Source organism: Adiantum capillus-veneris, chromosome 13, assembly GCF_014529385.1.
Source record: "Adiantum capillus-veneris isolate H3 chromosome 13, ASM1452938v2, whole genome shotgun sequence".
In the NCBI taxonomy this organism is placed as follows: Eukaryota; Viridiplantae; Streptophyta; class Polypodiopsida; order Polypodiales; family Pteridaceae; genus Adiantum; species Adiantum capillus-veneris.
Genome location: NC_140943.1, coordinates 84011289 through 84155467, shown reverse-complemented (window position 1 = coordinate 84155467; position 144179 = coordinate 84011289). Strand labels below are relative to the sequence as shown.

Genomic DNA, 144179 nt, shown 5'->3' with positions numbered 1-144179 from the left:
GGACAAGTGGTACCGGTGAATGATAGTTTTCTTTGTGCTATCAATGACTCAAAGGAGAAGGTAATGGGATTTTTGCACGAAAATTTATGCATCAATGTCCAGTTTCAGAGTAATCAGCAAGCAAGCAGTTTCTTCCGAAAGCCCGACATTGATAAGAAAGCAGAGCTTTCAAGCTGTGCTAAACCAGCATCATTAGGTTTTGCAAGGGTAGGAGGTGATATAAAAGCAATAGTTCCTTCAGTCACTAATACAGAAAGTTCGGCAAGCCTTAGTCAAAGTGGTACAACGGCATCAGAGCACGAGGAGACTAGTTCTACCAGTACAGCAGGGCTGTTTAAGATGCCAATGCCAACTATTGAAAGACTACGAACCACATTTTCGAATGTTTCTCTGGCGGAAATTATTGAGTTTGTGCCACAGTTGGGGAAGACGTCTCAAGACTTTCCTGACAAGAAAAAGCTATTCTCTGTCCAGGATTTTTTTCGTTACACAGAAGCAGAAGGTGATCCCTGCTGCAGTCAGACTTTTTAACTGAATATTGGATACATTTCAGTAGCACAAGAACAGTAACCATTTGAGAGTGCTTCACACTTATTTCATTGAAATTATTTTAGTTTGTTGCTTTTTAATGTTGTATATCTTTATTAAAAAATTTGGAAATATGTTTTTTTTTTTCTTTGCCTGGCTATTGCAAGGTAGCTTGACAGCAATTTTATTGGACTAATCCATAGGCTCATAGTAGCAGTTATCAACAGATTTGTTGTATGTTAAACTGGCAAATTAATGTGTTCTGTAATTCAGGGGTCTATGGTATATATTGTATGCTGTTAATTCGATCATTCAGTGAAGGTTGTCCAAGGGACTGTGAAACTATGATCAGGTGCCTGTTGGCAAGAGGAGCTTATTTACTACCATCATCTTAAATGTTAATTTAGCAAACATCATCTGAGGGTCTGTGGAACCATGATTAGGGGCCGGTTTGCAGGAGGGGCACTTGTTATTTTTGACATGTTCGATCATAAGCAGCTTAAAAACTTGAGTAGCTTTTCAACTCATGCATTTATCCACACCCGTTTTCCAGGTAGGCGATTCTTTGAGGAGCTTGATAGAGACAATGATGGACAGGTAACTCTAGAAGACTTGGAAGCTGCCATGCGCAAACGAAGACTTCCTCAGCAATATGCTCGTGAATTCCTGCGCAGGACAAGGAAGAATTGGTTTGCCAAGTCGTTTGGATGGAATGAGTTTCTTTCTTTGATGGAACAAAAAGAGCCCATGATGCTTCGCGCGTACAATTCACTAAGCCTCAGCAAGTCTGGTACTTTACAGAAAAGCCAAGTATTAACGTCTCTTCGAAGTGCAGGGCTTCCTGCAACAGAGGAAAATGTAGCAGCTATGCTACGCTGCCTTGATCCCGACACCAAAGGTTCTGTTGCTTATGGCCAGTTTCGAAACTTTATGCTGCTGCTACCACCTGAAAGACTTGGTGACGACCCAAGGTGATTTTCATTTCCGCTTCCAGTTTTGTGCAGATCTGAACTTTTTTCCAACATACCTTTTTCCAGCCTGTTTTAAGTTTCCTTCAAACAACAATCCAGGCATTGAAGTTAGCTCAGTATGCTGAACTTTGTGTTGATGTATGCGTTTGTGTATGTGCGTTGTCAAAGCTGACGATGCGAGAGAGAGAGAGAGAGAGATGAAATATTATATTAACGTCGTCAAGAGGCCAAAGTGACCTATGAGACCAAAAAGTTACAATTGGTGAATCTGAAACAATGTCTGAGTACAGAAAGTACAAAGAACTGAAAAAACTGAAGCTGAAACGAAATAGGTGGGGAGGGGTGATGGGCTGAGGGCTAATATAATGGGTTAGTCGATACAAAGCTGATACGAAGATGGATACAGATCACTAGTGATACAAATGAGATACAAAGATCGGGGAACAGGAACTAGAACGGGGAACGGGAGGGTGCGGAACGGGACGGGAACGGGAGGGAGGAGGGGGGCCGGAACGGTAGAAACTATATTTATTATATGTATTTTAGGCTCATATGTTAGTGAAAAACTATAAGCTAAGCTTTTGAATTCGACCATCCTAATTAGAGCCATATTTAGACATGTTTTATGATGACGGAGCTTGAGACAAGGATGGAGTTTGACCAGAGAGAGAGAGAGAGAGAGAGAGAGAGAGAGAGAGAGAGAGAGAGAGAGAGAGAGAGAGAGAGAGAGAGAGAGAGAGAGAGATATTAACGTCCTGTCGAGGCCAAAGCTGACCTATAGGACAAATCAGAATACATCCTTGGTTACAGTGTCTTCCATCATAGCAAAATGAAAATAAAATAAAACTACCTCAGTAGCTCAGAGCTCCATGGTCATGAGCTTACCATTACAACATGTATTACCCATGCTTTCTACATATAAAGAAAAGAAAGATGTGCAATTAGGTTTCTTTAGTTTCTTGTGCTTGATGTGATTTGTTGACAAAGTCTCTAATGATGGCTTTTCCTCCTCTATAGACTGCCCACTTCCCCTTTTTCCTTGCTTCTCTTACTTTTTCTAGTTCTGCTGATCTGTTCTTTAATTGGGCAGGTGTCAGCTCATCTGATATCCAAACGGATGTACCTTTTAATGACCTTGTCTGCTTCAAGACTGCTATCTTTTCTTTCATATCATAGTAGAAAACTTTTGCTTGTTTCCCTTTGACTTCCACATGCATTGGCTCTCCCAAATCGATGAAGGGGACCACTCGAGACAATCGTTTAGTCAGTGTATCTGTCTCTATAGTGTATTCAGATTCCTCTTGGAGAGAGAGGTAGAAGCTACATTTGTTCTTTGAGGGTGTTGTGCTTTCCGCCAAAAAGGAATAGGTAGAAGCCAAAGCTCCATGTCCAAGCATAAAGCTTTAGCAAGGAGAGTAGCTCAGTAGAGATGTTGAGAGCTTGAGAAGGAGGTGAGACGAGCCTCCAAACATCCCCAAATCGGCCCTCTAAATAGCCCCCAAACAACACCAAATCAGCCCTCCAAATAGCCCCAAACCTGACCCCAAATAGCCCCCAAACAACCCCAAATATACCCCCAAATGGCTAGTGAAAAAAAGTTGACTTTTTGGTTTGACCGTTCCGGATTCCCGTTCCGCCGTTTCGGGTGCCGTTCCACCCCGTTTTGGATCGCCATTCCGGTTACACCCCGTTCCAGAACGGTGTTCCGTTCACGACTCCGTTTTGGGAGCCGGACCCATACGAAACACCGTTTGGAACATTTAGGGTCCGTTCCGCCCGTTCCCTGTTACTATGGATACAAACCATCAGAGGTAGGTGGGTCAAGCTCAAATGAGATCCCTCATCGGTCGTTGCCGAATCTCATCAATATCCTCCATGGTCAATACTTTGACTGGTCGTCTCGCATGTCGAGCTAGGATGATCTGGATCCTCTGTTGCCACCTCCGTTGATGATGTGAGGCGTTCCGTGGTCATGGGCGCTTGGATCTGCCTAGGTCAATGGCTTGACCAATCAGCGTACCTCTGGTGTGGGTGGGAGATGAGATCTGCTGTGATGACTGCTCCGGTGGTTGTCTCGTGGTTGGTGTAAAGAAGTGTGTGATCTATCTCTAAGATTGGCTCTCGCGTGATGTCCTTAGCTCTAGTAGAAACAATCCAAGACATCTTTGATCCTCGTATCTCATGACTCTAGAAAATGGCTCTGAACAGATAGTGGAAGCAGCCTCGTACACCGGGAAGTGACATGTGTAGTGTAGCTTTATCTCTGGCTCTAGGTGACATAAATGACACCTTTCAAACTTGTTGCACACAAAACGGAGAGTGTCACAATTTCAGAGTCAATTGAAATAAATCTCACTAAAGCAGGAGATAGACAGAACCGACATCAGACTACACTAGGGACTAGAAGATGAATTGGTCATTTCCTTGAGAGTATCTTTATTGATGTGGAAAAGAATAGTACAAGCACTTCTCTTGGTTGTCTCAAGCACCTTGCCGTTAAGATTTGTTGAGTACTTGGGTATCTTGTCTTGGGTTCCATATTTCCTTGCTCATCTTGCCCTTTGTGTTTTTGCAGGTCCTCTCTTTCTATGCCTTCTCCAACCCTAGGCGACTCTCCCACCATCAAAGACGAGAAGTGGTGCACCTGCCGCCGCTGTTTTCAGGCATATCTCTCCATCTTCCGCTGCCACTTCCCACATGGTATGTAGTTGGCTGGGGCTACTGCCAGGCGGTGGGGGATAGCAGACATGTAATTTTTAGCACAATACAGAGAAAGCTAATGTATTCAATTCACACATGAATGTAAGAGACAAATAGCTCACAACTAATAGAATTACTTGAGGAAGAGAGAATTCGGGCTTCAGCTCATAGACATTGTAGAGGATGTCACAAATTGCTGACGTGTCAAGCCATTGAAGAGCGGAGCCAACTTGCAGATCACGGCCGAAGGGCCTAAACCCTAAGAGGAAGCAGTAGAAGAAGCAGAAGCAGTTTTACCAACTTACAAAGTCTTGCCGAGTGGCCTATCTTTAAAGAAGAAGTCCTACCAACTTATGGGACCCCGTTCGATGGGGCCCAGGGGACCTAAAGATTAAAGTGGGACCAACACACACACACACACACACACACACACACACACACACACACACACACACACACACACACACACAAAGCGTAACCGGTTGATGATGTGGCCGAGCAGCACGGATTTCCGCAATTTGCATTGACTTGTTGACGTGGCAGATTTTCGCGATTTGTGTTGACAGCTGCCATGTAAGGTGCAACGGAAGTGAGTGTTGACTTTGCTCAAGATGAGTGCTCTGAACTGTGCTCAAGGGTTCCTTTACTTACGGCAGGGAGAGCCTTCCGTTCCTTTAGCGAGAGAGTGTAATGATCACAAACAAAGTGAATGCTACTGTGAATGAAGGTGTCGAGACAGAGAGAGAGAGAAAAGAATACGACACCAGATGGTTCTCAAACCCTCCTCCAAGGGCCCCCCTCTCTATGGCGAGAGGTCTATGCTATTGATTTCACAAATATGGTACAATGGTCTAGATGCAATGGACTTGGTGACGATGTCGACGACAATGATGACGACGAGGACGGCGGGCTGAAATCTGAAAATGCTAGGGGTTGAAATCTGAAATCTGCAAAACGCTGACTTTCTGCTGATCTCTGACATTGTGTGGGTGAGGACGGCGATGGCGACGACGATGCGCTGAAAACGCATATGCTGAAATTTGCGGACAATGGGCTGAAACTGAAAATGCTGGCTGATCTGACGGTATGGCGAGGATCTGCTGCGGGTAGGTGAGATTTGCGAGGCTAAGGGCTGGATCTGCTGTAGCCTATGTCTAAGGCTGAAAACTGAAAACTGAAAACGCTGATGTGCTTGGGCCGATCTGACGCCCGAATCTGCAAATGCTAGGCTGAATGCTTCAAACTGAAAACGCCAGATGGTCTGTAGCAAAAACGCCAAGGCTGAGCGCAACCTGAAAACGCTATGTTGAATCTGTTGGCTGGAAACGCTAGGGCTCCTGCCGGTCTTGCTGAGAAGGTGCACTGCAAGTTGCTGGAACATCTGCGGGCTCTTCTGCCACAAAGTGCTAGCGCTAGGTTTCTATATATAGTGACTTAGCAAATTTGCCCTACCCTGTGTTCCAACAAAAGTCACTTATAAGTGAGCTGTGCAGTGTGTGCGACCAGAGGATATGCAATGTCACGTGACACATCCCAACCCTATGTGTCCGTGGACAAGCTACACCATAGCAGGGTTCAGTCAGTTCAGTCAAGTCTAGATTAGCAGTGATCTGGCACTTTTGTGAGTCTATTCGTAGACCGTGCATACCCAGTCACTTAGCATAGATGCATATCCTCCGGTTGCACACAGCATGATCATCGGAATTCCCATCAGAATCCATTAGCATCAGTTAGGGGAATTTTCCAGTGCATTTAGCCTATTTTCCTATTTTTGGTATTTTCACTTATTATTTTAAGTGACTTTCCAACAAAAGTAGGTAGGGCAATTGTTAATATATAAGCAAACCCAAGTTAGCACTTTCTGGTAGAAGAGGCAGGAGGAGCTTCCCGCTCAACAGGCAACTTCTCAGCAGTACCCCCCGTCAGCATCAGATCCATCGCCATCACCACCCCTCCCTTGGCGTTTTTCTCCCCATAGCCAGCCATCGCCATAAGCCTCCAGTTCTCGGCGCTTTTCCCGCGACAGGCTCAGCCCAGCCATTAGCGTTTTCACTAACGCTAGGCAGCCAGCATTGATCAGCGTTTGTAGCATATTATCCTCCCATGCATCAGACAGTTCAGCGTTTTTGCTTGCAACACCATATCAGTAGTAGCGTTTTTGCTATGCATCAGATACATCAGCGTTTCTGATTGCAGATGCAGATTCAGCCAGCGTTTTGACTTTCAGCCCCTAACCGCCACAGGAACACGCAGTTTTCAGCCTAGACACAGAAGCAGATCAGCCCCCAAGTTGGTTGCAGATGCTCCCCCATTTTCAGCCATCAAAACGCAGCCAAAACAGTCATTTTCAGCCACCGAAACAGTCCCGAAAAACAGCAGATAGAAGACTACAGATTTCAGCCATCGAGTCGTCGTCGTCGTCATCGGCATAGTCCAAGTTGCATCTGTCCATTGCATACGCATTGTACACCTTTGTGCAATCAAAGAATAGACCACTCTCGCTGACGAGAGTGGGGTCAGCGAGAGTGGGGCCTTCGGAGGAGGGTTTTACAACCTCTCGGTGTCGTATCTCTTCTCTCTCCTTCTCTCAATCTCATTCACTTGCACGCACAATATCCACTCACTTTGTTCGTGACCACAACACTCTACAAGACGGAATGCTCTCTCTTTCCCTAAAGAACTAAAAGGAACCTTGAGCAATAAGGATCACTAATCTTGAGAAAATACAACATTCATTCCGCTGCACACTACATGCAACTACTAGTGCTTGGACATGCACGGCCTGCGCAAAGGCCCACAAAGGTGCCAGAACACTTCCTAAGCTGACCTGAACCCTAGACCTGTAGTAGCTTGTCCACATGCACATAGGGCTAGATGTGCACGTGACATCCCCTCCTTTTCAAAGTGAGGTACTAGTACCGAGCTGTATGGCATCGAGGGAGTGCGCCAACAGCTTTTGGAATCCTGCGAAGAACGCTTCGCCGGCCCACTTGATGAGTGGGTCGTGCGATACTTGAACTTCTTAAAGGTCTGCAATGCTTGCTTCTTTGGGCCACGTTGAAAGTGACACAAAGTGATCTGTGGTGGCTTCAATGCTCCAATTGCGTCTATGGACGTGGATCTATCTTCTTCAAGAATCTCCGAGGAGGAAAATTCCTGAAACCACTTCCAACACAAAATCATGAACATACCCATTCCATGTAGAGTGACTGGAAAAAAATTATTCGTTGAAAAGACTGCGCATGCAATGTAGATGAATAAAGTGACGGAGTGCCAAGCCGTTCACCAAACACACGCAAAAAGTGAGATCAAGGAACTCTGGCAAATCACAACGGAAATGCCGATGCTTGATGGACAATGTTGCCCGTGTTGTTTTTGAGATTGTGTCATGCCAAGAAAGAGACATGTAAAAGCGATTGACAATCGGGAAACAATATGAATTCCTTGAATGCAAACTTTGTTTCTTTTCGAGAGCGACCTACATACATCCGTGCTCATCCATGAGGGAATCATGTGCATCGTACAATATGGCATGCCTATGAAAAGAGAACACTTAAAGACGGTGATAAAAATACAAGAAACCGTCACGAATGAAACACTCAAACAATGCGTGCTGACTAATCATGTTAACACATAATACTTCCTCAGTGGGTTCTTTGGACCTCGACTCGAGAGCCAAGATCGGTTCTTTGTGATTGAGCGTATTTGCAATGAGGTTAGCTTCACTAGAAAAATCATCATCTAAACCATCATCCTTGTGAACAATCACATCTCTATCATGCAAAAAATGCGTGTCGTGCTTTGGAAAAGGAACGACTGAGAGTCTCTTTTTCGTGTTCCATTTCATGTGTCTTTTCTTGTTCTTTGTCATGCAACAAGTCATGCCTCTCTAGAATTAGACTACGTCTTTTATCCTCGTCCAAAACATGAGAGAGAGAGATTAGTGACATAGATGGAATCTTAGTGTCACATTGAAGAACCACGGGAGGTGATCCTTCAATTGCGAGACTGAGAGTGTTTTCTTTCCAACAAACTTGTGGATTATGACCTTTAAACCACTTAATGCCAAAAATCAAATCATATCATGAGAGAGGAGAAATCACAAACTTTCGACGAAAACGGACATTTTGAATAGACACGGTCACATCAGGACATTCATGCGTAAACGAAGAGTGCATGCTAGGAGCAAATCCAGAGGCCGTAATGAGATCAATGGGTCGAGCTTCTAGACGTGCTTCACGAGAGAGTCGCTAATCACATCATGCATACTACCAAAATCAAAGAAGACCACAATGCGTTGACCATTCACATAATCATAACAATGCATGAGAGATGCATCGGCATGATCGTGAGAAACTTGGGACACATTAGTGTGCTCTCTGATTGCATTAATAGAAGATGTGAATTCTGTGGGTTCTTTAGGTGCGTTCTTAAGACAATCTCGTCTTATGTGAGCCTTAGTGTGACATTGATAACATCGACCTTAGTGTGACATTGATAACATCGACCTTCCTTAGAATAAATGACTTGTTCTTCTGACGTGGGTATCCTCCTAAAATTCCTTGTGCAACTTTGTCATCTAGGGTGAGCTTAGGTTTAGCAGGTGAGTTAGCTTTACCCTTAGATTCATTTTGAGAGTGCTTTTCCGAAGGATTAGAGGAAGATTGGCTAGAAGAGTTACCGTTCTTACCGTTTTGTGGGTTCTGAGGAGTCTGAGAGGTACTGTGAGAAGACTTGTTCTCCTTAGGCTTTCCTTTGTTGTGCTTCATCTCCTGTGCGAGAGCAATCGCTACCGCCTTGTTGAGATCTATGGGTACTAGTCTAACCCGAAAAGGAATGCCTCTTTGCGCTCATAATCCGATTTGCGTAGTTGGGTGCCGAGCTGCAAAACACGATTAGAGAAAGACATAACTGGCATACCATTTTGCTTGAGACTGCGCCAATCGTCTTTCAACCGTGCTGGGTACTGGGTTGCATAAACCGCGCCTTGAGCTTGTCTTGGAAGTCTGCCCAATTGAAAGAAAGCGACACGTCTTCTTCGGCTTCCTCTAGGTGCGCGGCCAACTGTGCCTCTTGCCACACTTGATACCAATTAATGGCATCACCGGCAAGATACATGGCCGCCGTCAAAACTTTGCTATTTCTTGTCTTCTTAGTTGTCGCAAAATAAGCATTAAATTGATGCAATCAAGAATGAATAACATTAGCATCCATCTTACTATCATACTTACTGAAAGTCAACTTCTCAGCGACGGGGTTGTTGGAATCCGCTTCTCGACTTGTGCTACTTGATGATTCACCCACGTCCTTGAGTGGCTCGGACTTCGAGGTGAGTACCTGTAGGACCAACTCTTGCATGCGTTGATCTCTTTGCGTCTCACGTTCTAATTCCAAGGCCGCTCGTCTTTCTTCGTCCGCGACACGCTCACGCTCACGCTCACGCTCACGCTCACGCTCACGCTCACGCTCACGCTCACGCTCACGCTCACGCTCACGCTCACGCTCACGCTCACGCTCACGCTCACGCTCCAAGGCTACCCTTCTTTTGTCGGCCGCCAAGCACGCTTGCTCACTCTCACGCTCCAAGGCTAACCGTCTTTCTTCGCGCTCGCGATCCAATGTGGCGCAACGTTGTAGCATCATGTCCATCATCGACTTGACCAAAGCCTCCATAGGATTTGGTACAACCCGTGGCGTAGATGGGGAAGGGGGAGGGTCGGGAAATCCTCCTGGTGGGGAAAATTCTTCTTCACCACCTCCATGCTCATCACCTTCACGCAAAGTATCTATTCCGCTTGGGGTGATGACCATACATTGAGATCTTGGGTACTGAAGTTCATGAGGAACTTGGGTTCTTGAGGTTCTTGAGTTCTTGAGTTCTTGAGGTTGCAATCGGTGTTTGAGAAGCCTTTTCTCTTACCCGAGCTAGGCGGGCACACCCCTTGGCGGCCTTGCGCTCACACCAAAGTTGCTTTTTCCCACCTTACGTCGATCGGTCAATGAGTGAAAAGAGGAACAAGGGGAGGCCGGACAAGCCCTTGTTGGGTTACGTGTCACTCTTCAAAAACACGATTAGGAATCGACATGCCCAAGTGGACTTGGGTTACATGTGACTGCAACAAGCAAAAAATTTCTTGTGGTTCTTTCCTTGAGTGATATAGAACACTGTCAAAGCTTTGATACCAATGTAAGGTGCAACGGAAGTGAGTGTTGACTTTGCTCAAGATGAGTGCTCCGAATTGTGCTCAAGGGTTCCTTTTACTTATGGAAGGGAGAGCCTTCCGTTCCTTTAGTGAGAGAGTGCAATGATCACAAACAAAGTGAATGCTACTGTGAATGAAGGTGCTGAGATTGAGAGAGAGAGAGAGAGAAGAATACGACACCAGACGGTTCTCAAACCCTCCTGCAAGGGCCCCCCTCTCTACGGTGAGAGAGGTCTATGCTATTGATTGCACAAATCTGGTACAATAGTCTAGATGCAATGGACTTGCTGACAATGTCGACGACAATGATGACGACGACGAGGACGGGCTGAAATCTGAAAACGCTAGGGGTTGAAATCTGGAATTTGCAAAACGCTAACTTTTTGCTAATCTTTGACATTGTCGGCGAGAACGGTGACAGCGACGACGCGACGACGATGCGCTGAAAACACAGATGCTGAAATCTGCGGACAGCGGGCTGAAACTGAAAATGCTGGCTGATCTGACGGTACGGCGAGGATCTGTTGCGGGTAGGTGAGATCTGCGAGGTAGGGACTGGATCTGCTAGGCTGAAAACTGAAAACGCTGATGTGCTTGGGCTGATCTGACGCCGGAATCTGCAAACGCTAGGTTGAATGCTGCAAACTGAAAATGCCAGATGGTCTGTAGCAAAAATGCCAAGGCTGAGCTGCAACTTGAAAACGCTATGTTGAATCTGTTGGCTGGAAACACTAGGGCTCCTGCCGGTCTTGGTGAGAAGGTGCACTGCAAGTTGCTGGAACTTTTGCTGCCTCTTCTGCCAAAAAGTGCTAGCGCTAGGTTTCTTATACAGTGACCTAGCAAATTTGCCCTACCCAGTTTTCCAACAAAAGTCACTTATTAAATAATAAGTGAAAAATGGATAAATAGGGAAAATGGATTCTGTGCACTATAAAATGCTCATGATGGGTACTGACTCTCATGCTGATGATCATGTTGTGTGCAACCAGAGGTTATGCAACTACTCTTAAGTGCGTGGACATGCACGGCCTGCGCACAGGCTCACAAAGGTGCTAGAACACTTCCTAAGTTGACCTGAACCCTGGACCTGTAGGGGAGATGAAGTATACGAGGTAGAATGAGAGAGAGAGAATGGAGAGACAGAGAGGCAGAGTTCCGCTCCTACACAGAAGTGGCCCCTGAATAGACACCCCTAATAGTATTTATTTATTATGTTAAAACTCAGCATTAATACGTAGAATTCTCAAACAGAGATGGCACCAAGAAAGTGATAAACAAGACCCCCACAACTAGCTTCTTCAGCCCTTTAAATAGATGTGTACCAAACTGAGTATTTGTGCCACTCATCAGCACTTTCCATCAGTGTTACCCGGGAACGCCCCTTTGTGGCCTGGGAACAACATTCCAGGCATTGCCTATTGCATGGAACGTCTCAGAACAGACAGACATTCCGGACAGTCAGGGTAAATCGGAACAGCCAGAACGGCATGAACGTTTGGAACAGGTAGGGAACGGTCGGACTGGGGGGCAACTGACCAAACGACTGAAACGACTATAATTCAGGCTTCAATAAAAAAAAGGCAGATTTTTTAGACCAAGTTATTGTTTTTAGTAAGCCTCCCCATTATAAAATGACCCCCTCTTCCCCCCCCCCCCCCCCAAAAAAAAAAAAAAAAAAAAAAAAACCATAGCCCCAAGCTCTTGGCTATAAAGCTCCACTCTCTCAAGGCTCAAGCTCTAGCTTTGTCAAGCTCTCGAGTCTCAGGTCTACAAGGCTGGAAGCTTTGAAGCTCTCCCTCTCAAGCTCTCAAGTCTATAGTGCAATCGAGTCATAGTAAGGTTGAATGGTCTTCAAATTGAATTTTTTGTGAGTATTAGAGTTAAAGGACTCTTATACTGGCTAAAATTGCATTGTTTGGGTGTTTTTTTAATTTTATGTCTCCTATTCTGTGCTGTTCCTCTCCCAGGCCCCTCGGCCGTTTCCCCGTTTAACATTCCCGTTCCCATTCCCGATCCCTCGCCGTTCCCGTTCCACAGTTGTTCTTTCCATGCAAAGACTGCACGTGTGAGGGTCCCCTGGTATCTGCCATTCTTGGAGTATGTGTGTGTCCACTTGCCATGCATGTGCTGTCAGAGTGTCCACTTTCCATGTATGCACTACCTGTGTGGTCTCTTTCCATGCATGCATTGCATGTGTGTCCATTTTGCATGCGCGCGCTTGCTACTATTTTTCAATTGCCACTTCAACCACCTTCTATTATTGGATCATCTACATCATACTATTGCCCTTTAAAGGAAAAGGGCAGTTTTTTGCTTACATAGTCTGGGATGGGATGGATTTTGTAATGCCAGGGCATACCCAAGATGACATCACATGCTTGTATAGGGGCAATTAGGAAAGACTCTCGATTGGAGTACTTTCTGATCTTCAGATTCAACTATCCTTTGATAGGAGTGTAATTTGTAGTCAGGCCTTTAAAGGCTGATCTTGAACTGATTGGAGTTCCCAATCTCTCAGGAATGAGACCAAGAATTCTAAGGTATCCAATGAGATGAAGTTGTTGGTGGAGCTTGCATCAAACAGGATCAATACTCTTTGCCCATTCAAGCTGCCCCATCCTTTGAGTAGCTGCCTTTTTCCTTTCTCCTTCCTGGTGCTGGCTTGTACGTCAAATACTGAGTTTGATGCAAGAGGAGGAGAATCTTGTTAGAGTTCATCTTCCTGTCTGGTGGTAGCTCTGGTATCTCCTAGGAGTAGATTAGGGAGTGGGCTGTTTTGTGGCTGTGCCCGGCCGTACTAGAGGTAGACATACTTATTCTCGGCGATGCACATCATGGTATTGCTCACCCAATAGGCTGGCATGAGGCAGGACCCCTGTTCCTAGGGTTTCCTGGGGTCAGAGTCTCGAGTCATGTGCACTTAGGCTATTAAATATGTGTTCCAAGTCACTTTCAGCGAGTTTACATATTTATTAGCCAATTTTAGCCAATTTCCAGAATCGTGGGGTTTTCAAGCTGAGTAGGGCAAACTGGAGTTTGTTTTTTATAAGCAAACAGCCCCCCCCCCCCCCCCCCCCCCCCCCCCCCCCCCCCCCCCCCCCCCCTCCCCCTCCCCCTCGTACTTTTGGCAAGTTGTTGAATGTAGATTACCAGCGTTTGGGCTCTCTCTGCTAGCGTTTCTCTCTCTAGCGTTTTCACTTTGTGGCGAGCACTCTCTCTCTAGCGTTTTCTGCAAGAGGCGACATCAGCCATCGATCTCTCTCTCTCTCTCTCTCTCTCTCTCTCTCTCTCTCTCTCTAGCCCTAGCGCTTTCCTTTCTGGCCTGTTATCATCGCTCAGTAGCGGTTGTGCATCCTTGGCAAGATCCAGTGCCCGTTCGGTGGGCGGTACGCGCTTGTGCCTACATGGCGAGGAGATCCATCGCGATCGATTTGAGATCTATTGGTTGCCAGTCACAGAGAGGTGTCTTGATCGCAGTTGCAGACAGTTCCTCATCCGATTTGTAACAACTTGTTGACGTGTCAAAGCCTTGAAGAATGGAGTCAACTTGCAGATGTTGGCCGAGGGGCCTAAACCTTAAGAGAACAAGTAACAGAAGAAGGATTTAAATAAAGTTGGACTCTCAAGACTTGCGCAAACTGATGACGTGGCAGATTTTCGAAAATTGCGCTGACATGATGACGTGGTAAGCTGTATTGAATTCCGCGTTTTGCGCTGGTTGATGACGTGGCAGCTGTACGGATTTCCGTAAATTACGCTGGCAGCTTTTTGGGCATTGCTTTTGGACCAGATGCTTTTGAGTTCGAAGGCTTTTCACTGTAAACTGCTTTTGGGGCCTAGGGCCTTTAAATATGAGGTTAGGGCTCATTCTCTGGCATGCTTCCCAGAGAAGGTGCAGAGTCTGGAGTACCGGCTTGTACTGTGTTGATGCAATATAAAGAAATACCGAAAGGGGCGCCAAGGGTTGGGGCCAATAGTCTGTGGGGTGGAATTCCGCCACTCTGTGTCACGTGTCGTCTCTCTCTTTCAGTTCGGTTGTTATTGAAGTGCTAAAAGTCTGTTCAGTCTGTTCTTTTCTATTGGCACGTGGTGCCCGTCTTGTGACACAATTCACCTTCTTTCTGGTGCACCTTTGACATGGTATCAGAGCCACGGGTGCACTTGAATCGGATCAGTGATTTGTGGGAGATTGAGTTGCTGTTTTTTGCGACAAAAAGAGGCGGTTTGCTGTTTTTTCTGCGTTTTTCACTCTTTTGGGGCTGATTTCAGCTGTAGTGGACAGATTTGTAGATTTCCTATCTTCCACTTGATCCCAACTGCTTCACATGTCCAAATTCTCCAACACCATGGGTAAGAGTGATGATTCTGACACATTTTCAACCCATTTTCAATCCAGGGCTTATCCTGGATTCATCTAGGTATATTTTTTAGTCGTATAGCGGACATGCAGACTTCACATTGTGAAGTTTTCGTCCGAGTTACGACCAGTTGATATTGTGCTAATTCTTTCTATCTTTTGTGGTGCGTATGCCCTATCAACTACCTCATTTTTGTGCTAATTTTTCCGATTTAATGCTTCTTTTAGTGCTAGGCTTCATTATGGCTGAGTATGCCCTTGATCTCCGGAGTCATGACAGAAACTCAGTACGTTGAACTTTGTGTTGATGTATGCTCATGTGTGTGTGCGTGTGGTGTGTGTTGTGTTGGGGAGCATATGTTACTACCTAGTTCTACACCCACTATTGGGCACTGACGACGTTAGTGGGGATGTCGTGGTATTTAGTCAATACTATGCATGATGGAGCTGATGGTTATATTGTCTTGTGGGTGACTACCATGGGTCTATACCTTGCACTTTCCTTCAAGGGTGAATCTGGGCTTATCCTGGATTCATCTAGGTACATTTTCAACCCATGGTGATGACAGACACCAAGAGGATGGGATCGGCGGCGGTGACCACACCGTCAATGACGAATGGGGAGATTGGTCCTAGTCCTATTCCGGGGTAGGTGATCAACCAATCAAGATACCTACACTTCCTACCTTTCCATCGGATCGGCGATTGAGTGGAGACAATTATTCCATTTGAAAAGCAACTATGATGGCGGTCTTTGACTCTCATGAGCTTGGAGGATTTGTCTCAAGCAACTTTCAAAAGCCAAAGGACTCTAAGGGAGCGAAGTTATGGGAACGAGTAACTCGGATCCGGTCTTTTATTATCCTCAATAGTTTACCCGCAGTGATTGGCCACGTTAGGCTAAGGCAAGGTGCGAAGTTGATGTGGGATCCGCTTTCTTCTCTATATATGATCGAGTCTCTCCAATGAAGCGGAGAGCCCTTGAGGTGCAGCTGAGAACCTTGGATGCGAAGAATACTTCCATGCAAGATCATATCAACAAGATGCAAGAGCTTCACGAGGAGATACTTCATATGGGAAAGCTTATCAGTTTGGAGGACATGGCCATTCAGCTCTTGGCTCAATTGCCTCTCCGGTACACCAACTTCTACTCTTCCTTAATTACCAGTGGACGAGTGAATACTATCACATGGGAGGAGCTAGTTCCAATGGTTTGACCAAGTAGGTTGCTTAAGGCTCTCTATGGCCTCAAGCAATCGCCTAGAGCGTGGTACCAGGAGATTGATTCCTTTTTCCTACGACACTCCTTCCAGTGATTTTCTGTTGATCCAGATTTGTACATTTTCCGTGAGGGAGGGTTAGTGACACTTGTTATCCTCTACGTCGATGATCTTGTGATTACAGGTAGCCATGTTGAGCACATCCGCAGTATTATGGCGACCTTGTCAGAGGAGTTTGAGATGACAGATCTTGGCTTGCTTCATCATTTTCTTGGATTAGAAGTTAGACAGACAGAGGGGGCATCTTCCTCTCTCTGGAGCGGTATATCCAGGAATTGTTGGAAGCATTTGGTATGACCGAGTGCAAATTCATCTCTACTCCAATGGATCCCAATCAAAAGTTGTCACAGTTTGATCTTCCTCTTCTGGCAGATGCAACAGAGTATCGGAAACTGGTTGGTTCTCTCATTCGGGTCCTCAACACTCTATTTGATGTCAGCTTCCCGGTGTGTCTACTCAGTTCTTTTATGCAGAAACCCGCTAACAGCAAGCCATCAGGGTCTTGCGGTATTTGAAGGCGACCCAATCATTTAGCATTCACTATGCAACTGGAGGTTCGGATCCCAGGTCATTCTACGAGGATGGAGTGATTCAGATTGGGGAGGTGATCCAGATGGACGACGATCGACCACAAGTTTTACTTTTTCTTTTGGCTCAGGAGCAGTTTCATGGAGCAGCAAGAAACAACCAACAGTTGCTTTGTCTTCCACAGAGGCAGAGTACCGTGCTGTTTGTAGTGCTACATGTGAGTCAGTTTGGATTAGGAGGCTACTTTTGAAGATAGGCTTTTCGCAACAGACGACCATTATGTACTTCCAGAGTTGTATTGCCATTGCGAGGAATCCGGTGTTTCACGCCCGGACCAAGCATATAGAGATTCAGTACCATTTTGTTCGTGAGAAGCCACAAGATGGCTCTATCCGACTAGAGTACATCCTGACTTCGGATAACCCTGTTGACATCTTCACCAAACCTCTTCCACAGGCTACACTATCCTCTCATGCCAGCTCCCTTGGACTCCTTCCACGTCCAGGAGCTGAGAGGGGGTGTTACAGAGTTCATCTTCCTATCCGATGGTAGCTCTGGTATCTCCCAGGAGCAAATTAGGAAGTGGGGACTGTTTTGTGGCTGTGCCCGGCTGCACTAGAGGTAGACGTACCTATTCTCGGCGATGCACATCATGGTATTGCTCACCCGATAGGCTGGCATGAGGCAAGACCCCTGTTCCTAGGGTTTCCCAGGGTCAGAGCCTCGAGTCATCTGCACTTAGGCCATTAAATATGTGTTCCAGGTCACTTTCAGTGAGTTTACATATTTATTAGCCATTTTAGCCAATTTCCAAAATTGTGGGGTTTTCAAGCTGAGTCGGGCAAACTCGAGTTTGTCCTATATAAGCAACCCCCCTTCCCCTTGTACTTTTGGCAAGTTGTTTAATGCAGATTACCAACGTTTGGGCTCTCTCTTTGCTAGCGTTTTCTCTCTCTAGCATTTTCACTTTGTGGCGAGCACTCTCTCTCTAGCGTTTTGTGCACACTCTAGGGTTTTTTGCAGGAGGCGACATCAGCCATTGATCTCTCTCTCTCTAGCTCTAGCGCTTCCCTTTCTGGCCTGTTACCATCGCTCAGTAGCGGTTGTGCATCCGTGACAAGATCCAGTGCCCGTTCGATGGGCGGTACGCGCTTGTGCCTACATAGCGAGGAGATCCATCGTGATAGATTCGAGATCTATTGGCTGCCCGTCCACAAAGAGGTGTCTCGATCGCAGTTGCAGACAATTCCTCATTTGATTCACCTTCTTTCCATTGCACCTTTGACAAATCTTTCTTAAGCTGTGGGCAATGTGGTTTCCTGTGGCCTTTCTCGCCACAATAGAAACATTTGCCCTCTTCCATGTACGCCTTGAACTGAGAGGGGGTTGAGGAAATTATTTTTCTTTGCTCCCTGTGGCTTCTTTTCTGGCCCTTTGGGCTGATTTGAAGCCCGTTTTGAGTGGCGGTTTCTGCCACAGTAGTGAGAGCCTTCTGCTTTGCATGAAAGGTACTAAACTCTTGCTTACGAGGAGTTTCTTTTGAATGCAAGTTACTAGCTATTAGGGCGGACCGCATTATAATTTGAAGTGTGTTTCGGGGGTAGAGTTTCATATTTTTCTGAAGTCTTGGCTGGAGTCATGCTTCAAACTTGCGCATCTTCTCTACATCAGAAATTTTCATAAAGGGAGTGCCTTTCGCATATTTTGTGGCCCTTTTAGCATGGCTTTCTTGAGTCCGTGTTTGTGAGACTTGCAGTGCTTGCTTTTCTAACCCTATAGTCATCAGTTCTGGCTTCTAATGGACATTTTCTTTGAACTATATGTATAGGATGGTGTGGTTTGAAGCTGCAACAGTCGTTCCAATGGCCCCTCCAGTAACAGTACCTGCAGAAAGTGTGTTGAAGTCAGCCTTGGCAGGGGGGTTGGCTTGTGCTCTTTCGACTTGCTTGATGCATCCACTCGATACAATAAAGGTGTGGCACTCTTTTATCTTTTAACGATGTGTGAGACTGCTATTTGGTACAAGTTTCAACTTGCTCTGCACAGCCCCTTTTTTTAGGCTTCAGTACGTTATCAATTCAGGATTCAGGTAGGATTTTTAAGATCAGAACCCTGTGGTAAGAGAGATTGGAGCGTAGTTTGAAATAATTTAGTATGTCACATCCCCACATGAAATATTGAACGTGGAAATTACTTTGGGTAATGGAGATAACTGAAGTGCATATACGGGGGGCACTGTATGGGATTCAAGCTACATGGTTCAGCACACTATTGGACAATAAGGATAACTCATGGCTACTAGGGTAATCGAATTCATAATACTCAAGCTAGACCTTTAACAAACTTTTGTGTATTGGCTTGGGTTGGCCACCTCCAAGGTACACAAGAATACAGTAGGGGAAAGTTTGATGAATGGCACTTTCAATTATCTTTTTGTTTTCAAATTTCTTGCGGCCTTAATTATGTGACATATCATGGCTTGGCTGCCAGGAGGCTTAGTTTAGTTGTAACAGGTGACTAATGTTTGCAATGATACCTGTTTGTTAAATTTCTTTGCGGCGTATAGAAGCATTAACTGCATCTTCCCAATTTTGAAGAGTCCCATATGCTCTTTCCTTAATAGACCAGATTTAATCCCTGCAGACAAGAGTACAAGCGTCATCAACGTTGTCATTTCCTCAACTTATATCAAGGCTTCCAGAAATCGGTGTGACAGGGCTATACAGAGGATCTATTCCTGCTATCTTAGGCCAATTTTCAAGGTCTGTATGATGCACATTTTCCTTTGAAGATAAGGACAATGTATCATGGGCATTCTGCTAGTTGAAGTATATTTTGATCTTTGGCCAGTGTAATGTTTGCTGCAGTCATGGTCTACGAACAGGTATCTTTGAAGCCAGCAAATTACTGCTAACGAGTTTGGCTCCCGGACTTCCTGAGCTTCAGGTATAATATATCACAATAGTCGGACATGCTCTCAATGTATGAAGAATTTCTATAATGGGCTTTTCATTGGCCAGGTGCAATCGTTGGCATCTTTCTGCAGCACTTTTCTTGGTACTGCAGTGCGCATCCCTTGTGAAGTCTTAAAGCAAAGATTGCAGGCTAACATTTTTAACAATGTCGGAGAGGCTATTGTTGGCACATGGCGGCAAGATGGACCAAGAGGCTTCTTTAGAGGAACTGGGGCCACTCTTTGCCGTGAAGTGCCATTCTATGTCGCAGGAATGGGCATATATGCAGAAGCAAAGAAGGTGTTTATTATCTCTCCTTATGCATTGGAAAAGAGGCGCTTGTCTTTGTCCATTGTGGTGTACTGGATTGTTGGAAAGCTTGTGGTGTAATCTGCCTATGTAATGCTTCTTTTAGTGCTAGGCTTCATTATTGGAGAGCCTGCCCTGCATCTTTAGAGTTATGACAGAAACTCAGTACGCAGATCTTTGTATCCATGTATGCTTGTGTGTGTGTGTGTGTGTGTGCATGTGTATGTGGTGTGTGTGGGGCATATATTGGTACCTAGTTCTACACCCACTATTGAGCACTAACGACATTAGTGGGCATGTTATAGTGTTTAGTCAATCTAGGCATGATGGAGCTGAAGAATATATTGTCTGGATTCATCTAGGCACATTTATATCTTGTCATGTTTGGTTGTTTTTACACAAATCGTGAAGCTTTTGCATATGACTGTGTTGTGTCTCTTTGTCTGCTTATGCACTTCACGCTGTGAAACTTAATTCCTGTCTAGAATGCTTGCAACAATTAATGAAGCTATCATTTGCTGTGCTTATTGGGGCCCTGTACGTATAGGTGATGCGGCGAGTACTGAATCGCGAACTTGAACCTTGGGAGACCATTTTTGTTGGTGCTATTTCAGGGGGATTAGCAGCAGTTTGCACTACCCCTTTTGATGTGATGAAAACAAGAACAATGACAGCTGCTCCAGGCTTGTCAACTAAAATGAGTACTATTGCTTTCACGATTGTGCGGGAGGAGGGCCTGTTGGGTTTGTTCAAAGGAGCTGTTCCTAGGTTCTTTTGGATTGCACCTCTTGGAGCCATGAATTTTGCTGGGTATGAACTAGCAAAGAGAGCCATGGAGAAGAAAGAAGAGGATTGATATCGGCTGTTTAAGTGGAGGTACTGTGTATGATATGAGAAGGGGGGAACCCCCAATCGTCAACTTCCAACATTGCCATGATACCACCAATGCAATGTTGCAAAGTTGAGTCAGTGAGCAATGCAGAGTCATTCAAGTTATGCTTCAGCAAGCACACAATCACATTGAAGAAGGTGGAGCTTCAGTTGTACAGAGGCTGTAATTCAACCTAGGCTATTGGCCCACGTCCAGCCGATTTTTTTTTGGCTTGGGGCACCTGTTCAAGGTTGGAGGAAAGAGATGATACTCCCATTTATGTGCTCATTTGTATGTAGTCCACGTCTCTTTATTGCAAAAAGAAAGCATATCTAATTGCTATACAATTTCAGAATTATATCCCTGTTACCGACTCTGGGTCTCATAAAGCATCACAGATCATGAAGTTGTATCCAGAAGTACTAGGTTTTGTTGCTATGAGTAGCATGCTGGTTTTTTTCAGATGGGAAAGATCTCGTTTATTAAATTTTCGTAGCGATTTTTTGCACCGCCTTTGTCTAGTCAGTGTTAGTATGTGCAAATAAATCTTAATTTGCTATCCATATGCTTGTATCTAAGGTGGAAATTGATGTGATTGCAAACTTGACATGTTTAAAGAAAGGAGAGCAGATTTCAAAGAGGTCGTTTGGAGTGTCATACTTGGCGTTTTGATTAGGAAACGAATTTGTGCTTTGGTGCCATGTTCTTTGGTGTAGATTCACAGTATCTACACATAGCAGAAGATAATCTTCAACAATGTCTAGCTTTGCTTCACAAGCAACAACTGCAACTTAGATGCAAATCAACTAGGGTGGGCACATGGTGGGTAGGTTCTATATATATATACCCCCCCCCCAAACCCCCATCCCCTTGGTATTAATGTATACATGCAAGTCCGGTGCTTGCGCCCTTGAGATCAATGATTCATTAATTTTCGCAACAAATGCCTTAAAATGTCAGCTCAATTGGTGAAAAGTTGTCTCAAAGGTAGATATCTCTCTATTGTAAATAAGAAAAAAAAAATCTACTAAGACCTTCCTAAAGGCTACCCAAAATGTGTATGCTTTATTTTCATTTTTGGGCTAGACTTGGCAAGCTGACAAGGGGAAAAGAGCTTCCAACCATATGCCATACCTACACAGGCATTAGTCACGGATAATTGTGGTCTCGATTTTGGATAAGGTAGGCTCGACCTCTAGAGAAATGGGAGCTGGCTTTTGGAGTTATTTAATTATGTTTTAACAAGCCTTTCACAGGGTGATTTTGTAAACCCACCAACATTTTCATATCACATTCTCACATAGCCTATAGCAATGAGAGAAAAAAAAAGTTGAGTTGGTATTAGGAGACTATGGAAAGGCCTAAAATTTTCCAAACTATGCAAACTTTTGCTAATTTGCAAAAGTTTGTGAAAATCATGCTTTCCTCTATTATTTTCTCATGCATACTTTACTTGGAAAGTGTAGGTTTTGAAACCTAATGTGTGGAGATGCTCGAAACCCTGCCACTTTCAAGATACACATGTAGGCATGATGGTTGGTCCGTCACGGGCTTGATATTTGGGTGGGGGTCAGATCGGGTTAATGGGGAGGTGATGGTTACAAGTCTTGCAAGCCCTCAATTTTCCCTCCCCGTGGGAAACGTATGGCCGCGAATCATTGCTAATCTCATGCCGTTGATCCCTCTTGGAATGGGTGTGTCATTTAGTGATGAGGTATGGCTCTAAAGTTTCTTTTGCTACAACTTAACCCGTGACTAGGCCATTAAGGTTGGCACGTTCCACCTCAAGGGATCTAATATTTAACCACTACCTGATGCTTTCTTGCCCACAACCCTGAATTTTTTAAAGAAAAGTGCCAATATTCCCCTGAAATTTTGTGGAAATTCCCAAGACATACCTCCAGTTTTTAAAAAATAACAAAATACCCCTCATATTGAGCAAATTTTGGGAGAAAATGCCCTTAAATTCTACCAAGATTGGTTCTCCCTCAATTGACAAGGATAGAACTAGGATTTTGGATAGCATTATGGGCTCACCGGGATGAAACACTTCATTATATGTAGATACAAATGCCACTATTTGTGAGGTCATTGGTGAAGGTTTATGCATAAGATAATTCAAGATACATCCCTATAATGAATAAGTGATGAAATCACAAGGCCTGTCACTTTGTAGATGGTAGTGCTAGACTGTATTGACGTAGTGGATAAACTTTGTACGTGTGTGTGTGTGTGTGTGTGAGAGAGAGAGAGAGAGAGAGAGAGAGAGAGAGAGAGAGAGAGAGAGAGAGAGAGATCATTATATATATGAGTCCCACTCCCTTGCATTGTGGTGCTACCTATGGCACAAAAGATAGAGTTATACAAAATATGGAAACAAATAAAAAGGCAAATGGGGTCGGGTTCAACAAAGACTTTAACACAAAGAGTAAAATTCTTTTTCAATGCCTTCACATTGACATAAGATGTTGGCCAGAGCTAAGAGGGATAGTTTTGAAGATAACGAGTACTGTGGATGTGGCACAAAGTGACCAAACACTAACATGCACAAGGGTTCAATTCGAGTAGCATTGGCATGGAGCTCAAACCAGGTGCATCCACAAATAACACACACAACAAAGTTAGCTATCACCTCCAATTACACACACACACACACACACACACACACACACACACACACACACACAGAGAGAGAGAGAGAGAGAGAGAGAGAGAGAGAGAGAGAGAGAGAGAGAGAGAGAGAGAGAGAGAGAGAGAGAGAGAGAGAGGAAAGCCTTCAATCTTTTCATAGAACAATTCCAATCAAAATTGGATAAAAAGGATAGATTGGCTGTAGATTTGGTAGCAACAATTTAAAAAAAGTCTGTCTCACCATTGTCTTAGTGTTTAAAGCTATTATGTCTTCTACAACTTTGAATCTTGTGATCAATTGCAAACCGATCTCAAGGTGCAATTCTAAGCAACGCATGATAATGTGTCACTCAATTAGCAAGCAAGAAGACATATTACATGAGTGATGGCGAAAAGCCCATTGTTGGATCTTTTGAAATTGCAAAGGAGGATTTGCTATCAACATTTTGCAAGTTTCCAGAGAACTTATTGCCACAACTAGACAATAGGGATGGGGAAAATAAAAACCGATATTCATTCGCTTATTTGTCATGGCTTTTTGCAAGGTGGTTTTCAAAACCATCTAGCTAGGACTTTTAATGGTTGGACATACACATGAGGACGTAGATGCTACGTTAGCAGGTTTTGAGAGAATTTGAGAGTTACACAAACCTATACTTTGCCACATCTGATGGATACATTAAGAACCAACTCATCTTCGACTCCAACTCCATTCTTGCTCACAAAGGTCCCTGATTTCAAGAAACGTTGTGATGATACTAGGAGAATCACCTAGATTTTTAGAGCTCAGACAAACATTGGCGTGACACTGGACTTGCCTTCATTAAAGTAGCCCTAAAAATTTGAATAAATACTTCCAAACCATTCACGTTGATGAATGGTTTTAATGGATCTCTTGAGGTCGTAGAGCTAGAGAAAGAAAGTTTGCCAGCAAGTATTTCCTTGAATACATGTATGGCATGCTAAGAGCACAAGAGAAACCTATCAGTGCATAGAATCATGCAAAGCCATATGCTAGTTACATGCATAGACGTGTTACCTTTGTAGAAGATGATTTTGTATTCTAGAAGTGGGATGATGAAGTGTGATAAACATTGTAAGATTGTAAGAAAATTAGGGATGCACATTGCAACTTTAAGCTGCCAATGGGACTTCCCCTTTCCCTTACGTTGGGGCTTAGTGTATTTCGTGTATTTTTTCTTAATTTAAATTCTACTATTCTTTAAAAAAACCTTAAGTTGCCAAGGAGCTCTCAAGTGTATCTAGTTTTTCATGCTAGCAAGTGGAACAAATCAACTCATCACAAAGAAAACATAGAGTTCCTAAAGGTTCTAGTAGAGCTTGTTGAGATGAATCCACTTCTTGTTGAGCTTGTTGAGACTAATGGAATTGCAGAGAGATGAATCCACTTCTTGCAAGGATCAAGTTTTTTTGTGATCTTTCATCTTCTTCTTTTTCTTGGACATGTCTTGTGACCAACTGCTTTCAAATGACCATCAATTTTGACTTTGAGCAACCTCACAGCCTTTGCGGATGGATGTGGCTATGTTGGATGTACAAGAAGATGAGGTAACTAATCTCTGTAATGATCACAACTAACTAATTTGACTAACTGATTTGGTCAACAATTTCATGTTTCAATTAGGTACTAAACACGATGAAGCTTCCATTCACTAATGGTAAAGTACGAGAAGGGGTTTGTCCATCATTCAAGCCTCCCCTTGTTCATTTTTTTTCAATGATTGATACTTAAAAGACAATGGTGGGTGAAGTTCTTAAGCCATCAATACTCAAAAGACTAGTATTGGTGGAAGGTCATAAGTCATTGGATTACAGAGGAGAAGATCAAGAACAAAATAACGATGTTGTCAATACTTTTCTTGTTAAGTGGACAAATGTACACCATCTTCAAGCTACACCAGATGCTTTTCAGCCTATAGAGATTAGTCTAGCATTGGAAGGCAAGGTGTTGAAGTGGTGGATGTCTCTGCCATTAACATAGGAAGCCAAGAATTGGACACAATTTAAGATTGTGTTCAAAAAGATTTTTTAATCCCATTTTTGTGACAAAGACAAATTATAAGGCCGAGACAAATTGCTGAATGCAAGATTCTTCTCTAACTAGTTTTATCTCCAAGTATATGGACATTATCGTTAAAGTGCGATAAATTAGATGAGTTACACAAGGTTCGAGGTTTTTTTCATGGGCTGCATCTTGACATCAAGGCAACAAATACTCATTTTCATTCAAAGACACTGAAAGATGCAATTTCACAAAAGTTTTGGTCTATGATGATGATGATAAAGATTTGCATCCGGACTTTCTTCATCATCAACAAACACTTTTGCTCTTAGATACATACTCTGCTAAGGACCATGGGCTCTAGGAATTGTTTATCTGCTATCGATTTTGACCAAACAAAGCGGGAAAATTTGTGCTCCGCTATTTATTGGATTCACGTGCAAAGAGAGATTTTCCTTTGCTCAGGGGAACATAGTAGGACCAACACATGATCACATTTCATTAACCATAGTCTCCATAGTTATATGATTTATTCCATGGTTCATACAAATTTATACTCATTCATCCTAGTTGTTACCAATCACAAATCAAATAGATGTTCTTTTGTGAGGAAAGAAGGCAATTGGCATGCTCATCTCCTCCCAAACATACACTTATATAGCCTTCTATATATGGACCTTTGAACTACAGACATGTGGTAGGGCCTTTCCTTCGGGTTCCTACCCATGCGGCCACTCATTTCTTGCTTGTAACTAGTCCCCCTAGTCTTTTCATAGAGGGACCCTTGTCCTACATTATTACCCCCTTAAAGGAGAATTTCTATCCTTGAAAACATTGAAAACTCTTCCTAAGAACACCAATTTTATTTCTAATTAAAACTTATGTCAAGGACATTCTAAAATTGGATGATTGCAATTTGAATAACCTCTAAAGAGACTATCCCTTTGGCCAAAAGAGATCTATGCTTGGTTCCCATACTAATAGAAGAGATGTCGTATAGCTGAGCAAAACTTATTGCTCCTACTCTTGAACCAATTCCTTCCAAAAACTAGTATGCTTACACACTTACGCATCTAAATCAACGGATTCTTTAGCATTTCAACTTGTGACACATAAATTTTTTTTCCGCCTTGTGTTTAAGTCCACAAGTACATTTACTCTCCATATGCAGAGTAAACCCCAAAGCTTGTGGTGCTCTCATGAAAAGAAGGAGAGCTTGGTGTGGAGTGTCTCTATTGAATTGAACGGGATCCCTAAAACTTCTTAACTCTACAAGCTAATGGATGCTATGGTGTGCCATGGATACACAATACTTGAACCTACATCCATGTGCTTAAAAATATGTGCTCTTATGACTGCACAATCCTTCTAAGTTGTGCAGCCAAAGGTGACTCTAGCTGTGATGAAGGCTAACTTCAAATTCCACACTCATAGTATTCTGAAATAGAAATGCTGATGAGAAAAAATTAAACTTAGTAGCACACCTTGTACTTTCTCATAGTCGTATATATGTCGTAGTGTTCTAAGTAAAAATATTGATGTGTAAAACTAAAACTAGAAACATATCTATAGTGCACTCATAATGATCGTAGATTGTTTCAAAAAGATACCGCTTGTAAACAATTATTTGATCACACTCGACAAATACATAACATCTATCTCATTTTTGGTTAATAGCAACTAAGACATAATATATCTAAACATGAGGTATCTCATGACTGTGGAGATTCTGGTTGATGAATTGAGCTTAGATTCTGATCTTGCTTTGTTGCTTGAAGAAAAGGGAAATATTTTTTGGTATGTGAATCCGAGAAGCAACAAAAACACAAATTTTCTCTCTAAGCTTGTGAAAAATCAGTAGCAAATATAGAAACTCTAGAGCCTGTGGCCCATCTAACAAGTTTTACATCAAAACCAAGTGTGTTTGGTGCAACTTGTTCTCATTTGGATTGTAGATTAAAGCTTCTACAATTGTGTCTTCTAGGGTCTTTGGATGAAAATGAGCCACAAAGAAAACCTTGAACCTTGTGGAACCCATCTAGCTCATCTTCAACTTCATGGTAATCTCTTTGTACTTGAAGATATAATTGGTGAGGGAAGAATTGTGTTATGTAGAAATTGTCCATGCATTCCAAATCTTCTCTGCTTCGTTAATGGATAAAAATTCTTTCTGGAATTTATGCTTAAACTACATCCACATCTTGGTTTTTTTTTGTAGGTGGAATAGCCATCTACCACTTTTAGGCGTTGTCTTGCGAAGCTAGATCAAGTTTTGTAGGACATGCAGCATTTGGTGTCACATGGAGATGGTAAATGTTTGTCTACTTACATAGAAATGCATTAACTGCATCTTTATTCCATTCTTGGTCTTCACCTCTGTAGACCAGTGGCTTCAAATCCTTCATCCATGATGAATCTTTTTGACTACCACTACCTACCATATCCCCATGTGCCCTTGGTTGGCGGTGGATGGAAGCTTTGGCCATCAATGGAAACTTGCAGCATAAGATTAATAACCTACTCTATGTGTGCAACTAAATTTGTACTAATTGATGCCAAATAATTTCAATTTGCTCAATTCATCAAAAAAGTGCATTGAAATATTGTATGTCAACAAAATCATGATTGTTTTGTAATATTTCATTCTTGTTTGCTTGCACATCCCAACATAGCCAAATCCGGCCATGGAGGTGAACGGTTTTCAAAATTGAAGTGATGAACATCTGGTAGATTTTATTTCAATGTCATGATTGAACTTGCTTGCAATTGATCGCTTAGATATGGTAGCAATCCTGATTGTATGGCTATTTGGGATCCTAATTATCAAATCCAACTACACTTTCTGAAGCATAATAATAAAGAAATATTGTGAAGGGTGCCAGTCTTTATGGCCAATGCATCTAGGCACATAACTCCACCATTCTCTCTCTCTCTCTCTCTCTCTCTCTCTCTCTCTCTATATATATATATATATATATATATATATATATATATATTCTCAATTATGTTCAATTGTTTTCAGTGTCTCTCACGTGTTTCTTTAGATCTTTACTTCAAAGCTTGGACAAACCATGCTTGCTAAACAAGAAGTAGGTGATAATTTGTCGTAGCAAAAGCAGAGAGTGTTGGAAAGAGAGGAGAAATATCCAATGGGTTTTTCTTTTGATCGAAAAGCAGAAACTTGTGGCCTTTTGCAAAAAGGACACACCTTTGGTTTAGAACTCTAGAACTGATGCTCCTTGAGCAAATTTTTGTCGGAAATCAATGCCTTCTTGCCTTGCTATCTACTTCTCGATCACCTTGCCAAGTTTGTCAAGTCCACATCTTATGTGGGAACTTCCCTTGTCAAGGGTCTTGACCAAAAACCTATAAGAATTTCAATGAACTAACAAACTCAAGAAAAATCATAGTAAAATTAAATAAATATACCACCATGCCAAAAGTGCATAGGAATGCTCTATAGTGGACTAAATGGCTTGTTTTACAAGGTTCTTGAGCCTACATGTATGCCCCTTTTGTGGGACCCTTGGCTTCAAATAATGTCCAAGCCCCTAAAGTTAGGGTGTCCAAGGTTTGAAACTAAGAGTATGGCTATGGCATTACCAAAATTTCCTTGTGCCGATGATAAATTGAGAGTTGTAGGGAACATTGTGTCAAATCCATGCAAGGGGGCTTCATGTCTCAACTTTTTTTTCTAAAAAGGCATCGGTGCTATTTTTAGCCGTTCCCATGCCTAAGATCGAACATGAGCTCTACTACCAATGTAGTGAAAGAAGGGTACTGGCATGGTCATCTCCTCCCAACCATACCCATATATAGCCTTCTATATAGGAAACTTTGAACTGCATGCCGACAGACATGTGGTAGGGCCTTACCCTTCAATTCCTACCCATGTGTCAACTCATCAGGGCATTGCCTATCTCTAGTCCTCCAAGTCTCGTTATAACAAGACCCTTGTCCTAAAAAAAATAGTTTTACATTGGAAGTGTATATTTTGGGTTAGCTTGATTATACAAAGAGACAGTTTGCTTTCTCAAATACAAAAAATTGTACATAAATATGTGCATTGATTGTTTAAGAGTGAAGATTTTGGTCTAAAACCTAGCTTGGGCCTGTTGCTAACCAGCTTCAGCCGCTCCTCACCAGGTTGGGGTCCCTTTAGGAGGGTCATCTGAAGTCTTGGCATCAAGTTTGTGCTTAGAGCACATTGTGCTGCTGGATCTACTTTCTTCATCAAGGGTGTTGCCCATGGCTAGAGGGACAGGGGCTTCTTCAATAGGGGGCACCTTACTAACCTAGCCTCTCCAACGGCGTGTGGTGGTGTGATTCTAAACACATTTTTTCCCTATGGGGTTTGCGGTCAGCTTCCTTTAAAAGCCTAACTCTCGCTTGATAGGTTTTGATGCGTTGGCAACATGTGGTATGTGTGGTTCTCCCGCATGCATGGTGAGTCATGGCAAGATCAACATTGCATGGTGGCACCGGAGGCTTACTTTTGATGGGTGAGCTTTCCTCCAAGCTTGCTTTGATGATGATGGCACTTTTCTGGTGGCAATGGGTAATGTTGAGGGTGCATGGATCTCCATTGAAAGTAGGTGGCTCCTTCCTCCAATTGGAGGCTGTGTATAAAGGAGTCCCTTTGCGAGATGATGGAGCTCAAAGGCTCCCCCGTTATACAACTTTAGTATGATATACAATGGATTCTCTTTGCAGTCTTGCTCCCTAATCAAATAGTATTCCTGTTATATATTTGGGTATTTTTATGTCTTAATTATGATGAGATGCATTGGGTGGTTGTGCTCGGGTGGCTCCCTGGTAGCCAAAGGAATTGCATAAAATTATTTTTAGACACCTTTGGTCTCCATGGCTCATCATGAGCATGGAGTTTTTGTAAGTCTAGATGTTGTTTACATAATTTAATTTCACTCTTTCTATTGGAGAGAGTATTGCAAGAAAAAAAAGAGAGTAAGGATGTCATTCCATTAGATTATAGAGTTATAATTTTTCTGGGATCCCATGTGATAGAGGAACTCCATACCAAGTTGTTCTTCTTTACAGGAGAACAACACCACCTTGAGATTTTATCTATAGACGAAGATTAAATGTACCCGTGAAACACAGGGCACCAAACGTTTCATGTGAAACAAGCAAGTCCAATTGTTGATCATTCGCTTAAATGATTTGCACTAGTAAGTAAGAATTCCATGTTTTTTATGGAATTGCTTTAGTAGTAAGCGCATCAAATTTATTATCTCAGTTAGGTATCTTAGTTACAACACCTTGATTGCGATAGGCTCTTCTATAAGTTGAGGTCTCTTTTGGAAAAAGGGATAGCCTCTTTAGAGCTTGTAGTTTGGCAGTACGATCGCAATCAACACTTTTACACATGTTCAGATAGTTAGACTAAACATTGTAATGTTAAGAAGACATTGGTGCCCTTAGGGCTGATGTTTTCGAGGACAAAAACTCTTCTTCGAGGGGGGAGAAATGTCAGGCCAATAGTAGTCATGTGAGACATGGTCCCTAGGCTAAGATAACACCTAAAGGGGGTCTCATAAGAGGAGACAATTGAGTAGAGACCCAACATGTTGATGTAGGACACAAATTTAGAGCGATCACATATTAAAAGCTTTTGGAGAAATTATTCCTGATGCTCAGAACAATAAAGCTCAATTGTATGCCAATTTATGACGAAGAGAATGCAAAATAGCAAAGAATTGTGGTTTGTAAAAATTTTCAAATGTGTGTGTGTGTGTGTGTGTGTGTGTGAGAGAGAGAGAGAGAGAGAGAGAGAGAGAGAGAGAGAGAGAGAGAGAGAGAAACTTTTATTAGAGCCTTGAGCAATGCTTTACATGAGGCAATTAATTTTTCACAAATTTGTGGGACCCTTTGGTGGGCTAAAGTTGATCTTTTCAAGATTGATCTTTGAAAGATCACTTAATCCAGCAAGGTTAAAGTAAAGGAAGGGGATCGACTATGGTTGCAGGGCACCCTCTACATTTGTCTAGAAAATGTCCTTGAGGATTGGCCGCGAGATGTGGAAGATCATCTTTTTAATTGATATGATTTTGGGAGGGCGAAATTATCATAACGAGGCCATTTTTCTATGGGCCCAATTCACCAGATTTTTTTACCTTAGTTGAAATCCAAAAACCTTCGGGGTTTTGAGGCAAAACTAGTGGTAGCTGAGTTTGATAATATAGTGCATCTCAGCACCAAGCTCATCCATGCTGTAGGAGCTAAAAGAGGAGCAAATGGTAGAGACAAAGAATGGCATCAGGTACTGAGTTTGATAATATAGTGCATCTTAGCACCAAGCTCATCCATGTTGTAGGAGCTAAAAGAGGAGCAAATGGTAGAGACAAAGAATGGCATCAGGTACTAAGCGGTCTAGGTTTATCCTAGCATGTTTTGGTTTTAGCTGGGATAGGGCTCATAACCTATGGAATGGTTGACATCTCAAAGCACATGTTGTGCTTGATGATTGTATTGTATTCATGCTAATATAATCTCTCTCCACTCACAATTGTGAGTATGGAAAAAAAAAAAAAAGTAAAGGAAGGGAATAACAAAAGAAAACCCTTCAAGGAGGCTCTAACACCGATGTAGATGATTGCCATAAGTCTTCAACACTTTGATTAAAGCCACTTGAGGGTCATAACACTAGCCATTGCACGACCTTTGAGGGTTCATCAGTAAGACGTGTTTTAGCAATCCAAAAAGAAACTTTTTGGCTTCACTACAACTCTAAAATTTCAATCCTATGCCGTATAATTTTTCTATTGGTACTGAAATTCTAAAGGTTTTTTTTTTTTGGAAGAACAAGTGAATTAAATTAGAAGAAAGAAAAAATAAAGTACCCCTAAGGTACCATAAGGGCTATCTTGGTCAAGAGGAGAATGGCCAAGGGGGGCATCATAGAGGATTACAAAGAGAAAGATAATTGACAATGGCAGAAAGTCTCAAAGGATCATAGAATGATAAGATGATAGACCTCTGTCAAGGTCCAGGGTCGCGGGGCAAGGGATCTCGGCCACTCATCTAGTGTCCATTACTTACAATAATTTCAGCATGGGCCGTCAGATGTGAGACAAATTAGCACGCGTAATCACTCATGGCAATGATTGGCAATCATTTTATGACACCTCAGCATGCGAAAAAATGGCTGCCTGTACTTGCGCTGCAAGACTGCACATGCTCGTCGTCAGAGTCCAGTGCTTGGCCCCCCTCCCCTAGACCTTGACGGTCGGGAAAGGTCTTTTACTGACCTTTCCCTCGTAAAAATTGCTCCCGCCATGGCTCCCGGCTCCCCGCCGGTCGCCATGGGGTCGCACTTTTTACGGGGAAAGGTCAGTAAAAGACCTTTCCCAGTGACCTTTCCCTACCCCATCTTCGCCATCTCAAACAATTTTGCATGAACTTCACTTCAACCTAAGCAACTTTGATAACGTGACTAAACATTTTTGTTATAACAACCTTGAAGTTGATAACAAGGGGACAGATAGACGGAGAAAAGGGGAAATAAAAAATAGCTTTATTCCTTTCTATCCAAATCTACCCATTTGCAAAGACTTTTAGGGTCTTCTCAAAGCATCCAATTTCCCTAAGGTTTGACCATTGGACAGTGTGGAAGTCTTAATGGGCTGAACCTTAGGGTCTTTGAAGCCCATTGTTTGCGCATTGCTCTTTTGCAGATGGCCTCCCCTTTTGATCCCTATTTTCCCTCCTTTGGATCCCTACTGTGGCCGGTCTGCCAGCTTAACCAATATTCTAGCGTTTTCTCCCGTGGCACTTTCCAACTTGAGAAAATCATTTAGGAGAATTAGATATTAGTTATTATGACAAAGAGACATAGACATAGACATAGAGAGAGAGAGAGAGAGAGAGAGAGAGAGAGAGGGAGAGAGAGAGATCATCCAGTAAATGGAGACACACGAGATCACCACTCTTTGTGTATACACTGGTCTGCGAGCATTCTCTCTCGTTGGCGCTATGTAGGGATAGAAGGGGAAGGGTACAAGTGGACACAAGAATACTTTAGGAGACTCTTAATATCAATAAAGAATTTATAGAATATTCTAACATCATAGAAAGAATCCCAAATTATTTCGAAGATTTGAAGCATCTGATAAAGTTGAAATGATACAGAGAAGACACACATAAGTTGAGATCTCTCTCTCTCTCTCTCTCTCTCTCTCACACACACACACACACACACACACACACACACACACACACACACACACACACACACACACACACACACACACACACACACACGTGCATGCGTGCGCATGTTGAGTGTGCGCTTGAGTTCAAGACTCTATGGATAGATATTTGAGAGTAGTTAACGTTGTTCGTATGATGTAAAACTCTCTCTCTATGTGTGTGTGTGTGTGTGTGTGTGTGTGTGTGTGTGTGTGTGTGTGTGTGAGAGAGAGAGAGAGAGAGAGAGAGAGAGAGAGAGAGAGAGAGAGAGAGAGAGATAATTAGATAGATTTTATTATCATTCTCGGAGGTCAAATATGACCTATGGGACCAAATTTACATGTGATGTAGTATGTGTGTGGCTGATGAGTGACTCTTGATGCTCCAAAATTGTGGTGATGAGAGTCGCAATGGAGAGCCCACACTATCGCTAGGAGATGAAAGGGTGTAGGTCTAAGTCATGGCTAAAAATGTGAGAGAAGCAAGTTCGGATGTGACCAAAAGTTGAGTACTCCAGTAGCGGTCTCGAACTTGCAGTGAGCATAATGTGCACAATCAATTTGACTCTTCTCCATTTCCCCAACTCCCTGTCTTTCATCAAAGGGAATGGGAGCTATGATAGTGCGTATCGCCGACAAGGGGATAGGCTCAAGCATGTAAGTGTGAGTACGGTTTCCTCTTTCAGCGAAGAACATGGTTTTGTAGTTGGGGGCATATGGCTGGTGTAATGTATGAAGAGTGACCCACTGGATTTCTCCCAAGACGCAATACATTGGCGTTGTAGAAAAGCTTCATTCACTTGGGAGTCAATTGAAGCAACATGTAGCAAGTGTAATGCATCCCATCTCCCAAACCACTTCTTGATGTCTTGCATCCATCCAGTGCTCAAGATCTTGCTTTTATGCGTTTTTTGAACTTTTTAGCTTGCTTCGCATGCAATTGTAGGAGGTTGATGTGAGGGGTTTTTATGCATCTTTATCATGTACTCCACAACCCTTTCCATGCCCATAACCTCAATTAGAAGAGATCCCCACTCAAGAAGTAGGAGCATATATGGTGTTTGTGTCTTAACTTTGAGAAACTTTGTAAAAAAATGCTTTTGGACATTCTCAAACTCTTTCCAAGTAGACTTTGAGATGCTTCCGTCCCACACTTCAACTCCTTAAAGAAGAACCGGTGTCACCAGTGCATCAAAAAGATACTTCTTGAGAACCCAACACTTGATGTTTCCCGCATTACACATGTTCTCAAATGCATAATATGCTCTCTTTCCCGCTTCCAAACGATGCATAGCACATTCATGCCACTTGTGATTGGAAAGAACCTCAAGGCCAAGGTACTTAAAGCTCTTAACAACTTGAAGTGTCTCATTGTTGTACACAATGCATGGATTCTCCTTATGGTTGATTTTCACAAGGATAACCTTTGTTTTGGATTCATTCACAATCAACCTACTATGCAAGCAAAAGTTTTCAAGGACAACCATAAGCTTTTGTGCATCTTCTAAAGTGTGTGCTAGAAGCACTACATCATCCACATACAACAAAAGCATGATTATCACATTGAAAATAGTGACCTCTTCAATGCTTGTTTCTTGCATAAAGTCAAGTACCATTTGTTCCAATTGATCAATGCATAGACCAAAGAGAGTTGGTGACAACAGACATCCTTGTTTAACCCCAATAGTGCTTACAAAATTTTCTAAAATTCCTCTTCCCATGCACAATTGATGTTAAGTATGGAGCATGATTTACCACTTGTAATTTTGTGCATTAAAAATGCACACTTGTAAGGCTCCCATTATGAGGAGAAGCCATTGTGCGTGAAGAAAAATCACTCGTCGAAAACCAAAATTGTCACGGCTAGTCTCGAGAAAAGCTTGAGACTAGCTTCGCTAGAATATTCTTTTTTGCCAAAATATTATGACCGAACGGTGGCCGAAAAGTGGTCGAAAAACGGCCGGTTGTTTGGCCGATAGTTAGTGGCCGGTGAACGGTGGTTGGAAGTCAATGGCCAATTTCAAAGGCGGACTTGTCTTCTCAAGGGAGGCCACACATGGGCGGATTAGAGAGTCCATTTGGACTTGTCTACACAAGGGTGGCTACACACAGCTGCTTCTCATGAGAGAGGACAACCCTTTTGGCCTATAAAAGGAAACCATTTCTACACACATTTTGGTGTGTGAAGTTGATGCAACAAGGTGGGTGTGAGGTGGTGAGAGTGAAGCAAGGCAGGAGCTCTATTAAGGGTATAATCCCTTTGTAACTTACTTTTTGTTTGAAGTACTAAAGCCATTGAGTGGCTGCTTTTTCGTGGATGTAGCCCACATTGGGTGAACCACGTATATTGTCTCTCTCTCTCTCTCTCTCTCTCTCTCTCTCGACTCTATAATCTCTCATGTGTGATAATTTGTCTCTCTCCATTGAGTCAACTACTCATTCATCTACTTAGCTACGTCCTATTTCCTAACAATTGACACATCACCTTCTCATAGATTCGAGAACCGCAAACATAAACTCACTTGGCATTTGGATTTCTTCCATCATTATCCACAAATTGTTACGTGGAATCATATCAAATGCTTTCTTAAAGTCCACAAAACAACACTACAATCACTTGCCTCTCAACCAAATTTCCTCCGTGAGAACACAAAGAGTGATAAGTTAATCAATTGTTCTATAGCATCAACAAAAACCCGCTTTTCCTTTTGCAGGCTTGTTATTCTCTTCAGTTCAATGAATCAATTTCATTTCCATTATGCACCCAAAGAACTTTTCCATAAGAGATCCAATCATTATAGTCCGGTAGTTGTTTACGTTTTTCACATCCCCTCCTTTATGGAAACGCTTGACCCAATTAGTACTCCGATCATAAGGCCTACCATGTTGAAGTGCAAGGTTGGACATATCACACATCCATTCAGGGTAAAATCTCCCATCCATTTGATTATCTCCGGTTTGATACCTTGAAGATCTCCCGCTTTGCAAGTGACCAACTTTTCAAGCCCACGCATACATCCTCAATAGTTAAAAAAGAGAGCATGCATGGGAGTGAACCATAAAATGGCATTTTTTTCAGCATTTGATTGCTCATATAATTGCCTACAATGTTTGTACATATCCACAAGACTCAAGTTACCAAAATTCTCAACCCACTTGCCTCTCAAGTTTCTCCAATATCGTCCACATGCATGTGCCTTTTCTTGGACTTGAAAAAGTGGTTGCTTTACTTCCTATCTTCTTCTCTTCTTTTGAATCAATGTGTTGTATGTATGAAAATGACTTTGATAGTTTTCTTTGTCCATAGTTGAATCAAGATTTTTCAAGGCCTTTTGAGCATCTTAACATTCTTTATCAAACCACCTTTTGCGGTCACATCGTCTCTAGTGTCGGTATTCACCCCGACCCCAAGAAGATAGAGACCATCCAAAATTGGCCAATCCCCAAGGCCATCCACGATGTTCGATTGTTTCTAGGTCTCTCTGGCTTTTATCGTAAATTTATAAAGAATTACATTCACATTGCACTCCCTCTTACCTTTCTCACACGTAATCTTACCCATTTTTGCTGGGGCAAAATTCAACAGAACGCATTCAACACACTCAAGTATTTTCTCACACATGCACCTATTTTTCAATTGCTTGATTTCACACAACCTTTCTGTGTTGTAATCACTGATGCTAGTGGCTCTAGAATAGGTGATTTGTTAATGCAAAATGACCACCCCATTGCATATGAAAGTAGGAAGCTTAAGCCTAGTGAAGCCAACTACATTGTATATGATAAGGAATTGCTCGTAGTAGTTCATGCATTAGATATCTGGAAACATTATCTTATGGGCTTCGAAATTCTTATTAAAACTGACCAACAGGCTATCAAGCACCTCCTCTCTCAATCTACTATCTCTGATAGACACATTAAATGGGCCGGTTTTATTCAAAACTTTCACCCAATGATACGGTACCAACTTGGCAAATCCAATGTTGTAGATGACGCACTTAATCATAGGCCAGTAGATGATGCACCACCCTCTCACCTTCACTCTTACATGTTTGCTCACATTCAAGCGGTGTATCTTAATCATCTTTATGTTGCTGAAATTCAATCGTTTGATGCTATGATTGCTGAAATTCAATCGTTTGATGCTATGATTGCTGCTTATGAAACAGATATGGAATTTTCACATGTTTGGTCTGATTTAGTTGCCAATAATTATTTGCTTGTCGATGACTATTCTTTTGCAAATGGTTTTGTATTTTATCGTCAAAAGCTTTGTGTCACTGCACACTTTTGAGGGCTTGCTATTCACAAAATGCATGCACCAAAGTATATGAGTCACGGTGGTATTTAAAACACTTTGTATGCTTGCATTGACTATTTTTTTTGGCCTGACATGAAGCACGATGTTGCACAATTTCTCACACTGCATTGTTTGTCAATGTGTCAAGAGATACCATTGTAAAACTCATGGACTTCTTATTCCCTTGCCCATTCCAAAGGGCCCTTGGGAAAAGATTTCCATGGATTTTATCACAGGTTTTCCACCCATCTCTTCACATAATGATATAATATGGATTGTCGTAGATAGGTTTAGCAAGCAAGCATATTTTATTCGTAAAAAGACTCTAACTGCACCTCAAGCTGCAAAAATGTTTTTAAATCTCATTTTTACTCACCCCATGATTTTCCTAAAGTATTAATTTTTCATTGTGATGGAGGATTTTGCAATCATTTTTTGTCTGAATTGTGTACTAATCTAGGCTCCAAAATGGACTTCACATCTACTTTCCACCCTGAAAGTAATGGGCAGACTGAAGCTACCAATATTACTATCCTACACAATAGACAATGCAGCAAATTGAGACCAACATCTTCCTCTCCTCTAATTTTCTTACAACAACACTCCCCACTCTGCCACTAACAAAGCTCCCTTTGAGATTGTCTATGGTAAAAAGTTTCATGTCCCTATGACCACCATCACTAGTAATGTTGGTGCAACCAACACCCTTGCACAAGATCAAATTCGCATTTTGCAAAAAGTCACCACAACTATCCAAAAAGCCCAAGCACTCTACACAGCACAAGCAAACATAAAACGTAAGTTCATTGCATCACTTTAAATGGTTATGTTTGGTTGCGTATTGAAAAGCGTCATTTGAAGAACATTGAAAAGCACCCCAAGGTCAAGTTATCTCCTAGATTTTATGGTCCCTTCAACACCATCAAAATCATTAACCCCAATGCATACCAGCTTGACATTCCACATCATTGGCACATCCACAACTCTTTTCATGCTAGTTTGTTGCGCTAATTTAAAGGTCACCCACCTGCTGCACCTGTTTTTGAAGACCCACCCTTACTCAAAGACAATGAAGAATTATTATTTATGGAATCCATTATTGATCATGATTTCACTACTACACGCATCGGTACCCAATATCATAGATACCTTGTTAAATATAAGCATCACTCTGTTGAAGAATGTCAATGGCTTCCTACAACCACTTTAAGTCCCATGTACTAGAACTTGATTTCTGCATACCACAATCACAGTAACGCATTTAGGCCTGACGAGGCACCATTAGGCAATGCATAGCGTTAAACTTGGTGGAATGATTTGATTGTTACTAAATGAAATGGAATACAATGGCTGGACTTGATTGGTACATTGGTTGGTTTTTATCAAATTGATTCAAACACATGTTAGAGCTTCTACACCTTTGATAGGAAGGTCTCTTTGTTACGCAAGTGATCTAGAAACTATTGATGTTACCTACATGTGTGTTAGAGTTCCTACGTCTAGTGAGGCAGGTCTCTCCGTGATATTTACATGTGAAACTGGCCCATCACATATTACTTTGCTACTGCTATGCACAACTGAGGTCAGATGCTTTTGTTACCCCGCGGTATGTTATGGAATGGATTCTGAGAAGTTGGACACTAACATTTATGGTCATGTGTGCCTGATGTAGCAGGTCAAGGTTGCTAAGTCGTGGGCAGGTGGCTGACATTAGATAGCAGGACATTGAATAATCCAATAACACTTAGGGTTTTTAGTTAGTTCAATAAAGTCCTTTATCCCCAAAGTGGAATGTAAATAGCCTCATTTATGAGTTATTCCTTTCTGGAATTAATATATAAATACATGCCTAGAGGAAGCCAGCTCATTGTAGGCATGGGGGGATGATTGTACCCAACTCTCTCTCTCTCTCTCTCTCTCTCTCTCTCTCTCTCTCTCTCTCTCTCTCTCTCTCTCTCTCTATGCATGGTACCCTCGGTCTAGAGGGCCGTGCACGCAAGTATGAGGTGTGTTCTTGTCATCACGACTTCCCTGCTCGCAAAAACATTAAGGTGTATGGACAAGTTCAAAGGCCAAAATTATTGGTGTGTATGATGATATTTGTAGGAGATGTAAAGTTCATGAAGAGACTTTGGCCCCCTTGTTCATCAATTGTAAATTTCATATTTTTTTCAAAAACGAGCTCCAGAAAGCTTGTGTTGTGGACCCTTCAAAGCTCAACTATGCATTTTGTTGCTCTCCATCCAAGCACTCTTGCTATGCTCATTAGGAATCTATTATAATGAAATGCTCACTATGTTCATGCTATTTTCCACTACACACAAGCTACTAGGCCATTAAATGTTACATTGGTATCAGAGCACAAGGTTTCTCTTTTCTTGCTCAAGAAGGGAGGTCCTCAAGCTAGCTATAAATGGTTGGTATTATTAATTGCAATTGAGTAAGTAGAATAGGGATTTTTCAGCCTTGTAGTGCATCTGCTTCATGTAGATAACGGGGCAGCACCGTCAAGAGTTATGGTCTTAATAGTGGGGTCCTACGGGGCTTGCCTATGGCTTAATTTGAGCACTTTGACATTGTAGATTGGGGTTTTGGGCCGTTCCGGACGCGATGGTGCTGTCCATTTTTCCAAATTCCTCACTCTTTTTTTGCTTTTTTGGTTGTGTAAGTTTCTCCTATGAGCGAAGCTTTAACTCCAATTTGTGATTGTATCTGGTATCTTTTACCCATATTGTGTGAGCTATTTGCCCCATTGGTGTTGGCCCAAGATCAATTGTATCTAAACATCAGAAATTCTCCTCTTTTGAGCTGAGTTTTTTGGGTGTGTGTGTGTGTGTGTGTCTGTGTGGAGTGGGCAAGTGGATAGTCTCTCTCCTCTCACTCCAGAGGTGTGTTCCCTGTCTCGGCCAGGTGTGTTGTGTAAGCCGAGTGGTGCCCCATAGTGTGTGTGTGTATCTTCCCAAGAGTGTGTGTCGGGTCGTTATAGAGGCGTTCTCTGTTTTTCCATCCGGCTCACAACGTGTCTCTTTCTTCAAGAATATGATTTTGTTTTTGGAGCATCAATTATGTGAGTACATTTACTGGTACCACAGGCGTACTTTGTGATGGCTCCTCGATAACCTCAATCAAGTTTAATGGTGTGATCTTTGGTGCATTTGGATTATTTTGACATTGGGCAATCAAATGATCTATGCCACATTGATTACACGTGAGTATCAGCATTGTAGACGTGCTCGCTTGATTGGTTTACATTAGTGTGGCGTTCTTTTGTAGCCTAATAGGACACTCGGTCACACGATGTGGACCTCCACACTTATAGCATTGAAGAGGTGGTCTCTTGGCAATGTAATTGATATTTAGGCCTCTTACAGCAAGAGTAGCTACTTGATAGACAGGTTTGACTTGTCCCCAATATTCCTCTATGTAGTATTGTGGACTTTCTTCAAGCGCATCAATCCCATAGGTGATATTAGGGTCTATATCTTCCTCACATCCTTCCAAACAAGCAATAGATGACTCACAACCCACTTGGTTCACAGAAGTGATTCTCAAATGTGGTGGTTGATGTCCTAGCACCAGAGGTGGTAAGGGTGTTGTTTGAACAACATTGTGGGCCCTAGGGACCTGTGACGTTTGTTCAAGAGGTGGGACCGGCATCAATGCAGGTACTTGAGGTGTGTCCGTCCATGCTAAGGTTGGTCTATTTTCCATCGCGCGCTTAAATACTATGCAATCCTTAGCTTAATAACCATACCTCCCATAGGCATTGCAATTCCCATTGAATTTTACTCTAAAAGTAGGGCACTCACTGGTACTATGCGGACCATAGCATACTGAGCACCATTGTTTCTCCCTTCTTGGATACATATGATTGTTTTGCGGAGCACGATTGTCTCTAAGACTCTCTTGAATGGCCTTGGTGAGATCTGCTAAAGTCATCTTAGATATCTTTGGCTCATTAGCAATAGGCTTTAGGATCATTGGCTGATGCCCTGATGCTTGCAAGCTAGTAGATTTAGGCTCAACCAACACTCTCTCCTTGAATCATTAGATTATCCTCCAATTGGATCGCGTTGGTGGTGACTGCTTCCCAAGTGGTGATACCTCTAATCACTAGGCCATTGTAGATATCCTCATGTCGTAATCCCCTAATGAATCTATCAAGCAATTGGTTATTATTGAAGCAGTCATTTGGATTACAACGAGAATTTAAATGCTTCAAGCGACTAATAAATTCTCTCACGAACTCTCCTTCCTCTCGATGGGCTTTCTAGAGCTTTGATGCTACAACCCAAAGCACTCCCTCTCGTATGTATTCTTTCAAGCACAGTCTAGTAAGAGTAGGGTAAATCATTTTTTCTTCCACCCTTAGGGTTCTATACCAATCCCCAGCCTTCCCACTTAAGGTTAGGCTTAAAGCATTACTCTTATGCAGGTCATTGTGTCCTCCTAGAGAATCGCATATTTGTTCAAACACTTCGATATGCTTTCTCATATCCCCATCTCCACTAAATTTTTGTGTGAGCTGGGCTATTTGTACTGCCTTACTTATAGGCTCTCTATCAGGCATGTTACACATATTCTTAGCAATAGATCAACCAATAGCTTGAGCAAACGTTGCCAAGTCACCTACGTGAGTAGGCACTGTGGATGAAGGCGCTCCAGAGGCTACATGTGGAGTAGGTATTGGCATTGGGCTTGGCGCATAGGAAGCCCTTGGGTTCCAAGTTTGGTACGGTGTTGTTTCATGTGGCAACCCAAAGTTCATATGTGTGGCCCTAGGCATAGCAGACGTCGGATATGACATGCTAACACTAGCCGGTATGGTCCCATTGAAATAAGAGCTTGGGTGTTGTGGTTGTGGAGCATAGGTTGTTGAAACAATGGGAGGGGTAGAAACTACATGAGTACGAGGACCCATAGGTGTATAGAATGGTACACACTTGTAGGTACTACTGCAGGCATTGAGCTACCATGTAGCGGTGCTTTACTAACAAATGAGGTCCATGGCGTGTTTCTTGGCATGCCTATCATTGGGGTAGGCATGGTAGCTGTAGTGTCATCAAGGGAAAGATGAGCTATACTTGGAAAGGTAAAGCTATCACTTGTGGGCTCAAATTGCACTGAGACCCCTAGTGAAACAGCATATGGAGGATCCATCAAACTTACCGAGGGAGTCTCCATTTGCAATAAGGTTGGTTGTTTAGCCTTCCCTGTACCCAAGAATCTCATGAGACCCATTGAAGGCATGTGGATCCCCTTGTTGTGTCTCTCTAGCTCAATAACCCTATGGATGACCTCACAAACTCTTTGTTGTTGATCCTCTACACTAGCAGCACCTGTTTTGGATTGTAGGAGGACATCTAACCATCCCACATGATATGTGTGACTTGTGTATAGGTTGGTTAGAGTTTTCGTTTTTAGTTCGTACTCCCAGTTCTCAATTAGGAACGCTCCATCTAGGATTAAGGTGCTAGGGGTGTCCTTTGAACTAGATGCAATGTAGCTCTCTATGGGTTGACCCTTAGTGGTCTCTATGTTGACATAGGGGCTTTTGCTTTTAACTCTCTCCTTTGCTCTGCCTTGCGTAAGCTCTCGATTTCCTTTTCCCTAGCCGCAATGATATACCGCTCAACCTCTTGCACTTCGACAAGTCTTCTACCATCAGGTAATATAACCTCGGAGGGGAATAGCTCTGAAGAGTCAGGGGGTGTAGTGAATGGAGTATTCACGTGCACACTCTCCAGGAGCATGGGGTCTACATTGGTCATGAATGGTGAATTTACTTCTCCACCCCCCTCATTTACATTGTTAGCTCCATGTTCGGAGCGAATGGCTCTACTAAAGGTTTCCTTCAAGTGGCTAAGCACGCTCGGCCCGGACTCTGGGCCCATGCCATGCATGTCTTGGCTTGAATTATCGGGATTGGGCATCGGGTAACCCTCCATGACATCGTAGTCAGAGGAAGAGTCACTAGACGCAATATGTGGGTCCTGAGTGGTACTACCTTGGGTTCCCGTTAAGGCCCTAGAGCCTAAGGTAGAGGAATAATGAGTGTTCGCGTAAACGGAGACACTCTCAATGTGCTCGTCCTCTAGCACACGACTAGAGCGTAGGTGCATGTGACCTCAACACTCTAGAGGTGTTGGTGAGTGCCTGTGAAGGCCGCTCACCTGATTTTTTAGGTGTTTACAACCCAAATTTTTTGTATTTTTGGTCCCTTTTTTTTATCAAGGCATGGAATATGGTGTGCGATAGCTCAAAACAAGCGTCTTGGCTAGGGGGATGTGCCGTGCTTTACAGCCCCCGATTCAGTTACGTACAGCCCTCAAAATCCTAAAACTAGTCTTTTCTTAGGTGGGGAGAGGGCTAGAATTAGTAAGTCCAAAGGGTGAGTATGAAGGGGATGGTGGAGTACCTGAGGAACTTGTCCCACATGCCCTCCCTTCACTTGAGATCCCAGTCCTTATATATAAGGTAGTGTGAGTAGTATATCATAAGACTGAGAACTGAGGCCTGGGCCTCTGCTTGGGCTTGGGCCCAACTCTGCTTGGGCTTGGGCTTGGGCTTGGGCTTGGGCTTGGACTTGGGAAAAGATCATGATCCCTTCCTTAATATTTTTTAATTTTAATTTCTGAATTTCTTTTTTGTCCCAAAGATCCCAAGCGTTTTTTCTCTTTTTCTGAGGATAATGTGGCCGCGTGGACGCGGAGCTTCCACACGCACACAGCACCTCCTAGGAGCTATGTCTAACCTCCTATTAACTAATTAAATGTCTAACAGAGAATTGCGCACTCACACACAGTCAACTCTACTGCTTACTGTCTACTCTACTTCTCACTGTCTACACTCACTAACAGCTCTACTAACACATGCACATTACAGACCTTGCAAAACTGACAAAAACCAGTACAATGCAGCACTAATAGAGCTTAGAGCCACTAACAATATCTGACAAAAACCTGCTAATCCGTCCATTGCAGCCACTTAACAGTTCTCAGAGAACTCAACAAAAAGCAGAAAAACGGATGGAAGAAAATCTTCCAGAGATAGCACTGTGTGCTCCTCAAGATTAATGCAAGGCTTTCCCTGACAGCGGCGCCAAAAATGTACGCTTTGTCGTACATATCAAAGGCTGGGAACTTGCATGTGCACTGTGTGCGAGCCTCAAAAGGTTGCAAACACACAGCTAGAGAATCCTAGCAAGCTCAAAGGACAATGGTGTGTCACTCACCTCTCAATGTTGCTGTCGTGAAGGATCTTGTGCTCCGAAGAAGGAGCTGCCGCCGATGTCGTGCTCTACCGCTTTGCCACTGTCGATGTCGCTGCAATTCTCTCTCTCTCTCTCTCTCTCTCTATCTATCTATCTATCTCTCTCTCTCTCTCTCTCTATCTATCTATCTATCTCTCTCTCTCTCTCTCTCTCTCTCTCTCTCTCTAGCATACACACACACATAGAAGGAGAAGGAGACAGAGATGGAGCAAGAGCACTTCTTAGCTTATACCTCCCAGAATCAGGATTTTAGGTCAAAATAGACCCTTTACAAGAGTTTAACCCATTCACACATGGACACCCACAGTGCTTGGTCAAAGTAAAAATAATATCAAATGAGATATGTGGTGCACCTCTCATTGACGATCACCCAAGCACCAATAGGACTGACAAGCCTGGTCCCTGACTCAAAACATTGTGATATCCGTGGATGTTTACTAGGCCGGCGTCCATTTGCCAAGGTCAACACCAAGCGATAGGGGGTGTTGGGCAGTCACCAAGCCATTCGCTCGGTGCTAACCCCACTATCGCATGTGATGTCTTTAACACCAAGGTCAACACCAAGCGATAGGGAGCTGGGCAGTCACCAAGCCTCCTATTCGCCCAGTATTGACTCCACTTTCCCAATGTCTTTATTGTTTCTTGTAATGGCTTTAACACCAAGGTCAACACCAAGCGATAGGGAGCGTTGGGCAGTCACCAAGCCTCCTATTTGCCCAGTATTGACTCCATTGTCCCAAGGTATTTACTGTCTTTTGTAATGGCTTTAACACCAAGGTCAACACTAAGCGATAGGGAGCGTTGGGCAGTCACCAAGCCTCATATTTGCCCAGTATTGACTCCAATGTCTGACTTGTCGGTTAACATGAAGATATGAAAATGGATTCAATCAATGAACTGAACAACAAACAAGGACCGAGCAATAAACAATGAGCAAGAATTGAACAATAAACAATAGTTGAGACAACCACAAGCCCTCCAAGACAACACCCTGTACAAAACCAAATGACCATACAAGACTAGTCTTGTTGTAGCCAACTTTTCCCAGTCCACAACTACACAACAAGGTATGATGGGGATGTAGAGACTGAGGTGCAATGGAGAGTACAATGGGTGCAAAGGTATAAGACACAACTGAAAATCACAATGTAACTAAACAACATGACTACAAGGCTCTCAGACCGAACTGTAGACAACCAAAGTGAAGTGCTCCAAGGCTAATGCCCTAGAGTGCAAGGCAAGTGCTCTCGAGTGTGTCACATAGTGGACTCGCACACAAGGCAAAGACTCTGAAGATTGTCATGACTCTCAAAAACTATGGCAAGATTGGCTTTGCTATCCACATCATGTTGTATATATCCACAAGCCAAGGTCATCACATAGCCACCACATATATGCTGCTACTGAAAATATCTAGCCAAGACAATCCTTGATAGCTGGAAATATTTGATGCTAGTGGCCTATGGAAGCCTCTGGTGAGTTTGGCCACTAGTCGCTAGGCTAGCCGCTAGACGGCCTAACCCACATTGCTCCTAGGCTAACCAAACTGAGTGCTATTCGGTAGATCCTAAACAATCTGAAAAGGGTGGCCACACTCTATATCATGAATGCTACCTCTCTGGACAAGGTGGTCCAAGTCCCGCCTTGTTGTGTCCACAAAGGGGGCCCGGGTGTTCGGCTTGTCTTGGTCCGAACACCCGGTCCGAGAGTGCCAGGGTGTTCGGACAAGAATGGTCCAACTCGAAGAGAATGTCCTCTAGAGCACGTCTACCAAGGTGACCATGCAAGTTGAGACTTGTGTAGTCCTATAGCCCCGGTACAATGGCTCAAACGCTTTATGGCTGATTTGGGTGTTGGACTAGACACTGCCACCTACAATGACAATCAGAGCGCATTGGCAGTTGTGAGGAACCCAATTTTTCATGGTCACACAAAGCATATTGAGGTGCATTGTCACTATGTTCAAGAGAGACTCTTAGCAAAAGAGTCAGTTTGTCTTATGTGCAGACACATGACAACCTTGCAAATCTGTCCACAAAGTCATTGCCTCATCAGAAGTTTGAAGCTTTCTGCAAAGCTTTGGAATGCTTCCCTTTGTGGATTGATCATGTCCTCAGGGCATGGAACTTCCCTATACACTCGTTCACCGCATCACTCCTAGGGGGGGATTTCTTACCATATATGTGGTAGTGATGTGTGTAAGCACACTTAGGGCTATCGGGGTATTTTTCCCTCACTAGAAGTCTTTTTTCCCCGTTCGTTGTATCTACGCCCATCATTATAAGGCTAACTTATCTTTCTATTGTTGGACTAAGCAATACACTCGTGTGTGCATCCCTGCAACCTTAATTCCAACAGATCTTGTATACTAGACGTTAGGGTATACATTTTTTGGAACATGAGCAAACCATCAAGAAACCATCCCCAAACATGTGGATCTCAACTATCCCATGTAGACATATACTTAGGATTTTGACAGTGAGCTCATTGTCAAAATCCTAAGTATATGTCTACATGTTGTTAACTCTAAGTGTCCATGACAAGGTCATTTTCATGGGTTGCATTGTAACTTTTTTGTTTCTCTTAGTACAGATATCCCACATACTGTGGGAATCGCTATTTTAAAAAAAAAAACAAAAAAGAAAAGGTAGATGCTTTTTTCAATAGAAATCCCACTCAAAAAGAGTGAGTATCTCTTTAAGTTATCCAGCACTATACTAAGAAAAGGTAGGTAAGCAAAGGAAATAATAAAAAATTAAATGAGATCAATATTTATAAGGTCTTTAAATGGAAGACTCTTTCACAAATTAAAACATTATGAACAAGGTGAGGAGTCACGATGGCCTGCTGAAGGTAAGGGGGGAAGGGGAAGATTTATTGGGGAAGTAGGTCTCAATCAGTTTTTCAATTGTATTGTTTTAATATAGAATTGTATTGTCCATATACACACATAATTAGGCCCCTGTCACACTAGGCCACGTGCCTATCATGCGTTACATGACCATGACTAGCATGCCCTTGCGTGAGAAGAGTTTGGATTAAAGGAGCTAGCACAAATGCTGTCACACTAAGCGCGTGCAAGAAATTGAAAAAGTTGTCATGCGTCCAATCAAACTGTAGGATTAGTGTTGGGGTTGAAGTTGGGCGGGCATGGGAGGCCGATACACTTTTGGAAAAAGTGTGCCACTGAGCTAGACGGCCAATTAAGCTGGGAAATATGGACATCGCCCCAATGTGATAAGTGACTCCGTCGGCACAATTGTTGATTGGTTGGGAAGAGAATAAACGTTGTCCGCATGTCCTAATGTGACATAGGGTCTAGAAACTTGTGGTTCCAAACCGACCTACCGATCGGTATGGCCCCCACCACTGCCTTTGGCGATGGATTATGGAGCTATCCACATGAGCACCTCTCCCATGGCCCCTCAACCGGTTCAACTTGGGCTACCCACTTAAGCCCCAGTACATCCCGGCCATTGTTACCATCTCCCAATGTTCCCAATGTGTCCCCATATGGCGGCCCTCTGATACAAACCTTCTATACCACCCCTAGACCAGGCCAAGTTTCTGTGCCGCTGGCAACTCGCCCTCCATGCCTCACCAACCCTCAACTAGCCAACCAACCAGTGATCTGTTATAGGTGTGGTGAATATGGTCACTTTCAAACCAGATGCTCCCTACCAGAAGGAGCTCCACCATGATGCAGACATTGTCCAAATGCCAAAGACCACTACACGAGAGATTGCCGAAGGCAAAGCCCGTCTTCTTCTCTCAACATGATCTCGACCAGTTCTTTGCTTACTTCACAAGATCCCAATGTATCCAATTTACCCTCACCATCCACTAATGTCCTCACTCCTCACCCTTCACCTTCACCTTCACCTGCTATCTTGGCTCAAGAAATCTCAAGCACTATTGGAGTACTCGCAAGAGCTCAAAGAATAGCCCAAAACATTCCCTTGCCCGTAGAAAAACCTATGCCTACAAGACTCCCAAAGGAGTCAACTAGATTGCAGTCAATAGTGGAAGAAGAAACAGTACCAAATCTATAGAATGCAGTTATGCCATCATCATTGGAGCAAGCCTACACAGAAGCCCTACAGGACATGGAAGCCCAACCTCTACCACAAGGAGAGCTATACCGACTAACAGCATTGCCAACCGAGGAGATTTTGAAGACCACCTACAAAAGCTTATACAAAATTCTCCAAATAGATCCTACCTTTAGGGGTGACCTTCTCAAGGCAGTCCTTCCTCTCTACCCCTTGTGCCAAAATATTGGTGGAAACTTGCCCACGCTTATGTGTGAAGAGTCATACATGATTTCCTATCCACCAAGCCCACTCACTGACTATAAAATCCCTCGCCTCACAATGTCCATTTATGAACAACAGTTCATAGGTGTCATTGTGGATGGTGGCTCATGTATTAACCTCATTCCAAAATTCACCATGCGCTAGCTTGGCTTGGTGTCCACCAAGACCACCACTTTTATTGTCACTTTGGCCGATCAGCAGAATTGCCCAAAAGGTGTGGTGGAACAAGTGCCAATGGTGATAAAAGACTTCACTTTTTGACTAGCTTTTGTGGTGGTCCACCTACCAAAAGTAGATGGCGGCTTCCCTTTTCTTATTAGTAGGCCTTGGCTACAACATACCCATGCACTTCATGATTGGGGTAATGATACCATGTGGATCACCACACCAAGCACAAGGCATAGACAGATTCAACTAGAAAGTGGAATCGACCCACCCAATAGAAGATCTTCCTACATCATTGCACAAGAGGACAGCCAAAAGGAAGAAGCCAAAGCAGCAAAACAAACTCCACATGATGAAGTGATCTTGCCCATAGTTTCTAGTGAATAAAGTGAGCTCTTGGAATGGTTAGAAGCAACACCCGACCACCATTGTTTTGCAGTCCTCACAGCAATTGGAGAAGACACAAGCCTCGAGGAAGAAGTAGAGTCGCTTGGACTAGGAGAGCCCATCACTAATCTTCGACGTGGTAAGAAGCCTCCCCTACAGGTGCAACACAAAGAGGATTTAGAGCATCAAGCAAACACAGATGATTGTTCCCATTCCAAGTGGACAAGGCTATCCCACCCCACTAGAGAGTCAGCAGACCAACTCCAAGAAAGGTAGAGATGACATGCCTATGGATGAACTTCCTCGAGGTTGGTTACAAGAGTAGGCACAAGACTTTCCCATTGATCCATCTCATGCTCATGATGTGGAAGCATTAACTAAAGCTGGTCAAGATGTATTAAAGGTGTGGAACCCAAACAACTATCAAAATCCAGTTGAAGAAGTCAACCTAGGTACTAAAGAAGAGCGCAACCCAGTTTTGCTAGCAGCATGGCTCTAGGATCATCCCCAGTTACTGGGTTTGATTATTTCCTTTATTACTAGTTGGAAGGATGTTTTTGCCTAGTCATACAAGGACCTCATAGGACTTGACCCGGCTATGTTGTTCAAGGTCGAACGCACAAGCTCAAACCCAAGTATGCAGTAGCAGTCAAGCTTTCCCTAACATCTAGTTTTCTCTAGTTTGAATCCGCTTTCAATTTTCACCAGCTTTCCCAAGTCTCACCATCACATTCGCTTTAGCATCTTAGCTCTACATTCGTCTAGAACTCTAATTTTGGCTTCCTCTGTGCAACTCGTTCTCTTGACTCTTTTCTCTTGGTTTCCTTAGATAGTCATTCTATCTATCGATCAATTGTTGATTGCCAATTATTATCTCTTGTTATAATGATGGTTGGCCAGGTTCAGATTTCCTCTTGATGATGCTCTCAAATCTTCCCTCTCTCCCCTACATCCATAGACTGTAAATGGATTCATGTCTCATTCTCACGCGCTAATTTATTTTTACTGTGTTCCATCTCTCCTCTATTGTAGTTCATTCGGGTGGAATCTTCTCCCTTCCTCATAGTATATGATGGTTGTTGTCCATCTTTGAAGTACCTGTCTTTGCCCTCTTTTACCCTCCTTGTAGTCTTCGGGTTGGTTTTACATTTATTCGCTCTTTATATATCTCTCCCTCAATATCCCCTCTTTTGCTCTCCCTTTCTCTCCGGATGTATCACTACCTATCACTTTTTCTTTGGATGTATCAATCACTTTCTCTCGTGGCCTACACCTATATCTCTCCTCTGTTTGCCCTCCCTATCATGGCACATTCAGCTCTTCAACCATGTACTTGCAGCTCTGTTGGCATTGCTTACCCCACCTCTCTCTCGTTCTTGCAAGAGCCCTTGCCTACCCTTCACTCTCCTCCTAGCTCCCTCAACCTCGTCTTGTTGGGAAGAGCTGGAGAGTGCACTTACCCAGATTTTGTGGACGATTGGCATCCATCTAACATACTTACCCCCTGATTCATCATTCTCATATTGTGGGCACACGATCCTATCCCCTAACCTCCTCTCTCCTCATCATCCTTTCGCACCCGCACTATCTTCTGAAGAACCCATCTTCCTCCCTCTCCTACCACCCTTGCCTTGCCTCGCCCTATACACCCGCTCACCCTCTCGCCCTACTTGCTAGCCCACCCCTTGCCCGCACTCACTCCATACCCTCCATATTTGGGGTTCTCAAATGGCTCCTTTCTTGACTATTCTCACATGCATGTCCCGTTGCGGTCCTGCCATCGCATTGATAACAAGCAACAACCACTCTCCCACTCATCACCTCAAGATCTTCATTATCGGCCGTTCTGACATCAATGTTGCATTGGTCTCTAACAATCACTTTTGATGGAGTGCTTCTATCCAATGTTTTTGTCAAGCCATTTAACATCAACATTGCAGGCACTTGGTGCATGAGCTCTTGCGCTCGTTCAAATGACTTCAAATGTGACCCTGAAGTGTGAATCACGGCTAAACTGGCTCGATTGTTCCTGGACAAGGAAGCGACCCCTTGAAGAACGGATATGGCCTCCTCTGCTTTTCCTTGCTTCATCAAGCACACACCTCAGTTGCACACCTTGTTGCTGTCAGCCTCCAAGGCCAATGCCTGCCTCTATGTGGACTGGGCATCGTCGTATGTGGATTGCTACATGTATGGCCAACCAAGAAAGTCCATGTAAGATGCTAATCAATTTGACCAGGCAAGGGCCAAAGACTGAAGTTACTTACATGGTGAACAACGAAATTTTTTAGGCGATACAGCTTGCTCACCTCTTGCCCACCATCCGCTCTCTCTCAACCTCGCCCCTTGCCCTCCATCGAGCCACCTCATCTGCTGCTTCTTGTTAGCCACCCTCCCTCTCTCGTCTTGCTCCTCACTCAACCCCCTCACCTCCTTAACCCGTTGACGCTCTCTCTCGCCCCGCCAGTGCTCGTCCCGCCCACCTCACTCGCTCGCTCGCCCTTAGTCACTCGCCCGGATCTCGCCGCGTTTGCACTTGCCCTCTCCCATGTGCTCTCTCACCCTGCCCTTTGTTGCTCGCCCACTGCCCAACACTCGCCACCCCCTCGCCGCTTGCCTGGCTCCCCTCACTGGCTCGTCACTGCCAACCTTGCCCTTAGCCCTCTTTGCCCTACCTCTCTCTTGCCCACTCGCTCTCTCTCCCTCGCGTTGCTCGCATTGCACGCTCACCCTGCCAGCCCCTAGCTGCTCACCTTTGGCCGTCACTCGCCTAAGCCACTCAACCGCCCGTTCGCTCTCTCTCCTTAACCCCTCCCGACCACAACCTCCTCGCATTTTGCTCACCGGATCTTGCGTGCCGCATCACCCTGCCCGTCCCGCTAGTGCTTGTCTTCCCTGCTCGCCCTCTATCCGTTCCCATTGCCCCGCCCTCTCCCTTTGTTGCTCGCCCACAGCTCGTCACCCTTGGTCGCCACTCGCCCAGCATCAGAACTTCTCTCTCGCCTTGCTTTATTACCTTCCCTCTAACCCTTTGTACCTCCCCAATTGCAGATAGGATTGCAAACACGTGTTCTTTTGAATCTATTGATGTGGATTTGAGTCTATTGCGACATGAGCCATTGAGCCCATTTAATGGAACTTTAGCATTCAAAAGGATGATATAGGCTGGGAAAGTGGCGAGACAGCTGGAGTGCAAGATGTTGTTATCAATCAGCACGCTGACTTCTGTTTTCATGATGGAGAGGTGGCTGAGCTAGAATCGCCAAATTTCTTGGTTGTGGAGTCTTCCAGGGACCTCCATCAAACACATTTCTCAATCCAATGCACAGAGAAAGCAATGCGGAGGAGCTCTTCATCGATTATGGTGATTTGATGCCAAGTGAGGAAGCTGATGTAGAGGATTTATCTGGTTATGTAGTATATCTAACCCAATTCGATACCCCATGACTGAGGCAATTGATAAGCTTTTGCCATCACATGAGGGCAAGAATGGTAAGTGACATGCCAACCAAAGAAGTTGTGTGCAATCAAACACTATTATGGTTGGGTTTAGACTGAACCGGCGGAAGAAACAAGCCTTCGCAAATCTATCGTTGCCTAGTGTGAACAGTGTGGAGGAGGAAAAGTGAAAAAGTGAAGGGGGCTGAGAGAGGCCATTAACTCTTCCGAGAAGAGGGGGGGGGGGAGGGGGGGGGGGGGGGGGGGGGGGCGGGGGGGGTCGGAAGGAAAATGGGGGGCCCGGCGGAAGGGTGCCTCAACTCCAACCAATCAAATTTTGCCATGGTTTTTCTTCCGCCCCTTAGTCTGAACCCACCCTATGAAGACGATGGAAGAAATGACCTGGAAAACATTCTCTCTCCAACAGCCGGTATTATAGAAGTAGTAGACAATATTCCTATTGATGGGAGCATGGACTTCAAGCACCTATTAGATGAAAATACTGGTGGTTGTTTTGATGCTGACCTGGAAAGCATTCTCTCTCCAACAACCGGTATTAAAGAAGTAGTAAACAATATTCTTGAGATGGAACCATTCTCTCTCTCTTTAGCTTTGTTGTGTGTAGGGCCATATGGTTCACTCTCTTGTTTTCTCTCATTTTCATCATGTTTCTCTCTCCCACATCTCTCTCTCTCTCTCTCTCATGGAGGAGACTGATGGTTCTTTTTTCCCCTCCTCTCTCTCCTTACTTTCCATTCTCTCAATCTTCTAGTGAAACTGGGGTTTCCTTTCTTTTGTGGCAAACTCTCTCTCTCTCTCTCTCTCTCTCTCTCTCTCTCTCTCTCTCTCTCTCTCTCTCTCCCCCCCATCGTAACGAGGAGAAAAAATTATGGAGGCACTTGTAGCTAGAAACATTCATCCAAAACTCATAAAGTTGTGGTAAAGATTTGTGGATGCATGCTTGGTTTAGGTGATTTTGTGGAAACTCCATCTTTCATTGTTCTTGAGATGGCATGTATGGGTCAAGTTTTTAAGATTTATATCAATGTATAGACTAGCTTACCCTCCACACAGATCACGCACACCATCCTCAACACCCTCCTACTACCCACCTCCACCACCCTATATAGTTTTCACAATATCCTCTCCATTTCCCACCACAATACCCCTTCCCGCCATGATCCATGCACCTGCTAGCAACACACCCTCCAGGCATCTCTTCCTCGCAGTCCTCCGATCACAGATAGAAGCACCCTGAGGGCCTCACCACCATTTCTAGGCCCACTATACATACCCTTTTCATCATTCATTTTCATGCTTGGTATGGTTTTTATTAGTTTACAAGTCACCAATCATCATCTTTGTAGTGGTTTCCTTTTTTAGTGGTGCAGTTCTACTTTGCAGCAGCTTCTTCCACATTCTTGGAGTGCCACCCCGTTCATCGAACCACTCACCGAGACAGTGAGTGGAATAATGGCGGGTATCTGTAGCGAGGCTACATGTCTACACAGGACATGTCTTGCATGGCCACCTTGGTGGACACACTCCATAGGACACTCTTTGAGTTAGACCATATTTGGTCCAGGCTCCTGGGCCATCTTGGACCTCCCCATCGGTGGGCACACAGTGTGGACACATCGACCAACTAGGGTGAGGCTCGAAGCACCTTGTCCAGAGAGGTAGCATTCATGATACAGAGTGTGGCCACCCTTTTCAGGGCATAGCTACCAGACAACACTTCTTTGGTTGGCCTAGGAGCGATGTGGGCTAGGCCGTCCAGTGGCCAACATCTAACAGCTAGTGGTGAGACTCACTAGGTTTTCCATAGGCCACTAGCATCAGATATTTCTAGCTTCCAAGGGTTTCCTTGGATAGATATTTTTAGTAGCAGTAGACATGTGGTGGCTATGCGATGTCCCTGACTTTTGAGACTGCAAACTAAATATCGAGCCTCGTATTACATACATAAATAATGCATCCAATAGTTATCTCATAAAGAGTGACATTGGCAAGATCATCAGCATCATGAAGACTTTATTTAAAACCTATTTTCATGGAGTAGAAATAGGTTTTATGGTCCTCAAGGCCAAAGTTACATGGTAATATCTCTATGTAGCTTGCTTAACACAAGGCAATACCTCCAACATACTGCTTAAACTGTATGCCCAAGTAATGATGCAAAAGCCCCAAGTCTTTCATCTTGAAACTAACATTCAATTCGGCCTTGAATTCAGCAATGTGTGTCTCTTTTGGACCAATAATCAACAAATCATGATTGACATATGAAATGCCTTCATCTGGACTATTATAAAATCCTTGTTTAACTAAATGAGTGTCAGCTTTCTCATTCCAAGCATGAGGAGATTGAGTCAACCACACAAAGCTTTCTTACATCTGCACACTTTATTTTTTTATCCTCTCTTGACAAAGCCACAAAGCTGCATTACATAAACTTCATCAATTATATCACCATTCAAGAAAGTAATAACAATGTCAGATCGATGTACATTCCATCCAAAATGAGCTACCAATGCACATAGAAAACGAACAGTAGTCATACACCAAACTGGGAGAAAAAGTCTCTTCATAATCTATGCATTTCTGGTGTGCATAACCTTTTGCAACAAGTCTAGCCTTGTAGCGATCAATCTCACCATCTGGCGTAAATTTCAACTTGTAGCCATTTTCCAGGAGGCAATTCACATAAAGTCCATGTGTCATTTTTTATACATGAGTCATATTTCAAAATAAAGGGGTTCCTCCTTATCACATAAACTAGACACAACCAAATCATAATAATCTGATGCATTAGATGCATGTAGAGAACTTGAATGAGTACGCTTAGACATAAGTGCATCCAGTTTACTATCATGCAAAGTATGCACCAACCATTTTGGCATACCTCAAGCCTCCTCATTACCAACCCTTTCCACATCAAGTACATCATGTACATGTGCATGAGTAATAGGTTGGTTCATAAAATTTTCAAAAGCCTATTACTAATGCACATGAGGGTATGCATGATCCTCTCATGGAAGAAATGGGAGATTCCCTTGTATGAAGATGATGACATAGATAACAACACTAAAAATAGTTTTGAAAGAGGTAACACCAGCACAGGACTAGGATTTCTTCTTCATACTCAAAATGATAGAGAGCAAGATGCCATTGTTATTACTATGATATCACAGATGGGACAACTAATAAAAGGAGCTATGTGCATAGAGTTAGGCCTAGAAAAAAATCAGGTAATGCTAATGCATTCAACAAGCAATGTGATTCTACAAACATTCACAAAGCTGCCACAATTGATTGTTGTGAGAAGCGATCTTGTCAAATTGGAGATCCCAAAATCATGCAAGCTAGGGTAGACTTTTTGGGACAATGCTACACTAGGCGATGCACGTTTGAGCATGGCTTGTAGAAAAGATCAAGATGAGAAATGCTTTGAGTTTACTTTTGATGGAAATAAACTGTGTAATAAAGCATGGTCTGCAATGCATGGAATAGGGAAGTCAACATTTTACGCAATGCGCAAGAAATTCTTGGATGGTGCATGCAGTGGCAATCATGGAAACATTGAAATAATAAAAAAGAGTTTGAGTCATGTTGAGATGGCAAAAGCACTCGTATAGGGATTCATAGATAATAATGCAAATCAAATGCCACATAATTCACGGACAACCGTGCATGGAAGTTGGGAAACTTATCGTGTTCTACTAGTGATGTACAAACAAGTAGACATTTTGCGGGAAGCAAATGACACACTTGTATACAAAATGTTGTCCCAGCCAACATTCTCAAGATTGTGGGACACTATCTTCAAAACAATCACTTTATCAAAATCTAGCACATTCTCTAAATGCAACACTTGTACATCAATGAAGGTCAAGCTAGAGTCTACCAAAAGTCAAGTGGATCATGCTAGATGTAGAGGAGAGCACACATACCGCAAAAAATGATCTGCAAAAATGTGTACTATGCTTCGATCTACTCTTCAAAAATGAATCCAACCAAGTTCTTGTGCATTATACATTACAAGATGGAGCAGAGTAAGACTGCTATACCACAAATTAGACAAGTTCCAAAATCTCTCAATGGAGTTGAGAGGCTTCCAGTATCCTTGATAGGAATGCTCAGTCATGGACATGGACAAACAGCTTATGGTCACTTTGCATTGGGATTATGTAATCTCTCTCAAAGTGTCTAAGAAACTTAGAAAGAGGAGATAAACACATGTTTGGTGACTTGAACTTAGAAAAAAGTGTAGAACCACGAACAAATCTTTTTTATTGTGTTTTGTCTACCAATGCTCTCTATCACCCTATGAAAGTTATTGAGAAGAAAAACCAATACTACAAGAAACAGAGTGCTCAAAATTAAGAGTCAGAGACTATTCTGATCACAAACGTCGACACTAAGAATATTACTTCTAGACAGGGAAATGATTTTCGAAGGATGCAATCAATCTTTCCTACTAATGCACATGTATGGGAGGATGGCAATGTCTCTAAGTTCAAGAGATTGCTAAGAAAATTTTGTTGCAACTTGACAATTGAGGTTTCAAAAATAAGAATTGATATGTATTTTCCTACCTATCACTGTTAGTTGCACAAGGAGTATTTGACACAGTGCAGCTTGGTTTTGTTATGGTTGGTCACTCTCATGAAAACATTGATGCATTGTTCAATTGGTTTTTTGAGAAGCTTCGAAAACAATCCATTTCTACATTTACGCATTTGATGAAGATCTTCAATGAGTGTGTTAGCATGCATCCAGGACCTTTTCTCCTACAAAAGATGGCAGACTTTAAAGGATTTGTAGAGGGGTTCTTACATCATGAAGCTTATAGATTAGTGGATCATTCAAAGCCATTGCAATTTAGATTCTATATGAGTGATGGAATACCTTTGATGCAGCACAAAATACATCCAAAAAATGTTGATTGGATACCCAAAAGTGGTATAGAGTTATGAAAGATAAATGACCAAGAATACCCAAGATTCCTGAAGGTGTTCCAAAAGTATTACCATGGATGCAATGCTCACATAAATTGAAATCAAAATAATTTAACACAGGTAAGTAGCCCAAACATTGAAGGATTTTTATTCTTTTCTTGCTCATATGGCCTAGCCGTCTATGCTACAACTCAATAGAAGGCTACTCAGCTACGTAGATAGAACTCTCTTTCACTGAAGAGACATATAAAGAGTACAATGATCCAGATCTATGACCTTTTATGACAACAAAATTTTCCTTATGCACCATCCAAGAACCCTTGCCAAAAAAAGTAGTATAGCCTAGAGCATCAAGTTGACCAAGTGACACCAAACTCTTAGTCAATTTAGGAACATGTTTGACTCCACGAAGCATAAATTCAGTGCCATTTGTCATGCATAACTTGACATCTCCCATACTGCATATATCAAGCTCACAGGAATCTCCAAGCTTGAGTGAACCATGCATAGCAATATAGGTGAAGAACCATTCCCTATGGGAAGTAACATGGAAGCTGGCACCTCAATCGATGTTCCAATTTTGCGCATAACATTCATCAAGAACCAATAACGCATCTGGACTCAAATCAAAAGTGAAAACAAGTACATTAATTGATAGACATAGCATGTTAAGAACAACCTCTGGAGGTGGAGATTCAACAACGTTGATCTCCTCTGTCCTTACACTGCTCTTTGGAGTGTCATACTTCACATTATCTTTGTCCTTTTTCACACTGTAAAAGACAAAAATCTTTCCTTAAATGCCCTTTCTTACCGAAATGATAGCATTCTACATTTCTCAAGTTACGGCCTTGACTCTTGTACGATTGTGGTGATCCTTATGATCATGTGAACGACCTCGGCTGTGACTACGTCCACCTCTTTGTCTATGGTGATTATGGCCACTTGCCATATATGCATCTCCATGTCCACCACTATCGAGGGATTGATGTCTAATCTCCTCAGTGAGAAATGCAATAGTAACATTGTCGAGTTTCAGTTTACCGCTTGGTGTGGAGTTACTAATTGCAGTATTGAATGTGTCCCAAGAAGAAGGCAAAGAGCATAACAAGAAAATGGCCTTTATTTGATTAACAAAATTCAGCCCTTTCAATATCAGCTGAGAAACTTCAAGTGTGCACTAACACTGCTACCTTCTTTCATATTCAAATGCATAAGATTCTTCATCAAGAAAACTTTGTTAGAAGCATGTTTTCCATCCCAAGCTGTGCATAGAGAGTCCCAAAGCTCTCCTAATGTAGTCTTGTCCAATGAAGAATATGGTCTCGCCAAGATGTAATCTAATCATGGCCATAGCGCCGCCATCCAACTCTTCCCATTGATCATCAATGTAAGCATTTTCTCTACGCTCTTTCAATGGCACTGTCAGGTCCTTGTTGACCAAGACGTCAAGCATATCTTGCTTCCAAATCGTAAAATTTGTGCCATCAAACTTCTTTATGTAGTAGTCTTTCCTTTCCGTAGTAGCCACAAATGACCAAAGATTTATGGCAAAAATTACTAAGAGAACTTTGATGGAGTTTCCCCAAGAAGAGGAGAAAAAACTCGAGACAAAATGCAACAGAATCACTGGCTATAAGCACTCAAATGTGGCAAGAATGCATACGGTTGACTCACGTGAAAAATCCGATAGAGTCTCCTCTATACGGAAAGAAAAATCTCAAACCCAACAGGATAAAATCAATGCATAAATTGACAAAAGAAACCATTAGCATAAGACTGACATAACAAACTGTCATGTGACTGTCAACTTGACGTCAAAAGCAAAAGTGTCTGTCGAGATACATAGCCTATGGTGAGCATATCGAAAGAGGGGTACTCCGGCAACCTATATCACCGAAAGTGTCTCAACATTCGAGAACACCCCCACTCACGAAAACCTCATGCAAACGACCCTCCAAAGGCTAAAGAAGACTCAAGACTAGCCACAGTCTCAGAAAGGGCTCTTTTGTTCTAAGTCTCACAAACAACCAAGAAAACTGCCAAAATCGCCAAAAAATGACTCCATACGGTGTACAATAGACAATAACCACAACTCAATGTACATGATTAATCACGCACATTGGTTCCACATGGTGTACAATAGGTAGTAACCGCAACTTAATGTACATGAGTAATCCTGCACAAACAGATACCAAAAATCTGCTACATACAGTAAAACAATTCCCTGTGGGGATATTTTCTCTAAAAAGAGCTCAAAGGTACTTTGTGTGCTAAAAAAGGTATGCATGTGTCAACACATGACCATCTACAAAACTGGTGCCAAAATGACTTCCAAGAGTGCCTGTGAAGGCGATGTACCTCTGCGTGTCTGAAAACCTGTAAACTGGGTGTAGGTGGGCTCAAAAGCCCCCTTGTAAGCCTGCGTGTCAGTGTAGACTATTAAAGTCAATGCCAATTTCCGTCGTCGGACGAAAATATGCTAGTTGAGTAACCGTCAAAAGGTCAAAATAAAAAAAAAGCCAAAAATTGTAGTCGTTGCGCTAGATGCCAATGCCGGTGTCACTCCTTTATGATAGAGGTACCTCACCTGCACATGTCATGAATGCAATTGTTCGCGGGAAATGGTCGTCCGCATGAATGCCAATGTGTGTTGAAAAGCGTCTTCGATATTGATGCCGTATGTGAGATCACTAGACAACGTAGCCATTGATGTTGAGCCAATATAGAGCATCAAGGAAACTATTTCTCTCTCTCTCTCTCTCTCTCTCTCTCTCTCTCTCTCTCTCTCTCTCTCTCTCTCTCTCTCTCTCTCTCTCTCTCTCTCTCTCTCTCTCTCTCTCTCTATGCGTGATCACTACCAAAAAAGCCGATCCATTGGAGTCAACCCCAGAATTGATGGAGAAAACATCGTCAAGTGAATCCGAGAGTGTGGGCGTGTGTATTCCTACGCACGATTTCCCTTCTCTCTCTCTCTCTCTCTCTCTCTCTCTCTCTCTCTCTCTCTCTCTCTCTCTCTCTCTCTCTCTCTCTCTCTCTCTCTCTCTCTCTCTCTCTCTATGTCAATTTTGTTGGGTTCAATTTGATTATGCGTGTGAGCACACCCTTGTACACAAAATAAATTTAAAAAAATCTCTCAATGCTCCGAGTCTACTACGCGACTCTAGCCATTTGCTACACTCCCGAGCTCCTTGCTTTATTGACTCCCACATTGCTCTGCTCGACAATGCTGATAATAACGCTACTATGTGCATGTGTGTGTGTGTGTGTGCGCGCGCGCGCAAATCACACAAGAAAAAATTATGCTACTCACTTTGCTTTCTAATTGCTTTGATATCACAATCCTATCTCGCTGTTGTATATGAGTTCAATCTTCACCTCAATTGTGATACTTTTGAGCCTTGCTCGATTCCATTGCATACTTGCTGCAAATACTTCAACTCCCCGAATCTATGCTTTTGCAAAGGCCAAATGGGGCAAGACCACCTCCACGAGGAGTGGAAGGAGTTCCACCTTTGCCAGATCCAAACGTGCATGTAGTAGAGGTGACAAATTCAAATGAGATTGACATGGAAGAAAATGGCATTATAAGCGCGGTCGTGGAAGAGGTAAGGAAAAAGAAGGAGTCACATCACAGAGTGACCATGGATGAGGCAAGAAGGCAAAGGAGACCAAGGAAGCCAAGAGGACTCGACATCGTATCAATCTCCAAGAATTCCCTCTTGGACATGGTATGCCTCCATACAACCTATCGGAAGGCATGAGAGGTACAAAGGTGGTTAGCACTAGGAGAAAGGTAAAAGAGAATGTGCGTGTTGTGAAGATTGCACAAACTGAAATAAATGAGGATATTACACGTGCTAAATTAATACGTCAAAGGAAGGTTGGTTAGGAAAGGTCTAGTGGATAGGGGTGCACAAATTTGCATCATGACAGAGGTGTTACCATATACATGTGGTAGTGATGTGTGTGAACACACTAGGACCGCCGGGGCATTTTTTCCCTCTTTAGGAGGTTTTTTTCCCCATGCATTGTATATACGCCCATCACTCTAGGGCTATCCATCTTTCCATCGCACACTAAGTTATACACTCTCTATTGTGTGCCTTGAGCTTCCTTCGTCTTCTCCAAGCTGTGTGTGTTTCTCTGCAACCCTAATTCCAGCAATTGGTATCAGAGCAGGTCACGTCCTCCCGGGCTTAGTCGCCAGCTTCTCCAGCACATGCCTGCTCACTTTCTCCGATTTCAGTGAGCTTTGGCAAGCGTTCGTAGCTCAGAATTTTGATTTGGGCTCATTTCGGCCTCCGTTTCCACTACAGGCAGTACTGCACAGGCTATTTCGTCATTTTGTGCAGAATTTCTGTTAGTGCCGTTTTTTGAATAACTGGTGCTTAATGGTCTTCTACGGTTTGTGCTATATAGCACAGGTTGTTCCCGCTCCGTTTCTCCTATTTTCGGGCAATTTCACATCAGGTGCAGCATTTACCATGGCTGACAACAACAATACAGATGTGTTCAAGATGTTTGCTGCCGAGGACAGGTTGGATGGGGACAACTACCCTATGTGGGCTTATATGATGCAACATGTTCTTGTGTCAAAGGGTGTCTGGAACATTGTGTAGGGCATTGATGTACGTCCTGGTTCTGAGGATGTAGGCGATGTTGAGGATGTTGCAAGGATTGCAGCTGTTAGAGTTGTTTTACCTACGGCAGAACAAGCTTGTTGGGATGTTAAGGATGCGCAGGCTCATGCATTGATTGCGTTGTCTGTGAAGCGCACCATTGTTCCTCACATCCGTTCAACAAAATCTGCAAAACAGGCTTGGGATATTCTAGCAGGTCTTTATGCAAGCTGCAGTGAGGCTAAAATTGCTTTGTTGCGTAAAGAGCTGGACTCGAAGATTATGCATGAGGAAGATGATATGGACACTTTTCTTGCTAGTGTCAAGGATATCAATGAGCAACTTATTTTTGCAGGTGAAGTTATTTCAGACAGTTCCCTTGTGCAGACTGTTCTTGATGCCTTACCAGATTCTTACCAGACTTTTGCTAGTACTTGGAGACTTATGACCCAAGGAAATCTAGAAGTTGTCAAGTTTGATGCATTATGCACATTGCTGTTGCAAGAGTCACTTTCCAGAAAAAACAGGACTAGACAGCGTGCAGTTGAACAGGCTTTTATTGCTGCTCAAAGAAAGGGTGGTAACAGCAATGCAGCCACTTCTTATGGTTCTACTGCGAGTGGCAAAAATTCTGTTGCTAATGCTTCTGCTGGCAACACTTCGTCTAACAATTCTGGTGATAAGGGCAAAAAGAATATGCGTTGCCATTATTGTAAAGCCAATGATCACTTGATCAAGTCGTGTCCTAAGTTGAAGGCCAAAGATGCTAAGAAGAAAGAGGGTGGTTCCACTGCAAATGCTGGTTCCACTACAAATGCAACCATTGTTGAGTCTTCTGGAAAGGAGACTGTGTTGCTGATGTTGATGCAAAATGGGCTTTTAGTGCAGAGTGCACTTACAATCCTGTTGTCCATGATGCATGCTTGTCAGTTGCTGCAGATTCATATGTGTGGTATCTCGACAGTGGTGCTACAAAGCACATTACCTCACATCGTGAATTGTTTACCTCTCTCGAGTCTGTCCCTCATGGGAATTCACTCACTTGTGCCAACAACCCCTCTTATCCAGTTCAGGGAGTTGGAAAGATTGTGCTCACTGCTGCTAATGGCAGTTCCTTCACACTTGTTGATGCACTTTATGTACCTAGGATCAAGAAGAATCTCTTGTCTGTATCCGCTCTTGCTAGATTTGTACTTGTAGTCAAATTTGTGGATGACAGATGTACAGTTCATGATCTCAGTTTTGGTGATGAAATTGTTGCATCTGGGCTTTTCTGCCATGGGCTGTATAAGCTCACTGTGTATGACAAGTGTGGACAAAATTTTGCAAATGTTGTTGCAGATTCAAGGGCTATTTCAGATGCAAAACTTTGGCATGCACGTTTTGGTCATCTGAATTTTGTCAGTTTGCTGCGTTTGCAGAAAACTGATATGGTTGCTTCTTTGCCACCTCTTGAAGCACCTGTCAAACATGTTTGTGAAGGCTGTATTTTGGGTAAGATGCAGCGTTCTAAATTTCCAAAGGATGGTTCAGTTCGGGCCACATGCAGGTTGCAGCTTGTGCATAGTGATGTTTGTGGGCCCATGCAAACTCCGTCCTTGGGCAATTACCTGTACTTCGTGACTTTCATTGATGATTACTCCAGGCATGCATGGGTATTTCCGCTTAAAACGAAGTCCAAACTTTTTATGTGCTTCAAACAATTTATGGCTATGGCTGAAAATGTCTCGAAATGTACTATGGGCACCCTCCGCTCCGATCGAGGGGGGGAGTATATGTCTCATGAATTTAATGCATTTCTGGCTAGTCGTGGGATAAAACACCAATGTACAGTGCCTTATACACCTCAGCAAAATGGTGTTGCTGAGAGGAAAAACAAGTCACTGACGGAAATGGCACGATGTATGGTCAAAAGTGAGCTTTGCCGCATTCTTTTTTGCTTGAGGCCATCATGTGTTCCACTTATGTACTTAACAGGTGTCCTACAAAAGCTTTGCAGTCTATTACTCCATATGAAGCATGGCATGATAGAAAGCCTTCTATTGAGCACATGCGTGTTTTTGGTTATTTGGCATATGCTTTGGTGCCACAAGTGCAGCGCAGAAAATTGGATGATAAGGCTGTCAAATGTATTTTTGTTGGTTATAGTGCTGAAAGCAAAGGTTACAGGTTGTATCATCCGCAAACAAAACGTATTCTGGTTTCTCGGGATGTAGTGTTTGTGGAAGATTCTGTTCAGCCCTTGCTGTCATGTACTAGAGACAGTAATGTAAGCTCACACGACATTTATGACACTTTGTTGCCTCTCTTCAGTGGTGGAAATACAAATGTAAGTTCCAATGAGGCAAATGTACAGCCTATGGGGGTTTCTGAAAATGTTTTAGATCAGCCTATTACTAATGCAGATGTACATGATGTACTTGATGAGGAAAGGGCTGAAAATGAGCAGGCTAGAGGTATGCCAAAATGGCTGGTGCACACTTTGCGTGACAGTAAATTGGATGCACCTTTGTCTAGTTGTACTCGTTCATGCTCTCGCCATGCATCTTATGCATCTGATTGTTATGCTTTGGTTGTGTCTAGTTTACATGATGTTGAAGAGCCTCTGTCTTTTGATGAAGCACAGAATTCAGAAAATTGGATGGCTGCCATGCAATCAGAATATGATGCACTTATAGAAAATGACACATGGACTTTCTGTGATTTGCCTCCTGGCAAAAAGGCCATTGGTACGAAGTGGGTTTACAAGTTGAAACACAAGCCGGATGGTGAGATCGATCGCCATAAGGCTCGACTTGTTGCAAACGGTTATGCACAGCAAAAAGGCATAGATTATGAAGAGACTTTTGCTCCCACTTGTCGTATGACTACTGTGTGTTTTCTATGTGCATTGGCAGCTCATTTTGGTTGGGATGTACATCAATTAGACATTGTTACTGCTTTCTTGAATGGTGACATATTTGAGGAAGTTTATGTAACGCAGCCTCGCGGTTTTTTCATAAAAGGACAAGAGGACAAAGTGTGCATATGTAAGAAGGCTTTGTATGGGTTGAAGCAATCTCCTCATGCTTGGTATGAGAAAGCTGACACTCATTTGGTTAAATGAGGCTTTCGTAACAGTCCAACAGAAAGCACATTGTATGTAAAGCGTGAGGATGGTGTATTTCTCATTGTGGTTCTTTATGTCGATGATTTGCTGATCACATGACCAAATGAGAGACATATTGTTGAGTTTAAGGCTAATTTGAATGCTACTTTCAAGATGAAATATTTGGGACTGTTGCATCATTACTTGGGTATACAGTTTAAGCAATGTGATAGTGGTATTGCCTTGTGTCAGAAAAGTTACATAGAGACATTGCTATGTAAGTTTGGACTTGAGGATTGCAAACCTATTGCCACTCCCATGAAAACAGGTTTGAAGTTGAGTCTACATGATGCTGGTGATCCTGCTCATGTCACTCTTTACCAAACTGTTGTTGGCTGCCTCTTTTATGTATGCAACACGAGGCCAGATATTCAGTTTGCAGTCTCACAGGTCAGCAGATTTTTGCATAGCCCAGGGTCTAAGAATTGGCAGGCTGTCAAGAAGATTTTCCGCTACCTTAGTGTCACTCTACATCTTGGCTTGTTTTATCCCAAGGGGGGATCATTGCCGCCAGACTTACATGCTTTTTCGGACTCAGATTGGGCTGGTTGTTTTGACACATGAGTGTCCACAAGTGGTTTTTGTTTCATGCGTGGCAGTTCATGTATATCATGGTTGAGCAAGAAGCAACCTACTGTGGCCACTTCGAGTTGTGAGGCTGAGTACAGGGCAGTCTTCACAGCTACGGTTGAGTGTGTATGGCTCAGACGCCTTATGGCTGATTTGGGTGTTGGTGGACAGGACACTGCCAACACTATCGACACTGGCAGTCAGAGCGCATTGGCAGTTGTGAAGAACCTAGTTTTTCATGCTCGCACAAAGCACATTGAGGTGCATTACCACTATGTCAGGGAGAGGCTCTCAGCAGGAGAGATTAGCTTGGCTTATGTGCCAACACAGGACAACCTTGCAGATCTTTTCACAAAGGCATTGTCTCGTGAGAAGCTTGAAGCTTTCCACAAATATTTGGGCTTACTCCCCTTTGTGGACTGATAGTGTTCTCAGGGCATGGCACTTCCCTTTACTCATGTGCCAGCTCTCGTTCACCGCATCACTCCAGGGGGGATTTGTTACCATATACATGTGGTAGTGATGTGTGTGAACACACTAGGACCGCTGGGGCATTTTTTCCCTCTTTAGGAGGTTTTTTTCCCCGTGCATTGTATAGACGCCCATCACTCTAGGGCTATCCATATTTCCATTGCACACTAAGTTATACACTCTCTATTGTGTGCCTTGAGCTTCCTTCGTCTTCTCCAAGCTGTGTGTGTTTCTCTACAACCCTAATTCCAACAAGAGGGCCTCATGCAAAGACTAGGCATGCACATCCATGAGACACCTGAAATCAAAGTCAAAATGACAAACAATAGCAAAGCTAGGTGCTTAGGCATCTGTAAAAAATATTTGTGGAGGCCTTTGGCATTAATAAGGTTTGGGAGAGCGGAAAATTGATTTGCAAGAATGACAATCATAAGAAGATTGTCTTTGACATGAAGGAGCAATGTCAAGAGGAGCTCCACAAAGAATTGTCTCAAAGTGAGATGGAGGAAGACTGGACTGATAGCACCTCAGAGGAAGAAAGTAGTGGCAGCATGACTGAAGAAAAGTCTTCTATCCAAGTCATGGTAAGATTTAATCCAAGCTACCAAGAGACATCTTGTCAAGGCTTGGAAGAGCTACGTAGGTCCTGAAGAGAACCAAGGTGTGCAAGATGAAGGGATGCTAGAAGGTATGTTGTCAAAAACACTTACAAAGGAAGAAAAAGAGGAGAACACTTGGTCATCAAAAAGTACACATAAATCGCGAAAATTACATCTCACCTTTAATTTGGCCAAAAGTTGTCAAGAAACTAAAAAATATCAATTTTTGGAGCTACTTAAAAAAATGGCAGTGAACACCACCAAAAAAACTTCAATTTTTTGTACTAAAGTCAATAAAGAAAGTTCTTTGAGACAAAAATCCATCAAAATTTGTATGGTTTGTTGACGAAGATGACCACACTTTTTCAAGGTGAAACCATAAACAAGAATTTCCACATCCTCCAAGTTTAGATTATCGATACTTCGTTTGCTACTTTTGTTTTTCTTCTTCTGAGTCATCTTGATCACTTCAGGATCGTACGTACTGGTAATTGCATCTTCTCCAACCGCTTTGTACCAGTGAACATCAATCGAATGAATACATTGATTTTCTTCATAGATATTGATGACTTTGGCTATCCAAAATGGAAATCCACTCTCATCATCTGATGCTAACACAGCAATCATGACACCCACAACTAACTTATTGACATTCCCCTCCCACATCTTTTTTTCTTGTTATCGTCTCTGTGTTGTTTTTCTTGCACCGACACAAGCTTCTCGAGTCTCTCCATGCACCAATCAGTCCAACTCCTCTGTTAATTGAGTCCCTTGATTTCCACCCTCTATAACATTATCGTTAGGAATAATGTTTGATTGACACACACTCCAAAAAAGTGGATCCCGGTTTATGACTTCAGCTATGTCACTTTCGAGGCCCTCAATTAAGTGCTTTGGCTCCTCAAAAAAACTAAACCACCACTCCATCGAGCATGTTGTTGAAAAGTATACATGTGATGCGTGTACTGTGTCTTTGATTTCAGATAAGCACTGCAGATAATTGATGCTTTGATTCTCCTTTAGAGATTTTGTCGATTCATTTGTTGATCCTAATAGCATATATCTAGATGGCACAATTTATTGTTCTGGAACAAATGATAAGAATTTTAAACCATCATCAGGATGCCATGATTTTGTGTTAGAATACTTCTTGCAGCAAAGTCGAGTTCACCATCTTTCTTCTTCATCTTGAATTAATGTTGAAAAATATGATCATTCAGTTGTACAAAGGATGATGTACCTAAATCTCCACCAATGGAAAACTCACAAAAATCATATGTTCCTTTAAGAACATGTACTTGCGGTTGAGGTTCGTAAGATTCTCTAAGGACCTCACAAATTTTAGGAAGGTCAAATGCACTTTTCTTTTCCAGCTTCACTAAGAATCTACAGGACATTTGGTCAATTTGATCGTGAGTATGCCCCAAGTACATTTATTCCGGATGATGCTACTACATTGCATGTCCAATACTTTGTGTTTGAAGGCAAAGTTGAGAACATGGAGAGCTTTGTTCCCAAGCACCACTACACTCTTGGAATTGCAGATGCTCCTTATGGCTTCAAAGCACCTCATTCTATAAATGATGATGCTAAATATGGTCTTAGTGCTTACAAAAAGGTCATAGAAGATTTCAAAAAGGTCACAATCGCTGAATCTTGGGTGTAACAGTTAGTATTCTTGCATGCTCATGATCAAATTTCTATTGTTGAAAAGGCTTTTGCAGATAACTCCATGACCCATCAACTATGCATTTGGTAAGTTAGATGGTTCATAATTTTTTTAGCATTCTTTTTTTTTGCATAATGATGATGTAGTTTTGTCTTTTTAACAAGACAAAATCTAACATAAAAGGCTATCAATTGAATAAGTTATCTTTTGCTGCAGAGTTTGCTATCGTGGGATTTTTTTCTCCCTCTGGTCTTAGTTGTGGAGGTAGCTTCAATTTTGCTACGAAACCAAATCGCACAAATATTTTTTATAGACCAGGGGTGTGCAGAAAACTTCAAGATCTTCTGGTGATTCTAGTGAGATTATGAATCCATGTCAAAAGCCACAATTGTTGATGATGGATTTTATTGATCTTCTCTCAGTGAAAGGAGAATGGATCTTTTTGCAGGAACGGGTACTACTCAATTTTAAAATTTATACATTGATGATATTTGTTTTGATAAAGGTATGTCAAGTTTTGTATATTTGTTGATATAGGGACAATTACAGTGAGTGCTTTGAAGAAAGGACAAAATGTAGTTGCCGTTGAGATGGATCATTTACAAGTAAGATTCATCCAACAACATGTTACTGCACTCAAGGAGTTGCCAGATGAATTTCAAGAAGTTGGTGTGAAAAACATGGCAACACATCCAAGGGTTGTGGATGCACCAGGCTAACCACAACCTCCCTTTGGATCAGATGAAGGAATGCAATTTGTTGATCCGGAACCTTATGAGGAGCCAAATGTGGTGGATAAAGGAGATGGGAGCGGTCATGGTGATGGTGGTGAAGATGATTCTCCTCCAACTAACCATGAAGAGGATGAGGAGGACAAAGAGGAAAAAGAAGAGTTTCCAATCAATCTATGAATATTTGGGTTTAATTTAGTATTAAGACCAAGTTTTGAATTTTTTTGTTGTGAAGAATTGGCAAATAGATTGCCTATGTTTATTGTAATGGTTTCTCTTAGCTTTTAGAAACCTTTAGTTTTTGTGCAAGTTTAACATGTCTTGCATTAAGAGTTAATTTTAGTTTTTAGTTTTGTTTATGAAGCTTTGTTTCAAAAGTAGAGGTAATCTTGTTAATTATCTTTTTTTTTAATTAGATGCAAAATTTGGAGACTGTAAATTATAAGCTTGTTATTTATTTGCATTTTTTATCACAATAGTAAAAGCACCAAGTTTATGTTTTATTAATTGGTCAAAAATTGATGTGATTATGGAGATGTAAATTTTTTGAGTTAATTATGTGATTATAAATTCGTCAATTTTTCATTGTTTTCAAGATCTTTCATTGTTGAAGGATGACATAAAAATTTTAAGATTTTTTAGCCATAAATTTTTTTGAAAAAAAAAGTTACAAGCTTAAAAGGTCATTTTTGAGTTTTTTTTGGCTATTTTTGGGTTTTTTTAATGGCAGTCAAAACTACACCTCACACCCTGTTGTAATTTTTTATGACCGAGTGTTGGAGTTCAAATGTGTGCTAAGGAAGTCTCCTAAGCTTTTTGTGAACGACTACACTAAACGTGCGTGGAGTAGATGCCATTCAACACAAGATCGAGTTAAAGCCAGAGGCCACACCTAAGACTCAGAAGCTACAAAGGCTAGGAGTCATTAAGGAGCATGCTTTAATCAAGGAGGTAAGAAAGCTTTTAGCCGCAGGTTTCATTTATCCAGTGGAGAATTCAGAGTGGGTCTCCCATAAAAAGAATGGGAAGTGGAGGGTGTGTGTGGACTATAGGCCACTCAATGAGGCAACCAAGCGAGATCACTTTCTCCTTTCATTTCAGGATGAGATATCAAACAAGGTGGCTGATCATGAGAAGTACACTATGTGTATCGGGCTACTTTCAAATAGATATCGCATTAGAGGATCAATTGAAAACAACCTTCATCACTCCTTGGGGTTGTTATGCTTTCAAAATCATGTCATTTGGCATGACAAATGCTCCTGCAACTTTCCAACGCTTCATGAACATGGTGTTTCAAGCATTTTTTTTGAAACTCCATTAGGGTTTTTATTGATGACTTTTGTATTTATAGTTCAAAATCATTGCACCTACAGAGGGTAGAAGAAGGTTTGAAGAGGGTAGAAGAAGATTTGAAGAAATTGTATGACATGGGAGGTCAACTCAATTCTGACAAATGCCATATAGGTGAGAACGAGGTATCTTGCTTAGTCATAGGTTTCCTATCAAGGTATTGAGGTGGATTCTTCAAAGGCAAAGGCTCTTATTGAGTTACCATCACCCAAGAATCCCAAAGATATCATCTTATTCATTCAAAAGGTGAAGTATATGTCCCGCTTCATTCACTTAGCCTCGGAGCTACTTCACACTTTGCAAAAGTTGACACAACAATTAGAATTTGCATGGTTTGATGAGTTTGAAGAGTACTTTTGTAGCATTAAAGTCATTCTGTCAGAGCTACCAGCACTCATGTCTCCTTGTTGGGAGTACACATTCTGTGTTAGCTCTAGTGTTGGAAAAGAAACAATTGGTGTTGTTTTGCTACAACAAGATCCCTAGAGTACCAGGATGCAACCCATCTACCTTGCTAATAGGTTCATGAATGCCTTGGAGAGAGGTTACACAGAAGCAGAACTCATGATGCTTGCTCTCATGTTTGAGGTGAGAAAAATTAGATCCTACTTGTTGCTGAAACCCTTTTTCATACTCACTGCCAAAAACTTGTTTCCTTGGGTATCCTCTCAAATGACACTAAGTCCCAAGGTCTCAAAGTGGATTATGGAATTGCAAGAATTCCAATACTCTTTCAAGGTAAAAGGTAGTGTACGTGCACAATTGGCAGGGATTCTCACATATAGAGTGCACAAAAGGGATAGTAAGGTGCCTGAAGTGAAAAGCCTACCCTTGCCAGCACCTAAAAGCAGACCTAATTCATTTACCTTGTTCTTTGATGGAGCATTCAGGAAGACCACATGAAAAGGGGGAGGGGGCGGGAGGGGGGGGGGGGGGCGGGCTTGTGTTGCTTGATCCAAATGGTGTGGCTATTGTAAAAGAACATGTGAGTTTGTCAGACTTCATAAGCAACAATGAAGCAGATTACGACATACTACTCCATGTCTTACAAATGTGTGGTTCTCAGAAGATACGACGTCTCATGGTAAAAGGAGATGCACTTCTCATTGTAAGAAAAATCTTAGACATTTGGACATGTAAAATGAAAGATTAAGACAAAAGATTCATTCTATCCGCAAACTATTCAATCGATTTGAAGAAGTGCAATTGTATCATATTCCTAGGAAACAAAATGAAGATGTTGATTTCCTTGCACAGAAAGCAGTTGCATGTGTTGACAAAGAAGTGCATGTCATTATGACAGAAGCACTGCTAAAGCAACCAAGATACCAAGGGATGGAGTCCTTGGCTCCCATTGTGAGCTACATTCTGGAAGGCAAGTTTCCACAAGACTTTACAAAGGCTCAGAAGAGGAAGCTCATAAAGAAGACAAGTGTCTATCTCTTCCTCAAAGGCTCCCTCTATCAAAGAGGAAAAGATCAAGTGTGTGAAAGAGTACCAACAATGGAGGAAATTCGAGCCATTCTAGAAGGTTTGCATGAGGAACGATGTGGTGGCCATTTTTTCCAAGAGTAAACTGTGAAAAAGATTTTGCTTGCGGTGTATGTTTGGCCAAGCGTGCATGTGGATGTTCAGCATTGGTGCAGAAGTTGTCACAATTGTTAGGTTAATGAAAACAGAAGGTTGGTGCATGGTCCAAGGCAAGTTGTACTCACAAATGGACCCTTTCAAAAGTAGAGCATTGATACTTCCACTATCAAGAACTAAAAATGATAAGCTCCACCTTCTAGTGGCAATAGACTATATGAGTAAGTGGGTAGAAGCACAAAGTGTGGCAAAGGTAAGTGAGAGGACAGTGAGCAAATTTGTCTACACTTACATCTATCGTAGATTTGCCACACCTTTGGAAATTGTTTTTGATAATGGTCCAGGTTTCAGGAAGGGTTTACTCATGGAAGTTTGTGAAGAGCTTCACATTCTAAATCCTCATAGCACACCCTACTACCCACAGTCAAATGGTTTGGTGGAGAAGACTAATGGTGTCATTGTAGGTATCATCAAAAAGATGGTAAAAAACAAGACAAGTTGTGGGATGACTTCTTGGATGGGGCATTATAGGCGTATTGATAGAGAGGTCATATAGTTCACGCCATTTTGCTTGGTGTATGGTCAAAAGGCTTTGCAACCAATTGAGCTCAACATTCCAACAATGCGACTCTACATGGCAAAGCAGCACAAGATAATCAAGAAGCATAGATGGATCGACTTCTTACTTTAGCTGAGCTTGAGTGGAAAAGAGAAACAGCTTACGAGTGCTATAAGAGGAGAGGCTTGATAAGAAGGGTCAAGGACAAGGATATTAAAGGTACGCTGGTGTTAAGGTATGACAATCGACTTAACAATAGGTTTGATGCAAAATTCAACACAAGATGGCAAGGTTCGTATATGGTCAAAAAATATTTTAATTCAAGTTACTATTAGCTCGTGGATTTAAATGGCAAGGAGCATCCTAAGAAAGTGAATAGGTACCGACTAAAGCCTTACTTGAGTCGCACTCTACCAAATGATCTGCAAGAGCATCGCCAAAAAGCTATATCATCATGTAAGTCTTGTAGTTTGGTTTGTGTCAGTAGTTCAAGACAAGGTGAAAAAGAACTACAAAATGAAGACTTTTTTGAAACACAAAACATCGCAAATAGCTTGGAACTAGAACCACTCTCATTGAAAAAGATGTCTTTTGATGGTACACGAATTTACCATCATCTTGGGGAAGAATTAATGATAACTGTTTTTTGGCTATCCGAAATTGCCGTAGTTAGCTACTTCACCCTACCAAAATCACTCTAACACTATGGATATCCTTACCTTTTCATTATATATAGACGTGTTATGAAACTTTTTCCATATCTCTTGAAAACCCTTAACTAGCTAGTCATTGGGTTAGTTGAAACAAATAAAAATAAAAACAAAAAAATAAAAATATATTATGGCCCATTTGTATATAAATATTTCATTGTATATAGGACCTAAATATAAAGATATTTTATTATAATCATTTTAGTAATTATCTAAATATTTTTACTTAGATGGACGTTATTTACTTAAGTATGTTATGTACATTGACTCCTCGTTATCGTAATTCTCTTACCACTCTACATACTCTTTATAATATAGACAAATATTTTCATGCGAACCTGTGTAAATCTTGATATGAACCAACTCCGAGAAAAAATCACAAAAACACATTTCCACTTAATCATTCTCTTTTACTAAATTATCATTTTTCTACATGCATTCTTCATCGCTTCTTGTAAATAGTCATAAATCAATGAAAACAAATGACGCCCCCCTCATTTGATTCCGGAAGCTTCAAAAAAAATGCTTGAAGCAATGGAAGAACCACCATAATCCAGAAAAAATAATATTAGAGCAACTGAAGAGCATTACAAACATTATGCAAATCTAATTAGGTCGAAGAATTTTTAATCTATGCAATAAGATCTTGCGCATGAATACTAAAGAAGCTCGTTCTGTCTTGGGAAATATAGAAAGCTTAGTACAATGTAGTGTGCACCTCATGGAGTTTAAAATGCTTAAGAAAGGAACCTTTTAGGCTTTGAATTCCCATTCATTAGAAGGTGATGTGTTCCATCTTAGTTCATGTCGGCCTACTCAAGCCCTCTTAGTTCATGTCAGCATACTACTTAGTTCATCATAAGTGCTAGCATACCTTCACTTTGGAGTTATGACAATTAACATAATTTCCATAGATTAATTTTTGTGACCCATGGGTCTTTGTTGTGCACAAGTTTTTCAAGCACAAGTCTCTAGTACTAAAACATGCATTTCACTCAATGAAAGGAACTACAGCTAGGTATGGTTATGTAACTCCAGGAAGAAAATTGTAGACATAGGCTTCGGGGCAGCCAGCAAGGGAACCATGGATATGTAGCAGTAAAAATTCATGTTCTGGCTTATTGCATTGAGATGGTTCGACGTGGACTACTTCAGACTTGTATAGCTAAAATGGCCACCATAAAGCTTTTGATTTTTGTTGGGTACGCGATACCTCCAACAAATGTGCTAGAGGATATATTTCTGCCAATCCCATGGTTCTTATTTTAATCAGAATAAAATTCTTTAAGTTGAGCTCAATGAGTCTCATCTTTTGTCCACTTGATGCAATTTAAAATCTGAAGCGGGCTTCTGCGTATTACAAGGGTTGAGAAACTGTGGGTAACGATGGCAGCGGTTTGCAAAGCCAGCAAAGAGATCCTTTTACACAAAGTCCCCTACAGCACAATGGTTGGGTACGTTACACGGTCTGAATTTGGCGCAATGTGTAATACATTTGGGTATGCACTTCTTTGCCAATTTAGCTCAAGCAAACTCAATGAAGATGGCTTTGAAATGTAAGGCCTGAATTCAGTAACTAAGAGCAATGGGCCTTGTCTTTTGCACTGCCTTGTATGTGTAACTCCATGACAATGCAAGGAACACACCAAAGTTGAGAGCACATACAGCCACCAAGAACCAATAGAAGTAGTCGAGACGGCACTCATTAAGGTTATCAACAAACCAGCCTTGATTTCCTCCTGAACTCGTTATAATACTGATAACACTAATAAGAGCATTGCTTAGATAACTTCCCAGCCCAAGAGATAGTAAGTAAAAGGACATTCCCACGCTCCGCATAGACTCCGGAACTTGATCGTAGAAGAACTCTTGCTCTCCTATAATCGCAAAAACGTCTGCCATGCCAAATATAATAAATTGTGGAGTCAACCAGAACACACTCATTGGCACAGTTGCACTCGAATCGCCCTGCAATCCATACTCCTCTACAATTTTCAGCCGTTTTGTCTCCACCAAAGCCGCACTCACCATACACACAACGGACAGAAAGAACCCCACACCTAATCTTTGCAGCAATGTCAAACCCTGGTTATGACCAGTGAACCGCCTTGCCAATGGAACCAGCACTTTTTCATAGATGGGTAGCATCACAATAATCACAAGAGAGGAGAATGTAAGTAATGATCCCGAAGGGATAATGAATATGGAGCCAACACTTCTATCCATTGTCGCACCTTGCTGTATAAAAAAAGTGGTTGATTGTGCAAAAAACAACCCATACACAATGGTGGTTAGCCATATAGGAAAGATTCGAACGATCAGTTTTACTTCTTCAACCTGAGTAACAGTGCAAAGTCTCCATGGGTTGCCGACTCCATTTCTAAACTCAGAACTTTCTTTACTCGTTCGGCATAGAATCTCTCCCTTTAATTTAGGCTGCCTCACCGTTGCTGCTTTGTCAAGGAACCTGCATATTACATTCATTTGTAACGTAAGCACCATTCACCATTCTTTTGTCGTCCAACAACCATTGAAGCTCTCACACCCTAAATAACATCTAAAATTAATGCAGAACATATTGCATTTGAATCCTCAAAGGCCTATTAATCACTGCAGCACTCCGTGCTTATTGCTCCCAAAATAGACATTATCTGCAGAAAAACCACTGATAACAGTGCAAGAGCCTCAAAAAAGCCACAAACGGTTGGATCAAAAATCACAATTGTAAAAACAATCAAAATAGATCTAGAAAAGAGGTATACAAGTCCAAGAAAAAAGAGAGCATTCAAACAGAGATCAAAGTGAAATCTACAATTAGCCCACAAGACAAAAGCCAGTCTAGAAAACGTCAATTTGCTGTATCATAGAGAAGAAAATAAATAGGAGAAAATAGTGAGAGCTGAATGGCCGCGTGTACAGCTACCTTCCCCCATCTACACCACCGCAAGCTCGCTATATAATATAGTTGTGCCAGTATGCATGACACGCCCACTCCAAGATCTACCGGTTTGGTATTAGTTGCTGAGACTCTCCTGCCTCATCAATCTGTTTGTGACCAAAGCCCTGGAGCAGTCTCAGACATTGCCTAGATTTAAGCTTTACAGTCATCTCAACTGTGAATCCTCCAGTAGGCATTTGTGTGGACAATATGTCTCCAAGGCATGAATGAGGAGGTTGCTCAAGGTAAGAGCTGGTCGTAAATTCTCATTAGACGCTGTGGACGTACTAATATGGGTACTCCCTTCAATCGCCAGGATATCAGCGTACAATATGCACCGTTGTCTCAAATTGGTGTACTGGGATAGTCTGCAAATGTGGGCCTCACTTGTAGCTCCTAGCTCAATCTTCAGGTATATGACAACAACCTGAGCTCTCTAAAACCATCCTTGCATGCAAAATGTAGACACTCACTTACATGTGATGGCTACGGTGGGAAGACCAAAGTGGCATTCATCACTTGTGCATAATAGAGATCAAAGATTAAAATTCAAACAAGTGAAAAATAACAATAAGAACAATTGAGAGAAAACCACTTAGAGAGCGTACCCAAGCCCAGTTGTATGTAAGAGCTTCTTTTGCCTATTTTGTGATGCTTTCTCCTCATCCACCTCATAAAGGAGTGAAAGATCATCAGGTACCTCTATATACCACTTTCTTGCAGCTGCTATTGGCACCTGGAAAAGGCCAACTAACGAGCTTCCAGATGGGATCCTGTTTCGATAGACTGGGGTACCCACTCCGAAAAGAACCACTGCTAATGTAATCAAAATTGCGAGTATGCCATAGCCAAGCCCTGACGTTCCGTTGTCTTCAATGTACACTATGACTGTATAACTCACAAGAGCACCTGAGGCAATTCCGAAGTACCACCAACTGAAGAATGAGCTTTTACTATTTCTTTCACTCGGATAAACTTCATCAAACTGATCTGCACCAAAAGCTTCAAGGCATGGTTTCGCACCAGCTGTACCAACAGCAACCAAGTATAGAGAGATATAGAAGAATGCTAGCTGAAAAGAGGTTGCATTGGGGCAGCTTAAATTGCCAGAACAAGTACCAGGCCGCAGAGCTGTAAGAGATGCTGAAAGAGTCAACATAAGTAACCCCTGTGACATGAGAAACAGAAGAGCTCATTTTCTCAACATGTCTATGTTGCTTATAACATAGAATAGACTTGTTGAAGCACAACAATCCGTAAGCCATTTTTTGTGACTGCTCCTCACTTACAAGAACATAAAAGGCAGAGGAATAAACAACAGTCCAATATCTTCCGAGATGAGCATCTGCAAGAAAGGCCGCAAAAATAGGGAGCAATGTGGTTGCTCCCATCCAATCATTGACACTTTCAGTTGCTGACGCACTTCCCTGATGCAACTCCGTTTTAATATACAAGACAAGATTTGCTGTGATGCCATAGTATGCAGCTCTTTCCATAAATTCATAACCTGTTTCAAATCACCAAAACTTTTCTTCAATCTGATTATCCAAACCATATGTTAAATTTTACATTTCTTATGCACTGGGCAAAAACAATTTGAGTATTAAGAGCATCCTTTACTTGAGCATCATGGAGTTTGTGCCACATGTATAGGAGAGAGGAGGAGCCTTGATCATATATTACACCCAATAGTGCAGTCTGATCTGATGGTAATGCCAATGTCGCTTTAGAGAACGGACACCCCTATGAAGAGCTTCCACTCACAATATCAAGATACTAAATCTTAAAGTCTGAGTTATTGAGAGAGAGAGAGAGAGAGAGAGAGAGAGAGAGAGAGAGAGAGATTTTATTATCGTCCTCGGAGGACAAATATGACCTATGGGACCAAAGTTACATGTGATGTAGTACGTGTGTGGCTGATGAGTGACTCTCGATGCTCCAGCATTGCAATGATGAAAGTCACAATGGAGAGCCCACATTGTGGTTGGGAGAGGAAGCATGTAGGTCTAAGTCATGGCTAAAAATGTGAGGGAACCAAGTTCAAATGTGACCAAAAGCTGAGCACTCTAGTAGTGTGTTAGGTGCAGCGGAAGTCAATGTTGAAATTTGCTCAAGATGAGTGCTCCGAACTGTGCTCAAGGTTCCTTTTACTTACGGAAGGGAGAGCCTTCCGTTCCTTTAGTGAGAGAGTGCAATGGACACAAACAAAGTGAACACTGTGAATGAAGGTGTTGAGACTGAGAGGTAGAGAGAGAAGAATACGACACCAGAATGTTAGTCAAAAACCCTCCTTCGAAGGCCCCACTCTCTATGGCGAGAGCGGTCTACTATTGATTGCACAAATCTCTACAATGCTTGGACTTGCCAACGATGTCGACGACGATGAGGACGACGACGAGATGGGCTGAGATCTGAAAACACTAAGGGCTGAAATCTGCAAATCTTTATCTACTGAATTTTGACTCTATGTCGGTGACGATGTCGATGAGATGATGCAACGACGACGCGCTGAAAACGCACATGCTGAAATCTGCGTTTTCTAGGCTGAAACTGCAAATTGTGGGTGATCTGACCGTGCGGCGAGGATCTGCGGCGGGAAGGTGAGATCTGCGAGGTTCGGGGGTTCTACAGCGGAGTCTTGAAGCTGAAAACTGAAAACGCTGATGCTATTTTGGGTCTTGTCGCGATGAATCTGCAAAACGCTAGGAGGTCATGCTGATGCAAAAACCCCTAGGGCTGAATGTTGTCTTGTTGTCGCCAGATTGGCTTGCAAATGCAAAACGCTAGGCTACTTGCTGGAACCTGCTACTGCCGGACTGATCTGCAATGCAAAAACGCCAGGGCTTTGCTGTTGATGAAAATGCTGGCTAATCTTCGCAAAAACGCTAGGCTGGTCTTTGGGGAGGGGGGATCTTGCTGAAAAGGTGTCTGTTGAGCAAAGTGTTCTTGCTGCCTCTTCTGTCAGAAAGTGCTAGCGCTAGGTTTTCTTATATACTTGCTTGTCAAATTGCCCTACCCAGTTTCCCAACAAAAGTCACTTAAAAATATTAAGTGAAAAATGGTTAAAATAGGGAAAACAGGTTCTGTGCACTGTAAAAATGCTGTTGATGGGTTCTGATGGAAATTTGATCATCATGCTGTGTGCAATCAGAGGATATGCATCTATTCTAAGTGTCCGGACATGCACGGTCTACAAACAGACTCACAAAAGTGCTAGAACGTTTCCTAAGCTAGGTTGACTGAAGTGAACTGAATGAAGTAGCTTGTCCACATACACATAGGATTGGATGTGCACGTGACATCCCCTCCTTTTCAAAGTGAGGTATTGGTACCGAATTGTATGGCGTCGAGGGAGATCGCCAACAGCATCTGGAACCTTGGAAAGGACTCTTCGCCGGCCCACTCTAATGCGTGGGTCATGCGATACTTGAACTTCATAAAGATCTGCAACGCTTGCTTCTTTGGGCCGCGCCGAAAGCCACACAAAGTCCTCTGTGGCTCCTTCAATGCTTCATCTTTGTCCATAGTCATGTGTCTACCTTCTTCAAGAATCTCCGAGGATGAAAATTCTTGAAACCACTTTCAACACAAAAACATGAACATACCCATTCCATGTAAAGTGACTGGAAAAATTATAGTCTTCTTTAAAGACTGTGTATGCAATGTAGATGAACATATAGACGGAGTGCCAAACCGTTCATAAACACACGAAAACAGTGAGATCGAAACTTGCCTTTTGGATCTAAATCAATAAACTGTGGCAAATCACAATGGAAATGCCCATGCTTGATGTTCAATCCTTCTTGTGGTCTTTCTGATATTGTCTCATGCCAAGGAAGAGACATGGAATGTGAATTCCTTGGGTGCAAACATTTCATCTTTTCATGAGTAATCCGCATACATCCGTGCTCATTCATGAGTGAATCGTGTTCATCGTGCAATATGCCAAGCCTATGAAAAGGGATCACACAAGGACGGTGATTAAAATATAGGAAAGCATCACGAATGAAACACTCGAACAATGCGTGCTGACTAATCATTCGTACACATAATACTTCCTATGAGGGTTCTTTAGACCTAGACTCGAGAGCCAAGAGCGGTTCTTCGTGATCGATCGAATCTGCAATGAGGTTAGCTTTACTAGACAAAGTATCGACTAAACCATCATCCTTGTGAACAATCACAGCTTCTTCCTGCAAATCATCATACTTGTGAATAATCACATCTTGATCATGCAAATCATCATGCTTATCATTATCATGCAAATCATGTGTGTCGTGTTTTGGAAAAGAAGAGACTGAGAGAGTCTCCTTTTCCGGATTCTTTTCAATCTTTACCTGCACATTAGAAATGAGAGATGAAGAATGAACAACTTGCTCCCCATGAATGACAATGGGAGAGTCACTCTTTGCATTGAAGTGAAAGTATTTTCCACCCAATCAATGAGAGGGTTATGCTCACGAAACCATCGAATTTCCAAAAGCATATCACATCCTGAAAGAGGAGAGACTATAAATTTTCTAGGACACTTGTTGAATAGTAAACAAAACATCAAGGCACTCTTGCGTGATGAGAGAGTCCATACCGGGAGAGAAGCCTGACACCTCGAAAGGAGATGCCTTGTGAATCTCCAAGCAAGCTCTTTCGACAAGAGAGTCACTAATCAAATCATGCATACTCCATGGGTCAAACAATATGACAAAACGCTGACCCTTCACGTGACCATAACACTTACTGAGAGACTCATCAATGGGAGGACTTGGGTCACACTCGTGTTCTCATTTATTGCATTGATAGAGGAAGTGGGTCCTGTGGGTTCTTTAGATTCATTAGATTCAAGCTTAGGACATGTTCTTTTTATGTGACCCTTGATGTAACCATGAAAACAACGACCTTCCTTAGAATAAATGCTTTGTTCTTCCGATGTAATGTATCCTCCTAAAATTCCTTGTTCTGCCTTTTCATCTGGAGTGAGCTTAGGTTTAGCAATTGTGTTAGCTTTACCCTTAGGTTCATTTGGAGAGTTCTTTTCTGAAGACTAGATGAAGATTGGTTAGAAGTGTTACCATTCCTACCATTCTTACCGTTCTTACAATTCTGAGAAGTCTGAGTGGTACTTAGAGAAGTCTTAATTTCCTTAGGTTTTCTCTTGTTGTGCTTCATCTTTTATGCGAGAGCAATCGCTACCGCCTTGTTGAGATCGATTGGGTCGAGGACTTCGACATCAAACCTGATATAGTCGTCCAACCCGAAAATAAAAGCCTCATTGCGCTCATATCCGATTTGCATAATTGGGTGCCGAGCTGCAAAACACGATTAGAAAAAACATAACAGGCATACCGTTTTGCTTGAGACAACGCCAATCGTCTTTCAACCGTGCTAGGTATTGTGGTGGCATAAACCGCGCCTTGAGCTTGTCTTGGAAGTCGGTCCAATTGAAGGAAAGGGCCGTGCCTTCCTCGGCTTCCTCTAGGTGCGCGGTCAACTCTGCCTCTTGCCATGTGTGGTATCAATTAATGGAATCACCGGCAAGGTATATAGCTGCCGTCAAAACCTTGCTATTTCTTGTCTTCTTAGTTGTCGCAAAATAAGCATTAAATTGATGCAACCAAGAATTAATAATCGTAGCATCCATCTTACCATCATACTTATTGAACGTGATCTTCTCTGTGACGGGGTTGTTGGAGTCCGAATCAAGGCTTGCGTCACTTGATGAACTACCAACATCTTTGGCTGGCTCGGGTTTCGAGGTGAGAGCGTGTCAGACCAACTCTTGCATGCATAGGTCTCTCTGTACCTCACGCTTTGCCTCCAAGGCCGCTCGTCTGTCTTCGGCTGCCAAGCACACTCACGCTCCAAGGCAACCTTTCTTTCTTTGCGCGCTTCGCACTCGCGTTCCAAGGCAACGCGATTCGCTTCTTGTTGTGCCATCATGTCCATCATCGACTTGACCAAAGCCTCCATAGGATTTGGTGCAAACCGTGGCGTAGATGGGGAAGGGGGAGGGTCGGAAAAACCTCTTGGTGGGGAAAATTCTTCTTCACCTTCTTCATGCTCATCACCTTCATGCAAAGTATCCATTCCGCTTCGGGTGATGACCATACACTGAGATCTTTGGTTCTTAAGTTCACAAGGAACTTGGGTTCGTATGGGTCTTGGGTTCTTGGGTTCTTGAGGATCTTCAATCTTGAGGTTCTTAAGGTTCTTCTTTAGCTTGCAACCTGTGTTAAAGAAGAATCTTCTCTTTACCCGAGCTCTTCTCTTTTCTGCGAGCGCACCCCTTGGTGGCCTTGTGCTCACACCAAGGTTGCTGTTTCCCACCTCACGTCGATTGGCCGGCCGCTAAGTGCACGGTCCGCTCTCAATGAGTGAAAAGAGTCACAAGGGGAGACTGGACAAGCCCTTCTTTTTTGGGTTTCTTGTCATTCTTCAAAAACACGATTAGGAATCGACACACCCAAGAGGACTTGGGTTAAGTGCAACCGCAACAAGCAAAAAAAAAAATTATGTGGTTCTTTCCTTGAGTGATACAGAACACTGCCAAAGCTCTGATACCAATGTTAGGTGCAGCGGAAGTGAATGTTGAACTTTGCTCAAGATGAGTGCTCCGAACTATGCTCAAGTTTCCTTGTACTTACGGAAGGGAGAGCCTTCCGTTCCTTTAGTGAGAGAGTGCAATGGACACAAACAAAGTCGTGAACACTGTGAATGAAGGTGATGAGACTGAGAGGTAGAGAGAGAAGAATACGACACCAGAATGTTATCAAAAACCCTCCTCTAAAGGCCCCACTCTCTATGGCGAGAGCGGTCTACTATTGATTGCACAAATCTCTACAATGCTTGGACTTGCCGACGATGTCCACGACGATGAGGACGACGACGAGATGGGCTGAAATCTGAAAACGCTAATGGCCGAAATCTACAAATCTTTATCTGCTGAATTCTGACTCTATGTCGGTGACGATGTCGATGATGACAATGCAACGACGACGCGCTGAAAACGCAGATGCTGAAATCTGTGTTTTCCGGGCTGAAACTACAAACTGTGGCTTATCTGACCGTGCGGCGAGGATTTTCTGCGGGAAGGTGAGATCTATGAGGTTCGGGGGTTCTACTGCGGAGTCTTGAAGCTGAAAATTGAAAACGTTGGTGCTATTCTGGGTCTTGTCACGATGAATCTGCAAAACGCTAGTCATGCTGATGCAAAAACACTAGGGCTGAATGTTGTCCTAATGTCGCCAGATTGGCTTGCAAATGCAAAACGCTAGGCTACTTGCTGGAACCTACTACTACCGAACTGATCTGCAATGCAAAAACGCCAGGGCTTTGCTGTTGATGAAAACGTTGGTTGATCTTGGCAAAAACGCTAGGCTAGTCTTTTGGGGGGGGGGGGGGGGGGTTTCTTGCTGAGAAGGTGCCTGTTGAACAAAGTGTTCCTGCTGCCTCTTCTGCGAGAAAGTGCTAGCGCTAGGTTTTCTTATATACTTGCTTGTCAAATTGCCCTACCCAGTTTCCCAACAAAAGTCACTTAAAGATATTAAGTGAAAATGGCTAAAATAGGAAAAGTAGGTTCTGTGCACTGTATAAATGCTCCTGATGGGTTCTGATGGAAATCTGATGATCATGTTGTGTGCAACCAAAGGATATGCATCTATTCTAAGTGTCTGGACATGCACAGTCTGCGAACAGACTCACAAAAGAGCCAGAATACTTCCTAAGCTATGCTCACTGAACTAAATTAAACCCATGTTATGAAGTAGCTTGTCCACATACACATAGGGTTAGATGTGCACGTGACATAGTGTGTGGTACTCAGACTCTCGAACTTGCAATGAGCATAATATACATAGTCAATTTGACTCTTCTCCACTGCCTCGACGCCCTGTCTCACATCGAAGGGAGTGGGAGCTAAGCCGAATGGTTGCGATAGTGCATATCACTGGGCAATATAGGTGGTGTAATGTATGAAGCGTGAACCCCGAATTCCTCGCAAGCCGTAATACATTTGCATTGTAGAAAAGCTTCATTCACTTGCGAGTCAATTGAGGCATCATGTAACAAGTGTAATGCATCCCATCTCCCAAACCACTACTTTATGTCTTGCATCCATAAATTGTTGAGTATCATGTTCAATGTTTTTGTGCGAGCATTCATATCCCCAAAGACAATAACATCACCTTCGCCTTTGAAATAAGCAATGTCCTCTTCTTAATCAAAAAATGGCTAATCTCTATCCATGCAAGCATAAAAGGGGAATCATGATAAGGAATGTAGCAACCGGCTACAAAAATAGGTAATCTTTTTGGTGTCATAATTTACAGCAATACATAACGTTTGTACTTGTCATCTTTCACAATCGATACAAAATTTTCCAATCCTTTCTTAATCATACATGCTACTCCTCCTTACCCTCTTCATTGCTTTAGATTCTTTGACCACATCAATGAATGTACATTGTAATTCTCCAATCTGTTAATCCTTTGTGTATCATGCTCCCAAGTCTCAACAAGAAGTACAACATCGGCTTTGCTTGTTAGTTCATCAATGCCAACCCCCGCATTCCATGGGTATCCATTGCAATTTTAAAAGCATATTTTCAATTGTAACTTGACCCATACATCAGGCATTCCTATTTGCGCGCGCGCGAGAGAGAGAGAGAGAGAGAGAGAGAGAGAGAGACCTATGAGACCAGAAACTTACAATGTGGTGGATCTAATACAAAGTCTAAGTAACAAAATAAAGATACTATAGAATCCTAAGCTGCTAGATGTTAGCTAAGCAACTAGAGAGAGAGAGAGAGAGAGAGAGAGAGAGAGAGAGAGATTAAATGTTATCTTAAACGTCTTCAAAAGGCCAAAATGACCTATGAGACCAAACTGATACAATCCTTGTGGATCTAATTCAATGTCTGGGTACAAAAATAAAATGAAGTAAAGTGAAAGACTAGACTAAAAGACTAAAATTGTCAGACTGTAAATCATCATCATCATCATCCATGCCCGAGGATGCCCGACATCGAACGTTGTCCAAGAAAGTATTGCATCGGTCACTGAAGAGCTTCGTCAATGTCCGCCTCTGTAAATAGCCGTAGTGGACGTCTCCCATGTCGTGTTAGGATAGTCTTGATTCTCTGGTGGAGCCTCCATTGAAGTCGTGGTTGGTCGCCCCCGTAGACGTGGCCGTCCAGCTCTCCCAAGCTCAATGGCTCTGTCCAATAATATACCTCTGGTAGAAGTGGGCTCTGAAGTCTGTTGTGAAGCATGTTCATCCGGCTGCTGAGTCCCTGCTCTAAAGAAGTCAGTGATCTCCCTCTGTGAATGTCTCCCACTACCTAGACTCCTCAAGAGACTTTCCATGTGTCTGCGCGGCTCTAGCAAAAACAACCCAAGGCATCTCTAATCCTGATATCTCATGACTCTAGCCAACGATCCAAAGCCCTCTCTGAATAGAGAGTGAAAGTGGCCCATATCTCATAGTATACCGGACATTGACAAATGTAATGCCACTTTGTCTCTGACTCTGTATGACACAACTGGCATATCCTGGCTTCTATTGGTACTCTCCTAAATCTGTCAGTCTCAATCTCTAGCCGATGCGATGATGTGCGCATCTGACCAATAGCACACCGTATCACATAGGATAAATGAGTGTCCATATAGGCCGGTCTGATCATATATCCATCCTCTGTTAGTTGGAGGAGATGTGCTCTATAGAAAGCCATCTTCGTGCCCAACTCTTGTACCAACTGTATCCATGTGCTTCTGGTATCTAGTCGAATCAAATCCTGGCGTATAAGTCTAGTGCGTGTGAGAGAAAGGGAGGGTGCATCCAAGGAGTACTGAAACGGAGACAGTCTATCAATGCTGAAGCGATGTGACTGAAACCATGATGTCATCTCCCCGCTCCAACATGTTGTACTCCCCTATAGCGCTAGTTGTCGGGATGACTCAAGGGCTAGTCGAGCATATTTGTCTCTGGGAGGTCCCATAAATTATGCATGAAGGAAACTGATCTAGTAAGGGCCTCAACTACGAGAGGGGGGGCAGCTAGCTCAGCTCGAATAATCTCATGTGGCACTGAGGACTTAGCCCGAATCATCCGAGAGATCATAGAGACTAGAGGCCTCTCCATATATCTCTATCCATCAGTGCGACCAGATCTGCCTTCATGGTCCACTAAAAGCCCCCAAATCTGAACCCCATAGAGCATAGCTGAGGTTCTTGAAACTAAACCTATCAACACATCTTCTCCAAACCTCCCAAGGCTACATAAGCTCTCATCAATCTAGTCTCTGTTCCTTTGCTCAATGAAAATGTCGGTCCACTAAAGGCTACCCCAAGATAGGTGTATGCATTTGCATACTCCACCGTCTCCTGGCCATATGTAAACGTAGGTGCTGACCTCCTGACACACTGTGGTGTGGTGTTAAACACCATAACCTTGGTTTCCCCAGGTTAGCAGGCAATCCACTATCGTGGGCAGATGTGTACAAAGCATCTAAATGATGCTGCATTCTCTCCACAAAGTCGGAAATCAACACAATATCATCAGCATATAACAATAGTGGGATCCATGTCCCTGCCAACTGTGCTCCTCTATCACCATTTGAAACCGGCCTGTTCAATCCAAAAAGGGCGGTAGACTTTACTTTAAACCTTGATTTAGCTTTCACCCATTATTAGTCGTCTATTTTACCTGTACTTTCAAGACACAACAAAGGGGAGAGGGATACAGGCTGCTAGATTGCACCTGTATGAGTAGACAGACACCAAATTGGCCCCTAACTTAGGCGCCCCTTTCGGTATTTCTTTATTGTTCAAAAGAGGGAATAAACGCTGTGGTTCCCTACAAGCTGCCCCGCACAAACTCGGCTGAATTTCCACTGTTCCAGCCCGATTTCGACAGCATAACTGTACTAGAACCCTTCACAGTCAGTATTCCCACGCATTGACTGACTTTCCCGACGCATACGGGCACTTTGCAAAACCTGGCGAGAATCTGCAGCATGCTGAATTCTCTGTTTTCAGCCCTGAAAATGCGCCAAATCACCTGGACAGCGGTCCCCTTGCGTCCCCGAACCTCTTGGGGGTATTAGGGTCCGTTTAGGGCCAAAACCCTAAACCTGCAAAAATACACAGCAGGCTGTAATTTACTGTTTCGGGCTCCGTTTCGCGTGCCGGTCGCATCCGTAGCAAGTCCTCGAGCTCCCGCACCTGTAGGGCTACTTGCCCTTTGAATCGGACGAGATTTCTCGCGTGAAACCTCTCCGAATTCACCTGTACCTGCGGGGGGGTTAGCCGCTAGCTAATCCAGTACCTGTACAAGAGGCTCTTCCCTCGGCAAACGCGCATGAACCCACACAACTGTACATTGGTCAAATGAAGAGCCCACTAGAGGGGCATAACATACTGCCAAAGGGGAGAGAGAGGGCAGTGCGTAGCGTGCAGGGCATCACTCCTGGCACCGCACTGTGCATAAGAGGGAAAGCAAGCACTCCATAGCTCTTAACCTGTGACAAATCTGAAAATGAGGCTCTCCCCCTCCTAAATTCAGCGCCACTTCTTCTTGCATGAGGCAAGTGCACCAGAAGGTGCCACTTGGCACATTTACAAGCATTTTCCCGTTTCGGGGTTGCCGCCTAAAAATCTCCCAACCGGCTGCCCAGTTGACTTCACGCCAGAGTAAGAAAATGTTCCCCTTGTCATTCCGGAGATAATGACGTCAACACATTTTCAGGTCCCAAAATAGCAGTTCCCTAAATTTTAGGAGATGCTGCCATTGTATCTTTCTAGGTCATCCGACCCTCTTTGTACACAGCGGCCACATCCAGAACTGAAATGTAGCCTCTGTAGCAAAGGATTCCACTTTGGCTAGTCAATGACCCCACTTGGCTAACCATAGTCCTTGTCCAACCTTAGTGCTCTCTTGCCCTCAGGCCTGGACTCCCTCTGGACAGTTCCACACTAGCTATGCAATGCAGGGCAGTTAGATTTCCCAAGGGGTGTTTCCAAAAAGTGAAAGTAAATAGATAATAAGAAAGAAATCAACAAAAAGGATAGATAGTAGTCACACGCTGGTGACATACCCCCCTCTTGAAATCTCAAACGTCCTCGTTTGCATCTATGTCGTTCATGCTCCTAGTCAACACTGATGTATTCAACACCTGTTGACACATGTACGACACATACATGCTCATTGTCAACCCTGGTGTATTCAACACCTCGTCGACTCATGTATTGCCTGCGTGTGAACCCTGTCCCAATGACATAGTGGTAGCTTCGCACTGTGCCATTGCTTTGAGTCACTAACTTTCCAATGACAAAATGGTAGCTGCACATTTTGCCACTGTCTTATAGTACACGTTGGATCCCGTAACACTTTCGAGCATACCCAAACCGACAGTCTAAGAATGCAGTTACACATGTACTCTTCAATAGAAGCAATCACTGTATCCTTGACAAACTGACAAGAAATACTCACTTCTATAGCACTAACCAAACTTTTGGACATTCCATAAGAGCAATTGCCAAACTGACAATCTGTACAGCTCTAACATTCATGTAACAGGTATTTGATTTGAGCTCACTTTAAATACCATGTACATCATTTGTTTCAGAAGCCATTGTCACACTGACAATCCATGTAGCTTTGAAACTCAAGGGGTCAAGGTAGGTTGCAAATCGAAGGCTTCCAGGTAAAGTGATAACACAGTTGGTGACTCTGCAAGTTCACCTTCTTCCATCCACTTAGCATCCATGGGTGGATAGTTTCTGAACATTACCAAGTAACGCCTAGCAACCTTGCCTTTCACTTTCCTTTCTTTGTGTGCCAAAATCTGTTCAGGGACCAAGATCTCGTCAAGTTCCTCGACTTCCGGCTGATCTTTAGCTGGCATATCTTCTGGCACATCACCCACATAGGGTCTGAGAAGACTCACATGAAACGCATCGTGAATCTTCCAACTGTCAGGCAATTTCAGCCTATATGCAACATCACTGATTATGTCGCACACTTGAAAAGGCCCATAGTAACGCATGCTCAGCTTTGGAAACAGTCTTTCCTTGCCCTTCATCTTCTTTAACCTTGCCTTTTCAAAGCGTAAAAGCACCCAATCACCAAGTGAATATACTACTTCACGACGGTGACGATCAGCTGCTTTCTTTTGCTTTGCCTGAGTCCTTTCTAAGGCCACTTTGACCTTCTTGTACATTTCATCCATGTCCTGAACATACTTATCTGCTTCAAATATCTTGTCCTTTGTATGCAGTATGGGAGGAACTTTCTTGCCACCTTCAACTATCTCAAAGGGTGCCTTGCCAGTTGATGAATGCACTGTATTATTGTATGCATACTCCACCAATGGCAAATACTGCTCCCACTTTCCTTTATGCTCTGACACATAGCACTTCAGCAAATCTAGGACAGTAGAATTTGCCTCTTCTGACTGCCCATCTGTTTGAGGATGAAATGACGAAGAGAATTTGAGCGTAGTGCCCATATTCTCAAACAAGCCTCTCCAGAACAAACTTGTCATGCGTGGATCACGGTCGCTAACAATCGACTGTGGCATGCCATGATACTTGAAAATATTGCTCATAAACAAGCGTGCCATCTGATTTGGCTTTATCTTCTTCCTGACAGGAATAAAATGAGCTTGTTTGCTGAATCTGCAAATAATGGTCCAAATACCATCGTTTCCTATCTGCGTTCTGGGAAGATCAAAGATAAAATCCATAGCAATACTTTCCCATGGTTTATCTGGAATAGGTAGTGGTTGCAATAACCCTGGTGCCTTTTGCTTGTCAAACTTGACCTTTTGGCATATTAGGCATTCTCGCACAAAGGCATCCACATCCCTTCTCAATGTAGGCCAATAAAGAATGTCTCAACCGCTTTAACTGTAGCATCGATACCACGATGCCCTGCATACGGTGGGACATGACTCTCTTCCATAACTTTGCGTCGCAATGGCTTTGTGACACACAATCTGCCATGCATCATCATGAACCCGTCTTTAAGAAGATAGTGTTCATGACGTTGTCCATCCATTAGTTGCTCGAAGACCCTTGCAAAATCTTCATCATTTGCATACTGTTCTCTCATATCATCAAGTTCATGATGATAAGGAATCGACACAGCTGAAATTTGTGGCTTCCTTGACAAGGCATCAGCCACAACATTCTTCTTGCCTTCCACATGCACAATCTGAAAATGGAACATGGACAAGATATTTGCCCATCGCATATGCTTCTCAGATAACTTTGTCTGTGTCAAGAAGTATCGCAAGGTTTGATGATCCGTTTGGACAACGAAATCTGCACCTAGCAAGTAGTGTTTCCAACTTAAGAGAATCACAACCAGTAACTCTTTCTCATAGACATGCATGGTCATCTCTGGCCCTTGCAAAATTCTGCTCTCATAGGCTACTACCCTGCCATCTTGCATTAGCACTGCACCAATGCTACTAGAAATTTCGGATAAACCTTCTGTAATAGGAGCATAGTCCCAAAAAGCTTCGGATATCATGCACCGTCTTCAAATTTGGCCATGACTTGATCGCTTCAACTTTTGCAGGATCCATTCTGACACCATCCTGAGACAATGTATCCCAGAAAGTGAATCTCTTCCAGAAAAAACTCACTTTTCTTTGCATTGATGAGCAACCTATGACTGCGTAGCTCTTTGAACACAATGGCCAAGTGATGCCTATGCTCCTCTTCATTCTTTGAGTAGACTATCATGTCATCAAAGAATGTACCAACAAACTGCTGGTGTGGACGGAAAATTCTGTCCATCATCCTATTGAACGTAGCAGGAGCATTTGTGAGACCAAAGGGCATCACTAAAAATTCGTAAAGGCCAAACGTCGTTCTAAAAGCAGTCTTGTGCACATCCTCTGATCTAATGCGGATCTGATGGTACCCACTCTTTAGATCTATCCTACTAAACATAGCTGCTGCTTCTAATTTGTCCATAATATCATCAATTCTAGGTATAGGGAACCTATTCTTGACGGTATTCTTGTTCAGTGCACGGTAGTCGATGCACATACGCCATGAGCCATCCTTTTTCTGCACCAACAACACTGGAGAACAGAATGGAGATGAACTGGGCTGAATCAGCCCCTTTTCTAACAGCTCCTGTACTTGGCCCATTATCTCTTTCTGCTGAGCCGCACTAACCCTGTGCGGAGGCTTATTTGGTGGGCTACTGCCTGGCACCAAATCTATCGCATGGTCCTCGGGTCTCTCTGGCGGTAATTGAGACGGTAATGAATCGGAAAAACAGTCACTATACTGTTGTAAAAACATTGACCTTTCTTTATCTAGCACAGATAAATTTGATTCATCACAATCTGACACTTCACGTGCAAAAACCAAGTACGCAGAAAGATGCTTTTTCATTACAGAAGTAATAGCAGAAGCTGATACAGTAGGAATAGACTCCCCTTTAAGCTTTACATCCAGAATATGAGTCTTTCCCCTGCTCTGTACAGTGATCTTTTTGTTGTAGGCATCCATGATTTCCTGTACACGAAACAACCAAGGAATACCTAACAACACATCACATCCGTCCAGTGGCATGATGTAAAATTCTTCAGCATCTACATAGGACTTGATATGTAGACGCAACTTTCCAATGATGGGCGTCACAGCCTCTGTATAGCCAGGACATGCCAAACCTGCCTCTGCTGTATACCCCATCTCTTCAGGTCTGATTCCCAACTTTGAAGCCAATTCTGGGGAAATAAAGTTGGCTTTGGCACCTGGATCAAAGAAGATAAGCACTGTTTGATCCCTGACCTTTCCCCATGCTCTGCAAAGCTCACTTGCATCTGAATTTGGCTTGTCGCCCACCATATCTGGCACTAGACCAGCCATGGGCTTCTTTCCTTTCTTGTCTTCCTTGTCATCAGAATCAGCTGGCCTTTTCTTTGTAGGACAGTTGTAAGCAATGTGGCCAGGCTGCTCACATATAAAGCATTTGTTCTCTGTCCTCAGGACTTTCTTTTGCTCTTCTGACTTGCGAGGAAAACGTCTTTTCCATTTCTTCGCTGGTCCTTTTTCTGATTCAGCCGTAGCTTTATCTTTCCCTGCGTTGGCTGACTCCTGAGTCCCTTTAGGAGCCTCATTGGGAGCGTGCTTCTTGGCTGAATTTTTCTTGCCTGATCCTGCCTTGACGCCAGTGTTAAATTCACAATCTTCTCCCTTGAGCAAACCATTGCCAGTGTTTGCTACCTCGATGAGCTGCGTCAAAGTAGTGACTTTTGTCTTCGTACAGTACTTTCTCAATCCTTTAGGTAGGCCACAACAGTATTTTTCAATCTGTTCTGTCAATGGCACAAACCTATAGGAAGTTACTGGAAGTAGAGCTTTCCAAAACTTCCGATTGTAATCATCCAGATTTCTGCAAGTGGCAACATTTAGCTGGTGCCATTCTGTCATGACATCTGCTTCAAAGTCATCAGATAACCATGCTGCTGCAAAAATCTGCTTGAAGTAAATCCATGTGGACGGAGCTTGCCCTTGAAGCAATAAAGTTGTCCACCATTGTCCCGCATTCCCTGTCAAGAAAGTGGCTGCCTTGCGGACCTTTGAAGCCTCTGTAAAGTTTCCCCCTGCATAGGCCTTGTCAAACTGCTGGAGGAATGAGAGAGCCTTCTTCTTGTCATCAAACCCTGTAAAGGTCGTGAAAGACACACCTTTGCCACCTTCTTTGTACGGAGTTGGCCTCTCCAGCGGCGTTAAATTGTCATATGGAAGTGACTGAAACATGGGAACATTGTTAGGGTTCATCTGTGTTCCTTGGCCGCTATTAACTTGACCTGGAAATGCCATATTTGGCTGCTGATTTGTAATTCCAGCCATACCAAAATTTGCCTGTGGCATCCCAAATTGGCCCTTGAGTGCTCTGAAACCCTGGTTGCATACCCATGACACTGTACATGGGGTTAGGCATCATCGTTTGAGCACCCCCAAACACTGTTCCTGGCGTGTAAAACTGATTTCCAGGTGCATGACCAGCCATGCTCTGGAATACCGATCCACCTCCAAAATAGCCAAGGTGTACTGAAGGTGGTGGGAAGACCTGCTGCATAGCCTGTAGGTTGCTTCCCTGCCCATTAGAACCAGCTATAGGCTGCTGAAAGGTGGCGGGCTGAACTGGTACAGCTTGAAAGACTGGCATCTCAGCCACCTGTTCTTGCACCTTAGGCATAGGTTGTGGAGACTGCATGTTCTCCGTCAAGTGTACAAGTGTTTCCATTGATTGTGCGGTATGAATCACCTGTGCTCGAGGCTTAACAGGCTTTTGAATATGATCCAGTGGCCCAACTTGCTGAGACGGAACAGGAGGTTGCAGAAAGGCTAAAAACCTCGGGTTCTGCATTACTTGTGTGAACATAGCCACAGCAGTAGCCAACTGGGTCCTGAATATATCGTCATTTGTCTGTGGTGGTCTTGAGGACTCACCCACTTCATGTGTCTGTTGACCCTGTGAAGAGGAAACCTCTTCAGTCACATCATCTTGTCTGTCAGCCATAATTGCAATTCCCTGTGTCTGGTCTATGATCCCCTGTGTCTTCAAGCCCAAAACTGACCAAGGCTCACTTCTATGGGAAAAAGTGATTTAATCCCGTCGATGGAACCATGAAACCGGCCTGTTCAATCCAAAAAGGGCGGTGGACTTTACTTTAAACCTTGATTTAGCTTTCACCCATTATTAGTCGTCTATTTTACCTGTACTTTCAAGACACAACAAAGGGGAGAGGGATACAGGCTGCTAGATTGCACCTGTATGAGTAGACAGACACCAATTGGCCCCTAACTTAGGCGCCCCTTTCGGTATTTCTTTATTGTTCAAAAGAGGGAATAAACGCTGTGGTTCCCTACAAGCTGCCCCGCACAAACTCGGCTGAATTTCCACTGTTCCAGCCCGATTTCGGCAGCATAACTGTACTAGAACCCTTCACAGTCAGTATTCCCACGCATTGACTAACTTTCCCGACGCATACGGGCACTTTGCAAAACCTGGCGAGAATCTGCAGCACGCTGAATTCTCTGTTTTCAGCCCTGAAAATGCGCCAGATCACCTGTACAGCGGTCCCCTTGCGTCCCCGAACCTCCTGGGGGTATTAGGGTCCGTTTAGGGCCAAAACCCTAAACCTGCAAAAATACACAGCAGGCTGTAATTTACTGTTTCGGGCTCCGTTTCGCGTGCCGGTCGCATCCGTAGCAAGTCCTCGAGCTCCCGCACCTGTAGGGCTACTTGCCCTTTGAATCGGACGAGATTTCTCACGTGAAACCTCTCCGAATTCACCTGTACCTGCGGGGGGGTTAGCCGCTAGCTAATCCAGTACCTGTACAAGAGGCTCTTGCCTCGGCAATCGCGCATGAACCCACACAACTGTACATTGGTCAAATGAAGAGCCCACTAGAGGGGCATAACATACTGCCAAAGGGAAGAGAGAGGGCAGTGCGTAGCGTGCAAGGCATCACTCCTGGCACCGCACTGTGCATAAGAGGGAAAGCAAGCACTCCATAGCTCTTAACCTGTGACAAATCTGAAAATGAGGCTCTCCCCCTCCTAAATTCAGCGCCACTTCTTGTTGCATGAGGCAAGTGCACCAGAAGGTGCCACTTGGCACATTTACAAGCATTTTCCCGTTTCGGGGTTGCCGCCTAAAAATCTCCCAACCGGCTGCCCAGTTGACTTCACGGCAGAGTAAGAAAATGTTCCCCTTGTCATTCCGGAGATAACGACGTCAACACATTTTCAGGTCCCAAAATAGCAGTTCCCTAAATTTTAGGAGATGCTGCCATTGTATCTTTCTAGGTCATCTGACCCTCTTTGTACACAGCGGCCACATCCAGAACTGAAATGTAGCCTCTGTAGCAAAGGATTCCACTTTGGCTAGTCAATGACCCCACTTGGCTAACCATAGTCCTTGTCCAACCTTAGTGCTCTCTTGCCCTCAGGCCTGGACTCCCTCTGGACAGTTCCACACTAGCTATGCAATGCAGGGCAGTTAGATTTCCCGAGGGGTGTTTCCAAAAAGTAAAAGTAAATAGATAATAAGAAAGAAATCAACAAAAAGGATAGATAGTAGTCACACGTTGGTGACACCATCCCTCTGAATGTAATTAGCAACCTCATCTACATACAGATAGCGGGCAGCCCTGTTTGTCACGTGACACATCCCAATCCTATGTGTCCGTGGACAAGCTACACCACAGCAGGGTTCAGTCAATCCAGTCAAGTATAGATTAGCAGTGATCTTGCACTTTTGTGAGTCTACTTGTAAGGTCTCTAACCCCGACCAAAAAGAGCACCATTGTACCATGGAATGAAATAATTAAAAAAGTTACTATTTTTAGCAGTTTTCCAAATTCTGTCGGTGCCATGATGTTTAGAATGTTATAAAGCTTCCAAAAGTGAATTAAAATAATTTTCGTGAAAAAATTCCAAAAATAGTAAGTTTTTGGTCACCCGACCCGTTTAGTTTTGATCGTCTCGGAAAATTGCACCCGTACTCCGAATTTGAAAAAAATGCATTTTCGGACCCCGGGGGGTGCTAAATATGGCAGGTACTCGAACAAATACACCTTAGTTAGAGCTTAGTATAGCAATTTACGGCATAAAATTCCGACTCATATGACCCATTTTAGCCTAAAACCAAAATTTCCTAAGATTGTGCGGGGAGGCACCGAGGCTCGACGCTGTGTGGGATAGGTCCCAGGCCACTCAGAGCTTGCTTTAGCAGCTAGGGGGCGCCTTCTCATCACTAGGGAGTTGTGGGAGAGTTACCATGCTTGAGAGAGAGTGTGAGAGTCAGTTACACTAGCTAACTGGACACTTGGTAGGCATGTAACTAGACTTGCCATGCATGAGTTGAGTAGCTCTCAGATGCATATAGTAAGCAAGGTCGATTTTCAGCATGGGAGGGCCTATTTAAGAGTGTGCTCACACACACATACACACATATGCTCACACACCCACTCAATACACACACACACTTACACACACACCTTGGGGAGGTGTTGCCGGTACACATAGTTTTTGGAGAAGAAGCAAAGGAGGGAAGTGCTGCCCGATTCTCATCTCGAGGACTCCATTGGATCAAAAATTCGAGTAGATTTCACACGGTAATATCAATTTATTTTATGCTTTGCTACAAATCTCTTTATCATTCTCCTAATCTCGCAACTATTATGCTTAATCATAGCTAAATTACCCTAGCTGCTCTCTAATTGTCCATATCATTAGTCTATTACATAATCATCATCCAATAGTTAATTATGCAAGCCATTAACCTCTCCTAATCCTAGATTAATGCATGATTAGTAAGAAGAAATCTCCCGCTAGTCATCATAGTAAATAATTGTCAAGCCAGTAATGATGTGGAGTTGGTCAATTTCATCCTATTACCACACAATGTATGAATAACTAAGTTAGACTCAATTTGTTCATAGATTAGGATGTAATTAAGAAAAATTAATCCGTCATTAATCCACTAGGAAGGAAAAATCTTCGTACCTATGCATATGGTAATTCTACATCTCTCTACTCACATTAGGAAGGTGATTGAGCATGTTTAATTCACCCCTCTAGTAATTTGATTAGTAAAAATTTAAAATTCCTAATTACCTAGGCCAAGTGTTTAACTTTAGAGCCAATTCCCATAGAACAAGTAAGGTACTATCCATAAATTACTATGTCTTGAAGGAAATCTAACCCCCTCTTATAAAAGGAATTGTTCAGTGATTCTAATCTGTCATCTTGATTGTTATGGTACTCTCGGACATTAGTTCTTTCTCCAAGTTTGTCAATTAAGTAGTGAGTATAAAATGGCCCCGGTAAAGAGAACTCGTTTCGGTGATGCCCACGACCGCGAGGCGGGAACAAGCAATGTGAATGGGAAAGGAAAAGCTCTCATGGACGACCAAGTACCGGCCATCTTACGGGCCAATGACGAAGAAATGAAGGAGGTAGGTCACATTTTTATTCAAGTTGTTTAATTTAACATTGCATACAATAAGTTAGGAAAGAGCATATCCCTAAACATGTTGGAGAAATCCGACGGAAACCTCGGCATTTTAATTCAATTGTATATTAAATTCTAAGTAGGAAAGAATGGTTGATGGATATACTGTTTGAAATAGGAAAGAATGTCTCTAAGAAAAATTTAGCTCAACATGTTCATTCTATTTCCAATGTTGAACTAGTCCTGATCCCCCTACTGATCACAGGGGGCGGCTCGCGATGATTTCGCAGTAGCTAGAGTTACTAGCTTAGGGCCTCTACCCACGACTTGCTTTCTATGCGGTGGAAACCCACGTCTTGCTTTCTATGCGGTGGGAATGTCCATGTCGTGCTTTCTATGCAATGGACATACCTAGTTGTATAGGCAGCTAGGCGACAACGGGAGGAGTAAACTTTCGCTAAGGAGGGGATGTTGTACCTCCAGAACATTGGAATTTTAATGAATAAGTTTGAGTAGAATTTTTATTAGAATTACTGTCTTGGTGCCGCTTTGCAATACTGGTTGAAGGGTTGTCTTAACGAACCCTGTGAATCGGAATCTAATCAAGGAACTTATATGTTGAACCACCATTGTGGTAGTAATTAGGACACACGAAGAAGTGTGAGTGTGGGGTGGAAAGTGGGGGCTTGGCACAAGTTGCCAATGCCTATGAGAAGGGTGGTCGTGATTGGTCGGGAACTCTCCCTCCCCATAGTGTTATAACTAGACACTACTATTACTCATTGTCCCTAGAGTGGCGGAGTCTCAAGGGTACGTGCCTTTGAAACATGGGAAAAAGGCACTCGGGATTTCTCTCCTCTTAGAAGGTGGGTCTTAAAATCGCTACATAAGTTAAGTACGCTTCCCCTGCGAGGTGGAGCTAGATCTCGTTGCTAGTAGGCTCGAACTCGACTCACTTTGTGATGAAAGATCGTCCGTTAGATGAACCCTGAAACACTTTGTTTGCTTCCGCTATAGATCTAGTGGCCACCAGGTATACCATCGAATCCGCCGTTTGAGACGGCGGGGTGGGGACCTCACACTACTCGTAGACCGTGCATGCCCAGTCATTGAGTGTACATGCATATCCTCTGGTTACACACCGCATAACCATAAGCATTTCCATCAGATTCCATCAGAGTCAGTTTGGGGATTTTTCAAGTGACTTTATCCTATTTTTCTCTATTTTTAACATTTTTCACTTATTTATTAAGTGACTTTTGTTGGGAACTCAGTAGGGCAAATTGGGTAAGTTAATATATAAGCAAACCCAAGTTAGCACAATTGGGCAGATGAGCAAAGAGCACAACAGGCTTCCCCAAGTAGCAGGTGTTCCCTCCCTCTCTCAACAAGACCTCCCCAAGTCATCCCTTGGTGAGCCATCCTCAGCATTTAGCATCGCCATCCACTCCCTCCCTTGGGCGTTTTCTCCCACAGCAAAGCATCGCCATCAAGCCTCCTTGCCTGGCGTTTTTCCCCCCTACCACCATCAGCCCATACAACGTTTTGACTCAACGATTCCAACCACTTCAGGGATTTACTAACGCTAGCACCATCAGCCAATTTCAGCGTTTTCAGCATTGGGAAAAAGCTGCAATTCCAGCTTTTTTCAGCCTACTAAAGTTACCCAAAAACGCAGCCAGAAGTGCAACACTTCAACGTTTTTCATCACCACAGAACCCCCGACAAAACCAGTCATTTTCAGCCATAAAAACAGCAGTAAAACAGTCATTTTCAGCCACCGAAACAGCCCCGAAATTCAGCAGATAGAAGACCCCAGATTTCAGCCCTAAGTCGTCGTCGTCATCGGCATTGTCCAAGTCGCATCAGTCCATTGCATACGCACTGTACCACTTTGTGCAATCAAAAGTAGACCACTCTCGCCGACGAGAGTGGGGCCTTCGGAGGAGGGTTTTACAACCTCTCGGGTGTCGTATCTCTCTTCTCTCTTTCTCTCAGTCTCATACACTTGCACGCACAATATCCATTCACTTTGTTCGTGATCATAGCAATCTCCATAAAGACGGAAGGCTCTCTCCTTCCCTAAGAACTAAAAGGAACCTTGAGAAAATATAGATCACTAATCTTGAGAAAAACAACATTTATTCCACTACACCTTACATTGGTATCAAAGCTTTGGAAGTGTTCTGTACTACTCAAGGGAAGAACCACAAAAATTTATTTTCTTTGCTTGTTGCGGTCGCACGAACCCAAGTTCGCTTGGGCGTGTCGATTCCTGATCGTGTTTTGTTGAAGAGTGACAGGAATCCCAAGAAAGAAGGGCTTGTCCAGCCTCCCCTTGTGTCTCTTTTCACTCATTGAGAGCGGACCGTGCACTCAGTGGCCGGCCAATCGACGTGAGGTGGGAAAAAGCAACCTTGGTGTGAGCGCAAGGCCGCCAAGGGGTGCCCCCGCAGAAAGGAGTAGAACTCGGGTGAAGAGAAGATCCTTCTCCAACGCGATTTGCAAGCGAAAGAAAACCTCAAGAACCCAAGACCCTCAAGAATCAAGAACCTCAAGAACCCAAGACCCTCAAGAATCAAGCACCTCAAGACCCTCAAGAACTCAAGACCCTCAAGAACCCAAGTTCCTCGCGAACTTAAGAACCCAAGATTATAGTGCATGGTCGTCACCCGCAGCGGAATGGATACTTCGCATACAGGTGATGAGCATGAGAGAGGCGACGAAGACTCTTCCCCACCCGGAGATGATTTCTTCAACCCTCCCCCTTCGCCATCTACGCCACCAAGTGCACCAAACACTATGGAGGCAATGGTCAAGCAGATGATGGCCCTGATGGATAGACAAGAAGCAAATCGCCTTGCTCAGGACCGTGAGCGCGACGAAAGAAACGCAAAACTTGCCGCAAAACAAGAAGACAATCGCCTTGCTTTAGAATGCGAGCCCAACGAACGCAAAGAATGGAAACAACTAAGAAAGGCAGACGAGGAGGCAAGAAACGCGGCCTTGGAGGCTGATCGCACCGCTCAAAGATTGGCTTTGGAGACCGAGCGTGAGGCTCAACGAGAGCTTCGCACTCGAGAATTGCTTCGACAAGCGCTAGCCTCGAAAACCGAACCACCCAAAGATCGTGGGAGTTCCTCAAGTGGTGCAAGCCACGACGCGGATTCCAACCATCCTGTAAGGTGCAGCGGAATGAATGTTGTATTTTTTCAAGATTAGTGATCTATATTTGCTCAAGGTTCCTTTTAGTTCTTAGGGAAGAAGAGAGCCTTTTGTCTTTATGGAGAGTGCTATGATCACGAACAAAGTGAGTGGATATTGTGCGTGGAAGTGTAGGAGACTGAGAGAAAGAGAGAAGAGAGATACGACACCCGAGAGTTTGTAAAACCCTCCTCTGAAGGCCCCACTCTCGTCGGCGAGAGTGGTCTACTTTAGATTGCACAAATCGGTACAATGCGTATGCAATGGATTGATGCAACTTGGACTATGCCGATGACGACGACGGTGATGATGACGACAACTTAGGGCTGAAATCTGGGATCTTCTATTTGTTGAATTTCATGGCTGTTTCGGGGCTGAAAATGACTGTTTCACTGCTGTCTTTATGGCTGAATATGATGGGTTTGTCGAGGTTCATGCTGATGATGAAAACGCTGATGTGCTTACACCATCTGGCTGCGTTTTAGGGCTACTGTCGCATGCTGAAAACGCTGGTATTTGCAGGTATCCAAGGCTGGAAAACGCTGAAGTATGCAGGTCTGCTAGCATTAGTAATCTGCTGAAAAAACGTTGACTATGGCAATGGAAAAAACGCCAGGCATAGCAACTTGATGGCGATAGCTGCAAGAGAGGGAAAACACCATGGGGGTGATGCTTGATCTGCAATGGCTAGGATGCTGAAGGTGATGGCGATCAAGGCAAGGACTAAAGCGCCAAATGCTAGAAAGTGTCCGCGAAGATGGGGATCCAAAAACGTTGGGGAGGGGGGGGGGGGGGGGGGTACTGCTGAGAAGTTGCCTGTTGAGCGGGAAGCTCCTGTTGCCTCTTCTGCCAGAAAGTGCTAACTTGGGTTTGCTTATATATTAACTTAGCAAAATTGCCCTACCTACTTTTGTTGGAAAGTCACTTAAATTAATAAGTGAAAAATGTCAAAATAGGGAAAATAGGCTAAATGCATTGGAAAATTCCCCTGACTGAATCTGATGGATTCTGAAGGGAATACTGATGATCATGCTGTGTGCAACCGTAGGATATGCATCTATGCTAAGTGACTGGGCATGCACAGTCTACGAATAGACTCACAAAAGGGCCAGATCACTGCTAATCTAGACTTGACTGGACTGACTGAACCCTGATCATGTTGTAGCTTGTCCACGGACACATAGGGTTGGATGTGTCACGTGACATCCCCTCCTTTTCAAAGTGAGGTACTGGTACCGAACTGTATGGCGTCGAGGGAGATCGCCAATAGCATCCGGAATCCTGGCAGGGACTCTTCGCCGGCCCACTCTGATGTGTGGGTCGTGCGGTACTTGAACTTCATAAAGGTCTGCAACGCTTGCTTCTTTGGGCCGCGCCGAAAGCGACACAAAGTCTTATGTGGCTCCTTCCTTGCTTCAACTTCGTCCAGAGACCGGACCGGCTTCTTTCGTCTTCAAGAATCTCCATGGCTGAAAATTCTTGAAACCACTTCCAACACAAAACCATGAACATACCCATTCCATGTAAAGTGAAGGAAAAAAATCTTGTCTTCCTCAAAGACTATGCATGCAATGTAGATGAACCAATAGACGGAGTGCCAAACCGTTCACCATATACATGCAAACAATGAGATCGAATCTTTTTCTTATGATCTAGAGCAATCAATTGTGGCAAAACACAATGGAAATGCCCATGCTTGGTGCTCATACTTTCATGTGCTCTTTCTACAAATGTGTCATGCCAAAGAAGAGACATGGAATGTGACTTCCTTACATACATACTTTTTAGCTTTTCATGAAAAATCCGCATAAATTCGTGCTCATCCATGAGAGAACGTGCTCAACATACAATATGCCATGCCTAGGAAAAGGGATCACATAACGATGTTGACTAAAATACAGGAAACAATCACGAATGAAACACTCGAACAATGCGTGCGTATCAACCATGCGAACACATAATACTTCCTGTGAGGGTTCTTTGAACCTAAGCTCGAGAGCCAAGATCATTCCTTCCTGAATGATCGAATCGTTCTGTGGGGTTTCTTTGGACCTCGACTCGAGAGCCAAGATCGATTCTTCGTAATTGATCGAATCTACAACGAGGTTCCGTGAGAAATCACATCTTGGTCATGCATATCATGAACATCCAAATCATCATGCTTGTCTTTATCATCCAAATCATCATGTAAATCATTGTCAATCAAATCATCATGCTTCACACAATCATGCAAATCCTGTGTGTCATGTTTTGAAAAAAAAAGAGACTAAGAGAGTCTCATTATCCCGAATCCTTTCAATCTTGTCCTGCATATTAGCAATGAGAGATGGAGAAGGAGCAATGTCCTCTCCATGAATGACAATAGGAGAATCACTGTCGGCATTGAGAGTTATAGTGTTAGTCGCAAATTTCATGAAAGCGTCATTATCACGAAACCATCGAATGCCCAAAATCATATCACATCCTGAGAGAGAAGAAACAACAAATCTTCTAGTGAAGACAGTCTATTGAATTGCAAACAACACATCAAGGCACTCTTCTGTGATGAGAGCGTCCATACCGGGACGAAAGCCAAAGACCTCGATAGGAGATCTCGGACTAACTTCGAGGCGGGCTTTCTCAACAAGAGAGGAACTGATCACATCATGCATACTACCTGGGTCAAACAATATGACAAAACGGTGCCCCGACGTACGACCATAACATTTAATGAGAGAATCATCAATGGGAGGGTCCTGAGAAACTTGGGGCACACAAGTGTTATCATTCATTGCATTGATAGATGTAGTGGGTGCTGTGGGTTCTTTAGATTCATTCGATTCAAGCTTAGGACATGTTCTTTTTATGTGACCCTTAATGTGACAATGAAAACAACGACCTTCCTTAGGATAAGTGCTTTGCTCTTCCGACGTGATGTATCCTCCTACAATTCCTTGTGCTACCTTTTCATCTGGAGTGAGCTTAGGTTTAGCAATTGTGTTAGCCTTACCCTTAAATTCATTGGAAGAATTCTTTGATGAGATACTGTTGGAAGATTAGTTAGAAGAGTTATCATTCTTACCATTCTTACCGTTCTGAGGGTTCTGAGAAGTCTGTGAGGAATTCTTGTTCTCCTTAGGCTTTCCCTTGTTGTGCTTCATCTCCTGTACGAGAGCAATCACTACCGCCTTGTTGAGATCGATTGGATCGAAGACTTCGACATCGTACTTGATATACTCGTCCAATCCAAAGAGAAAAGCCTCTTTGCGCTCATCATCCGATTTTCGTAATTGAGTACCTAGCTGCAAAACACGATTAGAAAAGGACATAACTGGCATACCATTTTGCTTGAGAGAGCGCCAATCGTCTTTCAATCGTGCGAGGTACGGAGGTGGCATAAACAGCGCCTTGAGCTTGTCTTGGAAATCAATCCAATCGAAGGAAAGGGGCATGAATCCGTCGGCTGCCTCTAGGTGCGCGGCTAGCTGTGCCTCTTGCCATGCGTGGTACCAATTGATGGCATCACCGGCAAGGTACATAACTGTCGTCAAAACTTTGCTATTTCCTGTCTTCTTAGTTGTCGCAAAATAAGCATTAAATTGATGCAACCAAGAATGAATAACCGTAGCATCCATCTTACCGTCATACTTACTGAAAGTCAACTTTTCAGTGACTGGATGGTTGGAATCCGCGTCGTTGCTTGAGTCACTTGACGAACTCCCACGATCTTTGGGTGGTTCGGTCTTTGAGGCTAGTGCTTGTCGAAGCAATTCTTGAGTGCGGAGCTCTCGTTGAGCCTCACTCTCGGTCTCCAAAGCCAATCTTTGCACAGTACGATCTGTCTCTAAGGCCGCCTTTCTTGTCGCCTCGTCCGCCTTTCTTAGTTGTTTCCGTTCTTTGCGTTCGCGTTCTAAAGCAAGTCGATTGTCTTCTTGTTTTGCAACAAGTTCTGCGTTTCTTACGTCGCGCTCACGGTCCTGAGCAAGGCGATTTGCTTCTTGTCTATCCATCATGGCCATCATCTGCTTGACCATTGCCTCCATAGTGTTCGGTGCACTTAGTGGCGTAGATGGCGAAGGGGGAGGGTTGAAGAAATCATCTCCGGGTGGGGAAGAGTCTTCGTCGCCTCTCTCATGCTCATCACTTGTATGCGAAGTATCCATTCCGCTTCAGGTGACGACCATGCACTATAATCTTGGGTTCTTAAGTTCGCGAGGAACTTGGATTCTAGAGGGTCTTGAGGTGCTTGATTCTTGAGGGTCTTGGGTTCTTGAGGTTCTTGATTCTTGAGGTTCTTGAGGTTTTCTTTCGCTTACAAATCGCGTTGGAGAAGGATCTTCTCTTCACCCGAGTTCTACTCCTTTCTGCGGGCGCACCCATTGGCGGCCTTGCGCTCACACCAAGGTTGCTTTTTCCCACCTCACGTCAATTGGCCGGCCACTGAGTGCACGGTCCGCTCTCAATGAGTGAAAAGAGACACAAGGGAAGGCTGGACAAGCCCTTCTTTCTTGGGATTCCTGTCACTCTTCAACAAAACACAATTAGAAATCGACACGCCCAAGCGAACTTGGGTTCGTGCGACCTTAACAAGCAAAAAAAATCTTGTAGTTCTTGTGGTTCTTCCCTTGAGTAGTACAGAACACTTCCAAAGCTCTGATACCAATGTAAGGTGCAGCGGAATGAATGTTGTATTTTCTCAAGATTAGTGATATATATTTGCTCAAGGTTCCTTTTAGTTCTTAGGGAAGGAGAGAGCCTTCCCTCTTTATGGAGATTGCTATGATCACGAACAAAGTGAGTGGATATTGTGCGTGCAAGTGTATGAGACTGAGAGAAAGAGAGAAGAGAGATACGACACCCGAGAGTTTGTAAAACCCTCCTCCGAAGGCCCCACTCTCGTCGACGAGAGTGGTCTACTTTTGATTGCACAAATCGGTACAATGCGTATGCAATGGACTGATGCAACTTGGACTATGCCGATGACGACGACGGTGATGATGACGACGACTTAGGGCTGAAATCTGGGATCTTCTATTTGCTGAATTTCATGGCTGTTTCGGGGCTGAAAATGACTGTTTCACTGCTGTCTTTATGGCTGAATATGATGGGTTTGTCGAGGTTCATGCTGATGACAAAAATACTGATGTGCTTACACCATCTGGCTGCGTTTTAGGGCTACTGTCGCATGCTGAAAACGCTGGTATTTGCAGGTATCCAAGGCTGGAAAACGCTGAAGTATGCAGGTTTGCTAGCATTAGTAATCTGCTGAAAAAACGTTGACTATGGCAGTGGAAAAAACGCCAGGCATAGCAACTTGATGGCGATAGCTGCAAGAGAGGGAAAACGCCAAGGGGGTGATGCTTGATCTGCAATGGCTAGGATGCTGAGGGTGATGGCGATCAAGGCAAGGACTGAAGCGCCAAATGCTGGAAAGTGTCCGCGAAGATGGGGATCCAGAAACACCCTCTTCTGCCAGAAAGTGCTAACTTGGGTTTGCTTATATATTAACTTAACAAAATTGCCCTACCTACTTTTGTTGGAAAGTCACTTAAATTAATAAGTTAAAAATGTCAAAAATAGGGAAAATAGGCTAAATGCACTGGAAAATTCCCCTAACTGAATCTGATGGATTCTGAAGGGAATACTGATGATCATGTTGTGTGCAACCGGCGGATATGCATCTATGCTAAGTGACTGGGCATGCACGGTCTACGAATAGACTCACAAAAGTGCCAGATCACTGCTAATCTAGACTTGACTGGACTGACTGAACCCTCATCATGCTGTAGCTTGTCCACGGACACATAGGGTTGGATGTGTCACGTGACACATCCAGTCATAGAAAAGTTGATTTTCAGTAAGTATGACGGTAAGATGGATGCTACAGTTATTCATTTTTGGTTGCATCAATTTAATGCTTATTTTGCGACAACTAAGAAGACAGAAAATAGCAAAGTTTTGACGGCAGCTATGTACCTTGCCGGTGATGCCATTAATTGGTACCACGCATGGCAAGAGGCACAGCTAGCCGCGCACCTAGAGGCAGCCGACGATTTCACGCCCCTCTCTTTTAGTTGGGCTGATTTCCAAGACAAGCTCAAGGCGCGGTTTATGCCACCTAAGTACCTTGCACGATTGAAGGACGATTGGTGCTCTCTTAAGCAAAATGGTATGCCGGTTATGTCTTTTTCTAATCGTGTTTTGCAGCTAGGTACCCAATTACGCAAATCGGATGATGAGCGCAAAGAGGCTTTTCTCTTTGGATTGGACGAGTATATCAAGTACGACTCTCATCACAGAGGAGTGCTTTGATGTGTTGTTTGCAATTCAACAGACTGCCTTCACTAGAAGATTTGTTGTTTCTCCTCTCTCAAGATGTGATATGATTTTGGGCATTCGATGGTTTCGTGAGACTAACGCTCTCATTGATTTTGAGGCTAACACTTTTAACTCTCAATGCCAAAAGTGATTCTCCTGGCGAAGACATTGCTCATTCTCCATCTCTCATTGCTAATATGCAGGACAAGATTGCAAGGATTCAAGAGAAGGAGACTCTCTCAGTCTATTCTTCCAAAGCATGATACACAAGATTTGCATGATTATGAGAAGCATGATGATTTGAAGGATAATGATTTGCATGATGATTTGGATGACAATGACAAGCATGATGATTTGCATGATCAAAATGTGATTTCTCACAAGCATGCTGAGTTGCATGAAGAAGATGCGATTGTTCACAAGGATGATGTGTTAGTTGATGCTTTTTCTAGCGAAGCTAACCTCGTTGTAGATTCGATCAATCACCAAGAATTGATCTTGGCTTTCGAGTCGAGGTCCACAGAGCCCCCACAAAAAGATTCGATAGATCCCGAAGAAGCGATCTTGGCTCTCGAGCCTTGGTCCAAAGAACCCTCACAGGAAGTATTATGTGTTCGCATGATTGATACGCACGCATTGTTCGAGTGTTTCATTCGTGACGTTTTCCTATATTTTAGTCAACATCGTTATGTGATCCCTTTTCCTAGGCATGACATATTGTATGTGGAGCACGTTTCTATCATGGATGAGCACGAATGTATACGGATTGTTCATGAAAAGCTGAAAAGCATGTATGTAAGGAAGTCACATTCCATGTCTCTTCCTTGGCATGACATTGTTTCCGAACGAGCACATAACACTATCAGCACCAAGCATGGGCATTTCCATTGTGATTTGCCACAGTTGATTGATTTAGATCAAAAGAGAGATTCGATCTCATTGTTTGCGTGTGTTTGATGAACGGTTTGTCACTCCGTCTCTATGTTCATCTACATTGCCTACACAGTCTTTAGAGAAGACAAGATTTTTTTCCTTCACTTTACATAGAATGGGTATGTTCATGGTTTTGTGTTGGAGATGGTTTCAGGAATTTTCAACCATGGAGATTCTTGAAGACGGAAGAAGCAGAACTCTAGACGAAGTAGACGCAAGGAAGGAGATTCAAAAGATTTTGCGTCGCTTTCGGCGCGGCCCAAAGAAGCAAGCGTTGCAGACCTTTATGAAGTTCAAGTACCGCACGACCCACACATCAGAGTGAGCCAGCGAAGAGTCCCTTCCAAGATTCCGGATGCTGTTGGCGATCTCCCTCGACGCCATACAGTTCGGTACCAGTACCTCACTTTGAAAAGGAGGGGATGTCACGTGACACATCCCAACCCTAAGTGTCCGTGGACAAGCTACACCACAACAGGGTTCAGTCGGTCCAGTCAAGTATAGATTAGCAGTGATCTCGCACTTTTGTGAGTCTACTCGTAGACCGTGCATGCCCAGTCATTGAGTGTAGATGCATATCCTCTAGTTGCACACCGCATAAGCATAAGCATTTCCATCAGATTCTATCAGAGTCAGTTTGGGGATTTTTCAAGTGACTTTATCCTATTTTTCCCTATTTTTAACATTTTTCACTTATTTATTAAGTGCCTTTTGTTGGGAACTCAGTAGGGCAAATTGGGTAAGTTAATATATAAGCAAACCCAAGTTAGCACAATTGGGCAGATGAGCAAAGAGCACAACAGGCTTCCCCAAGCAGCAGGTGTTCCCTCCCTCTCTCAACAAGACCTACCTAAGTCATCCCTTGGTGAGCCATCCTAAGCATTTAGCATCGCCATCCACTCCCTCCCTTGGGCGTTTTCTCCCACAGCAAAGCATCACCATCAAGCCTCCTTGCCTCGCGTTTTTCCCCCCTACCACCATCAGCCCATGCAGCGTTTTGACTCAGCGATTCCAGCCACTTCAGAGATTTACTAACGCTAGCACCATCAGCCAATTTCAACGTTTTCAGCATTGGGAAAAAGCCTGCAATTCCAGCGTTTTTCAGCCTACTAGAGTTACCCAAAAACGCAGCCAGAAGTGCAACACTTCAGCGTTTTTCATCACCATAGAACCCCCGACAAAACCAGTCATTTTCAGCCATAAAAACAGCAGTAAAACAGTCATTTTCAGCCACCGAAACAGCCCCGAAATTCAGCAGATAGAAGACCCCAGATTTCAGCCCTAAGTCATCGTCATCATCACCGTCGTCGTCATCGGCATAGTCCAAGTCGCATCAGTCCATTGCATACGCATTGTACCACTTTGTGCAATCAAAAGTAGACCACTCTCGCCGACGAGAGTGGGGCCTTCGGAGGAGGGTTTTACAACCTCTCGGGTGTCGTATCTCTCTTCTCTCTTTCTCGCAGTCTCGTACACTTGCACGCACAATATCCATTCACTTTGTTCGTGATGATAGCAATCTCCATAAAGACGGAAGGCTTTCTCCTTCCCCAAGAACTAAAAGGAACCTTGAGCAAATATAGATCACTAATCTTGAGAAAAACAACATTCATTCCGCTGCACCTTACACTATTTCACCCCAATAGTGGAGTGTACCTAATCAAAAATCCCCTCTAGAGTGCGTACATATTTTTTGTTGTGTTTGCAGCCCTTCGATGATACTCCTCCTACTCATGTAACAACGGGCCTGCCATAGCGCGTGGGACCATCTGCCTTGAGCATCGGAAAATAGCAACCAATTGTATATCGGGTTTTGCATGCGGGGTGCGACGACGAGAGGGTAGATAATCTCCAAACGATTAGTCTACAACCTTCCTTGAACCAAGAGCAGAAATCCTTGCATGGTCAAGACTCGTAGCGGTATGGAGACCTCCACCAATACAGAAGGCCGGCAAGTTTCCCCTTCGGATCCTCCCATAAAGTCCCCCTATCCCTCCATCCTTGCCACCAAATCCCATGGATTTCATGATGCGGATGATGATGGAGATGCGGCGAAGTGAGAGGAACATCGATTGGCAGTCGAGGCTAAGGGTCGTAGACAGAAGCGCGAGGCAGACGCCGAGGCTCGTAGGCCATAAAGGGAAGCCATGCGTGATCTCATCACGACTTTGGTGGTCCAATGTGATACCTCTTCTTTGGAGCCGGATTATTAAAGCTTGCCAAGACCATCACAGGGGCGACCAATGCTACATGAACAACCAACGAACCCATTCCCGAGAAGATTACGTTCAATAAGTATGACGATAAAATGGATGCTATTGTCATTTATTCTTGGTTGCATCAATTTGATTCCTATTTTGTTAAAAAGTCTCATAATAACGAAGTTCTCTTGGTTTCGATGCATCTCGTGCGTGATGCCATCACCTAGAGGGCTGAGAGGAGGAGGCCCACAAGGCGGCCCATTTCGAGTCCCTTCTCGTTCCCCTCTCGAGCTCCGTTGGGAGGAGTTCGAGGACGACCTAAAGAGTCACTACTTGCCTCCACAATACTTGAAGCGATTGAAGGAGGTCTCAACAAGGTAAACATGTGATGTCGTACACTAACCGTGTGACTGAGTTAGGTGCATAATTCACAAAATCAGAGAAGCAAAAGTTGGAGGCCTTTCTCTTTGGATTGGACCACTAAATCAAGTTTGACGTGGAGGCCGGTGATCCAAAGACATTGCAAGAGGCGGTACGCTTGTCTCAACTCCAAGAGATAAAGCACAACAAGGGTAAGCTCAAGACAGCCTACAGTAATGGTAACTCTTCTTCTCAAGACTCCTCTATAGAAAAGGACAAAAATTCTAATGGGAATGATAACATTAAAAATAACTCTCCAAATTCTTCGTCTCAATCTAATTCTCCATCTGTATCTCAATCTAAAAGCAACAAATCTAAGGATAAGGATAAAGGAAAATCTGATAAACCTCAACTCACACCTAATGAGAAAATTGCTCAAGAAATCGTAGGTGGTCAATTAAGTAGAGAAGAACAAGCATTGTATGTAAAGGGATGTAGGTGTTTTCGTTGTCCAGTGTCACGTAGTAGGTCATATGAAAAAGGATTGTCCTAAGAAAGAGTTTAAAAATGAACCCGCTACTGCCGCCACTTTTGACTCTACCCCTCAAGTGAATGATATGAGTGGTAAAGCAAGAAGCTAAGCAAGAGGGAACTTTCAAAGAGGATGAACTCTTAAAATGCTATGGATATGTTAATGGTCAAAGGGTCATTAAGTTAATTAATTCTAGAAGTTCTCATGATGTCATAAGTGAATCTCTTGTGAAACGTGCACATCTTCAGACTTCTCCTATCCCCACACTCTCGGTGCAAGGGTTATCTGAGGGCACGGACACTTCGATCTCTCAATGATGTCAAATTGGTCATTCAACAAACCCAATTCACTCGTCGTTTTCTAGTCTCTAAACTTGCAGGATGTGATATCCTTTTCGGCATTAAGTGGTTTCGCAAAATCAAGCCCAGTGTCGATTGGGAGAAGTTGACGCTTGTCATCAATGATAATGTGTCGCATGTAAGAAATGCGGAACACAATAGGATCTAGTAGCGAGGAGAGTAGATGTAAGGTGCAGCGGAAGTGAATGTTGAACTTTGCTCAAGATGAGTGCTCCGAACTGTGCTCAAGGTTCCTTTTACTTATGGAAGGGAAAGCCTTCCATTCCTTTAATGAGAGAGTGCAAGTGATCACAAACAAAGTGGATAAACACTGTGAATGAAGGTGCTGAGACTGAGAGAGAGAGAGAGAGAGAGAGAGAGAGAGAGAGAGAGAGAGAGAGAGAGAGAGAAGAATACGACACCAGACAAGTTGTCAAACCCTCCTTCGAAGGCCCTTCTCTCCAGGCGAGAGAAGTCTATGTTGTTGATTGCACAAAAACTTGTACAAGATGCTGATGCAAACTCCTGAGGCTATGATGCACTGTGTGTCTAGGTTGGAGACGACGGTGACGACGAGTGCGGCAACGACGACGTATCTGCTGAAAACGCTAGATCTGCTGCTGAAAAACGCTGAAGTTGCTGCTGTCTTATGCTGCTGAAAAAACGCTGAAGTTGTTGTTGTCTTATGCTGCTGAAAACGCTGATGTCGACCTCTGGGACTGATGCTAATCTGGGCTGAAAAGCGCTGTCCAAAGGGGGCTGAAAAGCGCTGTTCAAAGGGGCCGAAAACGCTAGGTGTTCCAGGCTGAAAACGCTAGGGTTTCTTGCGGGGGGGGGGTCTTGCTTGAGAAGTTCGCCAGAGGGCCTGCTGCAACTTGATGCCTGTGCTCTCCTTCCTCTTCTGCCAGATTGCACTAGCGCTAGGTTTTCTTTTATATTTGCTTAATTCAATTGCCCTACCCAGTTCCCAACAAAAGTCGCTTAAAAATAGTAAGTGAAAAATGGCTAAAATAGGAAAAATAGGTTTTGTGCACTGGAAAATGCTCTTGATGGATTCTGATGGTAATGTTGATGATCATGCTGTGTGCAACTAGAGGATATGCATCTACTCTAAGTGCCTGGGCATGCACGGTCTGCCAACAGACTCACAAAAGTGTCAAAACACTTCCTAAGCTATGGTAACTGAAACCTTGTCCTGAATTAGCTTGTCCACATGCACATAGGGTTAGATGTGCACGTGACAGTAGAAAGAGATACAATTAGTGGCAATCAAAAATTTAGATTAGCACTTATTACAAAATGATGGCGTCATGCACCCATGCGCTCTTAAGATAGAGCTTAGATGGCAATTTAGACAACCATAGCAAGCAGGAATACAAGGGGCTAACTATCCTTCAATAAGGATGTGTGTGTGTGTGTGTGTGTGTGTGTGTGTGTGTGTGTGTGTGTGCACGATTGCTCATGGAGATGGCCTCCTTATATAGCAAGGGGCCTAAACCCTTAGTGAAGAAGTAGCAAAGGAAGAAGAAGCAACACAAGAAGTCTTACCAACTTATGGGACCCCGTCCGATGGGACCCAGGGGACCTAAAGAGATTAAATAAAGCAAGACCACACACACACACACTTCAATTCTCTTGCGTAGCTGATAACGTGGCAAACCTATACGGAAGACCCGGATTTTGCGATGGATTGTTGATGTGGAAAACAGTACAAAATTCCACGTTTTACGCTGACTGTGTTGATGTGGCACTTGTACGGATTTCTGTAATTTGCTAGCATCTTTTCATGCCAGTTTTTGGGACTAGATGCTTTTGAGTTTGAAAGCTTTTCATGTAACTGCTTTTCATGTCCAAGGGCCTTTCAATATGAGCCTAGGGCTCATTCTCTGGTATGTTCCGTGTGGAGGGGCAAAGGATGGAGTACTGGTGATGTACTCAGTTCAAACAATATAAAGAAATATCAAAAGGGGCGCCAACGTTTGGGGCAACTGCTCTCTAGGAGTGGAACTCCGCCACTCCCCGTCTAGTGTGTTGTGCATCTCTTTCGGTTCAGTTGTTACTCAAAGTGCTTAAAGTTGTTCAATATGTTCTTTTCCGTTGGCACGTGGTGCACGTCTCCGTGACATAGATGTAAGGGAGCCTCTATGCACCCATGTGTAGCCACCCTTGGGTAGCCAAGTCCAAGTAGAACTCGGGCATGCGCCCATGTGTAGCCGCCCTTGTGTAACCAAGTCCAAGTAGAACTCGACTGAATGTCGGCCACCGGGCAAACAGTACCGGCTAGCCGTTTTCCAATTACTTTATGGCCATTGTCTAGTCAAGGTATTCAGGTGAGAAGGAATATTCCGACGAATTTGCTCCGTACCATCCACGATCACAAAAAAAGACCTCATCGGCGTGCAAGTTGGAATCCACCATATATATGTGCACTATTGGCTTCTCCTCATATGGGGGTCTTACAAACTGTGCAACATACATTTTGGTGGGCAAAACTGACAGGTGGGCATTGCAAGTGTATTAACATCGCAGAGCGGTATTCCCTCTCATCTCTCACTTCCAAGCTAAAAGAGAGCTACGTCGAGGAGCCCTAGCGGCGGTCATCTATGTCAACCCCACATCAAGAAACTTGGGTATCCCCAAAAGTATGGTGAATTGTTTGCCGAGTTCGAGCACTTGTTTCTCGATGATGATATTCCCCTTACACTTCCTCCCGAACGACCTGAGGATTACGTCATCGACCTAGTAGACGGAGCACAACCTGTAGGTAAGTTTCCATATCATTTAAACAAGGCTAATAAAGAGGAGCTAGAGCACCAACCAGGTGAGTTGTTGGATGGGGGTTCTACGTTCCAGTGTAAGTCCTTTTGCTGCTCCCATTCCTTGTTGTTCGTAAGAATGGCTCATAGCAGTTATGTGTGGATTATAGGGCACTCAATAAGATGATAGTCAAGAACACGTTTCCTATGCCTCACATCGAGTACATTTTAGAGCGTCTCAATGGGGCTATCGTGTTTACGAAGATTGACTTGAAGAGTGGCTACCACAAGGTAATAATCGCAAAGCGAGACATCTACAAGACTGCCTTTAGGACCAAGCGCAAGCATTACGAGTTCATTGTTATGCCGTTTGGTCTGACGGGTGCGCCTGGTACGTTTAATCGTACGATGTTACGTATCTTCATTGACTTGGTTGGTAAGTGCGTGTTTATTTTTCTGGATGACATTCTTATTTTCTCCACTTCCTGGGAGCAACATGCTATAGATGTAGAGAAAGTTTTAGCCCGATTGGATGTTGGCCGTCTTTATATTGCAACAAAGAAGTCAGAATTTTTTCTCACTATTGTGTGCTATTTAAGTTACATCATCTCTCTCGACGGCATTCAACTCGATCCCACCAAGATACGTGAGTAAGATAGTTGCCTATGCTTGAGACAGCATGATGTTTGCTCATTTTTGGGTTTGTGTCAAGTATATCGTTCTCATATCAAACACTTCGCACATATTGTTGCATCATTGTCCGATCTGTTATAAGGTGTCAAGACTCGCCGTCAACGCATAGTTATGACCGATGCCACTAAGAGTGCTTTTGAAGTGCTCAAAATAGTGGTCACACAGGCACCACACCTCGTCCTTGTCTATTGGGAGGAGCCTTTTGAGGTTTGGATTGATGCTAGCAACATTGCCATAGGCGTAGTGTTACAACAAAATAATCATCCAATGGCATTTCTCACTGTAAACTAAATAGTGCTGAGAAAAATTGTTGTCTATGATAAAGAACTTCTCTCTATCATTCCTGCATTAAAACATTGGAAATATTTCAACTATGGGCGTAAGTTTGTCGTTCGCACTAATCACCAAGCCCTTAGGTGCAGGGTTGTTCTCGTCCGTCGTACGGCACGTCTCGTCCTGTCCCGTCCGGTCACGTCCCGTCCATTCCGTCCGGCCAGTTTTTAGTCTGTTTGACCGGCTTTAAAAACGTTGACTGCGCTTTTGACTGCAAGGAATTTACGTGACTTTTTGGCATAGGATCCCCCCCTCACCTCCCACATGCCTTGAGCATTGCTTTGGATTCCATTAGCTCCTCTCTCTCCCTCTCCCTCTCTCTCATTGCTTTGGTCCTTTACCTTGGATTCCATTAGGGCCTAGGCTCCTCTCTCTCTCTCTCTCTCTCTCTCTCTCTCTCTCTCTCTCTCTCTCTCTCTCTCTCTCTCTCTCTCTCTCGTGTTCAAGCCTCAAGGGCAAGTGTGTACACTCTAAATCTATATAAGGATGCCCTCTTTCTCTTCTTCTCCATTATGTTCCAACTCAAGGCTCAAGCTCATGAGTCATTCTCAAGCTCTCAAGCTCTCCATTCCTCCATGAAGCATTCCTCCATAGCTCTCAAGCTCTCCATTCCTCCCTCATAGCTCTCCATGAAGCATTCCTCCATAGCTTTCAAGCTCTCCATTCCTCCCAAGCTCTAGCCTCTCCATTCCTCCCTCAAGCTCTCCATTCCTCCATGAAGCATTCCTCCATAGCTCTCGAGCTCTCCATTCCTCCCTCATAGCTCTCCATTGGCATTCAACTTTCAAGCTCTAAACCTCTCAACTTTCAAGTGTTCTAACTTCTATCATGCCTCTCCCTCTTCATGAAGCTTTTGAAAAGCATTGCCATTCCTATGAGAGAGTGAGGGACAAACGACACGTTTGTAGGTGGACATGCAAGTATTGTCCCAAGATCATTACCTCCTTCTCCACTCGACTCATCATCCACTTGACGAAGATGGGAGGTGAAGCCGGTCCATGTCCCAATATACCCGACGACATTTTGGAAGAGTGCAAGAAGTATCTCCCTTTGAAAAGGCGCAAGGCGGGGATGAAGAGAGCCCAAGAGGAGATATTGATGTTACCGACTCGGAGGAGGATACAAGCGGCCCTTCTCCCTCTACCTCCATTGCAAGCGGTGACGCAACGGCAAGCTCAATGGCTACCAATAAGAAGAAGGCATCGGCAAGTGCTAGTGGCCGTCCTCCAAAGCAAGCAAGGCAAGCCTCTCTCACAATCGGTGGGTTTGAGCTCCGGTCCATTGTCTTAGACAAAGGCTTGCGGACATTGAGATTGCACGCACCATCATTGAGTGTAATCTTGCTTTCAACATCCTTCGACTAGAGCGGTGGAAGAGGATGGTGAAAGCTATTGCGGCCGTCGGTCCATGTGAGGGGTGGACGGGTCCATCCTATGCGGACATGCGCACCAAGAAGCTCGACAAAGAGCGGGCAAGAATCGACAAATCCCTTGAGCCCCTGCGAGCCGGATGGGCAAAATATGGGTGCTCCATTCTCTCCAATGGGTGGAGCGATCGTAAGAAGAGGGGCATCGTTAGTGTCATGCCCTCTTGGCACCTACTTCTTGAGAGCGGTTGATGCGGGAGCAAGAGGCAAGAAGGTCATGGGAAAATTCATTTACAAGCACATCAAGGCGGCAATAGAAGAGGTGAGAGTTTAAGTTGTCCCCTCTTCTTGTGCAATGTGCATTGTGCAATGTGTAGTATGTACTTACTACTTTTTGCCCTCTTGATAAGTGTTCTAAATTTTTCTCTCTTTAATGTAGGTGGGGCCCGAAAATGTGGTGCAAGTGATCACCGATAATGCATCCAATTGCACTAGCATGAGCCAACTACTTGAGGCCGAATACAAGAACATTGTATGGACCCCTTGTGCCTCCCATTGCCTCGATCTTCTCATGGAAGACATAGGAGAACTAGAATGGGTGAAGGCCGTTCTCACCCAAGCCCTCACTATCGTCAACTTCATCAATGCTAAGGTGAGAGTACTTGCAATTTTTCGCACGTACTCCGACAAGGAGTTGAAGAAACCCTCGACAACACGATTTGCCCCTATGTGGCTTCTTCTTGAGCGTCTCTACGATGTCCAAAACAAAGTGCAAAAAACCATGGTGTCCGATGAGTTCAAGCAATGGTGTGATGGAGAGAACTCGGCAACCTCACAAGAGGCAAAGGCCATCCAACGGCTTTCCCTCAAAGAAGAATTTTGGGAAGAGGTGAAGGGTCTTGTGGTAGCCATCTTGCCCATCTACAGAGTGCTCCGAATGACCTACATGGAGGGATCTACCATAGGCCTTCTTCACCACTTCATGGATGAGGCATACAAGGAAATAGAGGCATCAACCATTCTTGATGGTCCACCCAATGGGACACGGTATGATGTATCTCCTTTGCTCTCCATTCTCAAGTCGACAATATGTTTTTTACTAATTTGCACTATAGTCTATGCCTCACCACTCTCTCTCTCTCTCTCTTTTTGTAGTGATGTCTTTGAAGATTCCCCCAAGAAAGATGATATCCTCTTTCTTTTCCAAAAGAGATGGGATTTTATGAAGAGGCCCATTCACCACTTTGCGGCTCACTTGCATCCAGCCTACAAGAAGCCGGATCTTTTCACAAACCAAATGCTATAAGAAGAGAGCCGCAACTTCCTTCCCAAGGCCCTCTCGGAAGATCATCACGGCGCATTCCTTCAAGAGCTAATCAACTATGGAGACCAAAGAGGCACGGCTTTTACTTCCACCATATGTTGGAAGAGGGAGTCCTTGGTGAAGCCTCTTTTTGGGTGGGAGAGCTTCGGGTACCAATTACCTCACCTTCAAAGAGTTGCATTAAAGATTCTTGGACAAGTAAACCCTCTTAAGCCTCCGGCCTTGGCTCTCTCTCTCTCTCTCTCTCTCTCTCTCTCTCTCTCTCTCTCTCTCTCTCTCTCTCTCTCTCTCTCTCTCTCATTAATTATATTACATACATGATACTCACTAACTTTTGAATATAATATAGGATTGCTCATCCTGTGCATGCGAGCGAAATTGGTCCGCATACTCGCTTATCCACACCAAAATTCGCAACAAACTGTCAACAAAGCAATTGGAGCGGCTCATCTATTGTCGCTCCAATCTCCGAATGTTGCGCTCCATGCATGAGATGCCTATGGCTGGACAAGTAAACCCTCTTTCTACACACTTGCTTCTTGACTCATATGGGCTATGGCTGTGCATTCCAATTCACATGTGCTAACTAGCCTAACTTTATCTTGAGTCTTGACTCTTTTGAACTTTTGTATAACTTGTCAAATAGGTCAATGTTGATGATTGCAAGCTCTCAATTGTTACTCTCAAAAGTGTCAACAAAGAGCATATGACGGAGGAGCAAATTTTCTGCGAGCTCTACTTGGAGCTAGAGGAGATTGACGGACGGTTTCTCGCACACGATCACGCAAGAGGGTCATTGTGTGTGGAGTCCCTTTGGCTACAAGAGGTAGAGGTGCAAGAGCTTCCCATGCTCGTGGCCGTGGCCGTGGCCGTGAGATGGAGGCTACTACTCCTACAACCTATGTGCGGCGAGGCTCAGGAAGCGGCTTCATTGCGGCGGCCTCTGTTTTGGAGGATGTGCCTATTCGTAGATCCAACACTATGGACCCTAGAGAGCCGGAGTATGACGAGGAGGGAAATCTCCGTAGTGAGGGAGATTATGACACACCACAATCCGATTCATGTGAGGATGAAGATGACAATAATGAGCATAGCTCACAAGAGGAAGATGATGATGATGATGAGAGCGGAGAAAGCTCTTAGACTTTAGTGTCTCTCATATCTTTTTTGACCCTACTTCCGCTTTTTGCACGATTGAGGCTTAAAAGGCCTACTTTTTTGTATCATCTCAATTATCAAATCTCAACTTAGCTTTTTGATTTATGACATATGTAATGCGAATCGCAGTTCATACCCATTGTGTCTCATTGTCTTGATTCTCAACTCTTGAGTGTTGGCACTTTACAGTTGCAAGTTGCATTCTTGTCCAATGTGATAATCAATTGTCTATTTGTCCTAAGTGTAAAATCTAGGGTTCAGAATTGCGTGTTTTTATTTTTGAACGTACGTAACCATGTCGTACGACATAAAATTTTCTAGTTCGATGAGTACCGTACGTCTTCATACGTGGACAAAACGTACGAGACCACCTTGCTTAGGTGACTTCAATCTATGCTTAGTGCGATAGACAAGCACGATGACCTCAATTTTTTAAGCAATTTGATGGTATGATTGAGTATGTACTTGGCAAAGCTAACCCTGTTGCGGATGCATTGAGTAGAAAAGGTCAACTTCTCTTGTTAGAAACTTGTTCTCTTCTCTCTATTCAAAGTGTTGGTTTTAATGAACTAAAAGATAATTAGATAGGTTCAAAATTTGAACAGAATTGATTACAAGCACTTAATACACCAAGTCCGTGCCATTATGTGATAGTTGGCTTTTCTTTAGGAACCATTTGTGTGCGCTATCTTCTCACAGAGCGCCAATTGTGCATGACGCACATGATGTGTCACGAGGACGTGGCAACTATTAACTATGTCACGAGGACATGGCAATTGCTAACCTTAGTTGTTGGTTTCTTTTCAATGATTTTTGTTTTATTTTTGAGACCCTCTTTTTGACGTTGCAAATGGTCGGACATTGTACGGCCAATGTGAACGGTAGTTTCACCCACAGACGAGAAGTTGGTCGGCACTGGAATTCGTATAGTAAGAGGATGTCTAGGCTCAATGCAAGGTCATGTAGGTCACCCCGTCGCACTTAGCAAGTTGGTGGATACTAGAAAGTGAACTCAATAAAAGCATAGTGTCAAGGTGGGATCACCACCCGAAAGTATCAGACAATTGGGCCACATTGCACTTTTGGATGCGATCCCAATGAGGATAGATGGTCAGATGACCAGTGGGAGCCCAACGGAAGCATCTCCTAAAAATTAGGGAACTCCTATTTTGGGCCGTGAAATGTGTTCGCATCATTACCTTCGATATGACCAGGGGAACACTTTACAACTCTGCCGCGAAGTCAACTGGGCAAACAATCGGGAGATTTTTAGGCAGCAACCCCGAAACAGGCAAATGCTTAATAACGCACCAAGTGGCACATTTTTGTGCACTTTCCTCTTGCATTAAGAAGTGGAGCTGAATTTGTAGCTGGGAGATTCATTTTTCAGCTTTTGTCACAGGCTAAGAGCTATGGAGTGCTTTCTTTCCCTCTCATGTACAGTGTGGTGCTAGGAGTGATGCCCTGCACACTACACACTGCTCTCTCTCCCCCCTACGTGCAGTTATGTGATGCCCCATGGTTTCGCGCAAGTTTTGGGTCTGTTATGCTGCCGAAATTTGGCCAAATAGGTGGTATCTAGCTTGATACAGGAAAAGGATTCCCAGGACTCTACTTTGCAATTTACCCTCTCAAAGTATAAAGAAATACCGAAAGGGGCGCCGATTCTGGGACCTACAGGTTGTTGGCGTCGGCTCGGACCATTCTAGCTTCCGAGCCAAGTGTGCGCTTAAGTGTCAATTCCCGTCGCAAGTTTCCTTTGCACGTTCTCTCTGTGTGTGTCTAAAGTAAAGAATTTCGGGTGAAAGCCAAAGCCTACCACCCCACGGGCCGGTTTCAAGGTTCCATTGCCGTGACATCAATCACTTTTTCCTCAAAGAGTGAGCCTCGGTTGTTTTGGGTGAAGACACAGAGTACAGGAAAGTGGGATTACACTATGGCCGACAAAGGGAAGGGCAGACAAGAAGTTCCTATGGTCTTCGAGATTGGCGAGAGCTCACGGCCATGTCAGTCTCTACCTCGTGTTAATGTGAATGTCCCTCCAATAGTGCAGGGCTTTATGACTGAGCAACTTGAGGATGATGCGTTCATGACTCAGTTAGTTGCTGCAGTGAATGTGAATCCAAGGTTTATGGAGTTCTTGCAAGCGCCACCAATGCAACAGCAAAATAGGCAACCTACACCGCATACAAAGCTTGTTGAGGCTCAAGCCCAAGTACTTCATGCGACTCAGCAAGATAGGGAACACTCGCATGTTGCGGAGTCAGGGGCTCCAAAACAGGTTCCTCCCTTGCTTGAACAGGTGGCTAGACAGCCTATTCCACAGGTTATGCCAGTTCAGCTCCAAAACAGGTTCCTCCCTTGCTTGAACAGGTGGCTAGACAGCCTATTCCACAGGTTATGCCAGTTCAGCTCGCCACCTTTCAGAGCTCGCATGCTGTCTTGAACGGACAGGAAACTGGATACCAGGCAATGCACCCAGTTTTTCCACCACCGACGGATTATCCTGGGTATTTCGGGGGTAGTTCAGTGTTCCAAAGTATGGCTGGTTATGCGCCTGGAAGTCAGCCATACCTGCCAGAAACAGTGTTTGGGGGTATGCAAGGCATGATGCCAAACCCCATGTAGGTAGTATCGGCATGCAGCAGGGTTTTCACTGCAACCAGGGCCAGTTTGGGGTGCCATAGGGTCATTTTGGCATGGCTGATTTTTCTAGACAGCAGCCAGATATCGCACCTCCGACGCAAAATGTAAATGGCCAAGATGTGCCGATCATGCCTACTACAGTGCCCATGTTGCAGACCATTCCTTATGACAACTTGGGGGCACTGGAAAAGCCGAAACCTTACAAAGAAGGTGGTGGAGCTGGGAAGTTCAGCACTTTCAGTGGCTTTGAGGATAAAGCAAAGGCTCTTACTTTCCTCCAGCAGTTTGATACAGCTTATGCAGGAGGGAACTTTACAGAGGCCTCTAAGGTCAAGAAAGCTGCCACTTTCTTAAAGGACAATGCGCTTACATGGTGGACAACATTGTTAATGCAAGGACAGGCACCCGCCACTTGGGTTTACTTCAAGCAAATGTTTGCATCTGCTTGGCTGTCAAATGAATTTGAAGCCGACGTCATGACATTTTGCACCAGCTTATTTCAGCTTCATGCAAGAGCTTGCTGGAGTACAATCGAAGGTTTTGTAATGCGTTACTCTCAGTGACCTCCTACAGATTTGTGCCATTGACAGAACAGATAGAGAAGTACTGTTGTGGGCTACCTAAAGGGCTTCGTGATTACTGTACGAAGAGCAAAGTGGCTACCCTCACTCAGCTTATGGAAGTTGCTAACACTGGTCTTGCCTTGTTGAAAGGAGAGGACAGTGGGTTTCCGAGCAACGAGAAAGGAGGGCAGCAAAAGAAAAATTCAGCGAAGAAGCCCTTTGTGAAAACGGCTCCTGAAGCGTCACAGGGGTCGGAAAAGGCCACCAAAGACAAGGATTCAGCCGGGACTCCCGGAGTGCAGGCAAAGAAACAGAAAAGGAAGCCTTTTGTGCGCAAGTCGCTCGAGGAAAAGGTCCTAGTGGCTGAAAATAAATGCTTTATATGCGAGCAGCCTGGTCACTTTGCTACCAATTGTCCACAAAGGAAAAGACCAGCTGACTCAGATGATAAAGAGGACCAGAAAGGCAAGAAGCCTAAACCCACGGCAAGTTTGGTGCCAGACATGGTGGGTGACACGCCGAGTACAGATGCCAGTGAGTTATGCAGGGCATGGGGTAAAGTTAGGGATCAAACGGCACTCATCTTCTTTGATCCAGGTCCAAAGCAAACTTTATCTCACCAGAGCTAGCTATGAAGCTGGGCATCAGAGCTGAAGAGATGGGGTACACAGCACAGGCAGGTTCGCATGTCCTGGCCACTCAGAGTGTATTACTCCCATCATTGAAAAGCTACGTCTGCATATTCAGTCGTATGTGGACACAGAAGAGTCCTATATCATGCCATTGGAAGGGTATGATGCCCTACTTGGAATTCCCTGGATGTTCAGAGTACATGGCGTGCTGGATGTCTTCGGCAAGACGATCACTTTTCAGCATAGGGGCAAAACTCATGTTTTGGATGTAAAGCTCAAAGGGGAGTCTGTCCTTATTGTATCTGCTTCTACTATCACTTTTGTAATAAAGAATTTCTAGTGATGCCGTTTGGTCTAACAAATTTCAGCTGTGTCAATTCCTTATCATCATGAGTTAGATGACATGAAGGAACAGTATGCTACTGATGAAGATTTTGCAAGGATCTTTGAACAGTTGAAAGAGGGGCAACATCATGAGCACTACCTCCTCAGAGATGGTTTTATGATGATGCATGGCAGACTGTGTCACTAGGCCATTGCGACACAAGGTCATGGAAGAGAGTCATGTCCCACCGTATGCAGGGCATCATGGTATTGATGCAACAGTTAAAGCGGTAGAGCATTCTTCTATTGGCCTACCTTGAGGAGAGATGTGGATGCCTTTGTGCGAGCATGCGTGATTTGCCAAAAGGTCAAGTTTGGCAGGCAAAAGGCGTTACAACCACTGCCGATTCCGGATAAGCCATGGGAAAGCATTGCTATGGACTTTATCTTTGATCTTCCAAGAACGCCAACAGGGAATGATGGTATATGGACCATTATCTACGGGTTCAGCAAGCAGGCCCATTTTATCCCTGTCAGGAAGAAGATAAAATCTGATCAGATGGCACGCTTGTTCATGTACAATGTGTTTAAGTACCATGGTATGCCACAGCAAATAAAGACCATCAGATTTCAGCCACAACATCGGTCTCGTCATCCCCGTCGTCGACATCGACCTAGCCTAGACTTGCATAGTCACATGCATCCACCTTGTACCGGTTTGTGCAATCAATAGTAGACCACTCTCGCCAACGAGAGTGGGGCCTTCGGAGGAGGGTTTTACAACGTCTCTGGTGTCGTATTCTCTTCTCTCTCTATCTCTCAGTCTCACACACTCTCATGCACACTGTCCATTCACTTTGTTAGTGATCATTCCACTCTCTCATTAAAAACGGAAGGCTCTCCCTTCCATAAGAACAAAAGGAACCTTAAGCACAGTTCGGAGCACTTATCTTGAGCAAAGTTCATCATTCACTTCCGCTGCACCTTACATTGGTATCAGAACTTTGGCAGTGTTCTGTATCACTCAAGGAAAGAACCACAAGAATCACAAGAATTTTTTTTGCTTGTTGAGGTCGCACGAACCCAAGTTCGCTTGGGCGTGTCGATTCCTAATCGTGTTTTTGAAGAGTGACAGGAATCCCAAGAAAGAAGGGCTTGTCCAGCCTTCCCTTGTGCCTCTTTTCACTCATTAAGAGCGGACCGTGCACTTAGCGGCCGGCCAATCGACGTGAGGTGGGAAAAAGAAACCTTGGTGTGAGCGCAAGGACGCTAAGGGGTGCACCCGCGGAAAAGAGCAGAACTTGGGTGAAGAGAAGATCCTTCTCGAACACAGATTGCAAGCAAAAGAAGACCCTCAAGAACCTCAAAACCTCAAGACCCTCAAGAACCCAAGAACCCAAGTTCCTCGTGAACTTAAGAACCCAAGATCACAGTGCATGGTCATCATCCGAAGCGGAATGGATACTTTGCATACAGCTGATGAGCATGGGAGTGGCGAAGAAGAGTTTTCCCCACCAGGAGTTTTTCCCGACCCTCCACCTTCCCCATCTACGCCACAAGTTGTACCAAATCCTATGGAGGCGATGGTCAAGTCAATGTTGGACATGATTGCACGACAAGAAGCGACTTGCATGGACAAGGAACACGAACGCGATGAACAAAAAGAAGGAAAAGCAATACAACAAGAAGCAACTCGCATTACCTTGGAACGCGAGCGCGATGAACAAAAAGAAAGAAAAGCACAAAGAAAGCCAGACGAGTGGCCTCGGAGGCCGATCGTGAGGTTCAAAAAGACCTCCGCACTCAAGAATTGGTTCGACAAGTTCTTGCCTCAAAGTCCGAACCAGCCAAAGATGTTGGTAGTTCCTCAAGTGGCACAAGCCGGGATGCGGACTCCAGTCACAGAGAAGTTGACTTTCAGTAAGTATGATGGTAAGATGGATGCTACGGTTATTCATTCTTGGTTGCATCAATTTAATGCTTATTTTGTGACAACTAAGAAGACAGGAAATAGCAAGGTTTTGACGGCAGCTCTGTACCTTGCCAGTGATGCCATCAATTGGTACCACGCATGGCAAGAGGCACAGTTAGCCGCGCACCTAGAGGAAGCCAACGAACTCACGCCCCTTTCCTTCAATTGGGTTGATTTCCAAGACAAGCTCAAGGCGCGGTTTATGCCACCTTAGTACCTCGCACGATTGAAGGACGATTGGCGCGCTCTCAAGCAAAATGGTATGCCGGTTATGTCTTTTTCTAATCGTGTTTTGCAGCTAGGTACCCAATTACGTAAGTCGGATGATGAGTGCAAAGAGGCATTCCTTTATGGATTGGACGAGTATATCAAGTACGATGTCAAAGTGCTCGATCCAATCGATCTCAACAAGGCGGTAGCGATTGCTCTCGCACAGAAGATGAAGCACAACAAGGGAAAGCCTAAGGAGAACAAGACTTCCACAAGTACCTCGCAGACTTCTCAGAACCCTCAGAACGGTAAGAACGGTAAGAATAGTAAGAACGGTAACTCTTCTAACCAATCTTCCAACAGTCTCTCAGAAAAGATTCTTCCAATGAACCTAAGGATAAGACTAACACAACTGCTAAACCTAAGCTCACTCCAGATGAAAAGGTAGCACAAGGAATTTTAGGAGGATACATCAAGTCGCAAAAGCAAAGCACTTATTCGGGAAGGTCGTTGTTTTCATTGTCACATTAAGGGTCACATAAAAAGAACATGTCCTAAGCTTGACTCTACTGAATCTAAAGAATCCACAAAACCCACTTCCTCTGTCAATGCAATCACTGACAACACGAGTGTGCCCCAAGTTTCTCCTGACCCTTCCATTGATGAGTCTCATTAAATGTTATGGTCATATGACGGGGCAGCGTTTTGTCATATTGTTTGACCTAGGCAGTATGCATGATGTGATCAATCCCTCTCTTGTTGAGAGAGCCCGCCTAGAGGTTAGTCAAAAATCTCCTCTCGAGGTCTCTGGCTTCGCTCCCGGTATGGACTCTCTCATCACGAAAGAGTGCCTTGATGTGTTGTTTACAGTTCAATAAGCTGCTTTCCGTAGAAAAATTTTTGTCTCTCCTCTCTCAAGATGTGATATGATTTTGGGCATTCGATGGTTTCGTGAGAATAACCCTCTCATTGATTAACCCTCTCATTGATTGGGCGGAAAATACGTTCACTTTAAATGCCAGAAGTGACTCTCTCATTGTCATTCGTGGAAAGGAAGTTGTTCATTCTCCCTCTCTCATTGTTAATGTGCAGGCGAAGATTGAACGGATTCAGGAGAAGGAGACTCTCTCAGAATCTTCTTCTCCAAAGCATGACACGAGATTTGCATGATGATTTGAATGATAATGATGAGCATGATGATTTGGATGACACTGACAAGCATGATGATTTGCATGATCAAGATGTGATTTCTCACAAGCATGATGATTTTCATGAAGACGATGTGATTGTTCACAAGGATGATGTGTTAGTTGATGCTTTTTCTAGCAAAGCTAACCTTGTTGCAAATTCGACCCTTCAGGAAGAACCGATCTTGGCTCTCAAGCCTAGGTCTAAAGAAGAAGTATTATGTGTTCGCACGATTAGTACGCACGCATTGATCGAGTGTTTCATTCGTGCTCGTTTCCTGTATTTTCGTCAGCATCTTTATGTGATCCCTTTTCCTAGGCATGACATATTGTACGTTGAGCACGTTTCACTCATGAATGAGCACAAATGTATACGGATTGTTCATGAAAAGATGACATGTTTGCACCCAAGGAAGTCACATTCCATGTCTCTTCCTTGGCACGACACAGATGCAGAAAGAGCACATGAATGTATAAGCACTAAGCATGGGCATTTCCGTTGTGAATTGCCACAATTGATTGATTTAGATCAGCAAGACAAGATTTGATCTCACTGTTTGCGTATGTGTGGTGAACGGTTTGAAATGGTTTCGGGAATTTGTGTTGGAAATGGTTTCGGGAATTTTCAGCCATGGAGATTCTTGAAGAAGAAAGAAGCGTGACTCTCGACGAAGTTGAAGCAAGGAAAGAAACACAGAAGACTTTGTGTCGCTTTCGGCACGGCCCAAATAAGCAAGCTTTGCATACCTTTATGAAGTTCAAGTACCGCACGGCCCACATATCCAAGTGGGCCGGCGAGGAGTCCCTTCCAGGATTCCGGATGCTACTGGCGATCTCCCTCAACGCCTTACAGTTCGGTACCAGTACCTCACTTTGAAAAGGAGGGGATGTCACGTGACACATCCAATCCTATGTGTCCGTGGACAAGCTACAACACGACAAGGGTTCAATCAGTCTAGTCAGTCTAGATTTAGAAGTGATCTGGCACTTTTGTGAGTCTGTTCGCAAACCGTGCATGTTGAGACACTTAGTGTAGATGCATATCCTCTGGTTGCACACAGCATGACCATCAGCATTCCCATCAGAATCCTTTAGGGGAATTTTCCAGTGCATTTAGCCTATTTTCCCTATTTTTGACATTTTTCACTTATTATTTTTAAGTGACTTTTGTTGGAAAGTAGGTAGGGCAAATTGAGTAAGTTTGTATATAAGCAAACCTAGGCTAGCACTAATTGGCAGAAGAGGCAGCAGGAGCCCAAGCTCAACAGGCAACTTCTCAGCAAGAACCCCCTTGGTGGTTTCCCTCCAAGCAAGACTTCAACCCCCCTAGCGTTTTTCATCCTCATCGCCTAGCTTCCCTCAACTTGGCGTTTTCAGCAAATCATCACCGCCGGGCCATCACAAGACCTAGCATTTTCAGCAGAACAGCCATCGCCAAGCTTCATCCAGCCTAGCGTTTTTCATCCACGTATTGTCTGCTGCAGATTTCAGCATTTGGCGATTTTCAGCAGGTGATTTTCGGCCCCATTTCCATAGCCAATTCAGCCCCACAATAGCAGCAGATTTTCAGCCATAAGGACCAGCAAAATCAGCGTTTTCCACAGCGTTTTCAGCGGTAGCAGAATTCAGCCAGCAGCGTTTTTTGGACAGCAGATAAAGACCATTAGATTTCAGCCACAACGTCAGTCTCGTCATCCCCGTCGTCGACATCGACCTAGCCTAGACTTGCATCAGTCGCATGCATCCACCTTGTACCGGTTTGTGCAATCAATAGTAGACCACTCTCACCAACGAGAGTGGGACCTTCGGAGGAGGGTTTTACGACGTCTCTGGTGTCGTATTCTCTTCTCTCTCTATCTCTCAGTCTCACACTCTCATGCACAGTGTCCATTCACTTTGTTAGTGATCATTGCACTCTCTCATTAAGAACGGAAGGCTCTCCCTTCTATAAGAACAAAAGGAACCTTGAGCACAGTTTGGAGCACTCATCTTGAGCAAAGTTTATCATTCACTTCCACTGCACCTTACACACCTCGTGATTGGGTTTTGTTAAGGTTCGAAAAGGCAAGGTTAAAGAAGATGCAAGGAACGACTGTTTCCTAAGCTCAGTATGCTAACTATGGGCCTTTTCAAGTGCTTGACAAGATTAGCGATGTGGCTTACAAGCTGAAATTGCCTGATGCGTGGAAAATTCATAATGCATTTCATGTGTCTTCTAAGACCCTTCGTGGGTGATGTGCCAGAAGATATGGTGAAGTTCAAGAACTATCCGCCTATGGATGCAAAGTGGATGGAAGCGCATGAAATGTCAGTCACCAAATGTATTGCAGCTTTACCTTGAAGCCTTTGGGTTACAACCTACTTATGCCCCAACCCAACGTGTGCAAAGGAGGGGTAATGATAGAGCTAGCACATCAAATGTACATAAGAATTCAGTGTAATAGATGGAAATAACAAAAGTATGAAGGTCTCATTAAGTCATTTGTATCTATGTGTACGACCTTTCTTGCGGATACATGCGATAATAAAAGAGTGCTAACAACACAAGATCATTAGTGGCATGTATTTATGTTATGCAATCGAGGACGTATGCGATTCCGCAATTGCAAACCTTAGTTGTTAGTTTCTTTCCAATGATTTTTGTTTTATTTTTGAGACCCTCTTTTTGAAGTTGCAAATGGTCGGACATTGTATGGCCAATGTGAATGGTAGTTTCACCCGCAGACGGGAAGTTGGTCGGCACTGGAATTTGTATAGTAAGAGGATGTCTAGACTCAGTGCAAGGTATGTAGGTCCCCTCGTTGCACTTAGCAAGTTGGTGGATACTAGGAAGTGAACTCAATAAAGGCATAAAGTCAAGGTGGGATCACCAACAGAAAGTATCCGACAGTTGGGCCACATTGCACTTTTGGATGCGGTCCCAATGAGGATAGATGGTCAAATGACCAGTGGGAGCCCAACGGAAGCATCTCCTAAAAATTAGAGAATTGCTATTTTGGGCCGTGAAATGTGTTCGCGTTATTACCTTCGGTATGACCAAGGGAACACTTTACAACTATGCCGCAAAGTCAACTGGGCAACCAATCAGGAGATTTTTAGGCGGCAACCCCGAAACGGGCAAATGCTTGTAAACGCGCCAAGTGGCACATTTTTGTGCACTTTCCTCTTGCATCAAGAAGTGGCGCTGAATTTGTAGCTGAGAGACTCATTTTTCAGCTTTTGTCACAGGTTAAGAGCTATGGAGTGCTTTCTTTCCCTCTCATGTACAGTGTGGTGCTAGGAGTGATGCCCTGCACACTACACACTAGTGTGCACACTGCTCTCTCTCCCCCCTACGTGCAGTTATGTGATGCCCCACATGAGGGCTCTTCACTTGATTGATGTACAGCTGTGTGGTTTCATGCTTTGGTGTTGAGGCAAGAGCCTCCTTGAGCAAGAACAGGGGTGGTTAATTGCTACTCCAAAGCAGGCACCGGTGAGGGTCATAACCTCACGGTACAGGTGCATTTTCAGCGTTGTATATGCGTTGTAAATTGACTGTTTTTCAGCCATACGAACGCCAAAACCATTGGGAATAGTGCCCCACTGGCAGAGGATAGTTAGGGGACTGTTTGGGGCTGAAAACAGGGCAAAAACCAGTAAATACAGCGTGCTGAATCTACTGTTTTTGGGCAGGAATCAGAGGGTTTATGCCAATGGAAGTGAGTTCCAGCAAGGGAATTGGTTTCGTGCAAGTTTTGGGGCTGTTATGCTGCCGAAATTTGGCCAAATAGGTGGTATCTAGCTGGATACAGGTAAAGGACTCCCAGGATTCTACTTTGTAATTTACCCTCTCAAAGTATAAAGAAATACCGAAAGGGGCGTCAATTTTGGGGCCTACAGGTTGTCGACGTCTGCTCGGAGCATTCTAGCTTCCGAGCCATGTGTGTGCTTAAGTGTTAATTCCCGTCGCAGGTTTCCTTTGCACATTCTCTCTGTGTGTGTCTAAAGTAAAGAATTTCGAGTGAAAGCCAAAGCCTACCGCCCCACGGGCCGGTTTCTTGATGCATTAACACATGGTCAAAAAGGTATCAATGCTACATTTGAAAAAGTTCAACGATGTTTCTATTGGCCAAAGATGCGTAAGGATGTGTACAGTTATGTTACTAAGTGTGTTGTGTGTCAAAAAGTCCCTCATGGTAAGCAACAAGGACTACTCATGCCATTGCCTATCCCTAATGGACCGTTTCAAGCCTTAAGTAGTAAGTTTTGCATGTTAATCCCTTGCAAGGTCAATCTTACTGCACAAGATGTTGCACAATTGTTCATAAAGCGTTGGTATCCATTGTGTGGTCACCCAAATCAATTGTGTCGAATTGTGATATAAAGTTCACATCACATTTCTGGTGTGCTTTGATTGGAAATTTTTGCACTGAGTTAAATTCCTCTATGCATTTCATCCACAATATAATGTACAAACGAAAATATACAACCAGTTGGCATTTGATGTTCTCAAAGCATATGTTCATGATAAACAATCTAAGTGGGAACAATATTTGATGTTAGTTCATGTCACAAATTGCTGACGTGTCAAGCCACTCAAGACCCGACGGGTTAGGGTTTCCCAGACATAACTCTAGCCAACTTGTAGATTCTGACCGAGGGGCGCGGTAGAAGAAGTTTTACCAGCTTGCAAAGTCTTACCGAGTAGCCCAACTTTAAAAAAAAGAATTCTTAACATATTGACGAGTTCCTAACTTATTGGACCCTATCCAACGGGGCCTAAAGACATTAAAATAAAGCAACACACACACACACACACAAAAATCTTGCAAAAATTTTGATGATGTGGCAACAATTGTACGGATGGTCGATGAATCGCGTTGACATGCCATGTGGCACTGTACAGACTGCCGTGTTTTGCGTTGTTGAATTGCTGACATGGCAGGCGTACGGATTTCCTTTTTTTTTTAGTGCTGGCAACTTTTGAAGTCCATATGCTTTTGAAGTATAAACTCTTTATTTTGCGCTGCTAATTGCTGACGTCGCAGACGTACGGATTTCCTTTTTTTTTAGCGCTGGCAGCTTTTGAAGTCCAGATGCTTTTGAGATGAATGCTTTTCATGTACTGCGTTTAGAGGACCATGGGCCTTAAATATGTGCCAAGGGCTTATTATCTGGCATGTTCCCGCCTAGAAGTGTAGAGAAAGGAGTACGGCAAAAGGACGCAAAGGTTTGGGGTCAGTGCTCTCTTGGAGTGAAACTCTACCACTCCGTGTCTCGTGTATTGTGCATCTCTTTTCGTTATGTTGTTTTGAAGTGCTTAAATTCAGTTCAATCTATTCTTTTCCATTGGCGCGTGTTGTCGTCCCGTTACAGTTCAAGCTATCCTAAATGATTCGTTCTCTAGTGCAATTGGTCGTACTCTATATGAGACATTGTTTGCCGACCTTTTCAATCTTTGTTGATTGAGTCCATTTCCAAATTTAATGTGCTAATTGTGTTAGTCAAACCTACTCGAGAGTGTTAAGCTTCGGCTTAGCAAGGCTCAAGAGTCCTCTAGGCATGCTAATAAGCATCGATAGGATGTCTCATTCAAGGAGGGAGTTTTTAAGGATCATGAAGCAACATCTCAAGCAAGTTGGTGCGAGGTGTCCTAAACTCTCATTTCATATGTATAATCCATTTCCTATTGTCAAAAAGGTAAATGATGTTCCCATGCAATTACGTTTACCACCTTCTTGGACAATGCATAATGTTTTCCATGTTTCTTGGCTTGAATCGTTTCAAGGTGAACCTCCACGGAGGGTGTTTTTAAGGATCATGAAGCAACGTCTCAAGCAAGTTGGTACGAGGTGTCCTACACTCTCATTTCATATGTATGGTCCCTTTCCTATCGTCAAAATGGTAAATGATGTTTCCATGCAATTACTTCTTGGACAATGCATAATGTTTTCCATGTTTCTTGGCTTGAATTGTTTCAAGGTGAACCTCCACGGAGCATTCCACACAAGGAGCAACCGGAGATAATTGATGAAGCTGAAGTTACGGAGCCAAAACGAATCCTTTTGCATCGATTCAAACACAAAACAAAGAAGCAAGCAAGGCAATACTCCTTGAAGATCAAGGATCGAGGGACGCATGAAGCTGCCTGGGTGGATGAGGAAGTTTTCATCGACTATCCAAATTTACTAGCGTCATACGAGGCCATGTATCTCGGTACCCGTATCTCACCTTAAGTAGGAGGGGATGTCGCGTACACATAACGTGGACATGCTCCATCAACTTCCAGAGCCAATTTTGCACCTATCCTAGATAGGAGTGTCTAAAATCCTAGGAGGATTAGTACTGACAATTTTGTCAGCCTATTCGTAGGACTCGCATGTCCGGACAAGTCCATTAGATTAGGTTTCCCAGTTTTCGAACCCTCTTGCATAAACGGATTCTACAAGCGTTTTGACAGATGTTGTTACACTATGGGGACATCTAGCATGACGTGCATGTAGTTTTAAGTTAGAGGAATCCAACGAGCCATTCCCCGCATCAATCAAATTCCCGGGTGGGCAGAGGTTGGACAGATGTGTGACAGTTTCACCCCAAAACTTCATCTCGGTCAAATTTATTAATAAGTCAGTTTTATTGATTTATTTTATAAATTTGACAGAAGTTTCGTCCTACCTAAGACCTAAGAGGTTTTTAATCAGTAATCTCACCTATAAAGGGAGAAGCATAGCTAGCATTTCAGATCAGATCAACAAGCGCCCAGTTTACCCAGTGTCTTTGCAGCAAGCCAGCCAACGTTTTTGCCTTGGCGTTTTCACTCCAAGACAACAAATCGACCAAACACTTTGCAATTTCAGCAGAGCAGCCCAGCATTTTCAGACTTCAGCCCCTTCCCTTGTCAACACTGGCTTGGATCTGTCATCGCTAGTCTTCCCGTTGTGGTCCAGTACTTTGGCAGCCCACGGTGCCTCTTTTCAGCCAATACCTCGCCACATCAAATGCTCGCATTGTTGTCCATCGTTGGCCCTATCATCATAAGCTTCAGCCGTTCATTCCTCTCACATCGGGAGTGCAAATCAGCCCTAGATCTACCCCTTGGTGGCCTAAAGCAATCCCACATCAAGAAGGATCCAGAGGTGCATCAAATCAGCCCCGGAAGTGCTTCATCTTGAAGAGTTACAGCGGCCAAATTCAGTCAGTAGAGTCTGCACCTATGGTATTGCATGTGTTTACATTCCATTTACGCAATCAAAAGCAAATACCACATCGGCAACAGTGTGGGGGGCCTTGAGAGGGTTGGTTGGGACCCCATCGGGTGTCATTTTCCTCTCTCTCTCTCTCTCTCTCTCTCTCTCTCTCTCTCTCTCTCTCTCTCTCTCTCTCTCTCCACACATCTCTATCTCTCTCTAATTCCCTCTCTTCAAGGAAATATATAAGGACCATCTCAATAACGCGAGGAAGAAGTAAAAATTCATAGAAGTGTAAAACCTAGATCTTCACCATTTCAATTCCACTGCACCTGCTATAATAACTTGCACGTCCAAGTTACAATTGTCGCTTGAAGTCAACAACAAGTTCTAACAGTCGGTCAAGTTCCACTATGGGGATATCCTCCCTGCAGTTTCTTCAAGCAGAGTCCTCTCTGAACCTCCTCATACTGCTTTTCTTCCTCATGATCGGCTTCTTTTTCGGCCTCCTCCTCGAATTCCTTTGCTTTCTCTTCAAATTTTCATTCAAATTCGTTTTCTTCATACTCAGTCTCCCACTCATCTTCTCCGTGGGAATTCGGATTCACTCTCAAGAGCCATGGCATGTGCTGCAAAAAAGTCGGATCACATCCTCCGTAGAAGACGTATCTATTGGAGCCCTGCAAACATTGTAACCGGCAAGCTACTCGTGAGGTGGAGAATCCACAACAAAAACACGATTGAACTTGAAACACTTTTAACACTTGAACTTAGGGGTAGAGACATGAAGTGGAAGAGTTCCAATCCCAAATGCATTGGCCCCTAAGTCATGCGCCCCATACTGTACTTTTTTTAATAATGATAATCACAGAGTACAACTGTTGGGGCATCACTCCGCAATCTACTACAAAGCAATGCTCTGCGGATTGACTCACACGGCCTCACTTATGAAGCCATGACCCAAAAGCAACCTTGCAAAATAGAGCGCCTAAAAGCTTTGCACCCATAAGCTATCGCCCAAAAAATCGATGCTTTCAGTAAAAGCACACCCATCTTCCACGTCCACGCGTTTTATGACACATCTATCGGCACAAATCTCGCTCTGTACCTCTCTCTCTCTCTCTCTCTCTCTCTCTCTCTCTCTCTCTCTCTCTCTCTCCACAAATAGGGTAAAAACTCCCACCCCAAAATGCAAGGGATGTATGGAAGACGGGTGGAAGCAGACGGACCAATGATGGCGTGTTAACTTTATGCAAGAGCTTTTTGGCACCACTTAATTAAAGCAGTTAACTTGTAAGCTTTTGAGTCCAAGTGACAAAAGGCAATGGACTATTATGCTCTACCTTTAGAAGAGGTTTTTAAGTTGGTTTTTAAGGCCATTGCCTATAAAATAATGGGCGAAACCCCAATCGTAGGACAGATCATTAGTACATCGGTTGTAACTTCTCCTTGTAAATTCTCTCTCAATAATTAATAAAGAAATACAGCCAGGAACACTATCAAAAAAGTATCTCTACCTCTGTGGTGCCGTCGTCAAAGTGCAAGTGTGATCTTTTCTTTCAGTTCAAGTCTTTCAGTTACAGTTTTGTGTGTTCGAGTGGATCATCTGACCCACAGGGGATTACAGTAATTCCATAGCAGCTTGAATTCCATCTTCTCATGGCCACTGTTTTTTAGCCACAATACCTCGCCTCTCTCCAATTGGCCTTGATAGCATAACCCATACTCCCTAGATGATTCTGATAGAGATGAGATTCTACTTACTTTATTTCTGACATGGTACGAGGATAATTTTCTGCCTCTCAAATTGTATATGAGAAGGAAATCGGAGAGGCTGAAAAACAAGAACTGGATGTGTTTAGTTATATTTTAGTTTACTACCTCTAATGTAATTGACATTTTGTATGCTCTATCTTGGAGTAGCTGCTCTCCAGATGTTCAATTCTTGGAAGACATTTTTCTATAAAACAAGGAATGAAGTTGGAATTTTTGTGAAGATGTGAACTGGGCATGCACACCGCATGCATAAGATCCTTCACTCCCTTTCATTTGTTTGGGTTACTGTTTCATGCAATTGGCCTAGTAAAACCTACAACAGTCAAATGCAAAATAACTAAAATTGAAAGGCCTCTCTCTCTCTCTCTCTCTCTCTCTCTCTCTCTCTCTCTCTCTCTCTCTCTCTCTCTCTGTGTGTGTGTGTGTGTGTGTTTGTTTGGTTTTTTTTTTTGTGTGTGTGTTGGGGTTTTTTTGGCTTTGTTGGGGAGCCGCCAAGCCGCGTATCCGAAAAGAGGATATGTTGCTCCATCGCAAGGCTCCATGGAGGGAGGGAACAATCGACAGCCCAGTTTTTTTTTCTTTGTTTTGGGGGGGGGGGGGGGGGGGGGGGGGGGGGATATTGTGCGCAGTTTGTGCCTTACTTAATGCTATCCATGGAGTGTGAAAATAAGAGAGAGAGAGAAGTATACCTATAATGAAAATGCAAGCACGCCAGCCTCCTGTGCGAGCGCGAAGAGCAGGTTGAGAGCGGTAATCGATAGAGCCATCCAGAGTGAAGGCAGAGTCGTGGCCTGCGCCGAGGAGAGGAAGCTCTGTAAGTGAAGCAGGAACCATGGCTGGACTCCCACCCACCACCTCCAAAGGTTGAAATGACTGAAGACAGAAGTGAAGCACCACCCACAAGTCACCAGTAGGTGTCCCCAATTTTGGAAGCAGGTGAGAGGGGTTGGGGGGCACGTGGTGGAAGGAGGAAAAAGCAAGGAATGCGGCGTAGAGAGAGAGTGGGAGGGAGGAATGAGCCTCATTCGCTGCCTCAGATTTTTTCGTTCCTCTGTTGCAGTGCAATTCTCCAATGCGATTGCCCAGGCAAGGTTGTGCAATCTGAGAGGGAAAGAAGAGTGGGGCATGGGATTGGATAGCGTTGTGGAAATTGCTCTCAGCAAAACCATGAAGAGAGATGAGGCGAGATGCGAAGCCATGGTCAGGGTGCGCAAAAGGGGGGGGGGGGGGAGCCAACCCGGTTTGCAAGATGGACATAGAGAGAGAGAGAGAGAGAGAGAGAGGAACAACCGAGTAAGAGGAGGGGGATCTGTGCAGGGAATAAAGGCAAAGAGGTGCAGGACCCAGCGATCATGGTCAAATGCATGATGTAGCAGATAGAGGCGGGGGCCGAGGACCGAGATGGAGAAGAAGACCTTTGCGACGGACGTGCTGTAGGGCAACTGTGTACAAGAAGCTGGGGATCGCACAGGGGAGAACAGCTTCCAGCTGACGTAAGACCAGGGGGGGATTGAACAAAAGCAAGGGAAGAGACGGGCGAGGGCGAATCTGGGAAGATTTGCCTTAATAAAATTTGTAGACCGAATAGTGCTATGCACTATTAGATGGAAACTAATGCAAACTTCAAAGTCCCACAGATTTGAAGGCGGATATCAAGGTGACCTTTTTGACTTGGAAGTTCTAAACTTCTAAACAACAATTCCCTGGGTGGCTTTTTCTCAAAACAAAGAGGACCTTTTGATTTGGAAGTTCTAAACTTGTAACAACAATTCTCTAGAAAGAGAGCAAGACATTGAATTTAAATGTATTTGCTCGAAGTAGGTGGCCAAAACGGTTCGGGCTCATTGAGCGGTATTTGTGGAGATGCTTTATTGTTTTAAGAGAAAACAAAAATAGGAGAGAAAATTGGACAAGGCAGGCAGGCGATGGAGAAAGATGAAGAGAGAGGGTAGATTTTTTTTATGTGCCAGTGCAGGCACGGCACCATCACCCTCTCTATCCGTCGCATGTGAAGCCACACCATGTCCATCAGGACGGGAAGTGAGGTAGAGAGGTGTGCAAGGATACACAACCGAGCAGGTTATTAAGGGGGGCCGAGGCTGTACAACATTGGAGCCAGGAGAGGGAGCTGAGGAAGTTGGATTATGCAGGGCCATCCTTGGTTTTGCCTCTGTCTGTCTCTCACTCATCGCAAGGGGCAGCACGACCAGGCCAAGTAGATGTTGAGGAGAAGGGGCCGGGGGGGGGGGGGGGGGGGGGGCAACGCCGTCTTTGCCTCTCGTTCGTTTGCAAGGCTAGCATGGGACACCTAGCAGAGAGACACGAAGAGAGAGATCATCAAGGACATTCGTGTCGCTTGTTGACGACAGAGCGCAGAGCTAGTCTCTCTGTCACGAGCTCATCTACGGATTGCACCTCGAGTGCAGGTGCGAGAGGACACACTTGTTAGCAGAGATTGTGTGTGTGTGTGTGTGTGTGTGTGTGTGTGTGTGTGTGTGTGTGTGTGTGTGTGTGTGTGTGTGTGTGTGTGAGAGAGAGAGAGAGAGAGAGAGAGAGAGAGAGAGAGAGGGTTAGGTACCATTAAGGTACTACCTTACAAAAAATTACGTAGTGAATTTAAGCAAGTTATTCACCCCAGGCCAACAGTCCCAGCAAAAATATACCATGGAAATAGCAATACGCCATAATCAGCCATATGTGTGTGTATGTGTGAGTGTGTGTGTATGTGCGCGCGCACGTACCAGTACCAGTATAGTCCAATAGTACTAGTAAGTACCAGTACCTACAGTACCAGGAAAACTCCAATATTACCAATACTAGTATAGCAGTATAGTAGTATAGCAGTATCAGTACCAGTAGTGTATAGTGCCAGTATCAATACGAGTGTAGTCTAGTAGTACCAATACCAGTATATTCACTACCAGTACACCACCCGTACTGGTAATACTAGTATAGAAGTATAGCAGTATCAATACCAATAGTAGTAGTACCAGTACGGGTTTTTTGGATAGTTAGGTATGTGATTGAGCCTTTTGGCTAGTAACTTACGTATTGTGACATTATCGATAATGCTGAGGTCCTGAGTACAAACATGGTTACCAAATCCTTCAAAATTCCTACAGAATGCGGCAAATTGATGCATGTACAGTAAGGAATTGTTTTTTGTCTAAGAAAGTCATTATTTAAAACTAATCCTTTAATAGGATGATGGTATTTCCATCCTATGAGAATATTGTCAAGCAGTTTATGATTCCCAAAAAATAAGTCAAAGCACTCACAAAAAAGACTTTTTGGTAAGATCCAATCGAGAAGTATATTGTGAAACAGACAGTGTATGTAGATAGCACCAAAATTCGAATCTTCTTTGCTAAGAACTTTTCTTCCACACGGGTTTGTAGAGACCTGCAATATATTCATGGGTTAGATTTCAGGGAGTTTCTAATTGCAGGGAACCTGCCTCTCTTGTAAAGCTACGAGTTTTTCCTCGATTAGCCGAGGAGCTAGGTGTAAAAAACGAGGTGAAAGAATTGGGAGTAGCCAAAGAGTTAGCTCTTTTCAAAGCATGAAAATCATCATCTTCAATACAAGGTTTAAGCAGATTAGTGATAAACTTGACTCCTTTAAAGTTAGCATATATGGTGAGGTATAGACCGGGCTCATCAGCTTTAAGCTCTTTCAGAATATCATGCATAAGACCACGGAAGATATTAAAGGCAATTTGTGCAATCGCGATCTGCTTAGCCTGTCTACCTAGCCATGAGCAGATGAGAGATAGGTGAAAATTGACTGGTTTCTCTGGAATAACAGATCCAAATGGTTGAGTATATACCATATTTGTTACCATATACATGTGGTAGTGATGTGTGTGAACACACTAGGACCGTTGGGGCATTTTTTCCCTCTTTAGGAGGTTTTTTCCCCCGTGCATTGTATATACGCCCATCACTCTAGGGCTATCTATCTTTCCATTGCACAGGTCGACAAATATTTTGGGAAAGCTCGAAGAGCTTGGTCTGCTCAGAATTTTGATTTGGGCTCATTTCGGCCTCCGTTTCCACTACAGGCAGTACTACACAGGCTATTTCGTCATTTTGTGCAGAATTTCTGTCAGTGCCGTTTTCTGCATAACAAGTTCCTTATAGTCTTCTAAGGTTTGTGCTATATAGCACATGTTGTTCCCGCTCCGTTTCTCCTATTTTCGGGCAGTTTTCACATCAGGTGCAGTATTTACCATGCCTGACAACAACACAGATGTGTTCAAGATATTTTCTACTGAGGACAGGTTGGATGGGGACAACTACCCTATGTGGGCTTATATGATGCAACATGTTCTTGTGTCAAAAGGTGTCTGGAACATTGTGCAGGGCATTGATGTATGTCCTGGTTCTGAGGATGTAGGCGATGTTGAGGATGTTGCAGGTCTTGCTGCAAGGATTGTTGTTGTTAGAGTTGTTTTGCCTACGGCAAAACAAGCTCGTTGGGATGTTAAGGTGCGAAGGCTCATGCATTGATTGCGTTGTCTGTGAAGCGCACCATTGTTCCTCACATCCGTTCAGCAAAATCTGCAAAACAGGCTTGGGATATTCTAGCAGGTCTTTATTCAAGCCGCAATGAGGCTAAAGTTGCTTTGCTGCGTAAAGAGCTGGAGTCGAAGATTATGCATGAGGAGGATGATATGGACACTTTCCTTGCTAGTGTCAAGGATATCAATGAGCAGCTTATTTCTGCAGGTGAAGTCATTTCAGACAGTTCCCTTGTGCAGACTGTTCTTGATGCCTTACCAGATTCCTACCAGACTTTTGCTAGTACTTGGAGACTGATGACCCAAGGAAATCCAGAAGTTGTCAAGTTTGATGCATTATGCACATTGCTGTTGCAAGAGTCACTTTCCAGAAAAAGCAGGACCAGACAGCGTGCAGTTGAACAGGCTTTTATTGCTTCTCAAAGAAAGGGTGCTAACAGCAATGCAGCCACTTCTTATGGTTCTGCTGCGAGTGGCAAAAATTATGTTCCTAATGCTTCTGCTGGCACCAATTCGTCTGGAAATTCTGGTGATAAGGGCAAAAAGAAGATGCGTTGCCATTATTGTAAAGCCAATGATCACTTGATCAAGTCGTGTCCTAAGTTGAAGGCCAAAGAGGCTAAGAAGAAAGAGGGTGGTTCCACTGCAAATGCTGGTTCCACTACAAATGCAGCCATTGTTGAGTCTTCTGTGAAAGGAGACTGTGTTCCTAATGTTGATGCAGAATGGGCTTTTAGCGCAGAGTGCACTTACAATCCTGTTGTCCATGATGCATGCTTGTCAGTTGCTGCAGATTCACATGTGTGGTATTTCGACAGTGGTGCTACAAAGCACATTACCTCACATCGTGAATTGTTTACCTCTCTCGAGTCTGTTCCTCATGGGAATTCAGTCACTTGTGCCAACAAAGCCTCTTATCCAGTTCAGGGAGTTGGAAAGATTGTGCTCACTGTTGCTAATAGCAGTTCCTTCACACTTGTTGATGCACTTTATGTACTTGGGATCAAGAAGAATCTCTTGTCTGTATCCGCACTTGCTAGACTTGGACTTGTAGTCAAATTTGTGGATGACAAATGTACAGTTCATGATCTCAGTTTTGGTGATAAAATTGTTGCATCTGGGCTTTTGTGCCGTGGGCTGTATAAGCTCACTGTGTATGACAAGTGTGGACAAAATTTTGCAAATGCTGTTTCAGATTCAAGGGCTATTTCAGATGCAAAACTTTGGCATGCATGTTTTGGTCATCTGAATTTTGCCAGTTTGCTGCGTTTGCAGAAAACTGATATGGTTGCTTCTTTGCCACCTCTTGAAGCACCTGTCAAACATGTTTGTGAAGGCTGTATTTTGGGTAAGATGCAATGTTCTAAATTTCCAAAGGATGGTTCAGTTCGGGCCACATGCAGGTTGTAGCTTGTGCATAGTGATACATGAAGCTGACAAACCTAAAGCACCAGCTTTAGAACAATGGTCATTCCAGCTTTAGCCACCAAAATGAAACTAGAGCAAATCAAAACAAGTCAGCCCCTCTTTGATCACAACTTCATCAACAATCTTTCAAGCAAAATCAAAGCTCGACCTCTCCAAACATTGCCACCAGGAAGAACACCCTCCAATTCTTCTAATTCTGATGAAGAAGCTTCTGATTTCCCCGAGGATATTCCATCGACATCCCATTCTAAACAGGATCACCCTTATGTTGAATTTCGTAACAAAGAGCAGGAATTACGCCAACGCGAGATTATGTTTAAAAAACAACAGGCTCTCCATAGATGGGAAGTTGATATAACTACACGAGAAACCACTTTCCTTTCTCGGGGGGGGGGGTGAGACTTCTCAGTTATTTCAAAATAACCCAACTCCATCTGCTCCAATTCCATGGGATATCTTGCTACCAAAAGAACAGCCAGCTAAGCCAACTTCAAAAGGTAATCAACTATCTGAAGAAGATATTAAAAATCTGAAAGAGTTGATAACCCTGTTCAAGCAACCCAAGCCTTGGCTAGAAGAAACGAGGGAGTCCACAGAAATGAATATGGCTGAAAGTGGCATTAACAATATCCTACTCTAAACGCGGATATTTTGGTAATTGGTAAAGCCCCTTTTAAAAGAAAATTACCCCCACTTCCTCGTCCAGAGAAATAGGATCAAGCTCTTCATCAACAAAAGGTAAAGAGTCCAAAACTAAAAATAATGTCTCTATTTGCAGTTCAAGAAATCACTGAAGAACAGAGACAAGATATTTTGGAATCTCCAGCAATTAGTATTGATGGTATTCCGACAGAAGATCTACCATTTCTAACCCATGCAAAAAAGATAGACTCCTCTATTTATTATTCCCATAAGAAAGAAGAAACTATTCTAGATCCAAAATATCCTCTTAGCCCGCAAACTGATCAAGATAAAGGCTAAATGGATCAATACCAAAGTAGCCATACTTAGAACAACATGGTATGGAGACTAGAGAAAATTCTATGTTAAGAAGCTGTAATCTCTAAAGAAGCTGACCCTCTAAAGCAATTGGATGTTGAACAGATCAGGCCAATTAACCTTGAACCCATAAAGAAAGCATGGATCAATCCAATTGATAAACAGGTTCAACAATGGATTGATGATCCTATAGAGCTTCAAGTTTTCACTCAAATAACAGATGATAAGTATACCCATGAGCAGATCTCAGAAGAATCATCTATACAGAAAAGTAACCATTAGAAAACTGGTTCTATCCAACAAGCGCCTAATCAGAAACCTCTGGCCACTCAAGTTTGATTCTCTCTAAACTTGACAAACTTCAAGAAGTCATTGATGACATCTGAACCACCATGTGTCACAACACAAGGTTGATTCTAAACAATCATCAAAGCCTTAAGAAGATCGCCAAATAGGTAAAAGAGTTCATCTCTTCACAACAGGAAGAAATTCAGGGACCGCTAAATGGAGACAACAATCTCTCACCACTAAAAGGAGTCTCCATTACAATAATTCTGAATATTCAATTTCAGAATTCCCTTAATGCTATATTAGACACAGGAGCCAACTTGACTCTCCTGAACGAAAGGTTTGTTCCTGAAAACTACTGGGAAAAACTAGATGAACCATTTTTTATAAAATGTGCTGACAAATCCAAAGAGCCAATAAAAAATCGGGCCAAATTATGGTTACTGCTTGGAAAGGCCAGAATACCTATCTTTTCCTATCTCTGTTCTCAGCCAAGTTATGATATGATCATCAGCAATGATATTGTGGATAGATTGTAGCCTATCACCTTTAATGACAAATATTTTAAATTCCGATGGAAGGAAAAACAGCATCAGGCAACAATCCTGCAACAACTTCAGTATACCATT

At 43.5% G+C, this 144179-nt stretch overlaps 2 protein-coding genes across 3 annotated transcripts in view; one reads left to right on the top strand and one right to left on the bottom strand.

The window, feature by feature from the left end:
• Positions 1-21172, top strand: part of LOC147444366 (calcium-dependent mitochondrial ATP-magnesium/phosphate carrier protein 2-like) — a 22192-nt gene extending 1020 nt beyond the window's left edge. The window contains exons 1-7 of the mRNA XM_086527007.1: positions 1-502; positions 1082-1499; positions 18396-18540; positions 19211-19329; positions 19435-19513; positions 19588-19821; positions 20378-21172. The exon at positions 1-502 is cut by the window's left edge and continues 1020 nt beyond it. Of these exons, the coding sequence (XP_086383133.1) occupies positions 1-502; positions 1082-1499; positions 18396-18540; positions 19211-19329; positions 19435-19513; positions 19588-19821; positions 20378-20686 (1806 nt within the window). The 3' untranslated portion in view covers positions 20687-21172. The remainder of the gene's footprint in view (positions 503-1081; positions 1500-18395; positions 18541-19210; positions 19330-19434; positions 19514-19587; positions 19822-20377) is intronic.
• Positions 21173-75632: 54460 nt separating this feature from the next.
• Positions 75633-137840, bottom strand: LOC147444365 (protein NRT1/ PTR FAMILY 8.3-like). Of its 2 annotated transcripts, XM_086527006.1 has the most exons (5): positions 137003-137139; positions 134870-135217; positions 78646-78863; positions 77965-78524; positions 75633-76885 (listed from the first exon to the last, which is right to left on the bottom strand). In XM_086527006.1, exons 3-5 carry the CDS (start codon positions 78850-78852, stop codon positions 75988-75990), a joined length of 1665 nt encoding a protein of 554 aa, XP_086383132.1. In that variant the 5' UTR covers positions 78853-78863; positions 134870-135217; positions 137003-137139; the 3' UTR covers positions 75633-75987. The 2 variants fall into 2 exon arrangements, with proteins under 2 accessions (XP_086383132.1, XP_086383131.1); XM_086527005.1 differs by lacking the exon at positions 134870-135217 and having other exon boundaries at positions 137003-137840.
• Positions 137841-144179: the final 6339 nt, after the last annotated feature.

Bases quoted from the DNA above. Each gene is read 5' to 3' on its own strand.
- LOC147444365 (XM_086527005.1), bottom strand. From the start codon at position 137,570: ATGTCCATCTTGCAAACCGGGTTGGCTCCCCCCCCCCCCCCTTTTGCG. The intron at 78,864-137,002 runs GTATACTTCTCT...GATTTGAAACAG, and splicing joins TGCTTGCATTTTCATTATAG to GTTATGAATTTATGGAAAGA. The intron at 76,886-77,964 runs GTACGCTCTCTA...TGTAATATGCAG, and splicing joins TTACATACAACTGGGCTTGG to GTTCCTTGACAAAGCAGCAA.